Here is a 142,638-nt window from a genome sequence, read left to right on the forward strand (position 1 = left end):
GTGGCTGCTAAGCAACTGAACCCGGGAGAAGAATCAATTTGGAGATATTGCTAAAAAACAGAATGATGGCAAGCAACTCTGGATGAGTCATCTGAACAGTGGGGAAGGGGAAATCTGCCTCCCCCCTCCTTTTCGTACAAAGGAAGCAATCTTGTGGCGCCTTCTTTATTTATACTAGTGCACTTAGGAAGGTTTAAATACAGTACACTGAGCGGCATTCAACTCACTTGTTCCATAAGTGCAAGGACTTTTAGCTGTGCAGTGGAACTTCCCCTCCCTCTCCCCATGCACCCCCTAAATCTGCCCAGGGGGTTCCCTCAAAATTCCCTGAAAAATACTGACAGCCAGGGCCGGGTTTAGTTTTGATGAGACCCTAAGCTACTGAAGGTAATGGGGCCCTTTATATATCCAGCTGTCCGTCAACAACAAACTGTTGCTGTTTTCCTGTGTTGAATATATGCTATATGGTAATTTATGGACCTAATAGGTATCTAAAGCCATTTGCACATAACAAAATAACCAGTCCATGCAGAATGTAGGTACCCTATATATAGAAATGAGCAAACCAGTGATATTTTAGGGAGCAGGCTAGCAGGCAGGGCCCATTACTTACATCATAGGAGCCTACACAACACCAAACACTGTTGCTGTATGTAGGTTTTACAGTGGTACCTCGAGTTAAGAACTTAATTCTTTCTGGAGGTCCGTTCTTAACCTGAAACTGTTCTTAACCTGAAGCACCACTTTAGCTAATGGGGCTTCCTGCTGCCGCCGCACCGCCGGAGCACGATTTCTGTTCTCATCCTGAAGCAAAGTTCTTAACCCGAGGTACTATTTCTGGGTTAGCGGAGTCTGTAACCTGAAGCGTATGTAACCTGAAACGTATGTAACCCGAGGTACTACTGTATTTTATTTGTTTTTTATCTTATATTTTGGAAATGTTTAGCTTATACGTAAATCTGGCACTGCTGACAGCCCAGATACATCTCCAGCCTTGATTATTAGTGGTTTGATATAACCTCCAAGCTACCCAAAGGGATTCAGCTCTAAAAACTCCCTTTTATCTTCCTTTCACATAATCCCAGCATTTAAATAAATAAATAAAAAACTTCTGAAATCAATTTTTATATGTTTCAAAATAAAATAAAATAAACAAGTACTCATGTACATAAGCAAGTTCTTGTGAAAATATTTGTGTCTTCTTAGGCAGGACCTCTCGCTCCATGAAAGCACACAGAGATGGAGCGAATGGCTGCAATGAAATCTAGTTTGTAAAGCAAACACAAGAGATAGATAATATTGTTTATGACTCAAGAGGAGAAGATTGGCAGCTGTGTGCAGTAATCTGCCCGCTACCTACAGTCTGAAAATAGCACATCCATTACTCGAGATCTATACAGTCTAAGGCTCGGCCCGCAATGCCAAGGCTCCTGTCTGAAGCAAAAGAATAAGAGCTTTCCCAAGAGCCATGTCATGTTAAGATAACCTTATCTGTGGCGCATTGAGATGGAGACATCTCTCTCCTTCCCCCACCCCTTAGGGACTGCACTGAATAGAAATCCAGAGCACCACGACTGAGGTGGAAATGGCACAATCAGATGCTGCTGAACCTCATGGCGAACAGGCCTCCAGCTTCCACCGGCAACTCGTCTCTGGTCGGTCTTGCCCCTATGAAGCAGTTGTTGAGACTGAAGGTCTCCCCACAGCTGCTGAAGTATCCTCCTCTCCAGGGGTGTTTTTCAAGCAACTGGAGACTATGTCAGCATGTTGCCAATCTCTCCTCCACTCTTTTCATGCCTCTTCTGGTTCTGGGAGACAACAGGGAGGGGAGCTTATCACAGCAGGAGGGGGAGACACCTGTGACTCTTCACTAGCTCAGTTCATTTCTGCCTCTTAGCCTCTCTCCTCCCACCTTTCAGCTTCTGGCTCTATTCTGGACTTATCTCTGCCACTGAGTCTCCCAGCTCACTAAGCCCTGTTACTTCTACATCTTCCGAACCCCCTCTTCCCAGTCTTCTCCCTCTGACCAATCATCATTGTCCCAGCACTACTCCCCAGGCTCTGAGCCTTCTTCGCTTGGGGGTTCCCCAGGTGGCTCCTCCAGCCATTCCTCTGTGTCCAACCAGTCCATGACAATTGGCTGGCTGAGGACAGGCTGAGGTTGGTTTGGCTATGCCCCATCTGCTCTAGTGGGCCAACCTCCTCGATCCATTGGAACATAGGGTTGCTTCGGACTTCAAACTGAAGTACACACCCACTTATTATCTTTCCACCCAAGGTACCACAAGCCCATATTTACAGCAAGCGCAAATAGACATCTAATCACATCACCTATGCAAATAGCCTATGATAGCTACCAGAGGTCATCCAGGCAGTGTAATTTGTGCAAATGGAACCATTAACACAACAGAGCATATAAATGGCACAAACAGAATAAAAAGCACAAAATTACGAGTTATATAAAAGGTACAGGTAATAATAATAATGATAATGATAATGATAATAAATTTTATTTATACCCCGCTCTCCCCAGCCAAGACCGGGATCAGGGCAGCTAACAACCAATAATAAAAACAAGTTGATTGAAATACAATTTAAAAACAAGATTAAAATACAAATTAAAACATTAGGATGCAGCCTCTTCATAGGAGGAGAAAGGAAAAAGAAAGAGGGGGAAGGAATCAAACTGATTCTAAGCCAAAGGCCAGGTGGAACAACTCTGTCTTACAGGCCATGCGGAAACAAATCAGATCCCGCAGGGCCCTGGTCTCATGAGATAGAGCGTTCCACCAGGCCGGAGCCAGTGTTGAGAAGGCCCTGATAGAATATGCAGAGCTGAAGGGCACAAAGAGCGCATTTGGCAGAAATGACACAGGATGAATCAGGGATAGGAAACCCACCGGTTGCTGTTGGACTACAACACCCATCAGCCCCAGCCAGCAAGGATGATGGGAGTTGTAGTTAAGCAACGTCTGAAAGGCCACAAATCCCCCATGGCTGGCCTAAATAATTCTGTCTTTACATTCTGAGGAAGGTGCCCAGAAGTAGTTGTTTTTTTAAGGCAGTAGAAAAAGGACATATTGGGGAATTTTTTTCACAAGAGCCAAAGTCCTCTTGTTTCTCTCTGGCAGGACCTCAGGAAGGGTGGAATATTATACAGTACCAAAATATTAGCAACATAATTACATCATTAGACAAGCGAGGGACAGCGTTTTCACCAAATGCTTGGATAAGTAACCATGCTTTTACCTGGCGTTGAAATGGCCCTATTTAGTTATTTATTATTTTATTAGATGCTTTATCCACCCTTTGCCACAAAGTCATCAAAACATAACTTTCATGGGTATCTGAGACAAGTAAAAGCCAGCTCTGGAGTGTGGATACAGATTGCTGTTTGACTCAAACACAACAAAATTTGCTCCATCTCTCATGTCAGTGATATCTGTGGTCCATCAGAAATTTACTTAGAGTTAGTTCCACCTTCTTGAAGGCTCTGGACAGTTGACAGCTATCTATTCAGGGTTCACCGCAAGGATGGAACATCCCAGCTCCTCTAGATGCCCCTGTGGAGCAACATCAGACAACAGGGGTTCATCGCAGGGCAATTTGGGGGAGCATGGCAACCATATCCTTTGATTGCAAGAAAACAGTGAAACTTGTTCCAGTGCAGAAATCAGGTTGTCATTAGGACAACAAAGTCATTAGCTGTTCTAATAGTCCCCCTTCCTCTCTCTCCCCCCCTTTTTTTTTACATCTTGGATGCTTGGAAACCAGAAATCTGCTTTGGTGGCCTCCTGAGTCTCTTCACAACATATCCTTCATACCAGATGGGACTTCTATCATGATGAAACTTTGATGGAAGACATTCCACTGTGCCGGCCTTCAAAAGGAATAAACGAACCCCAAAGGAAAGTAATTTAGAGCTCACTAGATTCAGAATTACCTCCAGCTGTTCTCCTCCCTTGTGAAATAAGGAATCTCCAGCCAGCTCTGCATTGCTTGATGGCGCTTCTCCTCCAACTCTTTGTTTACCACGAGACCCTCCAGAATGACTTCAGTTCACTGGGGGGGGGGGCAGCAGGTGGAAGCAATTCATAAATCATTTTATCTGAGATCATGCCGTCATTATCTGGCAGGTCAACTTGTCTCGGTTACGATCTGGTTATCTCAAAAGGAAATCAGATCCACAGTTCTATGGCAGAATGTGTGCTTTGCATGTATGTAGAAGGTCCCAGCTTCAATGTCTGGTGTTTTATTATGTTTTCATATGTGTTGGAAGCTGCCCAGAGTGGCTGGGGAAACCCAGCCAGGCAGCCGGGGTATAATTAATAATAATAATAATTCCTTGACTTCTTAAAGTAAGGCTGGTGAAGACTCCTCTCTGAATCCCTGAAGGGCCACTGCCAGTTAGGATAGGCCAGAGTTTCCCAAATCTGGATCTCCAGCTGTATTTGGACCACCTTTCCCATCATCCCTGACCACTGGTCCTGCCAGCTAGGGAAGATGGGAGTTGTAGTCCAAATACAGCTGGAGACCCAGATTTGGGAAACCCTCGTATAGACAATACTGAGCTTGATAGACCAATATTCCAACTCTGCTGGACCACTCTCAATAGCATATACCGTAAGAACACAAGCAGAGCCTGCTGGATCAGGCCAGTCTACAGCATCCTGCTCCCACAGTGGCCAACCAGATCCTCATAGGAAGCCTGGAAGCAGAACCTAAAGGCAACAGCATCCCTTCCCCCACACCTGAGATTCCCAGCAACAGGTATTCAGAGGGATGCCAACAGTGGATGTAGAATACAGCCATCATGATGGCAAGTAGCCTCTGATAGCTTTACCCTCTGTGCATTTGTCTACTCTTCTCTTAAAGCCACCAGAGTTACTGGCTACCACAACATTTCTGCAGAAAGTAACTGCAGTTTCAAGTACAGCTAGTTATTATTGAAATGTTTTAGTATCAGGACATTAGTTAATACCTGATCATCTGATGAGAATTGTTTAAATTGGCCTACTACTGCTTTCTTAGCGCAACTGCCTTTAAAAACTGACTTTCCCCATAGCCGCTTGTTGCTTTACTTTATTTCAGTTCTAACTTTTTTTGGCAACTGTAGTCCAGTTTTCCTTAGCCTGACACCCTCCAGATATTAAGCTACATATCTCATCATGGCCGACAGTTGGCCACTCTAGCTGGGGCCGATGTGTGTTGCAGTAATGTGACAGTAATCTGGAGGGCACTAGGTTGGGCAAGGCTGGCTCAGGTATTTGAGGATAAAAAACTAAACAAACTCGTTCAGTGAATGATTCACATTTATGTAATCCTTAGCTCACATTGTTAAAAGTTACAATTACATTTTTGCAAAAGTTTCATTGTTTCGCAGCTACCAAGAGTTGTAGTCAACTATGTCCTGCTCAGTGTTAGACCTATTGAAATTAATGAGCCTAAATTAGTCATGCCCGTTAATTTCAATGGGTCTACCTCAAGCACAGCTAGTTAACTTGAAAACTGGGTAGTGGTGGATCTGTGCTTTTCAGGTGTAGGATGTCATGTTTTTCTCTTGAATTCTGCAACGTAGGGACGTAAAAAGAGACTGCTGGATGAGGCCCATCTCATCCAGCATCCTATTCTCACACTGGCCAACAGGATGCCCCTGAGAAACCCTGGAGCAGGATTTGAGCATCTCTCCCTCCCTGTGGTCTCCAGCAACTGATTTTCGGGAGCATTACTGCCTCCAGCCGTAGGACAGAGCGTGGCCATCATGCCTAGTATCCCGTGATAGACTTATCTTCTATGAATTCATCAAAGTCAACAAATTCCAGAGGGGCCGTTTTGTCAATCTGTTACAACAAAACCCCAAAAAGAGTTTGGGGGCACTTTAAAAGACTAATAGGTTTATTGTGTCCTTTGTTTTTGTGGGCTAGAGGCCGCTCCATTAGAGACATCAGGGTGGGGAACCACCAGCCCTTGGGCCAATCTTGGCCCACTGGGGAGTCCAATTTGACCTGCCCAAACCTGCCCACCTATCAATCAGCTGGTGCCATTCTTGAGTTGGAGGGCAGGGTTAAATTCTGTATTGGCTGCACATGCAGTAGGGAAAAGCTAAGCACAACCAATGCTGCAGGATTTAAGCCTCTGTTCATTTCATGAAGGAGGGGTTATATCTTGCTCAGTTTGGCTGTTCATGCCTGTCCCACCTCCCCTTATTTGCACGCACGAGCTGCAAGAGGGACTCTTGCTGCAGCTGCATATTCCTGCATTGCAGGGGTTGGACTAGATGATCCTCAGGTTTCCTTCCAGCTCTATGAGTCTGTGATTAGATCAAATCTATGCTTCCAGGTGTCATAAGAAAGCTGCAGAGATAGCGCAGGATAGTACGCACCCCGGAAATGATCTCTTTCAGCTTCTGCCTTCTGGAAGAAGGTACTGTACAGGGTTATAAAGACTAGGACTAGCCGCCTGAGAAACAGTTTTTATCCAAATGCGATTTTGGTTTAAACACAGTTTAAGGTAGTCTCTGTGGGAGTATATTATATTTAATTATGGGGTATCAGAGTTTTAGGGGGTTAACCAGGCTGGGGAGATAGGGAATCGTGGGCAGTGTAGTTTGTTATGGGTGCTGAGAGGTGTTAGGATACCTCTATTATTATTTGTTTGTTGCATTTATAGTCCACATTTTTCTCCAAAAACTCAGTGGGTTGTACCCAGTTCTCCTCCCCCTCCTCATTTAACCCCAACTACCCTGTGAGGTGAAGGGACGCTGGTGGCGCTGTGGGTTAAACCACAGAGCCTAGGACTTGCCAATCAGAAGGTCGGCGGTTCGAATCCCCATGACGGGGTGAGCTCCCATTGCTCGGTCCCTGCTCCTGCCAACCTAGCAGTTCGAAAGCATATCAATGTGCAAGTAGATAAATAGGTACCACTCCGGTGGGAAGGTAAACAGCGTTTCCGTGTGCTGCTCTGGTTCACTGGCTGTACACCGGCTCCCTTGGCCAGGAAAGCGAGATGAGCGCTGCAATCCCAGAGTGGGCCACAACTGGGCCTAATGGTCAGGGGTCCCTTTACCTTTACCTTAACCAGGCTGGGATAGCTGGGATAGCAAGCTTGTTGGTTTTTGAATGTCTGGTGTAGATTTTTTCAATTTCGTTGTTCTTTATGGGACAATGAAAATAAAGATGATCGTATCAATTCTAATATGAAGGTTCTATCTCCTCTCCCCATTAGAAGGGGAGAGATAAGGCTCTGGCAGCCCTGTGCTGAGCCATGATCAGCAACCCAAATGACAGTTGCCAGGTGAGAGAGCACTATTGCACTGCTTGGGGGCTTCCCTGAGGCATCTGATTGGCCACTGTGAGAACAGGATGCTAGCTAGATGGGCCCCTGGCCTGATCCAGCAGCACTGTGCTTGGCGTGCCAAATTTCGCGAAAGCTTTATTGATCATGGCGAGGTTCTTGTTTTAATAGGGCGCTAATAGTAGGCTTCCACTCGAGTGGTTAGTCAAGCTAATATTTGCTAATGAGGCCCAGTGCACCTAAAGCACCCCACAGTATAGATCCAGCAATTAAGTTTTGTTATGAGTGCTTGGTTTTAACAGCACGCCTCCTTTGAAATCAAGTGGTTTGAACTTTAATGGAGCGAACGCTCCAGTTCTCTCTCCCCAGACCCACAACAAGTACAGTAGCCATGAAGCAAAGGAGAAGCACATGCCCTCTTACCACGCCACACAGTCGTAACCATGAAAATCCCTGAAAAGAGAGCTGCGTTAAAAATGCTTTTGCTTTTCCCTGCTCGGCAAACTGAGGCAGGCACCCACCATCGGTTTTGTGTTGCATTGATTTCCAGGCGAAGGAGAGCCGAGAGACGACGGGGCATCGTGCACCAACTGCTCTCTACTTAAGATGCTACAAACTGCATGCTTGGATAGCACCGTTGGTTAGAGCATGGTGTTGATAACACCAAGGTTGCAGGTTCGACCCCCCGTAAGGGACAGCTGCATATTCCTGCATTGCAGGGGGCTGGACTAGATGATCCATAGGGTCCCTTCCAACTCTATATACCCCTGACCATTAGGTCCAGTCGTGACCGACTCTGGGGTTGCAGCGCTCATCTTTATTGGCCGAGGGAGCCGGCGTACAGCTTCTGGGTCATGTGGCCAGCATGACTAAGCCGCTTCTGGTGAACCAGAGCAGTGCACGGAAACGCCGTTTACCTTCCTGCCGGAGCAGTACCTATTTATCTACTTGCACTTTGATGTGCTTTCGAACTGCTAGGTTGGCAGGAGCAGGGACCGAGCAACGGGAGCTCACCCCGTCACAGGGATTCGAACCGCCGACCTAGGCAAGTCCTAGGCTCTGTGGTTTAACCCACAGCGCCACCCGCGTCCAACTCTTATGATTTCATGTAAATATGTCATTCAAAACAGCACCAGTGGGACACCACTGGGAGAACTGCCAGTTGCCCAGGCAACAAGACCCCCACTCCTCTTCTGCATCCCTATAACTGGGAATCAAAAGTGGGGAGTGGGCTGTTGTGCTCACAGGTCCTTCTTGCAAACAACCCATAGGCATCCTATAGGCTACTGTGAGAAGAGGGTGCTGAATTTTATGGCCCTTTGGCCTGATCCAGTAACCAGCCTCCAAACCTCATCACCTACATGTATAGAGCACAGATCCAACCCTAGCCAGTTTTCATATTACCTAACAGTCCTTGAAAACACCATTATTTTTGGTTCTCACTGTGAGTGAGTCACAGAATGAAAAGACATTGACTGAAGGGGTCACTGAGTGGCAAATCTGTACCAACTCAATGTATATAATTTTCATACAGCGGAGTTTTAAAAGAAGTGGCCCACAAGCTACAGATTGCAAAAGGGTCACAGAAACGTCCCTCTGGAGGAAAGGTATCTCGCGGCATCCTAAAGGCCAGCAGATTTATGGTACCCTATGGATTACAGCAGGGGTGGGGAGGCTCTTCCAGGCAGCTTACCAGGGGCCACATGCCAGTGTTGCACAGGGCCGGAGGCAAGAGTGGGAGGAGCAATGAATACCTTTGTAACAGTGGCTGGCTCCTGCACATACCTGTCCCTTTCTTCCACCAAGGCAAACAACATTGCCAGAGTTCAAGGACACATTTCACTTGGGATGGGAAGCAGCACCAGTGAGGGGCAAAGTCTGGGGAGCGTTCCAAAGGCCAGACCCAGACGCCTGGGGGCCAGAACATGAGACATAAGATAGGCACATTAAAGGGCATAAATATCTTCTTCAGTAATTATACACTCAATACACTTAGGGCTGTATTTAACTTTTACTCAGCGCAGACTCATTAAAATCAATGGGCCTAAGTTAGTAACAGCCATTAATTTCAATGAGTCTACTCTGAGTAAAAGTTTGTTTACTCTTGTTATTGCCTGCCATCTTAAATTAAAGCATTGTTGGCACTTTCAAAGGCATAGCCTTAGAGTCGTAGGGGGTATTATTATCCCCATCTTTTAAACCCTTTACAAGGACAGAACAGGAATTCATTTCAGATGCAATCTACTTATTAGTTTACATGAGTAAATGCCAAGGTTGAAATGCAATCTGCTTAGTAAAAGGCGAAAGATTTATTTATTGTATGTTATGTTCACGTTTAATGAGGGTTTATGTTATGTTGTAATTTTTTTCCCCAATAAAGAATTATATTAAAGAAAGAAAAAGAAATGCAATCTGCTTAGGTTAACCTGACCTGTGGTATTATGGCTGTACTATGTGCTTTCAGTGCAGATACAGCCTTATAATTCACAGCCCAAGAAACACACACACACACACACACACACACACACACACACACACACCTGTCTAAGAGTGAACTCAGATGCTAAGTGACAAAAGGATCATAGTTCAACTGCACCAATGAGAAACAAGACAAATTCAGGTATCAGCATGCTCAGGAGAAACAAGGGACCACCAGAGAAACATTTTAAAAACATAATAGGACACACAACAACAACAACAACTTGACGACAGGTGGGCATGCTTGGTAGTAGTCACAGGATGCTGCCTGTCAGTTGGGGGGGGGGGAAGCTGAAAATTATTGGGAAATGATTTATAATAAATTGGGGAAAATGTTCAAAACTACTTTCCCCCCAAAAAACCAGAGTCATTTTTGTTGGGGATAACCTAGACTGAAATGCCCAGGAGTCACAAAAGGTTATTTATGTATGCAACAACTGTGGCCCATGTTTTGTTAGCCCAAAAATGGAAAGTTAGTGAAGTCCCAACGAAAGAGTAAATTGACAGAATATGCACAACTTGCAGATTTAACACATAGGAAAACATTTATTGTATATGTGAAACATAACTGTATACAGCTGAAAACGCTGGCAGCATTAAGATAAATAATTTTTGATGGATGTAAAAGTGGAAAACTGATTTGAATGGTTATAGTAAAATATGCTGGAATGTATGATATGTAAAATGAACCACAGAAAGAGAAGAAGGGAAGTCATTGGATATTTTAAAATTTGTAAAATGTTTGTTTCAAATTGTAAAATGGAAAATATAATAAAAATTATTATATATAAAAAAAGGAAAAACGAAAACTTGCAGCAGGCAAGAGGGGAAGGAAAGTGACCAGCATGTTGGACAGCAGCATGACTGAGTGGCTGGAGCCCTGAATACAAGTACTGTATGCCTATTAAGAGGTGAGAATACACTCTGGCATTTTGTCGCAGGTTCCCCTTGTAGCCTTCTAATTGCAGCTGCCACATGTTAAAGAAGCAGCAGAAGGAAACCTGTACCGTAAAACCAATAGTGCAACTCGGGTTTTTAATGCAGCACAAACACGGTTCTTAAAGAGGTACAATTTGGCAATCAAAGTGACAGTGCGAAATGAGGTCACATTCACTGCAAGGCCTGGCCCTGTCAGACACACTAAGACTGGTTCCAATCAAGTCAATTAAATGGGAACCCAATAGCTTCCTCTTTTTACAGGAGTCAACACAAATTACCAGTTCATTCGTGGAGGAACTTAAAATGGGGGGGGGGGGGGAATACTGCATCCATTTAAGTCCATATCCCTTGCCACAAAATATAGTTTCTAATAAAATATTTTGGGGTGCGGGGTGACACCATGTTTGTGCTATAAAAGTGTAAAAGCACCAAAGAGCATATTGTGTAGACTTTTCCAGTTTAGAAAGGACAGAAACCTGCAGACTGATTTGCAAAAAGAAAGGCTGTATGGTATAGCAGTTAGATTGTTGGTACAGGACTCAGGAGTAGGGAGGGATAGGACTCTCTGCTTCGTTCAGTTACCCACTCTCTGTCTAACCTAACCTAACCTAACCTAAGAAAGCAAGAAGAATTTGAGTTCATTCACATTTTAACGAGAAACTCCCTAATTCGCACTTATTGAACCAATTCACGAAACACAGTCCTCCTTTGGAACTCACACTTCTCTGAATTTCACAATATACTTCTCCATACAAATATTTTTGTATGATTCTCACAAAACATTTTGCAAAGTAAATTGCCTACATCATGCAATTGCAGCAATTACTAGGCAATCACAATGACTGTCTGCGATGCTTGTTAAATTACTCCATGCATTGGATACGGCCTCCATTAAAAAAAATCAATCATCATCAACATTGGAGGGGTTTGGCAGAGAAATTCATCCCTTCCCCAAGTTTCTCAAACAGCAGCCAAGAAGATGCAAACATTAAGCGATCAGGCAGCAAGTCGTACCTTCAGCAAAAGCAGATGGCTGTGAGAAAGAACCTTTATTATTATTATCATCATCATCAACCTTTTATTCAACCATCAGTCAGAAAAAAGTACATTTGTCAATACACAGTTGAAACATCCAGGAAGATTTTAAAACTTAGCCAACACTAAAATGGGCTAAACAGATAGCCCCTTTATTATTATTATTAAGAGGTCTGGATCAGGCACAGTTTGCCTCTGCCTCATTTAGTAAATTATACAGAAAGGCAATGCCAAGTCATCTGGAAACTCAAGCTCTGTCATTTTCTGCCTCCACTACTACTGCTGTTTGTTGCCATGGCAGGGATACAGGTCAGCTTCTAAGTATGAGCAATACCAGCCAAAACAAACCCTTCGTGAACACTGGCCTACAGAACACAGCCCAAAAGTACCCCATGCTCCACCAAATGGATCCTGTCACAAAATGGCGGCTCAGCTGATTTCAAAATGAGGTGGCAGTGATGCCCACTGGCTTGGATGCCTTTAAAAGCAGATGATGATGATAATAATAATAATAATAATAATAATAATAATAATAATAATAATAATAATAATTTATTATTTGTACCCCGCCCATCTGGCTGGGTTTCCCCAGCCACTCTGGGCGGCTTCCAACAAAGATGAAAAATGCACTAAAATGTTGAACAAATTCATGGAGAATAAGGCTATCAATGGCTACTACTAGTTGTTGTTGTTGTTGTTATTATTATTATTATTATTTAGTTGCTAATTTTGCCACTGCAACCCAAAGCAACTTCCAACAATAAATAAATAACATACAGTGGTACCTTGGGTTACAGACGCTTCAGGTTACATACGCTTCAGGTTACAGACTCCGCTAACCCAGAAATAGTACCTTGGGTTAAGAACTTTACCTCAGGATGAGAACAGATATTACACAGCGGTGATGTGGCGGCAGTGAGAGGCCCCATTAGGTAAAGTGGTACCTCAGGTTAAGAACAGTTTCAGGTTAAGAACAGACCTCCAGAACGAATTAAGTTCTTAACCCGAGGTACCACTGTACATGAAAAGCTTCATAAAACAAAGCATGGAAAAATCTTAAACACATTTTTTAAAAAAAATGCTTCTGAATGCCAGCCGCTGGAAACCATGGGGGGAGGGGTGCTGCTCTTGTGCTTGGAGCCAGTTTGCAGGCTGCCAACAGGCTTTTGGTTGCCTCCTGTGAGAACAGGATGCTGGAGTAGATGGACCTTTGGCCTGAACCAGCAGGCTCTTCTCATTGGTAGCAAGGAAAAAGAAACAGGTATAAAAAAGGAGAATTCACTGGATGCCAAGATCTAGGTACACTTTGGTGGGAGAACCCCAGCAGAGATTTAAAACCACAAATTATGAAGCAAGGTAAAGTGTGGAAATATAAACTGTTTGATCTTTAAAATATGCCCTTCTATGTTCCTTCCAAAGTTCCCCTCTTCCCTAGCATAGAAAAAGACCACACGTTTGGTAAGTTGAAAATGGTTTACTTACAAACTCTCCGAAGGTCAGATTCATGTGCTTTTCCATACAGCATTCAGAAAAAGTTGCACAGGCAGTAAAGCTTGGCTTAGTTACAGTGGTGAATGTTCCTGATTTATTGGCAAAAGGAACACAAGAATGGCTTGTTAGAGCCACGCGGTCTGAGCGTGGAGAAACCAGCTCAGACTTCTTTATATGCTGAGTTTCTCAGGTAGACTTGGGTACAATTGGCTTGATTACCTTCCTCCCAAGGTGACAGGGAGTGATCTGGCTTTCTCTATGGTATTAACTCTTTCGTGCATTCATTAGACTTAATCATGTTGGTTATATGAAGCTGGTTATCCCACACTTATATTCTTACGATCTTACATGGGGAGTTAGGTCAGTCATAATTCCCCTCTGCACTGGCATGTCCTGCCTGTGCAAACACATATCCACTTGTGAGTCTTACTAGCTAAATCAGGACCTTCAGCCCTGGGACTCCACCTCTCTATCTGGTAGCACATACTATGTCAGGAGTAGGGCAGGAGGACATGGCTTGACCGCAACAGCCTAGCAGGCCAAAGGAGGAGATCTGGCAGGCCAAATTTGCACATGGGCCAGAGGTTCCCCACGCCTGTGCTAAAGGAACAGGATCCCTGTCCTCCCTCCCAAAGGAAGCAATTTTACCTCCAAGGCTATCCATGCTAAACTCAGTGACCACCACTCAAGGAAAGCCAGACACTGATCAAACATCTTCAGCAGAGGCTATGGGGAACTGCTCTATTTCCTTAGATCCCTGGCTATTGCCCATAAAGCGCTTGTCCCAAAATTAATCTTACTGCTGTTGCAGCTTGGGTCTACTAAAGAAACATCTCCCAGGGGGGGAAGAAACAAAACAAACTCAAGATCCGGGTAGGTCTCCTTCCAGTTTGGCTCCAGTTTAGATGTGACACTTTAAGGCAGGAGTTTGTTTGTGTGTGTGAGTCAGATGCCAAGATATTGCAATCAAGGGTCGCTGCTTAGTTACAAAACAAGCCCGCAGGTGCCGAAACCGGACGCATTCCCTCTTCCCTGCACTACTTGTGAAGTGACCTCAGCAAATGAGCTTGGCCTGAATTTCTTATTTCAGCTTTTCTGGCGTTGGAGAGAGAGAGAGATCAGCCTGCAAGACAAGTGGGTCTCATATGATTGAATGCTGCTTTTCTAGTGCTTGTGCTAGTGCTACTGGACAGCTTTTAAGAGCATTAGACAGCTACTTGTCATGAGAGCTGTGTAGTCATTTCACTATCAGAGGAACCACAAGTCAGGAGAGGGCTGTTTGCTCAGGGCCTGCTGGGGGACTCTCATAGGCCTCTAATCAACTCTGAAGAACAGGATGATGGAATAGATTATCCAGCTAGGAACTCCTTAAAGCGCCGAATTTAGCGTGGTGTGGTCCATTCCCCAGCACAGGGTGACCACACCACGCTAAATTCGGCGCTTTAAGGAGTGGCTGGATCCCTCCTTTCCACAGGGACTTCTGCAGCTAGAAGGACGCTCAGTAATTAGAGCGGATAGAACCGCCGAATCCGGGAAGAGCAGAGGAGGAGGAATTTGCGTTTATATAAATAACAACTGGAGCTCGGACATTAAACAAATGGACACGCATTGCTCTCCTGACTTGGAGTACCTAGTGGTGAAGTGCCGCCCTTTTTATTTGCCACGTGAGTTTAATGTTGTTATAATAACAGCGGTGTATATACCTCCCGATGCAAACACTACTACAGCTATGGGCCACCTGCTAACTGCTATTAGCAGACAGCAGCGGGCCCACCCGGATGGAGCATTTGTGGTTGCTGGTGATTTTAACTGAGCCGATTTAAGGACTGTGCTCCCTAAGTTCCACCAGTATGTTGATTGTCCCACTAGGGGGGGAAATACCCTGGACCGAGTATATAGTAACATCATGCATGGATACAAGACCAAGCCCTTGCCCAATTTGGGGCAGTCAGACCACATATCTTTACTTATGATACCATCATATAGACCTCTCGTACGCAGAATTAGACCATCAACTAGAGAGATACGAGTGTGGCCAGTAGGTGCATCTGAGCAACTTCAAGATTGCTTTCGGAGCACCGAGTGGTCGCTTTTTGTGGAGAATAATGTGGACACATACGCTTCAACACTACTGTTCTACGTTAAAAGCTGCATTGATGTTGTCACTACCACCAAACAAATACGGGTGTTCCCTAACAACAAGCCCTGGCTAAACAGGGATGTGTATCTTCTGTTAAAGGCAAGAAATGCTGCTTTTCACTCTGGTGATGTGCAACAGTATAGAGAAGCCAGAGCCAAATTGAAAAAGGGCATTAGGAACGCCAAAGCTATGTACTGCCGGAGGATCGAAAAACATTTTGAGAGCTCCGACCCTCGTCGAGTATGGCAAGGCCTGCGACAAATTACAGGGCAAAATATTAAAAACGAACTGGCTAGCAGCAGTGCGCACCTGGCTGATCAACTGAATCAATTTTTTAGTCGCTTTGAGGAGGGAACTGGAACTACCGTCACTACAGCATTGGCTACCAGCACATCATCAGAAACTACTACTGATAGACAACCATTTTTATTACAGACCTGTGACGTACAACGTGCCTTTCGGAGCATTAACATTAGGAAGGCAGCTGGACCGGATGGAATCATGGGATGGGTTATTAGGGACTGCGCTGCAGAATTAGCTGGTGTATTTACGGACATTTTTAACCTATCCCTGTTGCAGGGTTCTGTCCCTACCTGCCTGAAGACATCGATTGTAGTGCCAGTCCCCAAGCAGTCAGTGGTGGTATCTCTCAATGACTATAGACCAATAGCCCTAACATCTGTCGTTATGAAATGTTTTGAGAGATTGGTGCTAGATCATATTAAGGCTGGTCTTCCATCCACTCTAGACCCGTTCCAGTTTGCATACAGAAGAAACAGATCTACTGATGATGCTATTTCCATCGCTGTCCATACTGTACTGAGTCATCTAGAACGTCAGGGAACCTACGCAAGGCTGTTGTTTGTGGACTACAGTTCTGCCTTCAATACAGTTCTGCCAGACAGGTTATTTCTTAAAATGACCAATTTGGGTATACATCAGAAGATCTGTCTGTGGGTAAGGAATTTCCTGACTGATAGGCCGCAGACAGTGAGAATGGGACCTTACTATTCTTCTACTCTAGTATTAAGCATAGGAGCCCCTCAGGGATGTGTGCTAAGTCCCTTTCTCTATTCCCTGTACACATTTGATTGCACCCCACTGTATAAGTCCAACACAATCATCAAATTTGTGGATGATACAACAGTGGTGGGGCTCATTAGTGAGAACGATGAGACTGCTTATAGGAAAGAAGTACAGGGGTTAATTCAATGGTGTAAAGAAAACAATCTTATGCTTAACACCAAAAAAACCAAAGAACTCATAATTGACTTTAGGAGAAAGAAAAGTGTATTTTTACCATTGCACATAAATGGCGAGGAGGTGGAGAGGGTTGGTAGTTTTAAATACCTGGGCATTTATATCTCTGAGGACCTCTCATGGACTGCAAATATTAATATGGTTGTGAGGAAGGTGCAGGGGAGGTTGTATTTCCTGAGAATGCTCAGGGGACTGAATCTATCTCAGCACCTACTTCTGTCCTATTATCACAGTACCATCGAGAGTGTCTTAACCTATAGTATATTATCGTGGTATGGGAGCAGCTCTGAAACGGATAAAAAAGCTTTACAGAGAATAATTAAAATTGCCCAGAATGTTATTGGGCTCCAACTACCAACCCTGGATGAGATCTTCACGTCTCGCACTTTGAAGAAGTCACACAATATCCTGAGAGATCCCACCCATCCTGCTCACAACTTCTTTGAACTGTTGCCTTCGGGCAGAAGATATAGGACAATGAAAACACGAACCACACGCCTTCTGAATAGTTTCTATCCAAGAGCTCTGATTGCACTAAATAATGATCTCAGGGCCAGTTGCAAGAAATAGCAAGCAGGGAGTAGGAAGGAATGAGATAGGTTTTAGGTTATGTTATGCCTTTAATAGGTTATGTTATATTCTGGATTATGTTATGTTTTTATAGATTATGTCTGAATAGGATGAGAGTGTTGGAGATACGTGCAAATGTGTATGTGAACCCGGTCTTTGGGTGGGTGTTTGATTTTCGTTGTTGTGTATACTGTGTATATACGGACAATGACAATAAATTTATCTATCTATCTATCTAAGTCAAAGGGCCACAAATTATTATTATTATTATTATTATTAATGGTAGCCACTGAGAAGATCCGTTTAAAAAGCAACTGTCCTAAAAGGAATTATGATGAGAATAAGAAATATGGGAGGGGGCCAACCAAATGTTGTCCTCACTCAAGTTGCCATATTACCAAAGTCTGCCCCTGCTCCTTATGTTCTTTAAGCTGGTAAGAGAAAAGTCCTCATTCACATGTAAGGCCCCATGGACCGCCCTGAGATGTTACGATGAAGGGAGGTATATAAATCTAATAAATAATAAGGCATACTACAGTTACAGACCAAAGAGAGGCTGTACTTTTGATTGTGCCAACCACATCAGAACCACATCCCCCCCCCCCAACAACAACCAGACATGGAGCTCAGCTGTCAATATCGGAAGAGCAATGTGTGAGCACCTCTGGGTCTGAATAAGCACCATGTGATCAGGACACCGAGATGCACAAAGGGAATATGTGCATATATTAGCGAAAACAGCATATGAAATACATTGCTTGCAAAAAAAATGTGTACATGAGGCCAAAACTGCTTACAAAGTTGTGTTTATTGGGAGGAATTTGCATGAAAATGTGGGTGAATTTTCATGAGGATTTGTTGCCGTTGTTGTTGCAGATTGCTGCAGAAATGTGGAGAAAAACAGAGAGAACTGAAATTGACAGGTCCTCTCACCCCTACCTGGAGAGAGTCTTGAGGGCCCAAAAGAAATGCCCAGAGGGCCACATTTGGCCCCCAACCATGGGGTTTTCCCACTCCTGGAGCAGGTGTGTCATTGGTCTGGTTAAGCAGTCTTCTTATATCCCCCCAACCAAAGGTTTCCCCGCTGTCATTAGGTGACCTCTCCCTTTCTCATTGTTTAAGGCCAGGTTCAGGCTGCAAGCCATTAGGATTGCATCGAATCATAGCATTGTAGAGTTGGCAGGGACACCCAAGGGCCATCTAGTCCAACCCCTTGCAATGCAGAAATCAAGCAATAAACATATGCCTTGGTGAACTCAAACGGACAACGGCACTTAACGGCATCCCACAGCATTTTGGGGGTGGCGCTGTGGGTAAAAGCCGGTTCGAATCCCCGCGGCGGGGTGCGCTCCCGTTGCTCGGTCCCAGCGCCTGCCAACCTAGCAGTTCGAAAGCACCTCCGGGTGCAAGTAGATAAATAGGGACCGCTTACTGGCGGGAAGGTAAACGGTGTTTCCGTGTGCTGTGCTGGCTCGCCAGATGCGGCTTTGTCACGCTGGCCACGTGACCCGGAAGTGTCTCCGGACAGCGCTGGCCCCCGGCCTCTTAAGTGAGATGGGTGCACAACCCTAAAGTCTGTCAAGACTGGCCCGTACGGGCAGGGGTACCTTTACCTTTACCTTTTAAGGCAGTAAAAAGCTGGAGAGACAAATCAGCAGAAAACAGGTTAAGTTTCAGTTCATTCATTTAATGTTGATTGTCTTGTTTGGTTAAGGTCTTAAGTCACTGTTAAACCACGTTAATCTTTTTTTTACGTTTCAGAAAAGCAGAAAGACAAGAAGGATCCTTTTAATTACGAGAAACAAGTAGCAATCACGTAATAAGGGTGCTCCTGTGGAACATTCACAGGGGAGGTTGGGTTCCATTCCCCCCCCCCCCCGTTTTGGCTTTTAGCTAAACAAATAAAAGTGTTGCTCCTACTACCTAACAGGACTTGCTATTCCTTCATTTCCCAGCCCTGGTTACACATCATGTCACCACTGGGCTTCAGCCCAGAAAGCCCATTCAGCGTCTGCATTCAGCTGCACCTGAGTATGAGTCAGCAGCAAGAGTCGAGAGGGGCAGAAAGCTCTTGACATTAGCGGTGCAACAAACGGCTATGAAACAACACGGCGCTTCTACACAAGGGGAGGCTGATCTAACCATATGGATGTTGATCAATTTTCCATTTGGCCCGCTGATTCATCTTGAAATAATCATGCCAGTGCTAATTGCCATCCACTCCGTCTAACATCTCGACACAGACATAAAAACAGAACTGTTTCCTATTTAACATGGGCTGACTGAGATGGGGACTCTTGCTTTTTTACTCTATTTCCCTCCCACCCACCCTGCCACCATGGCTCAAAACTGATTCGTTCATTGGCCCCAATATGAAAAAGTTGCTCAAGACAATCTGATTGTGGTGTGCTTCTCAGCAAGATCCAGGGATTCAAAAAGATGTGGGGAACCTCTGGTCCTCCAGGTGTTCCCGAACTACAACTCCCATCAGCCCTGGGAAAGCATGAGCAACGGGCAGGGATGATGGGAGCTGTAGTCAGCATCATCTAAATGTTCAAACCCTACCCAAGAAAATAAGAGGTTCAAGCAGAAATAGGCACAGTGGTGCACACCCAAACAGCATGGCCAATGATAAGAGAAGAGATGGGAACTGTATTCCACAACACGTAGAGGGTACCATATTGCCTAGTTCTGGGGCCATAAACCAAGAAAGCAAACCTTAATAAAAAAACAAAACAAAACAATAACGACAACCCAAACCCTTCACTTAAAATTAAACCTGAAGTTGGTTTGGAAAGCAGAGTCTGCCAGATGCTAAATTCCAAGTGTGGGGAACTTTTGGCCCTTGGAATGTTGCTGAACTACAACTCCCATCACCCCCAACCATTGGTCATGCTTGCTGCGACTGATGGGAATTGTAGTTCAGCCGCACCCAGAGGGCTAAAGGTTCCCCACACCTGCTATAATCAATCTCACAATCTAAAAACAACAGCATCGGAAGATGCAGTCTGTTCACTGATGACAGCTGCACATTGCATACCGGTGGCAAATGTACCCCCTGCAAAAAATTACCTGGATGCAGCTGGGACCCAGTGAATACACCAGATATGGGGCAGCCGTGGCCCTCCACGACTCCAGCTCCCACCATCCCTGAGCATTGACCAGGTACAGAACATACAAACACACACACACACACACACACACACACACACACAAATTTGGTCATGATGACTAGCTGGAGCCTTCATTGAGTCAGATACAGATATATGTTTATTAGAGGTGAGAGAATTATGCCTTAGAACAGCCTCCCACTAATCTAGCGCTCTTCAGATGCTTTGAACTACGGCTCCCAACTCCAATGGGATTTGGGGTTCAAAACATCTGGAGGGCACGAGATTGGGGTGCAGTGGGATGGGGAGACAGGCTTAGAAAAAGGTTGTACATCCATTTCATTCCATGTTGTTTAGACAGAAGTTGAGTTGTTGCTTTTGTTTTGGGCAAACGCTTAATCAGCCGCCAGGGATGGGATCTTGCACACAAATGGAAATTCTCTGCTGCAGCTATTGTCATTCCAAGACCTTAAAGCTATGAAAAAGAAATTGGGTGGGTGGGTGGGTGGGTGGGTGGGTGGGTGGGTGGGTGGGGAGGGAGGGAGGGAGGGAGAGAGAGAGAGAGAGAGAGAGAGAGAGAGAGAGAGAGAGAGAGAAATAAGGAGTGTGTTGGATGGAGTTTTACACCCCAGTTTCCAAGGAAGGAAGCAATGGCAGCATATTGAAGAGGCAAAGCTTCTGCTAGCTCAAACTCAGAGGCAATGTTCCACTGTACCCAATATGAATAATAATAATCCTGCACACAGGAAAGTAGCATGTCACGGAGAATACAAGACTTGAATGTAATCACTTTCTAACTTTAAGAACAGGTGCCTAAATTCACTCACTTTCCTCTCCCCTCTCGCTCCCATTTTCCTTTCGTGTCAAACTTTGTGAGATCGCTTCCCCTTTGTGCCCTGACAGGAAGAGGGCATGGCTATATATGGTCCTCGCTGCTAATGGTGGACCTATATTTGGGGGGCCCTGAAGCTTGAACTGTTATGGGGGGCCCATCACAAACAGCAATGAGGTCTAAATAACTACTTTTGTATCTGCTTCAGTACTTTTATGAACTCATTGTTATTCCTCTAGGGTCTTGACCTCTGCTAATAAGGGGCGGGGGGGCAGGATACATTAGCCACAGCAGAACAGCCAACTTACCACAATGTTCCACATTTACAACATCTGTGCTGCTGATTCGCAAACTTTGGGATTGTTGAAATATACACAGCAAAAAAATCAACCCATTTGAGTCGTACGACTCGAATTGGGTCTACTAGACCCCCCAAATTTAAGCAATGTGGAGTAAAGTCATTTCTGGGGGCCCTCCAGGATTAGAGGCCCAGAAGCTTAAGTTTCATCAGTTTCATAGTATATTCGCCCCTGCTCCCTGCCTGGGTAGACTCTCTCTCTCTGCTCTTTTCCACCACATCTGCAACGTGACAACATCTGTATCTCATAAGCATGTGCTCTGTCCCTGAGTTGTGAGGCACTCAGGAAACAACAACTCTGCTCCATCATTTGTGTGACAGCCACTCAGATATCTGAAGGTGGCAATCATATTGCCTCTTGCCTCTTCTCCTGCGTGAGCATCCCCAGCTCCTGGGAAGAGGCCATCTCTGAGATACATCTACTGTACCACCTACCACTGCTGTATCTGTACCAGATCTGCACACAGTCTTCATCTTCTGGTTTAGAGTGGATCCCGTCATCTGGTTGATTGCCATCCCAGTAGTTATAGTCATATGAGGAGCCATCTGTCCATTCAAAATTGCTTTCCTACCAAATACATCACCAGGGAGTTAGTGCTAGGGAAACAGACAGGAAATGGCACATATTCAATCTTTGCTGTTAACCAGCATAGATGGAAGCATTTGGAGCATTCTAGGGATGGAGAAGAAATGCCATTCAGTTTACATTTCAAGGTGAACATAGCTAACTCACGCTTTCCAAAGCGATATACAAGCCAGCGAGCGGTCATTTTTCAAAACTTCTCTGAATTTTGACAATGCAGTTCTCGAGCGAAGTCGTGGGTACAAAAACGCACGTACAGTGGCAAAGTGTGCATAAACATGCATGTATTGGTGAAAAACTGCATTATATTAGGAGAAAATGCTTTGCAAAAAAAAAATGGTCAAAAATCACATACAAATGTATGTATTAGGAGAAACCCACATTTCATTGCTGGTGAATTTTCATGAGGATTTTTTAAAAAACAAGCAGATGTGGAAATGTGTAGAACTGAATTTAAGGCTGGAAAACAGAGAAACTGAGAAAAATCAAAATGAGCAGATTCACCTCTTCTTGGTTTTGAGATACCATTTCAGCTGTCATTACAGCTGCTCAGCAAACCTGCACAATTGGTTTTGAGAAGCAAATGCCTTGCCCAAGAAGGCAACTTTGTCAGTGTGTGTGGTATATATTTCTTGCCTGAATAAATGTCTGTCATTTCATTTCAAGACCAGTATCTATATCAATTACAGGTGGGACTTCCATTATGGGGCTTCTCTATTATCAAAAACCCAGAAACAAGATGGCAAACTGATGTGTGGGCATGAGTCATCTTCTTGTACTTTTTAATGTACTGAAATCAGTTGGTTGGATCCAGGCTAAATTGGCTGAAGATAAATTCAATTAAATCAATGGGGCGTGGTTGTGATTTTAACTTAATTTGCATTAAAACCCATGGGTTTAACCAACCTATTCGCCTAATATACTGCAGTGGCCCAAATATAAGCCGCACCCAAATATAAGCCACATCATTAAAATTGGGGGGGGGGGAGGAAAAAAACAAAAAATACCCGAATATAAGCAGCTCCATTCTTCGCTGCTCCTGGCTGCAAACGGGGGGGGGGGGGGGGGACTGCATTGCCAACGGCATTTCTCTTCCTTGCTTTCTCCCTTCCCAGCCTTGGGGGAGAGGACAGGGGACTATGTGTGGGGCAGGAGCCGCTTTGTGGCGCTCCTGGGTGTACACCACATATAAGCTGCACTTTAACTTTTCACAGTCAGAATTTGGGTAAAAAGTGAGGCTTATATTCAGGCCAATACATTTTTGCAAGCAATTCCCCTTAATTTAATAATGCATTTTATATAGGCAACTCCCAATTTTACGTTCCGAGACACAGTGTGTTTAACTGAAATTGTGCATATTTGGAACACCATTGAAAAAGTCTGCAAACACCCACCATTTCTCCCTCCGAACCCTACTTGTTCAAACTCCAACTCAGTGCAAGGGCTCCTGGGATTGCACTTGCGAAGGCTTGTGGAATTGCTAAACTTTCTGCCATTTTCTTGCTCTTTTAAGGCCCCCTTTGCCCCTTTCTGTACCACTCCGGGCTTCGTGCCGATGTGTGCATACATAAATGGGGAGTTGCCTGTACATTAATCTCACTAATAAATGCAGTTCTATGCCCAGCTATCTCCTACCATGCAGTTTTGGGGCGAGTTAGAGAGCTGCACTGCACACAATTCTGAGAAGGGCAGATTTTGTAGAATAGCTGCCTTTCAGTGCACAAACTGCTTTGAATAGAGCCAATGAGGTAGGGTGTAGGGTAAACCTATTGCGGAAGAATTTTGTATTTTGAGGAGGCAGGTTAACTAGTTTGTACAATTCATCCTCCTTGCTTATTGGAACATCCTAAAGGGTTAAACCTTGGGAGAAAGACCTACCGAAGAACAGTTGCTGTGCTCATTAGGCATGACATCCTGTGCAGATCCTAATATAGAGTTAACTCTACTTACTTTGTGTGATTTACTGCTGGCTCACTCCTGTCAATAACCGACTTCCTATGCAGAAGCATAGGAATATATAGACATATAGGAAGCTGCCAGGGCTATTTAATTATCCAGCTGTTACTTTGTGGAAGAGCATCTGCTCTCCATGCAGAAGATCCCAGCATCTCCAGATAGGTTTGGGAGAAAACCCCCATCTGAAACTCTGGAAAGCTACTGCCAAGTCAGCATAGATCAGGGGTAGGCAACCTAAGGCCCGGGGGCTAGATCCAGCCCAATCGCCTTCTAAATCCGGTCCATGGACGGCCCAGGAATCAGCATGTTTTTACATGAGTCAAATGTGTCCTTTTATTTAAAATGCATCTCTGGGTTATTTGTGGGGCATAGGAATTCGTTCATCCCCCCCCAAAAAATATAGTCCGGCCCCCCACATGGTCTGAGGGACGGTGGACCGGCCCACGGCTGAAAAAGGTTGCTGACCCCTGGCATAGATTATGCTGACCTAGATGGATAAACAGGATGACTCAATATAAAGCAGGGCTATTTCCCTTAATGCTCCACTTCTGCTAGGCTAGATGCCACCAAAGTCTCACCCAGCAGGTCTCTTCTTATTTTGGGCCTGATGAGAGGTGCAGCATCTGGTACGGTTAGGTTCTTACCTGTCTTAGATCATTAAGTCCCATCCAAACATCCGTCGGTATTCCAGGCACTCGGCTGTTTACCAGGTCGTAGACGAATACATTCTCTTCCCAGCTGCCAATAGTCATATGTAATTAGGAATGCAAAGATCTGTTAATACTTATTTCTTTATTTCATTGCATTTACATCCCACCTTTCTTGCAAGGAGCTCAAGGGGGCAGATATGGCTCTCCCTCTCCTCATTTAATCCCCATAGCATCCCTGCAAGGTAGGTTAGGCCGAGAGGCTGTGACTAGCCCCCAAGGTCACCCAGTGGGTTTCAAGGTTGAGTGCAGATTCAAACCCTTACTTCCCCAGGTCCTAGTCCAACGCTCTAACCACTATGCTGTGCTAGCTCTTTCTTTTTAGTTCTCTACGCTTCTAATTTTTCTAACCTCGCATTCCAGTGTTCTGCCTTTTGCAGCAATGTGCAGTTTCAAATTCTTCACAAAAGTCTTCAGCGTTTTAGTGCAAATATCTCCTAATAAACAACTTATTATGCACTGTTTTGACTCATGTATGCCACTTCTGCAAGACTTTTCTCCTAATATGATGCACCTTTGTAGGTTATTTTCACTAAGATATTCATCTTAAGCACATGTTGACCTGATACGTGGATTTCTGTAAACACGGGTTCGTTGGAGAACAGCATCGCAAAAACCATCAAGGACTTGGACTAACCAGGGTAAATAGCGATACTGCTGCCAGGTAATCAATGAATCATATAGTTAGGAGGGGGACCTCAAGGTTCATGTAGCCCCACCCTCAGTTGATGCAGGAAGTCGACACTACATTCTATGCTTAAGGTAAAGGTAAAGGGACCCCTGACCATTAGATCCAGTCGCAAATGACTCTGGGGTTGCGGCGCTCATCTCGCTTTACTGGCCGAGGGAGCCAGCGTACAGCTTCTGGGTCATGTGGCCAGCATGACCAAGCCGCTTCTGGCGAACCAGAGCAGCACACAGAAACGCCGTTTACCTTCCCGCTGGAGCGGTATCTATTTATCTACTTGCACTTTGACGTGCTTTCGAACTGCTCGGTTGGCAGGAGCAGGGACTGAGCAACGGGAGCTCACCCTGTCACAGGGATTCGAACCACCGACCTACTGATCGGCAAGCCCTAGGCTCAGTGGTTTAGACCACAGCGCCACCCGCGTCCCCATTCTATGCTTAAAAACCTCTAAAAATCCACCAACTTCCAATGCAGCCTGTCCCACTGTCAAACAGCTCATACCATCAGGAAGTACTTCCTAAACTTAATCTAAATCCTTTCCCTTGTCATTTGCAGCTACTGGAGCAACAGGAAAACAAATTTGTTCTGCCTATACAGCAGTCCTCTGGATATCTGAGGATAGTATAGTCTCACCTTCCAATTGTTTCTTTTCCAAATGAACCACTCCAACTCCTACAACCTCTCCCTCACATGACTTGGTCCCTAAACCGCTCGCCATTTTTGCCTCCATCCTCTGAACACATCCCAAGTGTTCCACAGCAACAAGGTACCAGCGAAGGGTGATGCATTAGGGCAAATGGGGCAACGTTATTGCGTGATTCTTACCTGTGAATGGAAGCTAATTTGGCTGACTTTAGGCCGATGGAGAACTCTGCGCAATACAAGTCAGCCTCCGCCCATGTTTTATTGATTGGAAAGTATCTATAGCAAAAGCCTTCATATTCCGTCCAAAAGAGAGGGCAAGAGTAAGAGAGAATTGGCTCTGGCAAAGCTAGGGAGAGTGGAAGGAAATAGGTTAGAGAGGCACATATCTCAACACACTTCCACTTGTCAGATTCACTTGCTATCAGTCCTGGGAGCCCAGAAGATTACAAGGGTCAGGAAAGCCACCTCTGTCTCAACAACGGTTGTCAAAAGAGACGAGCAACAGCTGTCATTTCCATGCATCTTGACACACCATTGGCTGCAGGCAATGCAGAGCTGGGAGGGGGAAGAGCTCGGGAGAGGCATGTGGAAAGAAGCCCACAAAAGAGGAGATTAGATAAAACCCACCACGCTGGATAAACAGCCTTGTCCTCCTATCCCCTCTAGCAAATACCACTTCAGCAGGCGACGTCATGGCTCTTAACGTGGGAAAGAAGGACCAGAATTGTGTCCCCCACCCATCCCAATGGCCCTGACTCGTTGCCAGTTTGCTACCAAGCTAGGCTCCTGGTTCTTGCGCTAATTCACAAAGATCTAACCCACCTTGGTGGCTCAGTTGGTAGAGAATGAAACTCTTAAATCTCAGGGTTGTGGGTTCAAGTTCCATGTTGGGCAAAAGATTCCTGCATTGCAGGGGGTTGGACTAGATGACCCTTATGTTCCCTTCCAATTCTACGGTTTTATAAACGGGGATCCAAAGCACCTAAGGAGCTCTTGATCCCTTATGCTCTACCTTGATAATTGAGAGTTTCATCTAGCCCCTGAGGTTCGGTCAGCCTTTAACTAAAGACTAAGTTTTTAGTGTGGCAGGACCTGCCCTGTGGAACTCCCTGCCACTACAAATTCAGCACAAATCATCCCTGCCTTCTTTCAGCCACCTCCAAAAAGCTGTGCTATTCAGACAGGTCTTTCCAATGTGAATTTCTTTTTATTGCCTGCTGTTTATTGATGTTTGTTATTTATCTTTCGGTGAGTTTGTATACTGCCTGGCTGTGTCTTAAAAAAAAATATGAAAGTGTGGTCTATAAATATTTCAATCAATCAATCAATCAATCAATCAATGACACCACTAAAAGCAGGGAGGGTATGTTTCTGGAGTGTGGCGAAGACATGAGACAGAAGGTTCATTCTCAGTGTTAAATATCAACGGTAGGTTGGGGAAACTTTTGGTCCTCCAGATCTGGCCAAACTACAACTCCCATCAGCTCAGCAAGCACAGCCAATGACCAGGGATGATGGGAGTTGTAGTTCAGCCAAAGGCTCTGCACACCTTACTGGAAGGATGAGTTAGGCCCCAGTCGAAGCTTTCAAGCTGGTTTCCCCCCTCCAAATTCCTCTTCAGAAAACGGCCCATCGTCTGATGGAAAATGAAGCTGTCTGAACCATTCAGCTTGTTGAAATTCTGTACCACTTGCCCCAGTGGGTAACATTAATTTGATTAGCTCCAGTGCACCAGAGGTGCCTGAAAGAATTTTAAGGTTAAATGTGCAAGAGGAGAGAAGGCGAAGCAGGTCAACCCCCTAATTAGCACCTTTTCTGTTCAGTTGCCAATGGCCACGTTGGCCCAGTCTCTGGACGAGCGGCCAGTAAGCTTTCAACTCCCAGGGCTGAGTTAAATCAAGGATGTCATATTCACCTCAGGATTTATTTGCTAGCTGTACTTTTAAAAGGAGAAAATAATATAATATGCTAGTCAGAGGCACCAGCTTTCAAGGGTGATTGGGGAGGGGGGCCAACACCACACGTGTGATCTTGCGATGTCCCAACGTCATGCGTGTGACGTCAGGAAGTCATGAGGAGCCAGGGGTGAAGCCAAACATGGCGGGCGCACGGCTCAATGGCCAGCAGCTCCTCCTCCACCTCTTCTTGGTGCCACCACTGGCAGGAGGCTGCTTCAACCCTCCTTCCCCTCTGTGGCAGGAGGAGGACGGGCGCTCAGCTCCGCGCTTTTGGGACATCGGGGGGCAGCCCCTACCCCCAAAATATAGGGGGCCCTAAAGGGTTCGGCCACTAGGAACCAGCGTCCCTGATGCAAGTTAAAAGGTCTGCAAAATTTGATGGGTTAGGGTAGTCACTTATATGTCTCATGAAAAAACAGGACAAATAGGTACTGATGGAAATAAAGAAGTAGCAATGATATCTATTATTTGTTTATTTATATGCTAGGCATGCGGGCTCTGAGAGTATGGGGATTGTGTGTGTGTGTGTGTGTGTCTTTCTTCCTGGTAGCTGTGGGGCGCCTCCAAGAGTTTGGCCATATGCTATTTTTATGTATACGCAGGACCCTTAGAACCAAACCCCCGCATAGGATGAGATCATATGGTATTTCAGTGAAGCTCAGATGTACTCACTTTCTCTAGAATATGTTCCACCAACTTCAGTGGCTGAACTGTGCAAACACCGAAAGAAAGTGAAATTAATTCCTTCCATCTTCGGTCTCATGACATCAAGAGATAGGGGAGAAATTCGATTCTGGCCTCATTTGAAGCCGCATCTATTCAATCTACAACTTCCAAAATTTCATGAGAACAGAAACACAGCTATCCTTTGAAATTTGCCCTTATCCCAGTTTTGCAATGCAGATCGCCAATTGAACAATGTTTACAAAAATGCAAAAATTGAGAAGTTGGTTGAAAAATGTTTATTAGGAGAAATTTGAAATAAAATCCTGATTAATTTCCCGGAGTTTTTTTTCCTCCTTAATTACAAACTGCTGCAAATGTTAGGATAGGAAAAATTAGAAACCGAGAGCCAAAATGAGCAGATCCTTCCATCCCTAAATCCATCCAAGGTAAGGTTAGTTATATTGCAGTGGAGCTCAGACACTTCTCACCCTTTTCTACTTTACACCCCAGCAGTTGGATCCATAAGAAGTTAGTTGTATTTAATTTCCATTCATTTCAATAAAAATTTGGTTAAGATCATGACTGCCATCCCTTTGATTTAATTGGGTTTAGGTTCAACTATTTTAGCCTGAATCCATTAATTTAAGTAAGTTAAAAAACAACAACCAAGTACACGATAATCCCTAATGCCCATAAATCATTTTATCATCTCATTTCTTGGCATTTCAATAACACAGAAGTTCCACAACAACTTAATTATGCAATCAAATAAATCCACATAATTTGTACAAATAGTGGTCTGGAAATGAAATGACAGTGAGTAAGTATACCACAAACTCTCAAACAGTTTAGCTGAGCCATAATGACGGCTGAGATGCTATCTGAACATTAGGGATGAATGAATCTGTCAATTTCTATTTATTGCTGTTGGTCATGTTTCCAATCTTCATTTCAGTTCTTTACACGTCTACATCAGTTTGTTTGTTTTTCATTTAAAGAAATCCTCATGAAAATCGATCAGCATTTTTGTGTGAATTTCTCCTAATATACACATTTTTGTATGCATTTATGACCAATATTATTTTGTAAAGTGATTTCCTCTAATAGAATGTCTCTTAAGGTATATTAATTGTTTGTGTGTGTGTGTGTGTGTGTGTGTGTGTGTGTGTGTGTGTGTTTACCATTATATATGTGTTTACATATACCATTAACCTGGTATATGTATTTTTTGACACATTACTTGACTGGAGAACTGCATTGCAAAATTCAGAGAAGTATGAATTTCAAAAGCTAGCTGAGTTTCAGTTTACATACTGTTTTGAAAAGTATATAGGTTTGCTTTTAAACTTAATGAATTTTATTCCCTATTCCTACTGAACACAGGCTACCACCAGAACTGGATTCAACGATAAAGTTGGAGCAAGTTGTCAGTTTTGTCAAGAACTTTCCATGTTGCCTTTTCATCAAAGCCTTTTGATTCCTGATAAGCTACCCATAAATCCCAACATTTCTGACTTAATTTGAAAAAACAAATATCACCTATCAAAGAATGGCATGAGAGAATATGGGACCGTGTTTAAACAGCAAACTAACTCACTTTATTAGTTTCAGAGAAGAAAACCCAAGAGAAAATAACTTTAAGTGAAGAAGGATTAATTTCTGTGATCAATATAGGAGATACGGGCTGCTACCAAACGTATATAGTGGGCTTACTGTGTTCTGATACACTTATGTTAGTTTGGGTCAATAGCTGTGTGCTACACGGGAAATTTTGACTGGATGTATGCAAATTCATAGGAGTCACTGAACATTCTACCCTTCTGCATATCTTTTATTTTCTAAAGCTTATGCAATTTGTGATATAAATGGAATCTATCTATCTATAGCTCTATTTAGAGGATTTTCTCAAAGGGGGAAGGAGACAAAAACCAAGAGGTGATATTTAGGACCCAAGATTAAATCTCAACCTGATTAAACCCCAAGCAAAATTACCTTGGCTTCAGGTGTCCCAGTTTTGAGTATTTTATCATCGGAGATGGGTACTCACCTTGACTGATTTTAATATTGGTGTGTGGGAAAGCCTGGATGGCGAGCAGCACCCCAGAGAAAGTAGCACAGAAATTCCACCTCGATATCATAGCTGGTCAAGAGCAAGTCTCCTCTTCAGAGCTGCAAAGAACTGTCTGCTCCGTGTTTTTCCTCCCTTTGTAGTGCTACTGAAGTCACTGGAGCAGCTGCAAAGAGGCTTTGTAGACAACTCCCTCCCTTGTAAGGGCAAACTTTCAACAAGATTTGCACAGGATGCTGGCCGAACGCCTCACGGCCTAACCTCCCACACCACTGGCCACTTTTTCTCACTCCTCCAGATGACCTGATTATTGAGCATCCATCGTGATCTGCTCATGTAAAGCTCACGCGGCGTTTAGACTATAAGTAGTCTTTATTTCACATCCGTCTCTGGGTAGTTCTATGACAATGAGCATTCACTCTGGATCAAATCACCCTCCATTTGCTTGTAAGGTCCTTATGCATCTTCCCATTAATCATCGGCAAGAAGTCCGATTATTTCTGTTGTGGATGCGCTTGAACCCCTTCCTTAACGCACTGCCACACAACAACCCAGAGTGTCCCAGACAAAACCAAGTTAAGGCTAAAATGGAATAACTTGCCCTCGTCACCCAGGAGTAGAAATGACCTAACAACCCCTTAAGATGATTGCTATGTGACTTAGAGGTAAATCCCAAAGGCGATTCGCAATTCCAAAAAGCAATGTGCTGGATTTTAGAACATAAAGCCACTTCAAGCTTTCTTTTAAAAGCTTTCCATCCTGGTGCTTTTAAAAAAATACTTGCCAGGACTGTCAAAGGCAGAGGCAGGTCCAAGTCTCAGAGCTGCTAGGTCTATGAAGGAACACAGCACAGTGAAAGATATGTGGCAATATACCACATTTTTTAAAAGACCAGGAAGGGGTGTTCCTACAAATCACCCAATGCACTCAATTTAACGTGTCAGGTGGTAGTTGGGGATGAATCCTGTCTATACTTCTCCCATGTTGATGCACACACTGAGAGATGGCATTTCTTCAAAGGTGTTTTTTTTCCTGAGGAAATTTATGAGATTTCTTTTTCCTTTTCTCAGCCCCCAAGGCGTATGTGTGTGGAGGGGGGATTGCTCTGCACAGTGTTTTTGAATATTCTCCACTATATTGGGTGGGGGCTGCCATTCCTCTTCCCCTTTCTGAACACACACACACACACACACACACACACACACACACACACACACTGTTGTGGGACAATGCGGAGACATTGGGGAGGAAACAAAATGGCAGCCAGTGTGGTGTAGTGGTTAAGAGCGGTAGTCTCGTAATCTGGGGAACCGGGTTCACGTCTCCGCTCCTCCACATGCAGCTGCTGGGTGACCTTGGGCCAGTCACACTTCTCTGAAGTCTCTCAGCCCCACTCACCTCACAGAGTGTTTGTTGTGGGGGAGGAAGGGAAAGGAGAATGTGAGCCGCTTTGAGACTCCTTCAGGTAGTGATAAAGCGGGATATCAAATCCAAACTCTTCTTCTTCTTCTTCTTCTTCTTCTTCCTACTACCCAAGAGCCAGTGTGGTGTTAGTGGTTAGTATTGGACTAGGACCTGGGAGACCAGGGTTCAAATCCTCACTCAGCCATGAAACTTGGTGGGTGACCTTGGAGGTCAGTCACTGCCTCTCAGCCTAACCTGCCTCACAGGGTTGTTGTGGAGCTAAACATACATAAGAATGTTTTTCCTACTGAAACTTCAAACTGTGGCCGTGTCTAGTGGCACCTCATGCGACCCCACCCCACTCCCCAACTGCCAGTCCGTATGTGCCCACTCAATCTGCAGAACTGGCAGTTATACAAGTGCCACATAATGTGTGTTTTCCACACTTGTGAGAAATCAATATTTTAGTGTGGCAGCATGTATTCTCTGATATTACACAGCCTCCCCTGAAAATGCCTCTGCTGTGATATTTTCGATGTCAGGGGAGGCTGAGCCTATCCAAACATATATTTTTGGTATCATTATTTTATTTGGCCATCTGTCAGGGATTCTTTAGCAGTGATTCTGGCATTGCAGGGGGTTGGATTAGATGACATCTGAGTTGCTCCAAACTCTAAAGTTCTATGCTTTATTAAAGTTGTTGATTTTATCTATATTTAAAACTATAATGTAAGGTCCTGGAGTGGGTTACAAGTTCTTTATTCCAATATAGATACAAACACTGAACAAAACTGAAGTACTGTGTAACTTTATTATGTCTACTGTTTTTAAGGTTTGTTTTATTGCTATTTTTAAATATTTTATAACATTTTATATAAACCACTTTTTAAAAAATTGAATAGTATCTAAATAGTGAATAATTAAACACACCCACACCCACCCACACACACACATACTAAAACTCCCTGAATGTAGAAAATTAGCACATCAGGGAGAAGGCTAAGTTAGAACACTTGTCCTTGACATGATAGTTTTCTATATACATGCATGACTGCATGGATTTGTTATATTTATTTATACCCTGAATATAGAAAACAAGCACATCAGGAAGTAGGCCAGGCCAAGACCCTTCTCCTTGACATGCTGGTCTTTTATATTTGGGAAGTGAGTGATCAGTTGATTACCCCTGCTACTGCTCCCCTAATATAGAAAGCTAGCCTGTCAAGAAGAGAGTCGGGTTAGGGCCCTTCTCCTTGATACACTAGCTTTCTCTGTACATGGATTTATTCATTTTTATTTTTATTTTTAAAAAGTGTAAGCAGGAGTCTTCTATCCCACACCTGCCACCTGAAACAGTGCAGCTCAGACATAGGTCGGCCATCTCAGTAAGAACAAGGCCACAGATGAACATGAAACAAAAGACTTTGGATTAAGATTGTTTTGGCTGGGAGGCGCTGTGGATTTTTCTATGGTTGATGGATCCCAGCGTGAGTCTATTGCCAAGGACAAGAAGGAATTTACAGCTCCCCCAGGCTCCTCAGGCTTCCAACTGGAATGAAAAGGAGAAGAACAAGCTCATGCAATGCCACAGACCTTTAAAGGCAGAAATGTTCTCCCCACTGCATGGGTGTGCAGATGCTACGAGAGGACCGCCAAGCAGCGGCCAGAAAAAAACGTGCATGTGCTCCCATCCCTGCACCACCTCCTATACTCTCACAGTTCTGGTTTGGGTGAAGGAACACAGTCTCTCTGTATCAAGCTTTGTCCCCAAACAGCCCATAACAACATGCTTAGAAGGCATGTGTGATGCACAGGGGGTCAGTGGTTATTAAAAGGGGATTACAGGGGTGACTGAGACTGACAGGTGAGTCAAGGCTCTTTGACTCTGCAACAAGTACAGGACCAAGACTGCCTCGTACCTTGAGGCCCTTGAACTTAAAAAACAAAACCACCTTAACCAGGAGCAGTTAACTACAAGATCGCCTCACCGCACATGTGTGGTCACTCGACCGCTTCAATCAGCGGCAGGGAAAATAGGGGCATTCCAAGATCAGATCAGAAGCCAGAATGGCTTCCGTAATTCTAGCGCTGTCCCTGGAAAGTCAGGACACTTGGAGAATGTGCTACTGTGCCGCTTTGTTCCCCGTTCTTGGATTGCAAATATTTCATGAAGAGCAGGCTATAAATGCTGGAAATAAATAAACAATAAAATTACCTTTGAGCAGCAGGTTCGTTTCTTCACATTCACACATATCTACTCAGGCAAGCAGGCACATTCAAAGGCACATTCCAGTTAGGCAAAAAAACCTGGAGTGGATAGGGAGCAGTGTGGCCTGCCAAGAACCAAACAGAGAGGCCCGGAAGGTTGAATTTACACACACACACACACACACACACACACACACAGTCCTACAGTGCCCCACCCTCAGTGTAGGGATTGTCAATATGGTGGCCTCCTGGTGGTGTTGGGATTGCAATTCCCATCTTCCCTGATCATTGCATACCTTCCAACATTTTCTCTGATGAAAACAGGAACATCCTATTCAACAACAACAACAACAGCAACTCTATTATTTATACCCCACCCATCTGACTGTGTTGCCCCAGCCACTCTGGGTAGCTTCCAACATATATAAAAATAATAAAACATTAAACATAAAAAACAGGGCTGCTTTCAAATGCTTCTAAAGGTTGCACCACTCCATGCCCTCCAACATTTGTCCAATGAAAATAGGGACATCCTAAGGAAAAATTCTGGGATCAAATAAGAAACCGGGGTGGCTTCTGTAAATCCGGGACTGTCCCTGGAAATAGGGACACTTGGAGGGTCTGTCATTGGCCATGTTGGCGGCAGGACTCCAGTAACACCTCAATTTCCCATTTGCTTTCGCAGGGAAACCAAAATGCTTGTTTACAAAGCTATTGTACTACCAACCTTACTGTATGCTTGTGAAACATGGACCACTCATACGCCATCTCCAACTCCTAGAAAGATTCCATCAACGGTGTCTCCGGAAAATTTTACACATCACTTGGGAAGACAGGCGAACTAATATCAGTGTACTGGAAGAAGCAAAGATCACCAGTGTTGAAGCAATGATACTTCAACATCAGCTTCGTTGGACTGGTCATGTTGTGCAGATGCCTGATGATCATCTTCCAAAGCAACTAATTTATTCCGAACTTAAAAATGGAAAGCGTAAAGCTGGTGGTCAACAAAAGAGGTTTAAAGACTGTCTCAAGGCAAATCTTTAAAAATGTAGTATAAACACTGACCTTGGGAAACACCAGCCTGTGAGTGCTTCAGTTGGAGAACAGCCTTTACCAAAGGTGTCATGGGCTTTGAAGACACTCAAACTCAGGACGCAAGGGAGAAATGAGCTAAGAGGAAGGCACGCTTGGCAAATCTACACTGTGATCAACTCCCGCCCAGAAACCAATGTCCCCACTGTGGAAGGACATGTGGATCCAGAATTGGCCTCCACAGTCACTTATGGACTCATTGTTAAAACCGTGTTTATGGAAGACAATCTTACTCGGCTACGAGTGAAAGAAGAAGAGGAAAAGAAGAAGAAGAAGACTTCTGATACAGTACTGCTGATCTGCAAGTGTTTTTTAGTTAACATGATGATCTTTTTGTTTTAGTCAGTGCTTTTTTTCTTAAAAAAATGTTAAGGAGTACTCTCATTTTGACTCAAGAAAATCACCATTTTATAGTTCAAATCAGGAAAAATAAATACAGTAAACAGACAAAGATTCACAAAATGTTTAGAAGTAGGCGTACCCCCAGAAAAAAAGCACTGGTTTTAGTTCTCTCTTTTAAATTCTTGAATTCACCTTGGGAGGGTTTGTCCCTAAAAGATGGCCTAGAAATATTTTAAATAAATAAATGTAATGGGGGGGTGCCAGCCTGGGTGATCCCTTCCAAAGCAATGATCCTGTATCTGTGTGGGTTGAATCTGTAAGAGGAAACCTGCCACATCAGTTTCCTTGTCAATGTAACAGCCTTAGCCGCTCAGCCAGGTACACATCACCTGCCTCTTGAAAGAGTGAGTGCTGTTGTCATAGAGACAAATGTGGTCATCTGTCAGGGGGTTTGACTAGATGACCCTTGGATCCCTTCCAACCCCACAATTCTATGATTCTATAATTCTGTAGCACAAATGACCACAATGCCCCAAGAAACTCACTGCTGAATCTCCCTCAAAGGGATGTTGTGCGGGCATCCAGAACACAGGTCATCATTCTTGAGATGAGTTGCTTAAAAAGAGCACCACTTCGTTCTTATTTGACACAAATAAACAGATCTTTATTTTTTCCATAAATATACCTCCTTAGACAGTATGTTTGGGGTTGGGGAGAATGTACAGAAGCATCTAACAAAATCGACAGAATTTGCTGACTTGTCACGTCCATCCACCGCTTTGGGAAACTATGGTTTTAAAATAAGGAGGAACCAAAACCCCTCCATCGGGCCTAAGAGCCAACAGACATGAACATTTCTGTCAAAGTAAATTCAGCCCAGTCGGCTTTTATGATGGATGCTGGCACATCAGACATCTGTTGCATGAATACTGCTGCAAATGCTCAGATTGCTGTCTCCATGTGCCATGGTTCCGTGCATTATTATTTTTTAAAAAAAAGGTTTTACTACTTATAAAAGTTAACAATGATATACTAAGTTAATTTTCATACAGGAATATTACACCTTATAAGAACCAAATTTATATTCTTTTTGGGGTCCCAATACAGGTTCTCTTTGTAATTGTACAAGAGCGTTAAGAGCCCTGTGTATCAGATAAAAGCTCAAATTCCCATTTCCCACAGCGACCAATCAGATGCCTCTCGGAAATCCCACAGGCAGGGCAGGAATCCCCTCTCCCACAGCGGATCCCAGCAAACGAGCTGTTCAAGTGTTCAATCTCACATACATTCAACTTGCTCAGCTCATCTATTCCAGGGGTGGGGCAACTTTTTCAGGCCAGGGGCCACATTTCCTCCTGAGTGACCTTCCAGGGGCCACATGACCAGTGGCAGGGAGAGGGCAAAGGCAAAGGTGAACAGAACAGTGGGCTACTTTCTTCATACTCACACATACCTTTCTCTCATCTCCACCTAGGCACACAAGAAGCATTATCAGAGTTGGAGGACACGTCCCAGCCAGACAAAAACAGTATGTGGAGACGCCTGGAGGGGCCTCTCTGGCAGCCTGAGGTTATATAATAATAATAATAATAATAATTTATTATTTATACCCCACCCATCTGGCTGGGCTTCCCCAGCCACTCTGTGCAGCTTCCACCAAAATATTAAAATACAGTAGTGCATCAAACATTAAAAGCTTCCCTAAACAGGGCTGCCTTCAGATGTCTTCTAAAAGTCTGGTAGTTGTTGTTCTCTTTGACATCTGGTGAGAGGGCATTCCCCATCCCTGATCTCTACAGTATTATAGAAGGTTCAACCTACTTCCCTACACCTTTTCTGTATGTGGCAGGTAAATACAAAGACATTTGCTGACTTTACACTCAAGACCAGTTCAACACACTGAAATACAAAGTGAGGAGGGGGTGGAGAGATCAACTTGACTATCACATGTAAATGCAACTCACACGGCATTAGGGCTTTTGTGAACGTTGCCACAAAAGGTTCCTAAAATGGGGGTGGGGGGTGGGATTTGACACAAACAGTTCTCTGAAACCTTCAGATGCCTCCACTTTCAAGTTCAGCCATAGCCTTTAGAGGGACATGTGCCCCATTCTAATGATGTGCCGGGAGCGTGGTGGATCCATGTGAATACAAGTCCCTACTACGGCTGTTTTGAGTGAGGCAAAGCACAAAGTGGAACCTGCCTCCTTCCAGAAGCAGATTGGGCCAGTGGCTGAACCTGATTTCAACACCCTCCACTGTCCTTGAGGATAGCAGGTAGGCTACAGGGTGCAACTCCTTGCACCCTCAGCACCCACCTCGCTCTGCTGGGTGGTTGGCTCCTCCGTGCCTCCACTGCTTCCAAGGGAAAGGACAACTCCACACGCACTTTGCACTCATGTAACCTGACCCGTGGAAACAAACTGGGCAGCTCACATATCCCAGAACATTGCATACTTCTGGAACTAGCACTGCAACTAGGCTGCCACCCACAATTTCCCTCCTCCAAAATGAGCTTCGTTGACTTTAATGCAGGAGTCTTCAGCCTTTTCAGACCCAGGACCCACTCTTAAGTCAAACATGCACATACCCCAATTCTGGTAGTAGTGCTACCATTTCAACCCACCTTAGATCAGGTTGCAACCAGGTGATGGGTTCCAACCAACTGGTTGAAGAGCAATGCTTTCAGAGGCCTGCTCAAGGGTGATCCAGCTGTGGACTGCAGCTTTCATAGCAGTACACCAGCGGGTTCTTGAATGATGCAACAGTTTACAAAATGCTAGCATGTGTGATTGAGCAGGAAAGAGACGACTGCCTCCACCCCATTCTGCCCAAGGGCACAGCTCCAGACACAGAAGCACACGTTATATCTGATTTGGTTAAGCTAGTACAGTGACAAAGGGAGGACTGGGTTTAGACGTGTTTACACCATACACTCTACCGCTAAAACAACATCCTAGTAATCTACCACGCATTCACCACGGATAACACACAGGATCTGATACCTCCCGATACAATTGCTCACACGAGATGTAGAGTATGGCGCAGTGGAGAGGAAACCATGAAGCTTTTCCGCAGCTAAGCAGTCTGCTATCTGCACCGCACTAGGACATAGCAGGCAACAAAGGATTTCTGAAAAGGTATTAGCAGACAACCCTTTGAGCAGCTTCCGCTGTCCTACACAACAGCATCACCTTCTGATGTGGATGTAGTGGTTGATATGTGATCCTGAGTAAAACAATCAATGGGGTGGATGAAATAATAGGTAGCACGGAGGCTAATGCAACCATTTTTTTCGTTGCCAGCGGCCATTAAGAGTTGCTGTGGATTCCATAGTGATTATGTGCACGTGTGTGTGTGTGTGTTTGTGTGTATGACTTGTCTTGTATAGATCTGCTCGGTGGCTTGCTAGCAGCGTTGGCTTCCTCACGTCACCTCCAGGGAAGCCGGGGAGACGCGGTCGCATTCAGCTCGCGACCGGAGAGTGTGCCACTGCTCCACAGCTGTGCGGTGGGAGTTCAGCATCCTCCGCCAGTGCTTGGATTCCGAAGAGCCTGTGGAGTACTGGCCAATCACAATCCGCCCAATGAAGTCGTTGCTGCTCTTCATGTTGTGGCCAAAGACTGAAGATAACAAAGAGAGAGGCAGGGAGAAAGGAAGATGGGGTGGGGGTGAGGGAGTAAAGTCTGAAGAAGCAGCTGCAACGCCAACCCTAACTCTCAGATCTCCCCTTGACTGGAACAATTATCTAGAGAGCTCTCTAGCAAGCATAACTGTGCAACCTTGAATTTGACATTATGTGACTGAATCCCACCCAAAAGGACCCAGAGAAAGCAGTGACGGAACTGGCAGAGCTGCAGAAATCATGCCAGAAATTGTCTTCCTTCTTTCCTGTCAATAGATTTGTACCAGGATAAGTCTAGCAGCAATGAAAGAGAAAGGGAACACTGCTGAACAATTATCTACCTGCAGAAGTGGTACCTGCAACAAAATGATGCAGAGTGGAGTGTTTCTGACCAAAGTGCCAGCCAGTCAGCCATGCCCTTTTCCATTCCATTCCATTCACCACCCTGCCCCCATTTCCGTTCCCCAACAATCAACCAACATGCCATATCCACTGACCACTGTCTTCATTGAGCTGCATTTAGTTCCAACTCCATTCCTCGCCATGGGGTTATTATTATGTTCTTCTTCAGAATATTTGCACTTACGCAAACCTTGTGTGTAATCTGTATTGTTTTGGTAATGAAAATGCTTTTAAAAATAAATTATCAACTAGAAAGCATGGGTGTGTGGTTTTATAGTGAGGTTTTAATTCTGTTGTGTGCTGGTTTCAGTTTCACAACAGTTCTTGCCCGTTTACAGGTTTGTTCATTTTTGGCTTTTCAGTTGTGACTTTGTTGTTTTATTATTTGAACTGCTGATCCGCTCAAATAGTTTCGACTAAAGATAGAACTGAGACTGCAACACAAAGAGCGTTGGAAGTTTGGGTGCAACTCAGCTTGCAAATGAGGTGTTTTGCAGGGTTAAAACAGACATTGTTAGGGACCTTCAGATTCACAGACTATCCCTGTATCTTTAGCCTATCAGCTTGCTTCTCTATCTTTTTGATGGTAGATTGAACAACTTTTTCTTACCTACAAGCATATGAGACCAGTGTGAGCAAAACTTAGTTGGAGACAACTCTGTTTTTCCATTTAGATTAGTCACTGGGTAAAATGCAAAATAGATGTAGCTTAAAAAGCTAAAGGTAAAGGGACCCCTGACCATTAGGTCCAGTCGTGGCCGACTCTGGGGTTGCGGCACTCATCTCGCTTTATTGGCCGAGGGAGCCGGCATAGAGCTTCCGGGTCATGTGGCCAGCATGACTAAGCCGCTTCTGCCGAACCAGAGCAGCGCACAGAAACGCCGTTTACCTTCCCGCCGGAGCGGTACCTATTTATCTACTTGCACTTTGACGTGCTTCTGAACTGCTAGGTTGGCAGGAGCAGGGACCGAGTAACGGGCGCTCACCCCGTTGCGGGGATTCGAACCGCCGACCTTCTGATCAGCAAGTCCTAGGCTCTGTGCTTTAACCCACAGCGCCACCCACATCCCGAAATGTAGCTTAGTTGCGTTTATTCATTTCAATAAGCCTACTCTGAGTAGGTCTAGCATTGAATTCCACCCACTATTTCCAAGTTTGCATCTACACGTATAAATAAACATGGGCCAAATTTCATGAGAATCTGCGCCCTCTCTTCTTTCTGGGTGATGCATATCCTATACTGTACAGTATATTATTGTTTTGGAGATGATTAAGTGGCCATTCTATGACTCACTCTCTTCCCCACTCTCTTTCTGGGCTACAGAAGCTGAGCAACCAGGAGCACTGCTGCCACCTGCTGGTTCACTTCCCCTCCCCTTGGTAAGGAAGGAGGAGGTTCAGCAGCTCCAGCAGCCGCGAGGAAGGCAACCAAGATGATAAAGATGGAAACCAAGCCTTATGACTATTGGTTGAGGGAGTTGGGCATGCTTTAGCCTGGAGGTGATATGACAGCCATCCTCATATATCTGAAGGGCTGTGACATGGAATATGATGGTGATGATGATGATGATGATGATGAAATTTGTATACCACCCTTCATCCATAGATCTCAGGGCGCTTCACCACAGACTATACAACAGGTTCACAACAGGTTTATACAAGATAAAAGCACAAAACACATAATAAAAACAAGAACAAACAAAAAAAACCCACACAAACCAATGACCCCTTTCTCCCCTTCCCACAAACACATTTGAAAGGGCATTGGATGTTGGTTGAAGAGGAATGTTTTCGCCCGACACCTAGAGGTGCATAATCAAGGTGCCAACTGAACCTCCTTGGGGAGAGCATTCCACAAAACAAGGAGCCACTGCAGAAAAGGCCTGTTCTCGTGTTGCCACGCTCTGGACCTCTTGTAGGGAAGGCGCACCAAAAAGGGCCTCAGATGATGAGCAAGCTTACTTTCTGCTGCTCCAGAGGACTGGGCCAATGGATTCAAATTACAAGAAAAGAGATTCCAGCTAGACATTAGGAAGAACTTTCTGATGTGAAGAGCTGTTTGACAGTGGAGTGGATGGTAGGTTTTTAAACAGGGGGTTTTGAAGCAGAGTTTGGATGGCCATCTGTCAGGGATTATTTGGCTGTGATTCCTGTGCTTCAGGGGGCAGGGCAAGATAGCCCCTGGGGTTCCCTTCCAACTCTACAGTTCTATGATTCAAAGTGCTCCCCCTGCTCCAGTCTAATCCTACACAAACTTATTAGCACACAAACATCCTAACACATGTTCCCCCAAAGCTTTCCATTTCATGTAGATTGTTTTCCTGCTACATATTTCAAAAACCTTTCAATAATTAAACGGTTCGCCTGCAACTGCTCTGCAAACCCAGCCTGCCAATAAAGAGAACAAACCATTGCTGGTCCTGTGGCCTCTGTAACAGCGAATAAAAGCATAGCCGCGAGGCCTGAGCACATAACTGGGGAACAAACAAAAGCACAATCTACAATGTGTACTTATTCCATAGCCTCAGAAGCCTATTCTCTCAGGCATCAGCTAGAAACCCAGGATCAGTCTTTGTCTTTCCACTCCCAGAGGCAATAGCAATAGTAATATCAATAACAGTCGTAGTCGTCATAATAATAATAGCAGCCTAGGAAGTTGCCTTATACAGCACCATTGGTCCATCTAGCTGTTGTGTTTTCCCCCCGTCCCTACTCAAACCTGGCCCTGAGATACTAAATTATTTCAGATCACCATTCACATTTAGATTGTGAATGGAAATTAGATTGTGAATGGAATTCCTTACTTAAGCCAACACTGAGCGAACATCTAGGGGCAGCATCCCTACACACGTCTATAGAGGAGAAATATCTCCTCGAAGGTGTGGAGAAAGCGGGGCTCACTGAACATGCCAATTAGCTGACTGGCACTGCCAGCGAGTCCCGCTTGCAAAGGGAGAATCAGAAGCTAACATTCAGCTTGCAGCCACAACCTTAACTGATGTCAGGTGCTGGGGGGCAGGTGGTTGTGGGTTGAGGGGAAATTGTCTTGCATGCCAAACAGGAACCTACAGACTGGAGGTTCCCAATCCCTGGTTTAACACATCCTTTCACAGAAAACATGCCCAGACTGAAGAGCCAAGCCCGAGGAAGTTCTTATTTAAGGCCAGCAAAGCTTCTACTGGCTCCCCAAGTCGCCTGATTCCTGATGGCCCAACTAACTCCAGTTTGCAGTCCTGCTGGCAGGGACGTTGTAGAGCAACAAGGCTCAGGCCAGGTAGTCCTTCCACCTGTAATCTGTCCCAGTCTAGTGGAATAAAACATTCAATTCAAGCCTGGTAGGTAACACACCCACAGGAGGTCAGGTGTGACAAGGATCTGGGGAAAGGGAAGAGGACAACCATGAACAGATAAGTCATAGAATTGTAGATCTGGAAGGGATCCCAAGGGTCATCTAGTCCAACCCCCTGTGCTATAGGAATCACAGCTAAAGAATCCCTGGCAGATGCCTACCCAACCTCCAAGGAGGCCCAACACCCTTTCAGGGTAGTCCATTGCACTTTTGAACAGTTTTCACTATCAGAAAGTTCCTCCTAATGTTGGCATCTCCTTTCTTGTCATTTGAATTTGGTTCCCACACTCCAGAGCAGCAGAAAACAAGCTTGCTCCATCTTCCATGTGACAGATATTTAAAGTTGGCTATCAAATCTTCTGTCAGTCTTCTCATCTAGATTCTACATACCCAACAATCGTTCTTCACAAGGCTTGGTTTCCAGACCCTCTGTCATTTTACTTGCCCTCCCCTTCAGACACTCCAGCTTGTCAAGCCTGTGGAAGCCTGGGGATGGATTTACCAAAAGACAGCCTAGGAACCTGCCCAGGGCCTGAATGCTTTCTGGATGGGAACTGAAACGCTCCACACGCCCTCCACACAACCCAAAGCTGTGCAAAAACACTAATCATAATAATGACACAGGGGAAACAATTCCTCTTAATAAAGGCAACTGACTCCAGACAGCTGGTAATGTTTATATATTGTGGGTGAGAGAGCGGGAGGAGGAGAATGTGGCTTAGGTGACTGTCTTTTTCTATTTCAGAATAAGGCCCTCAATGGATTACAGGAACAATTCCTTCCTCCCACACCTGATCTAGTGCATTCAAAACTATGCATGCTGCCTTTTCCGCAGAGGAAAATTTCTGTACATCACGGTTGCGATTTAAATTGCTGATGAGCATCGCTTTCATTCGGAAATGTTTGGAAACAAGCTAATAGGTTCTCATTTCAGCATCTCGTCTCAACAGCAACATCTGTTTCTACTAGGGTGGGTGTGCACAGAGGATAAAATCCCTTCGGATCTCGACTGGGTGCTTCTGAGAGGGGGCTGCTTTTTGTGTGAGCAGTTTTGTTTTGGTCCACTCAAAAGAGAGGTATTTCATTTGAGACCTGAGACAGAACCTTGCTTTCATTTTCTGAAGTTCTGGGCATCGTGGGGCAAGATCAGGGATGTCTGATGTGCTGATTGCCAGATGTTGAGGACGATGACAACTCTCAGCGGAATGGGAGGAGATTTCGGAAGCTGAAGAGGCTTCCGTCACACCCTGACCCAACTGTGGGTATCATTCAAACCACAAAAGGCATGTTTATTCTTTAAAACCATTTTGTACATAAATGAAGATTTAGGCTGCCAACCCTACTCACCTGGGGTAAGTCCTACTGGAGTCAGTAAGATTTACTTCTGAGTAGATATAGTAAGGATTGCAACGTTAATAGGGATACTGGAGAATTGCACCAACAACAGGGGAGAAAGAGGAAGTCTGCAAACAATATGTAATTACTCTTTCCCCCATTGTTTTGATGTTTCCTTTAAGTTACGTATATAGTTACACACCTGATTTAAATGGTAATGCATCTTAATTAGTGGACAGTGAGATGAATGGCATAGTAGTTGATGGAAACAAAGCTGCAGCAGAATGGAGACAGCGTTGATTGCGACCAACAAAGGTTGATCACAACAGAAATCTCTATCTTCTTACAACCCTAGCTGTTAGTTGATTAATTGACGAAAAGTCCCATGAATTAATCAGCCAAAATTCTTCAACTGTATGGCAGGCCTACAAACCACATTTGAAAGAGATAGGTGAACATACCTGTGAAGACTAAACTGGCACTTTCAAGTTCTTCTTGGGGCACTTTGAAACTGAAGGACTCGTTGTAGAAGGGGTCAATGGTAGCCCTCTTGCAGGAAGTCTTCTTTGTTTTCGCCAGTTTTAAACCATGAACAAGTTGGATCTTCACAAAGGGATCTGAGCAGAAAACAAGCACAGCTTGATCTTCCAGAGAGGGTTTTGTTCATCGGAAATCATTATTTCCTGTCATTGCCCAGTCCACGCATTAAGTTGGCCCAAGTGAACTCCTTGCCCCAATGCAGCCTGGACTCTGACCCAGACAAGGAAGGGACAGCCCATTAAACTGGATTCAGAGAGAAATAGGTGCCAGATACAGCTCTTGACCAGCTCTTGACCTGGACTCAAGCCGATGAGCAAGGGACCCCTTAATTGGAAAGTTCAGCCCTATTATTGAACAGAGTGACATAGTTTTGCCTCAGGTGGCAGAGTCTGGAGAGCAGGAAGTGGTAGCAAAGCCCTGTATTTGGAAGTTTCTAATGTCTAATGTTTTATTATGTTTTTATATGTGTTGGAAGCCGCCCAGAGTGGCTGGAGAAACCCAGCCAGATGGGTGGGGTATAATAATAATAATAATAATAATAATAATAATAATAATAATAAATTATATTATTATTATTATTATTATTATTATTATTATTATTATTATTATTTATTATTTATTATTTATTATTTATTATTATTATGTTGGTGCTCTGTACACCATGCACTGCTTGCCCTGCACCAGCTAAGCTAGGAATCAGAGCTGGGGAGTGTTGCTGAACTCCGGTCCTGTTTACAGGCTCCCTGTAGGTATTCTGGTTGGCCAGTGTGAAAAGAAGATGCTAGAGCAGACAGGCCTTTAAGAGGATTCTTGTATTTTACAGACAATTTTCATGTATTTTATACTTATTACTGGTGAGCATTTTAGGGTTTTTAAATGCTGGTCTTTACACTTTTTACTGTTTGCTTTCTGAAAGAGTGACTAATAAATATAATTAATAATAATAATAGCAATGCTCAGAAGCAGTAGTGAGTCTTCAGCCTCCCTCTTTCGGCTGTAACCTTCTTTCCCCGCTCACTCCTGTGAAGATTATATCTGCCGAAAAGAACCTGCTCTCTCTCAAAAAGAACAGCGTAGCTGACCTTCCTTCCCCAAGGCCAGCCTTCAGTTGTTCGCAATTGGAAGTAAACAGGGTACATTTTGACTTCTGCTTCTGAGGAACAAAAATGACTCCTCTGGTGATTCCAAGAATGGTTGGGAAAGGGCAGCTTCTAAACGCCACTTGCCTGCTGATTTTCTCCATGCTGAAAGCAAAACATACACACGCACAAAATCTCCTCAGGTCTCCCACTTATACAGTCTGCAGTCTGGAAGAGGATTGATGGGAGGGGGGGGACAGCTTAAATATAGATCCATGTGCATTTGCTGGGAAGACTTCAGGCTTTGGGGATTTATTTTGCTTTCTACTGGAACCTCGAGATCCACAACTGGAGCCAGGTGCATAAAAAATTTAGGGTGGAGGTCACACATTCAAGAATTAAGAATCAGGGAGCTCTTAGCATATGCTCAGTCTGGGATTATGAGTTGTGAGAATTGAGCACACAATCCTTTCGCACAGCAATCCACTGCCTATTCTCTCTCCTTCCCCTTCCATATTTCTCCTGCCCCTTCCAGCAGCTAGGTTGTTGCCATGGTGATACAAGGGCTGAAGGCCATACTGGGGGTGGGTTGGGGTTGTGGGGTGAGCCGTGCAAGTTGAAGAGGTGGAGGCTGACCAGTAGCTCTGTGCTGAGGACCCCTTGAAAGTGCCCTCTTGCACTATCCCCCAACAAAGCCAGCTGGATTTGTGCCTTTTTGGCAGGCACCACCTCACCCACCACAAAGCGGAAATGTGCCTTCCTGAGGCCCAGTACATGAGGCAAGAGGCACAGCTGTTTGGACCTCTCTATTTTCAACTGGGCATAGTTAGAACTGTTTTTATTGTTTTCCAGTTCATGGTTATTTTTAGGCACCCCTTAGGTAAAATGCAGATGCTGTCTTTTAAAAAAATAAATACATTTCCCACCATTATTCTGTAGAAACACTGACATTTGGATGTGCCAGTGGCATTTCTCAAATCGTAAATGTCTGGTCTGAAAAGGTCATAAAGGTAAAGTTCTTCAAAGACTGTGGAAGTCAAAACCTTCTCAGAAGCCTCCTCTGATTCTGAATGCTCCGTCCCACCCCTCTCAGTACAAGTGGAGGCTGGATACAGCAGTGAGGAGCAGACATTCTCTGCACATGCTCAGAGACACACTACTCCTTTGTCGATTTGCATATGCTGGCACTGAAAATTTCCGCGGGGCGGGGGCTTGGTTCATATTAGGACTTTAGGGCTGGGATTTTTCAGAGCTGCTTTGGGGAAGGACAATATCCTGTTCCCTGTTGAAAACATCCACATCTTTCAGAAATCTTATACATCTCAGCAGTACCAGAGCACCTCCGATTAAGTGCAGCAGTCATTATTGGAAAAGCGCCAGTCCGTACCTGAACCTTGGCTCATATCTGTTTGAAGCAGCTGTTTTGCTCTAATGATGTCTACATTCAGTCTTCCTGCACTGGGAAGGTAGTTTAACGACAGCAGGAGTTCTCCCAGTTCAACTTCATTCTGCAACAGATGTGCCAAAGAAGGAATCAAACAAGACAAGAGGTGGGGCGTTTGAAACAAAGGGCATTACAAGCCATGTCCAAGGATCACAAATGCCCTTACAGCAGGTGTGGGGAACCCCTGGACCAAGGGTCAAACGCTGGCCCTCCAAGCCTCTCTATCTGGGCAAGGACCTCTGCTGATGCGGGGAAGCACAGTGCACCCTCCACTGCCATGAAGAGGCATGGCAAAGCCCTCTGCTGCTGCAGGGAGGTATGGCTGGACCCTCTGCCACCATGGGGAGGCCCAGTAAGGCCCTCCGCCACCACAGATATATATCGTGATATATCGAGATATTGTGATATTTAGCTGGTGATATATCGCAATGTTGAAAATTGGGCCACTTCCAGCATTTGAAGCCCCTAGCCATAATCAAAATTAAAAATGACAACACACGAGAAACAAATTAACCTTCCTCCCCCAACAACCCAAACATGAGTGGTTTATTTACATAATCGGCTGATCTGAGAGGATATTGTCTAGGTCTAATTTTGTGCTACCAGAACAGATATTTTTATTAATATTTGTGAATGTTTAAACTCTTCGACATGACGAAAACTATGTCAGTTAACAGAAGAAAATGATGCATTTTCCAAACCACAAATCTTATTTGCTTAGATTTGCAGCTCTAAGCTGAGAGTGTTGTGTTATGGTTCAATGCTCATAAAAACATGTTATGAAACTTATCAAAGGCTAAAAAATGAGCAAGTGTCTAAATCTGAGGAGCCACCCACCCTTTGTGCTTGAGATCCAAGCCAAACAGCCCCCCCTGTCCTCCACACACCATGATTGACCCTGAGCACCACAGAGCATATGAGATGAAATCACCCAGCCAGGACCTAAGCATGGTGCATGACCACCAGTATATAATACAGTCAGTAAGACGCACAGTTATATTCCTCTGCCACCACATGTCAGACAATAAGAATTCATAAGTAGAAACCTCTGATGACAGAAAACCACAGAGGAAGAGCGTTTTGCACAAATAACCATAATAAAGCACTACAATAATCAAACAAGCACTTAGAACAGATCTTATTATTAACAGCAACTTAACATTTGTACAGCATTTCCAAGTGTTCAGAACACTTCCCTTGCATTATCAAGTTGCAGCCTTGTAAAGTAAGCCGATATTATTATCTCCGAAATTGCAGATGGGGTGGTGGGACTGAGGTTGAGAAAGGGTAGCTGGCCTAAGGCTACCTAAGGAGTTTATGACAGAGGCAAAATTTGAATCAGGCCCTGCCTGAATTGTAGCTCACTCTCTTAGCTGTTTCACGACACCAACTGTCATTATACCCCCCTAAAGAGCCAAGTCTTCATCACATACCCCAGGGTTGGGGAACTTCTGGTCTTGGGGTACAATGCGGCCTTCTAAACCTCTCCATCTGGCCCTTGGGAGTCAAGCCAAGCCACACCTCCTCCCTGGGCCAAATGTCTTACCAGTCTTGCTCTGCACTATAACAATACAGTGGTACCTCGGTTTACGAACTTAATCCATTCTGGAAGTCCGTTCTTAAACCGAAACCGTTCTTAAACCGAGGCACGCTTTCTCTAATGAGGCCTCCTGCCACCAGTGCCCTTCCACCGTTCGAATTCTGTTCTTAGACAGAGGTAAAGTTCTCAAACCGGGACACTATTTCTAGTTTTGCAGAATTCTTAAACCGAATCGTTCGTAAACAGGACTGTTCTTAAACCGAGGTACCACTGTATAGTGATGGAGCCTGTCAGGCTTCCCTAGGGAGAACATTCAAGAGATTCAAGGCCACAACCCAATACATCTCTGTTCCTTGTACCATTAAACCACTGCCAGTGTTAAATCACAATCAGAAGGAGGGGGGAAAGACCACCCAGCCAAGACCACCAAGAACAGTAATAACAGTCAACATGTTGTGTTTTGTTCTGAAACTTACTTGAGAGCTGGGGACCAGAGCTTTCCACCAATGTCCTCCCTTCACAAGGTCCACATCACTCAAAGGCATCGACACTTTACCAATGACACAGTGGCGTGAAAATTTGTCAAAATCCACTGTGGTTAACAGCAGGGTCCGCCTTTCGGCTTCTAAAAACGGGATGTCAAATGTGTACCTCTCCTCGAAGACCGGGCTTTGGGTTTTGCGCTTCACTCCAGTCTGCTTGGAGTTTTTCTGGTCCGGCAAGAGGCAAATCTTCACATAAGGATTCGAGTGGGCCATGTCCTGCCTAGTGCCATCGTAGGAAATTGGGGGAGGCAGATCCCTCGCCTCAATCACCCTGACAATGAGATAATTGTGCAAGAGGTCGTATTGCGTGCTAAAATGAAGCATGCCCAGCTGGTACTTGGCCAAGACTTCTTCGTCCGTCAAGGAGTCCACGTCTTCGCTGTTAGAGTCAAGGGAATATAGTCTCGGCTCAAACTTCCTAAAATAGTCATCTGGAGTATAGGTTTTCCTCAGGATGGACGGTTGAACTATTTCCTTTTTGGATCCTAAAATCCCAAACTCGATAGGTTTTATGTCAATAAGTGGAGAACTTGGACGCCTCAACTCTAGACCTGCGTAACAAAGAGCAAATGGTGGAACAAGGCACTAATTCACACTGACTGCAGAGATATAGGCCCCAACTTCACTATACATTTAAAGCAATCATACCACTTTAAACAGTCATGGCTTCCCCCCAAGAATCGTGGGCAGTGTAGTTTGTTATGGGTGCTGAGAGGTGTTAGGATGTTTGTTGCATTTATAGTCCACATTTTTCTCCAAAGAACTCAATGTGGTGTACCCAGTGCCAGTGTGGTGTAGTGGTTAAGAGCGGTAGACTCGTAATCTGGGGAACCGGGTTCGATTCCCCACTCCTCCACATGCAGCTGCTGGGTGACCTTGGGCCAGTCACACTTCTCTGAAGTCTCTCAGCCTCACTCACCTCACAGAGTGTTTGCTGTGGGGGAGGAAGGGAAAGGAGAAAGTTAGCTGCTTTGAGACTCCTTCAGGTAGTGATAAAGCGGGATATCAAATCCAAACTCTTCTACTCTTCTTCTTCTTCCTCCCCCTCCTCATTTAACCCCAACTACCCTGTGAGGTGAAGGGACGTGGGTGGCGCTGTGGGTTATAAACCACAGAGCCTAGGACTTGCCGATCAGAAGGTTGGCGGTTCGAATCCCCGCGACGGGGTGAGCTCCCGTTGCTCGGTCCCCGCTCCTGCCAACCTAGCAGTTCGAAAGCACGTCAAAGTGCAAGTAGATAAATAGGTACTGCTCCAGCGGGAAGGTAAATGGCTTTTCCGTGCGTTGCTCTGGTTTGCCAGAAGCGGCTTAGTCATGCTGGCCACATGACCCGGAAGCTGTATGCCGGCTCCCTCGGCCAATAAAGTGAGATGAGCGCTGCAACCCCAGAGTCGGCCACGACTGGACCTAATGGTCAGGGGTCCCTTTACCTTTACCCTGTGAGGTAGGTTAGGCTGAGAGGCAGTGACTGGCACAAGGTCATCCAATGAGTTTCATGGCAGGGTGGAGATTTGAACCTTGGCCTCCCATGTCCAACATTAACCACTACACCACATAGAGCTACAATTTCCAGAATACCCTGGGAAGAGAGATTGATTGTTAAACCGCTCTGAAGACTGCAACTCCACAAAAGGAATAGGGGTCTCCTAACTACTCTCAGCACGCTTAACAAACGACACTTCCCATAATTCTTTGGGGGAAGCCATGGCTGTTTAAAGTGGCATGATGCTGCTTTAAATGTATAGTGCAGACCCTGGGACTGGGACCCTCTCTATATAATAAAAATATAAGTATGTCATCGCACAACCCCTATTGGAGCAATTGTAACGCCTCATCACAGCCCTGGATTTACATGAAGTCAACTCCTGACCTGCCTTGGCCCATGGGAGCTGGCCTCAGACCACAACATCATCATGATGGGTTGTGCTGATTGTGTTGCACCTGCCCCCAGCCCCAATGCGCCTTCCAGACACTCCCCGCTCCCCCACAAGCCACATGTACAGCCACTTTGAGAACAAGCCCTAAATAAATGCTGATATTCTTGTGTAGTGCTTCTCCACATAAAGGGGACCCATCTGCATCGCCTCCTCACCTGGAAGCCTGTAATGCACTTACATCGCACACAGGGGCCCCTTTATAAGACACCCAATGAACAGAGTGGAGGGCAGCCCCATGCCTCACGGTCTGAGGAGGTATCACACACACGCACACGTCGCCAAAATGCCAAAAAGGTGGGTCGTGGCAAACATACTTGAAATTCGTCTTGTGAGGCTGTAAGTGGATCGGGATGTATCCGAAGACGACCGCCTTCTGTCCAGCGAAACGTCCTGAGGGGTTGGAGGGGGCTCGCTTGTTGTAGTGTTGTCAGAGTCGCCATCCCTGTCGTCGCTTCGATTGCTCACCCTGTCAAAATGAAATACAGTGGTACCTCGGGTTACATACGCTTCAGGTTACAGACTCCGCTAGCCCAGAAATAGTACCTCGGGTTAAGAACTTTGCTTCAGGAGGAGAACAAAAATTGTGCAGCAGCGGCAGCAGGAGGCCCCATTAGCTAAAGTGGTGCTTCAGGTTAAGAGCAGTTTCTGGTTAAGAACGGACCTCCGGAATGAATTAAGTTCTTAAGCCGAGGTACCACTGTATCTTGAACTCTCTTCCAGGATGAGCACTGCATTTCCTCCCTCAATTGAATTAATCTATGAACGTGGTGCTTCAGAACTTCATTGCTATACTCTCTTATTATTTGCACCACAAGCCTGTATGGAGAGCCCTGTTTCTTAGTTTATTACTGCAAATCATTTAATTGTGCACATTCATCACCATCATCAATAACATATCATGCCTCTGCCTTGCCCCCACCCCACAAAAGATCAGATCCATTTTGTCCTGTTTATGGGCATATTTTTAAAAAAGGAAAGGGCATTAAAAAAATCCCCCCACTTTTACAAACAAAATGGTACTTATGAGGCACAAAAGAGGTAGCCCAAGGGCTACCTCTTTCTTATTTTTAACTCCTTAAAGATTCTAAGCTACTAATACATATTTATATTCTGGCTTGTTCTGAAGCACAGCTTCCAAATTCAAATTAATTTACTTTAATGGAAGGATTTTTCTGTTTTGCAATTGTCCAATTTCTGAGAAATTGTTGGAAGAGTGTAAAAATGGCAACACAATCACACTCAATGCCTCTGAAATTAGACAATAATATATTTTCATTCCTCTCCGCCCCCCGCCCCCCATTCTATTTCTCTACTACAGAGGTAGGGGAACCTACAGCCCACAGGCCAATTCTGGCCCACCAGATGCCCAAGTTGGTCCATGTTGATGCCCAAACCATGCCCACCTGTGCATCAGCTGACATCAGGGGGACATTAATTGATGGACAGGAAGCTACACTGCAGAGTACTGCTTCACCATGCTCACCACAGGGACATGTAGGTGGGACCTTGACGGCATCATGGCACCAGAGTATTGACATGTCCACTTCTAAATCCTGGCTCTAATCAGAAGAGCTCCTAGTTTTTCTTTAATGTGGGCCACCAGAAAAGAAGAACCAAGCTGCAATTTCAGTTTAATCTCACCAAGTATTTTTTTTAATCATTTTAAACACCCGTGTCACACATTTTGTAATTTGCAAAGCTGAAGAGCACCTACCGCTCTTTGCTACAATTTATCTTTTCCCAACAAAGCAGGAAAGCAAATATTAGAGAGGAAATGACAGGAAGGTGTTGCTGCCATGTGTGCTAAGTCAACATAATTAGATTAGTTGTAGCAAGACAGCCAAGTTGCCAGCTCTGTATGGTACAGTAAGAACATCATTATTCTCCGGTCTTGAATGTTGGAGATGAAATTATTAGTTCTGTTCCAACTCTGGAGTCCCCATGCATTAATAGACTGGTAAAACAATGAAGCCTTGCTAGCTGAGAGCACAAGTTACCTTGCTCGCTAAAGGTTTTGGAAAATAAATAGCTTTTGTAGACAAACAAAGAAGGTTGGGTTGTCACTATATGGGGGCCAGGAACCTTTTTCACCTGAAGGGGCACAAACCAGAGTGGAGTGGTGCCAGTAAAAGAAATAGAGACAGTATTGACTCTTGTCTTTGTTTAGCAGGTTACAGTCCAGTCAGGGTTTTTATATGTCAGGGTTTTTATACTCTGTATCTCCTGTTTCCACCCTAAAGTTCACCTGTCCCACCTCCAATGACACCAGCAGTGGGAAAGGTGTAGGTGCGCTGATTTTAACCAAATTTTGCATAATGGTTCCTGAGGAACAAGGAGTAGGTTTGGATCTATGTTTGAACACAACTGGAAGCCATTTTGAATCAAGATGGTGGACTGAGCTTTTCAAAACCGCACTGATTTGGAGGGGGTTCTTATACTTCCTGAGCAACACTAGGTATGAGACTGTTACTGTGGTACACATAAGAAATTTAGTAAGAGAATACAAATATAAAATTCATCTGAAGGATGGGGGTGGGTAGGAATAACCAGAACACCCCGGGATATCCAACACTTCACACACATTAATGGAGGTGACATCTACTTGACTGAAAAGAGGCATCTCCACAAAGACAAGGCAGGGATGGGCTAATCTGAAAATTTCGGTTTCTCTCCGTTCTTCATTTTTCCAATCTTAAATTCAGTTTTCCACATCAGTTTGCAATTTACTTTCGTTAAGCCCTTATGAAAACTCATCAACAATTTAGTGCAAATTAGTCCTAATATACACATTTTTGCAAAGCGGCTTTCCCTAATAATAATGTGTTTTTCTATGTTACTTTCATTAACACACACATTTCTATGCACACTTGCCCTCAGCAGATGCATTTTCATACAGATTACTTGGCTGGAGAACCGCATTGCAAAATTAAGAGAGAATTTCAAAGGATGGCTTTGTTCTGGTCTGCGTATTGTTATTGGAAATCCGAATCAGGCAGCTCACCTTTGAACGTGAATTGAATCGGATTTCTCTCACAACCTTAACACAGGGCCAAACTACAGCTTTGCATTTAACATGCATATTGTTGTTTTTCTTTTTTGAAAAAAATGCAAATTGTCAGTGCCTGTTAGAAACAAGCAACCAATCCAGATGGGAAGGGATCTTTGTAAAAACCGAAGTGAAAGGGGAACAAGCGGGCTCCTAAAAGCAGAATCCAGACTTACAACCAGGAAGGCGTCTGTGCTGGAAAAGGCCCCAGGATTTCCACTTCGTCATCGCTCGACTGGCAACAGCTGCAGTCATAACACTTCTGGCAACAGTTCCGGCAAGTCCATCTGCACAGCAAGAGATCCGAGATTCTAGACAACAGGCCCTGAGGCCGTTGGAAACCAGATAGCAAAAATTACAACCAGTTGGTGGCTGGCAAGCATAAACACTCAGTTGTAATTGAGGTGCAGGGCTTGGATTTCAGCTGGGTGTGCCTGTGTGTTGTTTCCGCTGCTTTTCTTTCCTGCAGCGGACCTGGAATTAATGCCTTCCTATGTAAATGTCGCTAGGGAGGAGCCTCTTCCACATATAAACTCCCTTTTGAAGACCTTCTTTAATTTGGGGGGTGGGGGCAGCTCAGTGGCAGAGCAGAAGGTCCCAGGTCCTAACCCTGGCATCTACAGGTAGGGCTGGCAGAGACCTCTGCCAGTAATCCTGGAGAGCTGCTGCCAGCCAGTGTAGACAATACTGAACTAGGTTAACCAATGGTCTGTATAAGGCAGCTTCCTATGTTTACTCCATTGATGTGAAAGAAGTGCAAGTTACTTATCTAAGGGTTTTTTTCCCAACCAACTTTGGCTTTTCCAACCAACCGCTGAAATCAATAGTTTTAAGTTAATTTCCTGTCCATTCATTTCAACTGAAATACTCTGATTAGGGTAACACTAGATACAGCCCACAGTCCCAACTTAAGATATAAACAAGAAAAGCGTGACCATGTGTCCTATTTTGCAGAGGATATTCCTCTATTTTTAAGGGCTGTCAAAAGGCAGTCTTCTATTTGTAGCCATTTCTATTTGATTGAGAGGAATGGGGGTCCATGCCTATAAATTTTTTGAGTGTCGTTGTTCCAACACATTCCACAAATACTATAAAAGGGAAAAGCAAAGCCATGCAACATATGCTATCAAATCCATAAGTGAATTTGAGAACGTCAAATTCTTGTCACATATTCACACATCAGTAACCAAAATGAACATTTCTTTTTGCATATTTTCGCCACAAGTTTAAATGGCTTCATGTCAGTTCTAAATTCTGTACTTCAGTTAAGCTCTAACTGAATTGAGTATCTTACTCTATATATTTCTATTTATGACTCCACTGCTTAGGTAGGCAGGTTTTATCCTTAATTAAAAGAAAAGAGTACTGTTAATCTCTCCCGTTAGGAACATTCTTATGTCTGAGTAGAGCGATTCAAATCATACAGAACATCCATTTGTGGAAACAACAACTTTGTACTACAACTGCCTCGGCTTCTAATTCTCCCCCACTCACAGCTAGTTTGTCTCTTATTTCTTTTGTCCTTATAAAGTGTGTTAATTTCACCATTATAACAAGCTCACAGCACTCGTGAATCCTAATGGAGACCTGTTCCTATGCACCATGAAAAAATCCCAAAGTTAAGATTATTTTATGTAAATCCGTTTCAGTGAACCTGCTCTGAGGAGGACTATCAGCTGTCACCCCAAAGGGAGGGTGTTTTCCCATCAAAATCATTTAACCATAATATTTGAAGGGACCATCTAGTTCAACTCCCTGCAATGCAGAAACGAACTAATCAAATCAGTATAAGACACATAAGATGCTTTATTCTGAACTCAACAGAATGAATTTGGGGGTTGTTGTGTTTTGTTTTACAATTAATCATAAGAACCTACGAAGACTTTGCTGGATCAGGCCAATGGCCCATCTGGTCCAGCATTCTGATCTCACAGTGGCCAGCCAGATGTCACCATTGGAAGCCCTCAAGCAGGACCTGAGTACATCAGCTCTCTCCCCGTATATATCTGGGGGAATCAATTTGGTGGAACAGAACAAGTATGGGTAAGTGGCAAGGAGGCACACACTTTTAGGAGAACAGAGTTGCAAGCCAGGGATGAAGAACCTGCAGTCTTTCAGACATTGCTGGTCTCCCATCGTTCCTGACTGGCTGGTGCTGATGAGAGCTGGAGTCCAACAACATCTAAAGGCCATGGGCTCCTCAACGCTGATACAGACGATGAGGTCCTGCAATGAAACCGTGCAAAGTGGAGTAGATGGTTTGCACACAAAGGGACCTGGTTCAACTGCTGGCAACTGCAGTTAAATGTAACTGCATGCAACTTGGCTGGGGCTGATGGGAGTTGGAGTCCAACAACATCTGGAGGGCACAAACTTCCCCATCCCTGCTATAAGCCACGCAGGAGAAGCAAATATCCATGGGAGTGTCCCATTTTCTGCTACTATGGAGGAATGAATGCTCTTCAGACAGAAAGAGCCAGACAGATAGGAAGCTGACATACAAACTCCATCAAACCTTCTCTCCCTCGGTTGTCACCTGGGAGCAGGCTGCTTCAGTGGGAGAGCTGGGATATAAGGCTCACTCCATCAGCTCTGCTGTGACAGACCAGCACCATCAGGACTCTCCTACGCCAAACTACACTAGCTGGTCATTATGTGAACAACTATTTAAGAACAGGTACAGTGCCTGAGATTGATTTTTTTTCCTCTTCCTTCCCTGCCCTCTTTCCTTGTGTGTTGTTTTTAGGCTGTAAACCTGAGGACAGGGACTGTCTTAACTGATTGTATGTAAGCCACTCTGGAAGACTTTTTGACTGAAGAGTGGGGTTCAAATGTTCTAAATAAAATAAAAAATTATTCTCTATTTATGGAAAGGTTTCTAGTCAACAAATTCTAGAGTGCACAGCGGTGTTTATGTGCACAAGAGACATCACAAGCACACTGAAACATGTGACAATTAACTTTAAAAGGATGAGGGCTATAACTGTGCTTTTTAAAGTGAAGATTCCCATGCAATCCAGATTTGGAATCTAGTACCAGATACTGCATGGAACATCTGCACCCAAAGTGACTGAAATCAGCGTGCCACATGATCAGCAAAGGCAATTCGCATTTTGCACTAGAAAAGGAAACTAAGGAAAAAGAATGTGCCCTACAGAAATCAAGATGCACTTTGCCAAGGAAGAGATTTTGCAAGCCAGAAACCAAAGACAGACAAAGCAAACGAGCAGATGAAAAAGCACAACCATCTCCCTCTGCCTGGGGAGAGGCAAGAGAAGGCAGAATGAGTCACCAGATTAACTCACCTCATTTATTGGTTCCAACTGTCCTTTTAGATATCCATGATGAAGCAAGGGGGAAGAAAATGAAACAGACAAGACCAGTTTAGCAAAGCTCTAATGATCCCCAAATACCTGCCCTCCCTGCTTGGTGCCATGGCTTTGATTTCTAGAAAAATGATACTATTTTCAGCTCTTATTGTCCTACATATTTTACTGAAGTTGAAAAGGATCTCCGGGGGAAATCAATTTATTCTGTGCACTTTCCCTACCAAGCTGCTATTTCTGTTTCCTTCTGAAAGAGCTCACCTGATCCCAAATTTCCCCCTGGGTAGTCAGCCCTGGCTTTGACCAGGCCCCCACAAAGTGAATGTGCTTAAGGCTTTGTTCTCCTGGGTTCTAAGACTACAATCCTTACCTGCTTTGTACTTGTTCAACGCAGGCTTTCTCCAAACTGGTGCCCTCGGGTATGCAACTCCCTTCATACCCAACTATGGACCATGCTGAGCGGGACTGATGGGTGTTGGAGTTCCAGATACATTAGGAGGCCGTCAAGCTCCCCAACTCTGATCTTTAGGCACTGCACCACATACTGGTTCTCACGGCTGCAATCAGGTTGCCAATTGTGCTATTCAAATGCCTAATTATTGAATGCCTATTTGTTATTTAATGCCAGAACACCAGTCACGTTATTTGTAAATGCAGAATGTGTGCTGTTTGGTTGATTTTCATTTGCAATGATTTTATTTCCCGATGTTTAGACAGGATACTTTGTTCAGCGACCTCTGCCTCGATAAGAGCAAAGGGATGGAGTGAGAAGCAGAAATGACGTACCTCAGCACAGAAAATGGGCCATGCCTCTAATTGCATCGTCCGTGCATCTAACCCACGTACGTCACACAAATTTATGGCCGATGCACAGAAACATTTTGCATGCACACACGTTTTTGTGGCTTAACTGTGGGTGTGTCTAAACCCATCACCTGATCAGATCCTGATGAGCACAATATCATACACCCAAGCATGTCTTCTTAATTTCAGATGAATACTGGCATTATGTGTGTGTGTTTTTTAATTTAAAAAAGTATTGCAAGTAATTTGATGCATGACTCATGATGCGATAAAATTTGATCCATGGATGGTTCTGCTGAATTATTTCCAAGACTTTGCTCAACCTGCACAGAGGCTGCTTACTGAAAATTTAATTCTTGATGGAAAGGCAATTTCAGCCATGCACTGAAAACTCCTATCGATCCCAGAAGAGCAGCAGAAGGTCTACTACGGAGCAAACATTGAAAAAAACATACAGCAGTATAACAGTGTCTTCACTAAGGAATCTCACCATACCAACCAAACCATGGTTTTATCGCAAAACATAGCTAGAAACCATGGTTTGTGCTGCATTTCTTTCTCTTGCTTGCCTCCCCCAGGAGTCCCTGGATATTATCCAACAATTGCTCTGCCTTAACTTACTCAGAACAGTGGTGAAGCTCATGCTTTCCATGCAGAAGGTTCGAGGATCAATCCTCGGCATTTCCAGGAAGCTGCCTTATACCAAAATGAGACCACTGGTCTCTCTAGATTAGCACTGCCTACACTGGTTGGCAACAGCTCTCCAAAATTTCAGCCAGGGATCTTTCCCAGGACTTCCTGGAGTTGCCAGGGATTGGCCTGGAGACCTGCTGCTCTACCACTGAGCTACAGCCTCTCTCCTCTGGTACCTGTGGAAACCTGAAACGGTACAAACCAATCTACCACCTCAAGGCTTCACAACCTTATTTCACTAGGTGTGTAGCTTTGAGCTCCTGCTGGTCTTGCCACCAGCTTCACCAATTGTGCTGGGTGTGCAAAACAGAGGCCCTGCATATTTTCTTACATCTGGTGGGGGAAACCAGGGATTTTTTTCAGCCAGAGCTCACCAGAACTCATTTCCAGTGCCTCTAAGGTGGGCTCCTCTGCAACATTTGGCATCCAGCTTATATATCAGAGTTTCTAACACTGTCCCTACGGGAAGCCTGCAAGCAGAAACTGAGCACAACAGCCCTTGCCTTACTTATTATTCCCAGTAACTGGCATTCAGAGGCTCTGGAGTTCTCTCAAATGGATGTTGCCTGGAGAACCTAGTCTGGAGACAGAAGGACAAAAGCCCTTCATCTGCTCCCAGCCTTTATCAAACATGTTGCTCAATTGGAGCTGTCCATGGTCCAGCCACCTTTGACCAGTCCTGCCTCCTGCTTTCCCCATGCCTTCTGGCATCAAACCAGAACATGGCACACTGCTCCATCAAGTCCCGCACAACAATGTTCCGTTCTAGATCATTATGTACCCTATACAGTATAATGGAAGTTCAAATGCTGTGGCTCCATCAAGTCCCATAAAACAAAACCAGGCTACATCTCTAAAGACATCTTCTTTGAGCACTTAATATGTTCTTGAGTATGTCAGGAAAGCCAAATCCATCATGAAGCACTTTGGAAGCTCTGTGGGTGACACACAGCGGCCCCAATAACAACATTGGGCCATTCTAGCATAGAGGTTAGAGCACTGAAATAGAAGCAGGAAGTATTGGCTTCAAATCTCTGCTCAGCTAGCAAACCCACTGCTGGGCTGGTTGCATTGCCCTGGCCTCACCCACCTCATGGGGCTGCTGTGAGAATACAGGGAAAGACTGCCTGAATGCTGCTCCCCTCTAGGATCCTTGGATAAACATGCAACAAATAAATACATGGACAATTAAAAAATAATAAATTTTATAGTACAAATATGCACCCAAAATGTCCCCACAGTTAAATCCTAGGCTTATCTCCAGTTACAGAAGGGAGGAATAACCAGCGTAAAATATACCTTTGTAAGGTAGGTCAGTTTACAGATACACCTCCCCATCACCCATCCATCAGAGTTCAATGGCATATCCCAACCAAGCAAAAGCACAATGGGTGCAAAGCAGGGAAGGATGTGGCCAGCTGAGATCTCTGAGGGCCAGGTCTGGGGGGGGCCACACTCACTGCCTTGGCCTGAGGTTCCCCAGCCCTGATCTAGTCTACTGTGGCACAGCGCCTGTTTTCCACTCAGATGAGCCACACGCTCATTCCCTGGCGTTACCAGGTAGCACTAGCAGAGACTCCTGTGGAGAGCTACTGCCAGTCAGTGTAGACAATATTGAGCTGGATAGACAAAGGGCCCAAGGAGGAGGTGAGAAGGCAGCAGCCCTCTCCCGCTTGTTGCTATCCATCTGATGGCATTCAGTACCACGCTGCCTCTGCATCTAAAGGACAGATTCAGTATCCCCTTGGGGTGGCATCAGTGATTCATCTATTGAAACCAGTGTGGGTTTAGGGCATGCAGAGTATGCTGTAAATGTCACAGAATAAATATATAGCCTCAGATATACAACAGTTAATTGGGTGGGGAGAGAGAGGAGGCTTGGGGAAAGTCCACAGGTGGGTATTAAGAGTATCTGCTTTGGACCCAGGTTCCAGTCCAGTCCAGGAAGAGCTGTCTAAAACCTTGCAGAGTTGCTGCCAGTCCGTGTAGGAAACACTGAGACAGGTGAGCCAACAGTGTGGCATAAGGCAGACATCTATGTTTCTATGCCAGAGTCTACCTTCCCTGCACCATTTGCAAGGAAAAGAAAATATTCCAAAGATGTCAGAAATGGTTGTGGTTCGGAATTTTCTGCACATGCTCAGGACTACTTTGTTTTAACTGCATGCACATGAACCTTCACGCTGAAAATCATCTTTGGCACAATCTGCTAGTTTCTACGCCACCCTGCGTAGGTATCCATTATGGTGCCAAGTGTTGTTGGACTACAGTTCCCAAAATCCCTAGCCACTGTCCATGCAGGCTCATGGGCACTGGGAGTCCAACAGCACCAGGCAAGCATCATGTTGGCTCCCCCTGTGCCTGCAACATCTAATCCTATAACTAAGCCTAAACTGTCTGTGGGGAGGGCCATAGCTCAGTGGTAGAGGATATGCCTTGCAAGCAGAGGGTCCCAGGTTCAATCCTTGGCTTCTCCAGGTAGTGCTGGGAACGTCCCCTGTCAGAAATCCTGCAGAGCTGCTGCCAGTCAGTGTAGACAGTATTGAGCTAGATGGACCAACAGCCCACACTCAGTATAAGGCAACTTTCCCTTTTCCTACAAACTCCTTCCCAGAGGAGATTTGACAGGCTTTCCAAGTGCTTAGAAATGACCTTTATTTACCATTTCATAGAAACACAGAAACAGAACTGTAGAGTTGGAATGGACCACGAGGGTCATCTGGGCCAAACCCCTGCAATGCAGATCTTTCGCCCAAGGTGGGACTCGAACCCACAACCCTGAGATTAAGAGTCTCGTGCTCTACTAACTGAGCTATCCCACTAGGCATTTTAAGAAATTCTTCTGGTTTTATAATTAATTTAAACTGATTTCATCTTCATTGTACCGTTTTCCACCTCACTTTACATCGCTTAAAGAGACTGAGGTGTTAAGCAGTATAAAAAGTAAAGGGACCCCTGACCATTAGGTCCAGTCGTGGCCAACTCTGGGGTTGCGGTGCTCATCTCGCTTTATTGGCCAAGGGGGCCGGCGTACAGCTTCTGGGTCATGTGGCCAGCATGATTAAGCCGCTTCTGGCAAACCAGAGCAGCGCACGGAAACGCCGTTTACCTTCCCGCCGGAGCGGTACCTATTGATCTACTTGCACTTTGGCGTGCTTTTGAACTGCTAAGTTGGCAGGAGCAGGGACCAAGCAACGGGAGCTCACCCCGTCGCGGGGATTCAAACCACCGACCTTCTAATCGGCAAGTCCTAAGCTCTGTGGTTTAACCCACAGCGCCACCCGCATCCCGTTAAGCAGTATAGGAGTTGTTAAAAGAAATAAATAAATAAAACACATGCAAAACGATACATCTGCATATTGCCTTCTGCTTTGCCACTGCCTCCCCTTCACCTGTTGCTGTTTCCTCTGCTGAATTTCAGGTTGCAATCTCCTTGGGACAGAGAACTGCACCTCCGGCACTCCATAAAGCACATTGCATACCGATAGCGTCATCTAAAGAAATCTTCTAGGGAAGGAAAGGGGACCCTGTGATCCTTCAGATGTTGCTGACGAAGGGTCATAGCTCAGTGACAGAACACCTGCTTTGTATGCAGAAGGTCCAAGGTTCAATCCCCGGCATCTCTAGAGGATAGGCTGACAGATGACCCAGCCTGAAATACTGGAGAGCTGCTGCTAGTCTGTGTAGGCATTACTGAGCTGGGTGGACCAACAGTCTGCCTCAGCATAAGGCAGCATCCTATGGGACTCCAATTTCCATCAGCCCCAGGCAGTGGGAGTTGGAGTCCAGCAACATCTGGAGGGCCACAGGTTTCCTGTCCCTGTTGTAGGGATTGAATGCTGGCTCAATGAAAAGCCACAGTGTGGCCTGGTGCTTAGCAAGTCTGAAAAGGTTGACCTGAGGTTTGAGGGTTGATCTGGCGTTTTCAGAGAAGAGCAGTCTGCTACCAAGCTTAGCTACCACAGAGAAGGCAAATAAACCATGAGAGGAAGAATAGAACAGCTCTGCTGGAACAAGTCAGAGGCCCACCTAATCCATCATCCTGTCCTCACAGTGGCCAACCAGATGCTACTGGCAACCCCATAAGCAGGACCTGCATTCAACAGCCCTCTCCCCACCAGTGAGTCCCTCGCACCAACTCAAGGTGACCTAAATCACCAGTGTGCACACCGTGATCCAAAGGGATAGAAAGACCTGCCAATTTTGGCTCTCCCAATTTCTCATTCTTTTCCCCAATTTTAAATTCAGCTCTTCACATTTTGCAAAAATTTACACTTGGGAAAAGAAGTCCTCATGAAAACCCACCAGCAGTTTAGGTTCAAATTTCCCCCAATAAACACATCTTTATATGCAGTTTCGACTCGTCCACACATTTCTGCAAGCACTTTCCCAATATAATGCATTCTTTTATGTTATTTTTACCAGTACTGTCTACATATTCATTTATATCTTCACATTCCCCAAATAAATCCATTTCTGGAAACACTGCTTGCTGAGGAAAGTGCATTGCAAAATGTGGATAAGTGCAAATTCTGAAGGACACCCATGTTTCAGTTTGCATTGGAAAACAGTTTGTTTTGGAACAGTTTGCATTCCAAAACAGTTTGTTTTGGAAAGTGTCACTCTGATAGACTGACCTTTATATGTCAATTGAAATGAATTTCTGTCTGGCGCTTTCACTACCTATCTTTAGGTATCAGGTGAATACATTTCTCTATAGCCAGGCCATTGGCAGGTTAAACATTCTATGGCCTTTCAAATGAGTTGGAGGGATAGGAGTTATTGGTTGGTTTGGTTTTTTTGTGTATTTCATGTTCTCATTCTGTTTTTTTGTTGTTGTTGTTGTGAACTGCCCTGGGATCGTCAAGTGAAGGGCAGCATACAAATTTAATAAATAATAATAATAACAGCTCAGTGGAAGAGCATCTGCTTTGCATGCATAACATCACAGGTTCATTCCCTGGCATAGTCAGGTAAGACTGGGCATTACCCTTGTCTGAAACCCAGGAGAGCCTCTGCCAGTTAGTGCAGCTGATACTGAGATCTGGAGCGAGGAACTTTTGACCCTCCAGATGTTGCTGAACTACCCCTCTCATCAGCCCCAGCAAGCATGACCAATGGTCAGGGATGGTGCAGGTTCAGCAACAGCTGGAAAGGGGGGCTAAATGTTCCCCTCACCTGACATATCGCATTGGTATAAAGCAGGTTCAGAGATGGATTTGGTCCACATGACCGGTTCCACCACAAGGGGAACCGAGCCTAGGGGGCGCCGCAGAGCACCACAACTATGACACAGTGAATTGAGCAGGATGGAAGGCGAGAGGCGGGGCACCACCGAATTTTGGCCTCACATCGGATACCGCTGAAATTTGAAAGTCTGCCTTGGAAGAAAGGCTAGCTAATTCATAAATGTTTTCCTTAGTGAATTGAATGCTCACAATAAAATCAATCAGAAGAATTGGGGATTTCTTTCTTAAAATGTCTGAGGACCCTTTGCCCTCCTTGCAGACAGCTCCTGCTTGATAGTGTTTTCACCACCTTTCCGCTGCAGAATCCAGCAACCTCATCCATGCACCCCAGCAGTGAGTTTGACAGATGGACATCCAACCTCTGCTTAAAAGCTTTCAAGGGAGGAAAGACCACCTTTTTAATACTGTTTCGTTTAACGGTAACCTTAAGCGTCCCTTAAAAGGAGGGGAAACGCAGTGTTGCCATCACGTAGCCTGCAGCAGGAGTACCAGTTTGGCCCCATGGCCGTGGGTGCCTGGGGCCATGGGTGCCATGCAGCGTGCATAGCCCTGGCACCTAAATTTGCAGCTACCCAGCTCCTTCATGGAGAATTTTGTGGGTGCTCGGGCACCCAGGGAATTGACGCCTATGGCCTGCAGTCAAAAATTCTGGACTGTCACAGCAAAGTGAAATCCGAAAGGAGTTTTCACACACAAATAGGATTCACCTGCTTTACTCCAGAGCCCCGAGTGCAAATTCTGTTCTATTTACATTTCTCACACACACCTTCTCCTTCAGTTGCAGGTTTCCACAGCATACATGCAAGTCGTCACACAACCACATCTCTGGGAGGAGAGGAGGGACGCCTCATGGAGCACCCAGAATCACTAATACACACGTAGCAAGTATTTTTACAAAAACCACCTATCCACATGTCATTATTTATATGCACACATATTGAAAGACCCATGGGGTAGCAGCCATGTACTTTTAAAGTCATGCACAATACATATATATATATAAATGTCTGTCTCTCTCACACACACACTTTCAGCATGATTTGAGAGACCTATTTCTCACCAAACCCCATTTTTGCACGCAATCAGGCCATTAACTTGGAGCAGCATCTCAGGGACTCATTTCCCACCTCCCTCATTAAAAAAACCACCCTTGTTTTCCCCCCATGGAGCTCTTCCATTAACCTCCAAGTGCTTCTCCCAACCGCCAGCAAAAACAACGGCTTTTATTTTCCTACTTTGACGATTGCTAGTCAATAAAATTGAAAGGAGGAAGGGAGGGCAAGGCAGAATAAAATTACAGCCAGCTACTTTAAAAAAAGAAATGTATGCTACAGGTTGCAATTTCTTCCAGCAAAGTCAGCAACTCGAAAACTCACAACTCGAGTCGCTCAAGTTTCAGAGTAAAGGGGGATCCTCCCTTTTGCCAGGTAGCAACTAAGGAGAAAACCTCGACAGCTTTTTTTTGTATTAGGGTTTTTGCCATTGTTTTAGTTCTGTTCCTTGCAAGCAAAGGCTGCCCTCCCTCTGCCTCTCCCCACACCGCAACCTCGGGGTCTGCAGCCACCGCCACCCCCAATCATCTCTCTCTCTCCCCACTGGTGCTGCTCAGACCTACCTGTATATACGCCATCTTCCTCGGGTCTCTCACATTAGTCCCCGCACAGGCTGTGCATGGCGTCTGCCCTCAACAATAGAACACAGACGTGCCTGGCTTGCTCAATGAGGACTGTTTGATTGACCATGCCGGCTCCCAACACCGATTCGTTGCTTTTGCTCCTTTTGCATTGGCTTAACTGGGGGTTGCATGAGCTGGATTCCCAGAGGGCTGGCTGGAAGAACGGGTGGTCACTCTGCACCTCCTTCGCCGGATGCTTTAATTCAGATTTCTTTTATATCTATCTCCTTTAACAAGCCACCCTCTAGGCATGGTCAGCAATCTGCCTCCCAGCCTTCTGCCACACCCCTCCCGGGGGGGGGACGCCTTGATCCCCCGACCTCTCCAGCCAAGGGGGAGGGGAATGACCTTTACAGGCGAGAACCGGGGAAGGGCAAACGAAGAGAGTGGGTGGCTTCTCTCCCTTGCCTGCAGCGTGCAACACGTGCAGCGTTAAGCAGCGGAGGAGAGCAGCCGAAAGAGGAATTCTCTGCAAGGATGGTTAATTTTAATACTGTATATAATATATGTATTGCACTCGCCGCTAGGGGGAGCGAGAGAACCGCACGCGCGGCTGGAGCAGCAGGCGATGAAATGAAACAGCGGGTGTGCCCCAGTCATTTCTATAGGGCAGCCGTCTTCAGACCAAGACATCTCACCAGGTTGCTATAGGCTGGTATATGAAAAGGTGTTTTTTTTTTGTTAAAAAAGAAGACATAATATAGGGAATAAAAATATTTTAAATCCCATAATTTAATCTGAAGCATCGTTGAGCCACCAAGAAATGGATTTCATTATTGAAAGGTCCTAGTGCACAAGAGATTTCTCATAATGTTTAACCAAAATATCCTCCCCTATAACCTAAGCTTATTCTGCACCCAGCTGTTGCTGGAGGTGGAGTGGAGGACAGCAGGGAAGAAAGGTGCGTCCAGAGCATTGCTATTTTGGAGTGATATTCAGTATGTGTTACTATTAGCATATAAAGCTGGGGATCAGTAAGACTTGTGTGAGCCCCTCACCCCATATATGACCGCTCGACCATTTTGATCTGTGGAACATAATACTCATTCCACGCTTGTCAGAAATCGTTTTTTCAGTGTGGCAGCTCCTAAACTTTGGAACTCCCTGCCTACTGACATTGCCACCACAGTCCTCTTTACAGTGCTTGCTAAAAACATTCTTGTTTAGACACTGCTACCAATATGTTTTCAGCACCTGCTTAAAACATTTTTTTGTTTAAGCAAGCCTATGTAGACATATAGACATTGCATGTGTTCTATCTCTATTTAACTACTTTTGATTTTAATTATCTTTCAAATATTTTTAAATACCTGGGTGTGTTTTTTACAAGTGTCGGTACAATCGTACAGTAAATAAAATTGAGATAAATAAATAATATCACATGTTGCACAACTAAAGTTGATTTGGCGTTCTTGCCTAAGCAACCCTCTTCCTTCAATCGACTGGATTTTTTATGATAAGGAAGTTGATGGGGGGCATGGGGGAATGTACCAGAAAGTGTGGGAATAACGTTTTGAGACAACATAATCTAAAACCAGTCAGTGACAATATGCTCTGTAAACAGGTCACCTGGAAGTCTTTGCCCTCGTCTGGGGGACAGCCTTTCAGATTACTAGAAGACTGTCAGGTCCGTACAAATGTCTTTAATATATCAATATTTATCCTCCTCCCCCCCCCCCCGCATTTCCTTAAAAAGCACTGAAACTTTCCTGTCTCATTACAACAACCCTGTGAGGTAGGTTAGGCTGAGAGATTTTGGCTGGCCCAACGTGACTGGGGATTTAAACATGGATTTTATTTATTCTCTCCTGTGGAGCTACATGCCCATCATGGGCGGGGCCAGGGGCACATGCTGGATCCGGCCCAATCACCTTCTAAATCCGGCCTGCGGACGGTCCAGGAATCAGTGTGTTTTTACACGAGTACAATGTGTCCTTTTATTTAAAATGTATCTCTGGGTTATTTGTGGGGCACAGGAATTTGTTCATTCCCCCCCCCCAAATATAATCCACCCCCCGCAAGGTCTGAGGGACAGTGGACTGGCCGCCTGCTGAAAAAGTTTGCTGACCCCTGAGCTAGTTTCTAAACACATAATCACCACACCACACCCCTCTCTATCCTCCATCCAGACAAGCAGGATTGATGCATTATTGGAGTTGAAAGAGACGTTTCAGCCGGGGGGGGGGGACCCACTTGGGGTGCAAAGTGGGGCAAGTAAGGGGGTGTGGCTTGGGGAGAGTTTGGAGGGCCAGATAGCCTTGAGGGCTGTATTTGGGGCCCCAGGCCATGGAAGTCAGAAATTTTTGCTCCAGGGAGCAAGCAACTTTCTCACAAAAACATAAGAAGAATAGTGCCTGTACGTTTTTACCTCATATCTCAGGTTCCACGAATGCTAGAAACTGGGAATGAAATGAAAGCTGGGAATCTGGAGTTTACCGGGGTTTATCAGGGCTGGCGGGGGCAACTACCATTGCCCCAGGTCTGAGGCTCCCCACCCGTGCTTTAGAGCAGAGATTCCCAAGCTTTTTTCAACCACCACCCCCTTGGTAAATCCCCAGTGCCCCCTAACCTATTAAAATATATATATCCAGAGTAATGGTTTGCATGGCCCACTAAGGAAGGTAATCACACAATAAAATTCAAAACTGCAACAATTACCGTATTTTTCCATGTATAAGAGTAGGTTTCCCCCCTAAAAAATAATGTCAAAAATTAGGGCGTGTCTTATACTCTGGGCCATCTCCCCCCATTTTCTTAAATCGAGTCCTTCAAAATAGGGAAAATATGGTAATTGCACATTCGTTCAACATCCAATTAAAACTATTAAGTTTAATTCAACAGAACTGATGACACAGAGATACCAGCTTTTCAAAGTATGAGAGATATTTACATCTTCCCTGCCTCTCCCTTGGCTTTTAGCACCCCCAGATAATCCCATCACCCCCAGGGGGCAGCCCTACCCACTGTGAGAACCACTGCTCTGGAGAGAAGAGGTGCTATTAGCTCCATTGAGGGGGGGCCTGCTCTAGGCCTCTTTTAAAGGTAAAGGTAAAGGTACCCCTGCCCGTACGGGCCAGTCTTGACAGACTCTGGGGTTGTGCGCCCATCTCACTCAAGAGTCCGGGGGCCAGCGCTGTCCGGAGACACTTCCGGGTCACGTGGCCAGCGTGACAAAGCTGCATCTGGCGAGCCAGCGCAGCACACGGAAACACCATTTACCTTGACGCCAGTAAGCGGTCCCTATTTATCTACCCGGGGGTGCTTTCGAACTGCTAGGTTGGCAGGCGCTGGGACCGAGCAGCGGGAGCGCACCCCGCCGCGGGGATTCGAACCGCCGACCTTTCGATCGGCAAGCCCTAGGCGCTGAGGCTTTTACCCACAGCGCCACCCGCGTCTATCACTCTTTTACCACCCTTTAACTATTTCAACTTGTCTATGACAACAGTGTCATAACTATATGGGATAGCTCAGTTGGCAGATCATGAGACTTTTAATCTCAGTGTTGTGAGTTTGAGCCCCCCCTTGAGCAAAAGATTCCTGCATTGCAGGGGGTTGGACTAGATGACCCCTGTGGTCCCTTCCAACTCTACAATATGATACCGAATGTAAATGAACCATGAAAAAGACTCAATGAATTAAATATGGGGAAGCTATATGTACTTTTCCTTGTTTGTTTGCTTTGTAACACAAGAAAATCCTTAATAAAAAACTAATTTAAAAAACTATAAACTGAAAGAATGATAGGCAGAGCAATCCTACACCCACTTATCCAGTAGTAAGCCCCATTGAACTCAGTGGAACTTACTTCTGAGTAGACAGAATGGCCCTGCAGTTGGTAAATGCCCTTCATATGTTGCTGGACTCCCAACTTCCATCAATAATAGGCAGCACAGCCAATGGTCAGGGATGATGGGTGTTGGAGTCCAGTAATATCCTATGGGCCACAGGCTCCCCTTCCCTGCCATGGTACTTGGCCCACTTCTGCAGCCAGATTCTTTAAAGCAAGAAAAAGTGTGTGCAGTCTAATTAAAACAATATTCATTGCTTCTGTAATTTACAGTGGTACCTTGGTTTGCATACGTTTTGGATTATAAACACATCAAACTCGGAAGTGCGTGTCCCGGTTTGCAACCTTTTTTTGGATTACGAATGAATTTTCTATGGAGGACCCATTGGCGAAAGCCCGCCTTCGGTTACAACCTGTTTTGGTTTACAAACAGACCTCCGGAACAGATTATGCTTCTAAACCAAGGTACCACTGTATTTAATTACTTAAAACATTTCTACATGGTTCTCCCCCACCCCCCGCCACCATCTGAGCAGCTCTCCAAAGCTGTTTGCATAGGATGTCAACAGACAGCAGCAACAACGGCGTCAAACAACAACTCAGTACATTTATTAAAGGGATCCGATCATTATGACACTGAGACCTTGCTAGGCCAGAGAAACACAGCCTCAGTCGCGATCCTATGCAGATCTAACTCAATAGTAAGTCCTAAACATTTCGGTAGGGCTTCCTTCAGGGAAACAGGCTGTTGAGAATCTGACTGTGGGAATCCTTTGGAGATGGCATGGTGCCAAGTCAGAGTGCTGGTCCATCTAGCTTGGCATTGTCTCTAATGATTGGCAGCAGCTGTCCAGCATTTTAGACTAGAGTCCTTCTCAGATCTACCTAGATGTGCCAGGTGTTGAACGCGGGACCTTATGAATTCAAAGCCAGTGTCATATCAATGCCAGTAGTTTTCAGAGACTGCCTCTAGCAAAAACCGTGTTTTCCACGAACCCAGGAAAAGGGTTTAATCTGAGTCAGGAGACCACAAGCTTCAGCCACACAAATATTGCCTCCGCCAGGCAGATATTTTTAGGGAGAAAAGAGCCCGGCGGCTTGGGGATTATGACTAACAATCAAGAGTGACAATACAAAGACAGACAACGGAACAACAGCATTTTGAAGCTGCCTTGTACTGAGTCACTGGTCCAATCTAGCTCAGTAGTGTCTGCACGGACTGGCAGCGGCTCTCCAGGATTTCTAGGAGAGGTTTCTCTCCCAGCCCTACCTGGGAATGCCGAGGATTGAACCTGAGACCTTCTGCATGCAAGGCAGATGTTCCACCACTGAGCTACTGCCCTGAGTCCTGAAGCTTGTCTCCCTCCCTCCAAAGCTCAGCCACAACACCCCTTACCCTTTTGCCTTCTGGAAACAACTCTATGCAACCCCAGATAAGAGCAAGTACTCACAATTCCAGCTCTCTCATACACAGAAGACATTTAGATCTATCTGTCCCAGAAACGCAGGCAGAAAAGAATGTGGAGACAGGAAATAAGCATGCTGTTCAGGCTTTGCCAAATGCATACTGTATAACTGAGCATGCTCGCACCTTGTCTTTTTGCTCACACACAAGGAGGCAAGTGCCAACAGCAGCTCAACAGCCCCGCCAGGGCTGCTGCCTCCTCCAGCCCCCACCCCCCAATGTCAGGATGGAGGAAAGTAGAGGCCTTCCTGTAAGGAGCACAGCCATTGGGAGATGCCTCTCTGGGTTCCAGATCTGAGAGACAATGAAACTCATGCAAGTTTGAGGCTGCCTCTCTGTTTGGGCTGGCCGGCCCTTCAGTTAGGGGAAGGGCTGTAGCTGAGTGGTAGGGTATCTGGTTTACATGCAGAAGGCCCCAGGTGAAATCTCTGGCATCTCCAGGTAGGGTTGGTGACATCCTGAGCTAGATGGCTCAATGGTCTGACTCTGAATGATGCCTCTTCCTAAGTTCCCTCTTGTATGCATACCCTGCAAGTGTCCCATTTTAAGCGGGACATCCTGGATTGCAGAAGCCAATCCCAGCTTCTGTTCGGACCCCAGAATGTCCCGTTTTTCAGTCTAGTGTTCTGCTGCGACCCTGCTGACAATCACCAGAGTCCCAGACTGGAATGCACGTCCCTCCTGACATCCCAATTCTAGGGATGAAAATGTTGGAAGGTATATTGTACCTTCTCCTAGATGAGCTACCTTCCCAGGTGAATGAGCCCCATAGTGCTAATTCCGCATCTCTTTCTTCCAGTGTGAGATGGAGTCACCAGTTTCTCTTAGGTCAGGGCCAGGGAACCTTTTCCAGCTCAAGGGCCACTTTCCCTTGTGGGTAACCTTCCGAGGGCCACATGCCATTTGTGGACATGGTGAGAAGCAAAAGTGGGCCGAACAATGCAAATTTTACCTTTGTACAGCAGATTAGTTTCAACAAACCCTCCCACAGCTCCCTCTAGCCTCCATCCAGACAAGCAGGAAGCATGATCAGCATTCTGGGGCACCTTCCAGCCAGGCAAAGCAGAGCCAGAGAGGGGTGTGGCCTGGCAAAAGATCTGAAGGCCATATAGAGCGGCCTGGAGGGCCTAGTTGAACATGCAACTCATCCACTTGCTCCCAACGAGCTAACCTCCATGCTGCACCTGCTTCCTGCCCAGAACACATCTTTTTCTTCCCAATATTACTCAAGACCTACCTGCATATATCTGCCATCTTCTTCAGGCTTCATCTTCGCCCCCGGCATATCCAGATCCTGGTGTCTCTCTCTGCCCTCAACAGCCAACAAAGACATGATTTGTTCGTTCAGTAAGGATAATCATCCCTCCTCTCTCTCTCACGAACTGGGCAGCCACCTGCAGTCCTCGTAATGGATTTCACTTTGGGGTCCGCTCTCTTGTTCCCCGTCGCCTGCTGTTCCAGGATGCAAGGCTCTCTCCTCCTGGAGGGGTGGGTTTCCCTTTGCCCCCAGTCACTGCATGAATCCACAGACACCCATTTCTTCTTGCTTCTCCTTGGCACGTGGCAAATTTCCCCTAGCTTGTATTGGCACCCCAAGTACGGTGGGGGGGTGGGTTGGAAACTTGGATTCCCTTCTCTCTCCGTGCATTTCTTTTTTTTTTAAAGGAGAACTCGGTTTAAAACCCCAAGGATGTATCAGGAGGAAGCATCTCCTGGAAACAGAAGCACTCCATCTGTCTGTTGGCAGATGGAGGAGTTGCCAAATAGCAACACGTGGGAGGGTCAACGCAGAGAGGGAGAGGGAGTTTGAAGGGACGTTTCGGCAACCAAACAGGAAATCTTGGCTCCCTGGCAAACTGTCATGGATACAACAGATTGAGAATGATTGGGGTGTTAAAACTATGCAGAGAGGTAACCAATGTGAAATTTACATACAGTTTGATCCAGCTCAACTCATTTAAGTACTGAATTTGTGATATGACAGCAGCAAAAGCCAAATCTACTTGATACTTAGAGCCCATCCAGATGTCTTATTGTGCATTTTGCGTTCATGAAAGCATCGGGGCAGGTATCCGCAATCCCACACTTTCGATAACCTTTGCACCTGCAAAAGTTTTAGGGTAGGCATGCTGCTTTGTTTGCCAATCAGTGTGTGCCCTGTAACTTCCTGCTGTAACTTTTTACATCACAACCGTTTGTCAAATTTATTTCGTAAAATTCACACATCACTTGATTGCAAAAAGGCCTCAAAGTGGCTTTCAAAAAGAATACACCAATAAAACTGTTGGTAAAAAACAAAACAACTATTGAAAACATTGAAAAAATTAAAACCAGCAATAAATTAAAAGCACACCAGCATTCCAGATATCTGGGTAAGTTTGTCCGAACAAAAATGTTTTTAGCTGGAGCCAAAAAGAGTATAGTGAGGGCGCCTGCCTGGTATCCATAGGCGGGGAGTTCCAAAGTGTAGGTCCTGCCACATTAAAAGATTGATAACAAATATGGACCACAGACTGAAGTGTTTGGATTGAGGGAACATATAAACAGTAAGGCGATCTAGCAGGTAAACTGGTCCCAAGTTGTTAGGGCTTTATATACTAATAGTAACACCTTGAACCTGGCCCAGCAGCAAATTGGCAGCCAGTGCAGATTTCTGAGCAGATATGTCATGTGCTGACAAGGGGCCATGAGGATCATCTAGTCCAACCCCCTGCAATGCAGGAATTGCTTTGCCCAACGTGGGGCTTGAACCCACAACCCTGAAATTAAGAGTCTCTTGCTCTATGACTGAACTATCCCACAGACATTCTGCACCAACTCCAGCTTCCGGATCTGGTGCAAGGGAAGCCCCACATAGAGCATATAAACTATTCCAGTTTGTTTTGTCCCACACTATAGTGAAAAAGTGCCCCCTCCAGATGGCAATAATGCAGCGACACTAGGGAAGCATTGCAGAACAACTAATAAAGCACAATGGTGTGTTGGCTCTCCAGAACGATGTGTAGATGGTCCACCACGAATTCATTATTGCTACATCAGTGGCACGTTGCAGAATATACCGTTTGCTTGTTTATAAGAAGAAACCAGTCTGGAGGGACCTGTAGTAACCTCTGACCTTGAAACTCTTCCTTTTCCAAGCCAAGACTGCAGTTGTTACTCGTTGTATCGCACTAATGAACATGTTCTGGGTATGACTTATACCCTTGGGGTTGGTCTGGAGGCAGCAGCTGATGCAGAACACAGCAGCTACGTTGATTACGGGGACAAACAGCCGTGATTTCCCCCAAAGAATTCTGGGAACTCTCAGCACCCTTAACGAATGACAACTCCCACAATCCTTTGGGATCCATGACCTTTTAAAGTGGTATCACAGCACTTTAAATGTTTGGTGTGACTGTGGCCTTAGTCACAAGGGACGCAGGGCTGGTGGGGTGGTCTCAGGCCTTCTGCCCCACCCTTACGTTCAACCTCTCCTCAGCACGTTTCATCTTTGCCTCTGTTTGCCAAGCAGAAAGGGAACACCTTTTCTCATGGGTATTCACAAACTTTGATTTTTCAAAACTATTTGTATAGTTTTGTTTTAAACAAGCTGTTTTGTTTTGTTTTAAACAAGCTGTTAGTTGACACTAATTGCTTAACACATGGAAGGGTAGGATTTCCCCCTAGTTCCCGCTCTTTCTTGTGGACTAGAAGAGTGCTTTCAAAGGAGCCAGTGCGGCACCTCTGGGGGCCGGATTGCAGAAGGGTGACATCTAGAGGAAAAAATACTGAGCTGCACAGAGCTGAATTTTCCCAACTCCCACTTTATATTGAATGGAGGTAGCGGACCACTAGGTCTGGTTCCAGGTTTAGGGGAGCTGTGGGCAAAGTGCCATCTAGTGGGGCCCTCCCTCCTCTTTCAGTGGGCTCTGGAGGGCATAGGTGGTTGTGGCAGCCATGCTCCAAGCAACGGCTGAGTCTGTTGCCACCCTTCATCAGAAGGGATAAGTGAACCTGCCAGGTTCAGTTTCTCTCAGCGTCTCATTTTTGTAGCCTTCAGTTCAGCCTCCACATTTCTGCAGCAATTTGGGGTTTGCTTGCATGTTTTAAATCCTCGTGAAAATTCACCAGTATTTTATGGCAAATTTCTCCCAATAAGCACACTTTTCATGCAGTTTTGACTGGTAATACGCATCTTTGCAAGCAATTTCCCCTAACAGAAGGTACTTTAGTACAGTGGTACCTCGGGTTACATACGCTTCAGGTTACATACGCTTCAGGTTACAGACTCCGCTAACCCAGAAATAGTACCTCGGGTTAAGAACTTTGCGTCAGGATGAGAACAGAAATTGGGCGGTGGCAGCGTGGCAGCAGCAGAAAGCCCCATTAGCTAAAGTGGTCTTCAGGTTAAGAACAGTTTCAGGTTAAGAACGGACCTCCGGAACGAATTAAGTACGTAACCAGAGGTACCACTGTATGCGATTTTCACCAGTGTTGTGCATACATTTCCTTAATATATTATTACACGCCACCCCAATCTCTAACCAGCAAGAGGCTCCAAGCTCTTTGCCCAGGGTTTGGTTTCCTTGGAATGAAGGTCAGCATAGTCTGCGGTGTCTTTAGGACACAGCCTGAGCATAGGATGGAGTGGGGATCCAAAGAGTCTAACATCATCTAGAGGACTACAACTCCGATGAACCCCAGGCATCATGGCCAGTGGTTTCGGATGGTGTGCCTTGTACTTCAGCAACATCTGGAAGGTTCAGCACCCCTGTTTTAGCTCTTCCTTGACAGTTGTCATTCCCTCAATTCCTGATGTTCAGACTAAAGCGCTTATACTTAAGCAGCCAAACCAACACCAGCAGGGCCTGTGCGTCTCATTTTGCCATCTGAGGCAAAATGAGGAGTGCCGCCCCACCCTGCCCTGTTGCTGGCAAGATCTTCCCACCTCAGGTGGCTGCCTCATTTTGCCTCATGGTTGGGCCGGGACTTAACACCACCCAAGCACTCATATATTATTATTATTATAATTATTATTACATTTATATACCACTTTTTCTTCCAGGGAGCTCAAGGTGGTGTACACAACAACCCTGTGAGATAGATTAGGCTAAGAGATGGTGACTGGCCCACAGTCACCCAGTGAGCTTCATGGCTGAGTGGGGATTTTAACGCAGGTTTCCCAGGACACAGTCTAGCACTCTAACCATTACACCACATTGTTCCAGCAGCTCTTTCTGCCCAGCACTGGGGATTTTGAGCTGGAGCTGCTGGAACCATATTCCAGCCTCAGCTGACCCCTACCAACTCCTTTTCCTCCAAAGGTCTCCATGAGAGGAGGGTCTCACTTCCCAGGACCCCTTAAAACCCAAATAGTCCTTGCTTGTGGTCAGGTGCTTCTCTGGGTTTCCATCTGTCTTTCCCTTGGGCTGTTTGGCCTCAATGTCACTCTGGGTGCAGATCACCCCTCCATGGCATCGCCGCAGAATCCCGACTCCTCACCCCCATATGAAGCCTGATCCAGGGCTTGGTGTAAGGCTGGGGTCTCCAGGTCCTCCTCTGATGAAGAATGCCCTGGCTGTGACACGACATTGATGGACCATTAGTCTAATGCAGAATTACAGGTGTAAGAAGGCATCTGTTTTCTTTGCAACCTATGTTTGCTGCATGCAGTGCTGTTTCCATTCTGCTGCATGCAGTGCTGTTAACAACAACAACAACAACAACAACAACAACAACAACAACAACAACAACAAAGCTTATTTATCTTGTGGCATAATTTTATGAAATTAATCACATTACCATTATGTTATTCTACCCCATTCTGACCAATGGAAAGAAAACAAAATGGCGGTGGATGGGAGGGAAACATAATCAAACATGTATTGTTTGTGGGCTGAAAACAGCAACAATAGACAATACTGATCGTATTCCTGGGTTAGTTTCCATTCTGGACATGGGATGAATACATGAACACCATCTGTCTCCACATGATTTGTAACGCATGCACATTCTCTACCCTCCAGTGAGACATGCAAGAAGCATGATCAGAGTACATGGACATATTCCAGCCAGGCAAAAACACTTGGCATGCCCAATGGAACTAGTGAGGGGATTGGCCTGGAGAGAGACCCAAGAGCCAGAGAGAGGGGCCTAGAAGGCAGCATCCAGCCCTTTACTTGAGGTTCCTTGCTCTTGTTCTTGTACCATACTATCCTCCTGCTAATTTTCTTTTCTGCTTTTTGAATTCTGCACACTAATAAAGCAAATAACAAGATGGCCGCATTCTGTCCCCTTCCTATGTCCTTTTAATGATGTGTTTTAAACCACGACCCAGTTTTACCTCAGAAGCTGCCTCACCGTTGGTCCAACTTCCGAGATGGATCTTGCTCGTTATCAGGCCATCCGCCACATCCTAATTGGAGGTGCCTGTGTGTGTTTTTGTTTAATCCTCTTTTCTTTCAACAGCGCAGTAAAAAGTATCTTAAATACGGTTTCCAAACCACAGGTGGCCACTTCCCTGCATTCCCTTTCATAAATCGCAGCGATTCGTCTCTTTTTCGTATTGCCATTCCCCACTTACTGTGCTCTTAACTGTTCTCTCAGTGGAGACAAGTTCAAACAATTCATGACTCACACTGAAAATCCGGCACTCGTTTGATAATATAAATATGTGGAGCATCAACCACAGGCAGATCACTGCCTCATGGCAAATATCCCAAATGTAACCCATCTTGTGCACAGATAAAAGCAGGCTTCCTCAACCTCAGCCCTCCAGATGTTTTGAGACTACAATTCCCAGCATCCCTGACCACTGGTCCTGCTAGCTAGGGGTCATGGGAGTTGTAGGATAAAAACATCTGGAGGGCCGAGGTTGAGGAAGCCTGGATAAAAGGATTGATCTTCAGTGATTCAGCAATGTCTTGTAGGAATAATAATAATAATAATAATAATAATAATAATAATTGTCAGGGGTTCAGGAGCAGAGGCAAGGGCAAGGAAGGAAACAGAGAGCGAAGGGGAGGAGGCAGAAGAAAGGATGAGCGATGACGACGACCCGAGATCTCCGAGTCTCTCCAGTGAGTCGGAGGATTCACAGAAAGGAGCACCAGTGGCCAAGGCAAGGGGGGAGTTTAGGGGGGCACCCCAGGGAGATAGAGCCAGAGGGGAATCAGAGGAGAGCAGTTGGAGATCGGGTCCAGCGTCACCGCCAGAGAACAGGGAAGAGGAAAGGAGCCAGGGGGCAAGCGCTGGCAGCTCACAGCAGGAGGGAGGGCACGAGTCAGGGGTGGCCACACCTCCATCTGGGAGCGAAGAAACGGTTAGACGGAAGGTGGAAGGTTGGGCGCGCGCGCCAAGTTCAAATGCACAGGAAGGAGGCGCAGTAGGCAGCCCGGAAAGAGAGCCGGGTCCTAAAGCCCGGCGCAAGGAGACAGGAGGGTCCGGGGGGTCAGCGTCCGAAGAATCCCGGAAGGAAGAGACCCAGGGGGGCAGAGGGACCCAGAGAAGAACAGTCAGGCGGAAAAGGTGGAGCAGGGCTAGGATATTAAGTTGGTGTACGAGGGGCGGAGATTCAGACGGAGCTTCGCCGATCTAGCTACTAGACGTAGGGTTGCACGCAGCAGCTTGAGAATGGAAACTGTAACTCAATAAAGACTCTTACTTAATGACCGTTGGCTAGCGTGATCCTCTGTGAGCTAGGATCTTGAAGCAACCCTGACAGTAAGCTCCGTCTCACGTATTGTGGGCATCTACAGCCTCGAGGAGAGGAGAGAAGCAGGTGCCTACTAGTGAGCTCACGAACGGCAGCCGACATGACGGCTGAACAGCAGATAGCGGAACTCAGAGAAGCAGTGTCACAGCTGAATGCCGAGGCTCTCGCATCCAGGAAGAGAGAGGAGGACGCAGCTGCCGCCTACAGGGATCTCCAGGTCAGGTTGGAAGTGCTTACGAAGCAAGGGCAACAGACACCCAAACCAGAGGGGATTGGGTTGGGGAGACGCACAGGCGGTCTGGTCTCTCACTTCGATGGGAACCTGCAACAGTATCCCAATTTTAAAGCAGACGTACTGTGTGCACTGCAACTGCTGAGTAAAGATTTTAGAGATGAGCAAGAGAAAGTGGGGTTCATCATGTCTTATTTGCATGGGGATGCCAGAGCATGGCTGCGCAATTTATGGAGGGATAACGATCCGGCGCTCCAAAATGCGAATGCCTTTATTAAAGCGATGGATGCGTGTTTTTTATCAAGCATTGACGTGGATCTTGCTCGGCAACAGATTCATGGACTGAAGCAGGGAAGGGCCAGCGTACGGCAGTACCATGCCCGCTTTTTCGCCTTGGCCAGTGCCCTAGAATGGGACAGAGATGCGACCCCTGTAAGAGACCTTTTCTGGGAGGGACTAAACAGCTCTGTAAAAGATGAGATTGCGAGGGGGGAGAGACCCCGGACCACCCAGGAGGTCGTGCAGAGGGCGCTGGCAGTGGGGGTACGGCTGGAAGGACGTCCGTGGAGCAGGGACGAAGGGCGTGGAGGGCGCGAACCAGCCAGGGGCTCCTCCTTCTTTCCCAGAGAAGCAGCACGTACGCAATCCACGCCTCCGCCAGGGGGAGGAGCTGAACCGATGGAGGTTGGAGGTGCCAGGGCTCAGTCAGCAACCAGAGCCCTAGCACCAGCAGCAGTGAAAGCGAAGCCTCCTAGAGGGAACAGGAAGTGTTACGTCTGTGAGGAGCCAGGGCATATGGCGAAAGAGTGTCCCCAGAGGCTCCACAAGCTCACTGCAGCCTCAGCAATGGCGACTGCAGCAACGCAGCAAGGAGAACCACAGCAGGGAAACGACGCTGTCTGGCTGGAGGAAGAGGCACTGGGGCCCAGCCAGACGTATTAATGATGCAGTCCCCAGAGATTTTACAGCCCGTGAACCCCCTCCCGCCCAAACCAGTGGTGAGGCTCACCGCGTCGCTCCAGCTGCCCAATGGCATCACCATGGACGTGCCAATCACCATTGACTCAGGCAGCAATGCGGACTTTATGGGGCAGGACTTTGTCAACCAGCATGCTATACAGTTGCTGCCGGCCACACTGCCCCTGCAGGTGGTCACGGTGGATGGCAGGGAGCTGCTAGGAGGGCAAGTGGTGCAGCAGACGCCACCGATGGTGATGCGACTTGGGAATCACCAAGAAGTCATCAGCTTCAACGTCACTCAATTGTCGGACACGCCCATTGTGTTGGGCATGAGTTGGCTGGACAAACACAGCCCAACGCTGGCTTGGTACCAGAGGCAGCTGACCTTCGGCTCTTCCTTTTGTGCTGAACACTGCATCGTGCCCAGGCAGGAAGGAGAGGAAGAGGAGTCACAGCTACTGCTAGGCACGCTGCAAGCGATTCCCCACAAGTACGCAGAATTTTTGGAAGTTTTCTGCGAGAAGGAGGCAGACAGGCTACCCCCTCACAGGCCATATGACTGCAAGATTGACCTGCTGCCAGGGGCGGCGCTGCCTAAGGGGAAACTGTATTCCATGTCAGAGGACGAGCTGCAAGAACTCAAGGAGTTCATAGATCATAATTTGGAGCGCGGTTTCATCCGAGAGTCCAAGGCGGTGGGAGGCAGCCCGGTGTTCTTCGTTAAGAAGCGGGATACGCCCCAAAAGAGGCTCGTAGTGGATTACAGGATCTTGAACAGTGTGACTAAGCCGTCGGACTTCCCCATGCCCCGAATTGACGACCTCCTCGCAAAGGTGCGGAAGGGCAGAGTGTTCACCAAATTGGATCTGCGAGGTGCGTACAACCTCATTCGCATGCGGGAGGGAGACGAGTGGAAAACAGCCATGTTCACGCCACTGGGGACCTACGAATATAGAGTTATGCCTTTTGGATTGCAAAATGGCTCCCACGTTTTTCAAGCATTCATGCATCACGTGTTGGCGGGACTTCTCTACAAGACGTGCGTCTGTTTCTTAGATGACATCCTGATCTTTTCGGAGTCGCAACAGGAGCATGACAAACACGTCAAGGAAGTACTGAACAGGCTGAAGCACCATAGGCTCTACGCCAAGCTGGAGAAGTGCCAATTTGACGTGACGGAGGTGGATTTTCTGGGCTACAAGCTGTCTGACAAGGGGCTCGCCATGGACAGCGCCAAGGTTCGAGCGGTGTTGGATTGGAAGAGCCCGCGCAACCGGAAGGAGGTCCAACGGTTTGTCGGCTTTGCGAACTTCTATCGCAAGTTTATCAAGGGCTTCGCTATGCAGACGGCGGCCATCACTGACACGCTTAGCTCCAAGAAAAAGAAGTTCATTTGGACAGAGCAGGCGGAACAGTCCTTTCAGGCACTCAAGCGTCTCTTCGCGTCGGAAGAGCAGCTGCTTCATGTCAACCCCAGCAAGCCGATGAGGGTGGAGACTGACGCCTCGGACAGAGCCGTGGGGGCGGTCCTGCTGCAGAAAGACCCGCAGGGGGTGTGGCGACCGGGAGCGTTTTACTCCAGGAAGCTCAGCAAGTCCGAGCAGAACTACACCATATGGGACAGGGAGTTGCTGGCCATTCATGCAGCGTTCAAGGCGTGGAGGCACTTTCTGATCGGCGCCAAGCACACGGTGCAGGTTTGCACGGACCACAAGAACCTAGAGCACTGGCGCACGGCACAGTTCCTGAACCAAAGGCAGATACGTTGGGCTGAGTTCTTTGCGAACTTCGACTTCCGAATAGAGTATGTCCCGGGGGACACCAACATCATGGCGGACGCTCTCTCCCGCAAGCCACAGTATCTGGAGGAAGCAACGCCAGCGGCCGCCATGCACATCTTCGCACCAACAGTGTGGGCGTGCGCCGCGGCAACCGTGGATCTGGAGGCGGTGCGACGAGCGTTGCAGGGGGACTCCTTCGCGCAAGCAAAGATCTCAGAGGTGCAAAGGGGCAAAGCAGCGGCCGACGGTTTCCAGCTAAGAGATGGATTGCTCATCCGTAAAGGGGCCATCTACGTGCCGGGAGACGAACTTCGCGCCAAGGTGCTGCAGCAGATGCACGACGCGCCCACTGCAGGGCACTTCGGCAAGGAGAAGACGGTGGAACTAGTAGCCAGGGATTTCTGGTGGCCTGGAATGAGAAGGGAGGTCGCGGACTACGTGGCGAGGTGTGACACCTGCCAGAGGGCGAAGCCAGTGCTTAGACCGCCGGCCGGACTGTTGGAACCGCTGCAAACTCCGGCCGAACCTTGGGAGAGGGTGGCCCTGGACTTTGTCACGGATCTGCCCAGCTCGAGGGGCAAGACGGCAGTGCTGGTGGTGGTGGACTTGTTCTCCAAGATGGCACATTTCATTCCGTGTGCGAAGGTGGCCACGGCGGAACAAACCGCCAAACTGTTCATAGACCACGTGTTCAAGGTTCACGGTCTGCCACGGTCTATTCTGTCCGACCGGGGGCGGCAGTTCATCTCAAATTTCTGGCAGCGGCTGATGGGCTTCCTGAACGTCAAGATCAACCTGGCGTCGGCGAGACACCCGCAAACCAACGGGCAAGCAGAGCGGGTCAATGCCATCATGCAGCAGTACTTGAGGTGTTATGCAAATCAACAGCCTGCGACATGGGTGGATTACCTGCCGCTCGCCGAGTTCGCTTACAACAACACGAAGCACGTGTCCACGGGGGTCACACCGTTCTTCGCCAACAACGGGAGGCACCCCAGAACCTTCCCGGGACTGGAAAGGCTGGGGGAAGGGGAGCCGCAGACGGCAGATGCGTTCGCGTCGGAACTGCAGGAAGTCCACGATCAGCTGAGGCGCCACCTGGAACTGGCCAAGCACGCATACAAGGTACAAGCGGACAAACGCAGAAGGGTTGGCGAAGAGCTACACGTGGGGGACTGGGTCTGGTTAGCAGCCCACGCAGTGCCGGCCAGGTCGTTGGCCAAGAAGAAACTAGGGCATAAGCAACTGGGGCCCTATCAAGTCGAAGAGCAGGTCAACCCGGTGGCCTTCAGGCTGGCGCTTCCGGAGGGTTCCAGAATGCATCCGGTATTCCACAGATCGGTGCTCACTCCCTACAAGGCACCGCACAGGTTTCAGGAACCCGGAACGGCGCAGAGTCCGGCCAGAGACAGAACAGGGCACGCAGGAGTGGCACAGAAGGAGCGCATCAACGAAGTCACAGAGATTTTGGATTCCAGATGGGGGGAAGAAGGGGTAGAATACTTTCTCGCCAGGGAGGGCACCCCGGCCAGTGCGAACAGTTGGGTGCCGGACTACGCCTTGGACGAACCTCTGCTCAAAGACGAGTTTCATGCCCTCTTCCCACATAGACCGATGCCAGCAGACTTTTTCGACGACTGGCTTTTCACACCCACGCTTTCGGGCAGCACGTTCTGGGGGTTCGACTCGGACGAGGACCCGATACGAGACGTCCGTTCCCCGGAGGGGTCGCCCTCGGGATCTGCCTCAGAAACCTCGTATTGGTGGGACGACAAACCAGAGGAACAGTGGCGCAGGAAGTGGCAAGAAGGTCCAGGCCGAGCAACGCCGCCTGGAGGAAGCGAGGGAGAGACGGACATGGACATTTTCGGGGACGATCCAGGTTTCGAGCACGGCGGCACAGAGATGGAAGCAGAGGTGACCGTCGTCGACGAGAGAAGGGAGGAAGAACCGGAAGACTTCGGAGGGAGGCCCGCTACGGGAACCGAACGGTACCCGACATTCGTCTCCTTGACGCAGCAGCACCCAGCTCCAGCACCGGAAGGAGGGGAAGGGGGAGTGGGGGGCTTCGAGGGGGGGATGGATGTCAGGGGTTCAGGAGCAGAGGCAAGGGCAAGGAAGGAAACAGAGAGCGAAGGGGAGGAGGCAGAAGAAAGGATGAGCGATGACGACGACCCGAGATCTCCGAGTCTCTCCAGTGAGTCGGAGGATTCACAGAAAGGAGCACCAGTGGCCAAGGCAAGGGGGGAGTTTAGGGGGGCACCCCAGGGAGATAGAGCCAGAGGGGAATCAGAGGAGAGCAGTTGGAGATCGGGTCCAGCGTCACCGCCAGAGAACAGGGAAGAGGAAAGGAGCCAGGGGGCAAGCGCTGGCAGCTCACAGCAGGAGGGAGGGCACGAGTCAGGGGTGGCCACACCTCCATCTGGGAGCGAAGAAACGGTTAGACGGAAGGTGGAAGGTTGGGCGCGCGCGCCAAGTTCAAATGCACAGGAAGGAGGCGCAGTAGGCAGCCCGGAAAGAGAGCCGGGTCCTAAAGCCCGGCGCAAGGAGACAGGAGGGTCCGGGGGGTCAGCGTCCGAAGAATCCCGGAAGGAAGAGACCCAGGGGGGCAGAGGGACCCAGAGAAGAACAGTCAGGCGGAAAAGGTGGAGCAGGGCTAGGATATTAAGTTGGTGTACGAGGGGCGGAGATTCAGACGGAGCTTCGCCGATCTAGCTACTAGACGTAGGGTTGCACGCAGCAGCTTGAGAATGGAAACTGTAACTCAATAAAGACTCTTACTTAATGACCGTTGGCTAGCGTGATCCTCTGTGAGCTAGGATCTTGAAGCAACCCTGACAATAATAATAATAATAATAAAAATACTCTGCCCATCTGTCTGGGTTTCCCCAGCCACTCTGAGCAGCTCTCAACAGAACATTAAAAACATGATAAAAGATCAAACATTAAAAACTTCCCTAAACAGGTCTGCTTATAAGCCTCATGTGAGTGCCCAAACATTTCCCCTTGGACTGAATCAGAAACATGTCACAAGTTCCACAAAGAAACCAAATCATCTTAGGACAGTAAGACACTGAAGCAGCTTCTGAGGTGAAACCGAGTCACGGTTTCAAAGCCATCATGAAAGGCCCAGGGGACAAATGCAACCCTCAAGGCCTTTCTCTCCTCAAGACACACAGCTACACAACCGCTCTCCAGCCACACCTCTTACTGACCCCACTTTTCACTCTCCTTCCGTATTTTGGCCTGGCTGGAATATGTCCCTCAACTCTGATAATGGACTGAAGGTTTTAAATAGCCATATTTTCTTTTTTATGTAACCAGCAGATGGAAAATCAGAAGTTATTCTTTTGTAACTTTGGTTTCTCTTTCTCTTTTTCCTTCCTTCATTTCTAGAAATGAAACGCCAATAAAATAAGTATTGTTTTCAATTCTTTTAAACTGGTGTATATCAAGCCTGCGTTCTAACCTTGCCTCCCCACTCCGCACCCCGACTCTGTGCTACAAATTAAAATAATATATTGGTTTTATTTGTGGTACTGTTGTTGTTGCTGTCAGTGTTTTAACGTTGCAGATCGGCATGGGCTTTCTGCCTTACTCCTTGCAGATGGATGCAAGAATGTCTTTGAGTGATTAATATGTGAGATTGGCTCCTTGACAAGAGCCATGAATTACAAGACCATCTGTCAGGCAGCGAGAGTCATCTCCAAGGAACGCCCCAGGATATTTGATGTGTTCGGCACCAGCCTAGCAAAATGTCTCTGAATCCTATAAACCCTGTTAACCCTAGTAATGGGCGCAGTAGGTGTTCCAGATGTTGTTAAACACAAATTATTGGATGGATTATAGTGTGTGTGTGTGTTTGTGTGTGTGTGTATTTCCAGAACTGGAATGAAATCAACTTTAAAAACCAAAAAAAACCAAACCAAACCAAGATGCATTAGGCAGTGGCTAGACAACTATCTCAAGATAAACAGAGGAATGATTCATTTCCTTTATAACAGCTGATCTAATGCTTCATTTATTCAGGAAGTTGAATTTCTAGGTTCCACGCCAGTAAGATCCTCTACAACTGAGCAGAAGGACTCCATTGAGGGCACATAATGCCATGTGGAAAGAGGCTTGCCTATTCAAAACAGCCAAGGGGCAGACATTAAGTAGTAATGGTAGTCTTTTATTTATGAATCCTCTTTTACAAGCCTCTCAAGGGGATTGGCAAACATACCACAGCCAAAAATAGTTTTGGGAACAGTGCGAAAACAATAACTGAAGTTTTAAAACAATAAAGAATGGACATCCAAAGCACACCTATATGTTAGAATAGAAACTATCAGCCCAATAGAAACTCGCATGGCAATCATAGAAGCCAACTCCTAAGGGCTGAGGTCCCTTCGCCACCACCCCAATAAAATATTTGAGGGGATCAGGCCCCCTCAAAGTTGATGGGCATTGCCACTCAAGATGGTGGGTGTGTACCATGTCATGTGATCAATTATGCAGGGTGGGGCTTACCTGCCCCCTCATCCATTAATTTATTCAAGTTGGCACCCCTGATAGCAATGCCCTCAGTTCATATTGCTTACTTCCGATATGGGGAAGTGGACTACAACTCCCATCATCCCTTGCCATTGGCCATGCTTGTTGGGGCTTAGGATCATAGAATTGGTTTAGGCTACTCAGGCTGGCCTGCCTTGAGGGAAGGCAGAAGGGAGAGAGTCCAGGCCAACTTCTGATATTGGCCTGAGAATATTTTACAGCGTTCGTTCGTTCTAACATTTTAAATCGTAAACTGCCTTGACAGAAAGGTGGTTATATTACAGTGCATAGTTAAATAAATTATATAAAACCCCTAGTTGCTTTCCTCCTTCCCGCCCCGTCATCCAATTGTCACTGATAAAAATAAAAAAGGCAAGCCCTTGTTGCCAAAAATGCTGTGTTGATTGGAGCTGGTGACATCCTTGTACCAGCCCGTTTATATGTTGTGTTGTGCTTCCATCTGGTAACTGTTGAGGGAATGTCTTTGGCTCTAACAAAAATACCCAGTCCAATTTATTCTTGTCGAGACAATTAGTCATAACAAACAATATGCCAGTCACTCTAAGCTTTTGATAAAATAGATGCATCAAGGGGGGGGGGAATTGTTTTTATATAAATATATGAGAACAAAATTAAGGTGCTTTGATTACCATTATTACATGCATAAGGAATCCACACACACCCTTTTAATATTTGGAAGTATGGGAATAAAAAGCATTTTTACGTTGACTTCAGACCCATTAACTCAATAGCGCTACTTTATCTCTGGCCACATGAATTTCCCCAAAGAATATTGGGAACTGTAGTTCAGGGTGCTGAGAGTTGCTAGCAGATCCCTATCCCAGTGGAGGCTGGTCTGTTAGGGAAAGTTGGGCACTGTACCAAGCTCAGTCTACTCTCAGCCAACTACCTGCCTCCTTTCTTACTTGGAAACCAGTCTAGGGAGCACTTGATATATTTATGCAAAAGGTGTCAGGGCCCTCTGTCCGGATTCCCTTAGGTGCCTGGCAACACACCTACCTCTGACACCCAAACTTGGCTGGTGTGAAACTGTTTTGAGAAGAGAATAAGAAAAAGCAGTGAAGCACAAACTGCTGTGTGCTTCTCCTGCAGACGCGTTCTTGAAGTGATGAGACTTTCATGCCACTCCTGTTCAACGGCTCTCTCTGAGAAAACTTCCTGTTGCAGCACGTTCACCATTGTGTGCAAGTCATCTTTTGGCACGCAAAGAATCAAGCCCAGGAGGCTTCAAACAGCTGTTTATTGTTAGTGGCAAGATTCAAATACAATTAGCTTTTTATTGGAAAAAGTGAGCACATTATTATTATTATTATTATTAGCAACTTCATAAACAAGAAAAATTCATGACATTAAAAAACTTAATTAACATCTTAACACCACATTTCGCTTCTCCAAATTTTAAACAGTTAAATAACACTGTGCTTTTGCATCTTCCAATAAGCATCAAAACACACTTGGTCTGACAGATAACGAATAGCTATTATCGTACCACAATTGTCAGTTGTAAAGTTAAGGTTTTGTTTGCATTATTTTGCAACAAGATGCAAAACCTGAAAGAGGAATGGTTTCTTCTGGGGAGGGGGGACTTAAAGCAAGTTCTCATTTCCACTATTTCACTACGTGAATGGGGAGAGGTATCAGCTCCATGTCTCCCACCTTCGGAGTTGCTTACCAAAGATTATCATTTTGGGAAACTTCACTAGAGCCAGATTGTTACTTCTACACAACTCTAGAGGTATAGGAACACTTCCGGAGTCCAGACTGAGTGATTCTATGATTGAGAAAATTATAACCAACACCAGCCATGCCTGCAAGATGTATGGTACGTATAATACTGCAAATATGAAATCAATTTTGGAAATCAGTATGCAAAAGTTACTAGTACCTATGTTAATCATCTGTGGCACAAAGTGGACCGGGTAGCTAACCTTTGTAAATGTTTACATATGTGGTCACCTGGAGGCAATCACTGCTCACCACAGGAGACTAAGGAAGTGACTGCTTTGCAAGATTATCTTATAAAGGAATTCTATATATGTTTCACTCAGATGTCCTGCCGTGTTCAGTGGGGCTTACTCCCAGGTTAAGTGTGTACAGGTAAATGCATTTGTATCCCTCGATGGTTGAGAAACAAGAGCCTGGGCTTAGATTCTAGTGCTTCGAAAATATGATGTGCAGGGTGGAGGGGTAAAAAAAGAAGAAGCCACACAGCAGTGTCCAAAATGATGTGCTTCTTTGCACGGCTCTTCAATTTAGTCTCTCATTAGACTACGAGACTATTTGACAAACAAGCCCTCCATCCTGCAGCTTTCTCAACCCACCCATAACAACTCCTAATGATGAATTTCTGCAGAGATGGAGAGATGACTCACACTGAACGGCTGGAGAGTAAGGCATGCAAAAACAACAGCGGGAAAATGAATGTGTGCAAGGTACACACGCACACACACACACACACACAGAGGTTTTGGTGTGTGGTCAAGCACATCTGAAAATGATCACTCTGGTCCAACATAACAAGCATCTCCTTCAGATAATTAAATCCAAGTATTCACATTCAGGCTCCCTCCGCCTGGGCAGTGGTCTCCTTTAACCCTTCTTTACATTAGTCCAAGCTTTTTCAGCCCAGGGGCCACATATCCTTCTGGGTGGCCTTCCAGGGGCCACATGCAAGTGATGGGTGGGGCCAGAGGCAAAGGTGGGTGGGGCAATGAAAACAAGTTTCTCCTTTGCACAATAGGCCAGCTTCTATGCACACACCTCTCTATCCTCCATCCACAGAATCACAGAACCGTCGGGCTGGAAGGGACCCTAAGGGTCATCTAGTCCAACCCCATGAAATGCAGGAACCACAGCACACCAAGCTAACACAACTGAGAGACAGAATCAGAGGTGAAGGACAAATTCCAAATCACTCAAGAAGGGTGTAAAGCAAGGTTCCTTGAGGCGTGTAGCTGGGGAGCAGAGTGAGACCCAAGGCCAGACAGAGAGGCCTGGGGGGGAGCATTTACCCCCCCCCCAGGCCTGAGGCTCCCCACCCCACCTTAAGTGAGCATTACATCCTCATATACACCCAAGTTGGACATGATGGAGCAAAGCCATTTGCTTACACCAGCAAAACGAAACAACCGTCTCTGCCCCAGCAGCAAAATTCAATTATAAAGTGCCAAGAATATCATAGAATTGAGTTGGAAGGGACCACGAAGTCATCTAGTCCAACCCCCTGCAATGCAGGAATTTTTTTGGCCTAACATGGGGCTTGAACCCACAACCCTGAAATTAAGAGTCTCGTGTTCTACCGTCAGAGCTTTCCTGCCACACCACTTGTACCAGAGCAGGAAGGAGGTTTGCCAGGCCTCCCCATTAAGAGAGTCCCAGTAAGGAGGTCCTGACCCCGGTATTAGCCAACTGAATATTGTTAATGACTTAGGAACTAATTTGCCACGTGCTCAAACTGCCCACCCCTTTGCAATGCTTTCATTTATACCTCCTTCCCAGTCCCTTCTCCAACCTCCACAAACATTTGATTTCAATTTTCCTGGCTACTGCTCCAACTACGTCTTCCAACACATTTCCTTCCCATCTCCCTTCATTTCCAAAGCCAACCGCACTTCCCTGTTAACAGCGATGGCAGCATTCTTGCTGTTGCAACCTTCCATTCTATGCAAAGGCTCATGAGACATCAGGAGTATGGAACCTCAGAACCTCACATGTGATCCTCCAGGCCATTCCATATGACACTCCAGAACCCGTGCACTCTCCCCCAGACAGCTTATCTCACCAGCCCAGATCTACATGCTCCTCAATGTGCATCCTTGAACTCTAATAATACCTCTTGTTTGCATAGAAGGCTTGAGAGAGGTGTGTGTGTGTGTGTGTAGAAACAGAGGTTGTTCGCTTGGCTGGAATGCAGCCTATTATAACAAAGCCTCATTCATCACTTTGCCCATTTTGGGCCTTTGGTTCTGCACACCATTGGCATGCGGCCCCCAGAAGGTTGCCCACAAAGGAATGTGGCCCTCCGTCTAGAAAAGGCTCCCCAAAACGCCGACAAGCCTAAGGAAACTAATTATTAGCAAATAGTGGGTGCAAAGTGTCTACACCTCCAAAATAAAATAACATGTTACATGTAAACCAGTCAAGAAAGCTGCTGAGTAACTTAGGTGTCAAAACTGGCATTACAAAGGCACGAGACACAAAGCATCGTTCTGCAACCTCACATGGGAAACAGAAAGTAAGGCGCCGTTCCATCGGGCCTCCAAAATCAGAAAAGGCCCAGGTAGCCCAGTGTTTCCCAAACTTTTGTCTCCAGCTGTTTTTGGACAACTCCCACCAACCCTAGCTAATAGGACCAGTGGTCAGGGATGATGGGAATTGTAGTCCCAAAACAGCTGGAATCAGCGATAGCCTATCTTAGGCGGCAGTGGGGGGAAACTAACCCAGTGTCAGGTTGACCACTGAAAGCAAACTGACTTGCGTGCTGATACTAGACCAGTCTGCCAGCTATGATTGATGATGTTATCTGCTACCATGTCAATATCCCTGTACCTATATTTATGTGGACAACGTTCCATGTGAAGCAGCTGGGGTCGGCGCCAACACCTGGCACCTTCGGGCAGATGCCACAGCCCTTACAGAGACCCCCTTCGGTTTTATTTCCTTTTTGTGGCTAAGCACTACAAGCAGTTCCAAACGGAAGGGTCTGCTGCCGCCGCCCAAAATGGCCCCGATCCTATTCACTCAGGAGGAAATTGTACTAAGTGGGACTTGCTTCTCAAGAGAGCATAGCACAAGGTCCTCAAGTCTTTGGTATGCTGTGCTTTTGTGCACTAAGGGGTTAAAAGCCAAGCTCCTGTTGATTTTAATCTGGGAAGACTTTAGCCTGGCCCAGCACCAAGCGATTCACTGGAACAGTCAACAAAGTTTGTTGTCAGAAGCAACAAGAGGGTTTATACAGCCACCCCTGAGCTGGATTCTTCTAAATCACACACCGGAGAGTAGCTTTCAACAAGGCAGCTGGTTAAAGCAAAATACTGATTTAGGTTTGACAGCACCTCTTAAGGTACTGTAAGTGTTCTGGATCTGCCCTCTTAAAGGCAGCTTATTGAAAATCTGCGTACCTGTTTCTTTTACCCAATTCTTTGCTTAGTATTGCTCAGACGTTTCAGAGAAAAAATGCTTAACACAGCCTATACACACTGCAAGAATGAAAATAAGAGGCCTTTATGAAAACAAAGTGCTAATATTTTTGGTCTCTGAACGCATATTTGTATTTAAGTCCCCAAAATGAGACTTCCCTTCTGATCACAGCTAGATCTCTCATGCCCTCTTGGGGAAATGTCACCATTTCACATCCCATCACCAACATCTCCCTGACCATCACCATCCAGCACGGCATCCCATCTTTGGTGTTCATGATTGACCCACATTATGTGAGACGTTAGGAAAATCGTTCAGGTCCTCAGGCCTAATGCCAGATCACATGACAGAGGACACCCAATTTTGTTTCCAGCTAGGCAGGGGGGGGAAATGTGATCGTGGGTCACATGAGCCGTTCAGATAAGTGCAGACTGTGAGTTCGCATACCACATCACTTCAAATAGTTTGAGCGCAGTGGCATGTAAAAATCCTCACCCACACTAGAGATAAAGGGCTCTTGTAGCTATAAGCACATTCCGAGTCAAGGCCAAGAGCGGTTCTGGATATCGTACACAACTCTGGCTTTGTCGGCTGTGTATAAACATTTGAAGCACATGCACTCCCTTCAAAAGAATTATGAGCACTTCACACGGTTACAATTCCCAGCAACGCTTAACAAACCCTTAACAGAGCCCAGAATTCTTTGAGGACACGTGCTTCCAAGATATAGTGCACACACAGCCAAATTCTTCCACAGTAATGCCTTAGAGCAGGGATAAACAACCTGTGGTTTTCTAGTTGTTCCTGGACTCCAGGAACATGCCCATCCTCCCTGACCAATGGGCATGCTGGCTGAGGCTGATGGGAATTGTAGTTCAGTGATCTCTCGGGGGGGGGGGGCACAGGTTCCCCATACCTGCCTGAAAGGGAAGCTGCCCAGAGGAGCTGCTGCACGCTACTTCCATACACGGGTTCCCTCTTCAAGCATAACATATATTTCAGCTTGCTGATACAAATGTCCAAAAGGTGAACCCACCTCACCACAACAGCTTGTAATAAGAAATGCTGGGCGAAGAAGGCTTGCAAGTGGTTATTAGGGTGAAATTCTGCACCTTGATACATCCAGAGGAAATGGACCAGACTCACTTCCCCCCAAAATCAGAGTTACATCAAACTTCCGTCATATTATGAGCACAACAACTGAAGTGAATGAGAATGACAAATTTCTAGGTCCACCCATTTCAATTCCCTGAGCAGAACTCAGGTTGGAGATAAACCTGTGTTTACTCTCAGGGTGCAAAGCACAGTATTTCCCCAAAATTGTCCCAGTACTTGATTAGCGATATCAGAACTATTCTATTTAATTTGAAGCCCATAAAATAACCAAGCAGTAGTGCGGACCTGTGTATTTAAGGGGAACTTCCACACTCATTTTTTATGTCATTTTTTAAAAACAGCACCCACATTCTATGTTGTCATTGTGGACCATTTGCTCCTGCACCAGCATGCATTAAGATATCAGAGGTAAGCACAATCAGGAGACCATGTGCTCTGTTATGCTCTGCATCTGGTAAGTGGTGCATTCGAAAGACAGCAAAAACCATGTGAAAAACATGAGAGTAGGACAGACCCATTGTGATGGCTTAACCACATTCCAAAGGAAAGTACCTATGGGCCAAACTACACATTACATCAAATGCATAATTACAGTAAACATGTGTTTTATATATTTAAAAATAGCAACTGGAGAGGATCAGGATTGTAAGGGGGAGGGACTTCATAAGTTCTGACAAAACTCTCTTCCCCAAAAGTTGTTACTGAATATGGAACAGAGGTTGCTGTTGATGTCAATAGCAGATTCCTGTTCGTACATAAGAAGAGCCCTGATGATCGATCTACTTCAGCATCCTGCTTTCACCGTGGCCAACCAGATGCCCATGGGAAACCTGTAAGCAGTATCTGATCCCAACTGGGCTCTTCTCACCTGTGATTCCAAGAAACCGTCATTCAAAGGTGTGAAGAGGTTTAACAATATATCTTAAGTGTGATCATGCATTTAAGGCAACACAGGTGTGGGGGGACTTCTGGTCCTCTGGTTGTTGCTGAACTACAACTCCCATCAGCTTCAGCAAGCATGGCCAATAGGCCAGGGATAATGGGAGTTGTAGTTCAGCAAGACATGGAGGCTCTGGTTCAGAGGAGAGTTACAAGTCTGGAAACAAGCCATAACACCAGAAGAAGAGAATAACGGGAGACAGAATAATGGTCTTCAAATATCTGAAGGGCTCTCACTAAGAAGACACAGAAAACTTGTTCTCTGAAGCTTCAGAAGGCACAACTAGAACCTAAAGGATGGAAATGGCAGATTTCAGCTAAGCTTTAGGACATCCTAATGGTAAGAGCTGCTGGGCCATTAGGGAGATAGTGGGTCTCTTCTTTGCTGGTGTTTAAGCAGAAGGCTGGTGGTGATCTCTCTGTATATGCTTATTCTCACACTTCAAATCCTGCTTTGAGCAGGGGTTGGACTAGAGGACCTCTACAACCCCTTCCAACTCTGCAATTAATATTATGAAGGCCACAGATTGAGGAAAGGCACGCACAGCCCAAATGGTGCTCCCTTAAACTGAGAGTCCTCTGCTCTGTTCTCAGGCAGGATGTTTTCTCCTGTATCTGTGGCCACTGTACATCCTGATCATCTTGGGCGCCTGCTTCCAAGTGTTTAAGAGCTGGCCCGCCACCTTGTCCAAGGTTGGGCCATCAAAGTCGGCCAGCAGGTTGACTGGAGCGGCTTCCTTGAGGATTTTGGGCAGGCTCAGGGCTTCGGGGAGCTTGGGGTTCCCCAAGAAGAGGTGCAACAGCTCACGCCTCTGCAGGCTTTCCACGAGGAACAGGAAGAGGTTCTCCAGCCTCTCCACCAGGAACTGGTCCTCCCAAGCTTGCAAGGGACCCCGCAGGAGGAGCCACAAAAGCGCCGTCTTGAGGACGTAGGAAGAAAGGATCCGGTTCCACTGAGAGCCCAGAGGCTGCTCCAGAGAGCGTCCCCCCAGGTCCCTCAGCCCCTTGAGGATCTGCAGGCACTTGAGGTGGCAGGAGTCAGCAGGAGCTTGCTCCTTGAAGAAGCCCAGCAGCTTCTGCTCCGGTTTGGAGACGTTGAGCGTCCAGAAGGCTCCCAGTTTCCCGGGAGCCGGCGGCTGGGCCGACGGCAAAGGGGTGAGGTAGAGCGCCTCGCCCAACGGGATGGCCGGGGTGAGGCGCACGGCCATGGAAAGGTGGCAACAGACGTAGTCGGAGCGAGGCGCGATATGCAAGGTGAGCGGGCGCCCGGGCCCGACGGCCAAGCTGACCCGGCAGCGCTCCTGGAGGCGGGAGCGCACGGCCCCCAGGCACCGCTGCACGTGGCCCTGGAACCAGCGCAGCACCAGCGCCGACGACAGGTGGCGCCCGCCGCCCTGCGCCGACGGCAGCTCCACGCACAGCGCCTCGCTCAGCGCCCCCGCCGCGCGCGGAGAGGGGCCGCCGCCCGCCTCGTCGTGCGCGCAACCGGCCGCCACTTGCAGGGCGCACACGAAGGCTCCGAGCAGGCCCGCCTCGGTCCCCCGACGGGGCTGCACCCGCAGCTCCAGGCGGGGCGGCAACCGCAGAGGCACCAGCACGTCGAAGCAGTCCGGGCTGCGCACTTTGTGCTGCTCGTAGGCGCTGCCCACTTGCACGAAGTCCCCGCGCGACGCCAGCCGGTCGGGGGCCTTGCCGGCGCGCACCAGCTCGCCCACCACCAGGCTGACGTGCGCCTTGCTGTGGCCCAGCACATGGGGCGAGAGCCGCAACTGCTGCTCGTAAAACTCCTCCAGCAAGTCGCGCCGGCGCTGCTGCCGCCGCCGTCGAAGTTCACTCCAGGCACCCTCGGGGCTCTCCGCCAGGCCGGCGGGTCTCTGGGCGCGGCCGGGCAGCCGGGCGCGATAGCGCAGCGCCAAGCAGGCCAGGAGGAGCAAGAGGAGCAGCGAGGCTTTCAGCAGCGGGGCGCCCAAGCCGGAGCCCTCGAGGGCCGCGCCGGCTTGGCTGCTGCTCAGCGCTTGCAAGACGTACAGGATCGCGGTGCAGCCGCACGTCACCAGCGGCCAGAAGACGCGCAAGTTGAGTCTGTAGGCGGTCATGGCGCCTCGTTGCGCGCCGGGAAAGTTCAGTCGCGAAGCCTGCGGCGCAAAGGGTGCCTCTGAGCGCGCACAGAGGGCATGGCACTCAAGCGGTGCTGGTAGTCAAGAGAGCGCCACGGTTCTGTTTTTAAGTGAAATCTCTTCAGCCCATTGTAGCGGATCAGGAGCAAGTCAATCGATCCTTTCCAGCGATCCTTTCCCGTCCACCGGGACGCGCGATGCAGGGCCCCGGGCGCAGCAGCCGATACCCCCGCCTCCTTCCTCCCGGCAACAGCCGACAACACTTGGGCGGCCTCTTCCTCCTCCCCCGGCGCGGTAGATCTCCGATCTGCTGGTGCGCTGGGATCCAGCCGCCTCTGAAATGGGCTGAGGAATACTTTGGAAGCTGAGCTTCCCCGTTCCTGGAATCAGATCTCGGGTTCCCCGCGTTTCCCTCTCGCTCTCGTCCTCTCCAAACTCCCTTGGCTGAAACTTTCTGCCTGGAGGACGGCTTTCCTTTGCGGTTTCCTGTCTTGTTGCCGCCGCCTCCTCCTCCTCTCCAGTTTTTACTGTCCCGGGACTACGCGGGGGGAGCGCGCGCCAAAGTGGCCTCCTCCGACGCCTCTTCCCCTCTCCAGCCCTTCCCGCAGACCGTTACTTAAAGGGGGGAGGAATGGGGCTTTTGAAGCTTCCTCTTCCGAGTGGGAAAGAGGAACTTTTTCGCGTCACTTATTCTATGAGCTCAGGGAGGAAATAACAAAGACTGGGATGGTGGGTGGATGTGAAATCAGAGCTGGTAGTCCAAGAGTGGGAGGGGGAACCTCTGGCTCTCCAGATGTTGCTGAACTACAGCTCCCATCAGCCCTGGCCTTTGGGCATATTTGCCAGGGATGATGGGAGCCAGAGTCCAGTCACATCTGGAGAGGCTCAGGTTCGCACATTCTTCTTTTAGACTTTAACAGCCTGGCAGCTTCCATCTTCCGATGGTAATTAGTATTACTCCAAAATGTGGTAGTAAGTATGTGGGGTGGTGGTGTTTTTAGGGGCGCATGCTGCTCATTGTACTGAATGGGGGCCGGGACTTCTGCACCAAAGTCCAGCCATGAGTCCATTGGCTGAATGCTTTTTGCTCTGCTGATGTGTCAGGGGCTTCATCCATTCAGAAGAGATAAGCGAATCAGTTCCTAAAATTGACCGCAATTTAAAAGAGGGAAGGAAGGAAGGAAAACTATTTACTTAAATAAAATAACATTGGTTTAAATCTGCAGGTAGTTAATTACATTTTAACAATAACCTTTTATATGGCTTTATCTGTATTTTAATTTTTGCAAACCACCTTGAGTCCTGTTTCTGGGGAAAAGGTGGGATGGATAAACAAACAAACAAACAATGTCTTATAAAGGTTGTCCACCATCCCCAATCTCTGCTGACTGGTAGCAGAATTCCAGAGGGTTCCAGGCCCTCACCAGGGTTGTGTTTCCATTGAGAGATCAAGGCACAGCAGAGAAATATGGTTTATGTGCACATATTTATACTTAAAGCCTTCAATGGAGGGAGTTCAGAGCATTACATCTCAAGATGGGCTTATTCCTCCAGCAGGGCAGCACTGGATTTCCAAGGCACCCTTGAATGCCATCTCTGTGCCTCTGTCCCAGCACCTGCATGGAGTTATTCCTACTTCCTCCTCCTTGTTTCCAGAACACCAAGCTGCCAAAAAACCCGCAGTGTAAAAGGAAAACTTTTTTCCTGAGTGACACCACACACTCCCCTTGCCCTGGCAATCTCCCTCTTGGGAGGGAGACAATAGGGAGTTTTGTCTTGTAGATGGCTTTTGCAATGGGTTAATGGCAGGGCCATTATCTCCCTCTGCCCCTCTGGAAGGAAAAGAAGTTCAGCATGTCATCTCACCTTAATTATCAAAGCTCTGGTTCAAACCCCAGCAACCCAAGAATCGAGAGGGGGAAACCTGGCACCCAAAGATCTGGGGGAATCCCTGTTCCGCACTAACCTATAACACTGGTGTGCATCAGTCAGGGTTTTGTCCAGTATACCTGAAGGAGCGTCTCCACCCCCATCGTTCTGCCCGGACGCTGAGGTCCAGCGCCGAGGGCCTTCTGGCGGTTCCCTCATTGCGAGAAGCAAAGCTACAGGGAACCAGGCAGAGGGCTTTCTCGGTAGTGGCACCGGCCCTGTGGAACGCCCTCCCATCAGATGTCAAAGAGATAAACAACTACCTGACATTCAGAAGACATCTTAAGGCAGCCCTGTTCAGGGAAGTTTTTAACGTGTGATATTTTAGTGTATTTTTGGTTTCTATGGAAGCCGCCCAGAGTGGCTTCCATATTATTATTATTATTATTATTATTATTATTATTATTATTATTATTATTATTATTTTAAAGCAGATTTTAAACTGCCAAATTCATCATCAGACACCCAACAGTAAAAAAAAATTAAAAGCCGAACGTAAAACAAAGTGGTTTTTTTGCATGGTCATCCTGTATCAATGGTCCTTTCTCCATAGGAATCAGTAATTTTTACCTATTATGCAGTGATTATTCATTTATGAATCTGCCTTAGTTCAGTAATCAGCAAGCACAAAAAGGGGGAGCAATTTAGGGATATTTACAAGGACAAGACAAAGCATTACCTGCCCAAAGTGGAGGAGAAGGAGGTTCTGCCCAAGGTGAAGGCAGTGACTTTTAAGCAAAGCAATACTGTATGTCAGCTGAAGAGATTATCTATTGCACCAAAGCGTTGCTAAAGTGTGTCTGCAAAGAAGGCACCCTCAGGATCCAGAGGGCAAGGTTGGAAGTAAGAGAAATGTGTTTTCTCACTGAAATGTGACAGAACAGGAACGTCCAAAGGAAAGAGATGTCAAAGGAAGGAATCAGACCTGTAATAGATCTTGCAGCCCTGACAAGAAAACTGGCAAGGTTCAGAGCGTACTCACAGTCACACTGACAGCCATACAAGAATTAAATTCTTCCCAGTGCAAAGAGCGCAAGACGTCAGCTTTGATGAATGTGAAGATATAAAAGTGAGCTGTTAGCAACAATAGGTTCAATTCTGGCCAGGGAAAACACCGAAGAGCTGCAGTACAGGTGTGGAAAACCTTTGGCCCACCAGATGGTGCTGAACTACAACTCCCACCATCCCCAGGCCCATTGGCCATGCTTCCTGGGGCTGATGGGAGTTGTAGTTCAGCAACATCCGGAGGGCCCAAAGTTCCCAACATCTGGCGTGGAGAGAAGTAAATTCAGCTGAAAAGTGTTTGGGAGGGGAAGTTTTGTTGTCATAAGTGGAAACATTAAGAAACTGGCATTTTTGTTCTGAACATGGGATGGTCTTGACAATGTTCATTGGCATGCCAAAGGAACCATCAGAAGCAGATGCCGTTACAATAATGAACTGAGGTGTGGCAGAGTTTAATTTGTGTTGGACAATCCCACAATAAATAATGAGCTCTACATGGACAAGTGTCTTCTGCGTTAAATAAGCAGGTGAGTGACAGCAGGAATAACACTAGCTCTGTATCTAATCACACACACATGGTCATCCCCTGTGCATTAAAATGTTACTTTTACTATCTAGGGGTTATTTTTTTAGGGGTGGGGGTTCATTTAAATTTGCTTTTAAGGGCAAACTCACTTAAAACGCCCATCCTTTAAAATCCAGACCACTGCAGTTCTGCAGCTAATATGTGCAAAAATGTATTTTTATGTACAACGAAAGTTGTACATAGACATACATAAATTTCCACATATATCATCAAAAACTATATACAAAAATGCACTACATGAGGGGAAATTGGTTTGCAGAAATGTGTGCATTAGGCAACACTGCATACAAAAAAAAAATGCTGGGAGAATCCACACTGAAATACAACTTTCATGCAGGTTTTTGGGTTTTTTAATGCATATTGCTGCAGAAATGTACTGAATTGAATTTAAGGCTGGGAAAATGAGAAACTGAAATTGATGGATCCGTTCCCTCCATGTAGGGTGCTTGCCTCATACGGTCTTCATTAGACTGGGATCCTATGGGGTGGGCAGCCTCTGCACCCACTGCAGATGGCTGGCTTACGGGAATGTCAACTGGGAGATGAACACCTGAATAGGGGCAGTGCAGTAACTGCATCCCAAAACTGCCCACTCCTTGCCATTTGTAAGCTGACACCCTGCAGGAAAGGCACTCGAGTCAATGCCTTGTTCCTGACAGCTCCCAGAACAGAGGCGGGATAAGAACAGCACACAAACTTCTGCCAAACACGTGACTTGTCTGTGAAGAGTCTAGCAGAGAATTCCAAGAAATGTGGGACACTGTCAGAGAGTGAAGAGGAAAGGGGGGGGGGGAGAACACGTAGGATGACCTCCACATCAAAGCACCAGCCTCACAGGCGCCTTTCTGGAGCCCAGATGAAAATCTCTCAAAATACATCAAAGTGGGAACAAGGTGAAAGACCATCGGAAAGGCCTAAAACCAAGAGCCAAATGGATGACATGTTGGTAATATTTAGCCCAGCAGGCATTGTGTGATCCAGGCATAGGCAAACTCCGGCCCTCCAGATGTTCGGGACTATAATTCCCATCATCTCTAGCTAACAACCAGTGGTCAGGGATGATGGGAATTGTAGTCTCAAACATCTGGAAGGCCGGAGTTTGCCTATGCCTGGTGTGATCTCTCCATGTTACGTTAAGCAATTGCCACTTATGGCAGGAAGGGGCAAAATGAAAACAGAAGCCACGTGTTAATAAGCAGGACTGGGATGTAGTGGCAAATAAAGTCAGAGTCACGCCATACATTTAAAGCACACTTGTAGCACTGTGAGAGTCATGGTTTTCCCCAAAGACTGCTAGGAATGGAGCAACTTGTTAGAGGTCTCCTAACAATTCTCAGCATGCTTAAACTACAGTTCCCACAATTCTTTTTTGGGGGGAGGGGTTGGAATCCATGATTCCTAAAGTAGTAAGAGTGCTTTAACTGTACAGTGTGGGTGGGACCTAACTCCAAAATAGAAAAGCATTATTTTTTTTGCCTGCCCGTCCCTCACCATATCAGAGGCCATTGGGCGGGTGTACTCGACACATGTCCAACATGGTTTTCTTCGCTGTCACTTGACCTTTCCAAAAGCAGGGGCCTTGCACAAATAAAGCTGCTTGCGGTCACTTTAAACTCCTGGTAAAAATATTTAAATGACATTTTCTTCCCTACTTGGAATGAAGCCACACACACCCCACAACTGCAACATAATTTGCACCTGATTCCTCAGTGCTGGTTTCAATGAGACTTAATTCCAATCAAATGTAGCCAACATGAATAGTTGACATCATAAAGGTAAAGGTACCCCTGCCCGTACGAGCCAGTCTTGACAGACTCTGGGGTTGTGCGCCCATCTCACTTAAGAGGCCGGGGGCCAGCGCTGTCCGGAGACACTTCTGGGTCACGTGGCCAGCGTGACAAGCTGCATCTGGCGAGCCAGAGCCACACACGGAAACGCCGTTTACCTTCCCGCCAGTAAGTGGTCCCTATTTATCTACTTGCACCCGGGGGTGCTTTCGAACTGCTAGGTTGGCAGGCGCTGGGACCGAGCAACAGGAGCGCACCCCGCCGCGGGGATTCGAACCGCCGACCCCATCATTGACATCATAGTGGGAAGTAATGCTTGTTTTATTTCCCTCCTACTATTGCACGGGTGAGGAGCCTCAAGCCCATGGGCTATTGGCCCACCAGGCTATTCCCCTCAAACCACACTCATCCATCAACTGACATCACCGGTGACATCAGCTGATGGGCAGGACAACCCAATTTAATCCTCCACTGGCTGCGCTGTCTGTTTATACAGCCTGGGAAGCAGGATTCAATTTCTGCTCGTTCATCAGCTGATTAAAGACTGGAATGAGATCGGCACAAGACTGGAGATGTAAAAGGGATGGGGGAAACTCTGAAAGGCTTCTGAAAGCTGCTTCTATCTTCTCTTTTAAGAACCTAGGAACTTAAAAGGAAAGAGGGAGGAGGGTTGGAAAAGCCTCTGCAAGTCTCCACACTATTAAATCCCTGATCTTAAGTAGTGGGGAGGGGGCTGGATCTGAAAAAGGTTTTGCAAGCCTTCTCCTGCTTCCCTTTTACAACCAGAGGGAAAAGGGATTTTGACAAGTCGAATCTGATCCTGATACGGATCTGGATCGCTACAATGGTATGTGTATTCTATACTACTGCATATATGCTGTGGATGTTTACACCTTCTTTTCATTTACATTTAAAATGCAGTTAGCTATCTTATGTGTAGATATAATTATTATTCTTACCAAGTGATAGATCAAACTATAATTATTTGCTCAATGTATCATGCCATCCCATCAACCCTAGGGCTTGTTTGTTTTTTGGTGCTGCCATAAGCACTAGAAGATGGCTTGTATGGACAGAACAGGAAGAAAAAAGATGCACCACTGTGTGATTTTACTTTTATATTATTTGAATGATGCTATAATAATCCATTTATTCAAAACTGTTATTACACTATTGCACAAAACTTCTCTATATTCTTTCCGATAAAAAAATTGCCACTTTACATCCCATTTGTATAGCATTCTTCAAAATGGAATACGCTGGAGCCTATAGAAGAGAGAGAGAAGACATTTAATACACTTTCCAGCTTAGTTTGAATAATTCAGAGTCTTGTGCCACCGTAGAAACTCCAAAACTGTCATCCAAGAGACCATATATTAAGTACCATATTTTTCCGTGTATTGGACGAGGTTTTTTGACTCAAAAATTACGTCAAAAAACGGGGAACATCCAATACACAGATAGATAGGGGAATGGGAAGAAGCAGGGCACGTCAGTCATTCGGTTGACAGGAGCACGGCTTCCCCCATGCCGCTCAATCTGGAGGGGACTGGGGGGGGGGGCGGCACGCTGCCAGCCAGCTCGTTGGCGGGAGCGCAAATTCCCTTGATGCCGCTGCACACGGCGTGCGCTCCCTGAATCCTTTCCCGCGTGCGGCAGCATCGAGGGAGGTTGTGTTCCCGCCAGTGGATTTGCGGGAGCGCAAATTCCCCCAATGCCGCTACATGTGGGAAACAATCTAGGGAGTGCTTCCTGCCCGCAGCTGCCTGAGGGGAGAGGCTCAACAACTTTGGGCCATCTCCCCTCATTTTCTTAAAATTGAGTCCCTCAAAATGGGGGGGGGGGGTCCTTATACATGGGGGCGTCCTATAGACAGAAAAATACGGTAGTTATGAAGCTGCCTTATACAGAGTTAAACCATTGGTCCACTAGCCAGACCTAGTTTCCGTATTTGACATCACTGCACCAAAATCATTAATAGAGTCAGATCCAGGTTTGCAAACTGAAACCCAATCGAAGTGCCCTCTGGGAAACTCCCTGCAATCTTGGGGCCATCTTGCCAGCTGTCACTGGGGAGAAGCAAGACCTGTCCTCCATTTAAAAGTTAACATTGGCCTCGACATAAGCATAATTCAATTGCATTCTGGGGAATTTAAATGGTGGCCTTCCTGTTAAAATTTCTGAGAGGAACCTGGAGTGATGCTACTTTGGGGATAATTAAAACATTGGATGGCTCACAGCCCCAGTTATTTATCCATGTGTCGACTCAGGGCTGCCATCTATGGTGAGCCATGCCGGGGTGATGAGGAACCATCCACTAACATGGATTCCAGGTGCTAAAACCAGCCATGATGGATAGCCTGGGGAGTTAATGATTGGCACCTACCAGTTCTGCATCATGATCAAGTCCAATGTCATGATGCTCCATCTCCTCATCCCTGAATTTCTTTATTACCTTGTTTAAAAACAAAAACATACCAGATGAATATCTGACTATCTTGCATGCAAGTCAACAGAGATGCCAGAACACACAGGGTTGTAGCCCGTAAGCCCCACTCAAGAGTAGACCCACTGAAGCTAATGAACATAAGTAAGGCCCCATCTGCACCACACATTTAAAACAGCACCATACCACTTTAAATGGTCATGGCTTCCCTCAAAGAATCTGGGAACTGTAGTTTGTTGATTGTGCCATGAGTTGTTAGGAGACCGCTCTTCCCCTCACAGAGCTACAATTCCCAGAGTTCCCTGGGAAAGAGGGATTGACTGTCAAACCACTCGGGGAACTGTAACTTTGTGAAGGAAATGAGAGTCTCCTAACAGCTCTCAGCACCAGGGCTTTTTTTCAGCCGGAACTCACCGGATTTTGTGACCCTCCCGTCCCCTTTCAAAAGTTATCTCAAATGTTTGTTTTAAGAATGCCTATTTTACACTTGAGCCCCTAGAGCTTTCACTGTAAAACTAGCCAACCATGGATTAAAACACACCTCTAATAATTCTCTGTATTTTTCTGGATCCTCTTCCACAAGTGTCCTGATCTGGTTGTTATAATGGTGAGATATGCTCTCCTCTACAGCCACAGTGCAAGCCATTGCACCTTCTTTTCCAAGCAAGGCAGTTCCAGCACCTGTTGCAGAGTCATTGAAATAAGACGCATGCCCCATATATGTATTTGAATTAAAAATGAAGAAGAAAATGTGAAAGAGGGAAAAGGTTTAGCCTCACCTAACATAAATCCCGCAATGTTCCAGAAAGGCAACAGAATGGTTGGCCGGACTCTGTACAAGACCATTAACTCGTTGAACTTTTTCAAATGGCCCTTTTCCTGATCCCACATTTTCTGCATTAAAAAAAATGGCATTCAGCAAGACAACCGCAGTAACATGGAAGGAAAATCTTCCCCAGGATAAACAGTATCAGCCTTCATGATACATTATAGATTTAAGAGTGCTGCTGTCATTTTCAACACTATTTCATTATTGTTGCATTCTGATGCTCCAATACAGTGGTACCTTGGTTGTCGAACAGCTTGGCTCCCGAACACAGCAAATCTGGAAGCAAGCCTTCCGGTTTGCAAACGTATTTTGGAAGCCAAACATCCAACATGGCTTCTGCAGCTTCCGATTGAGTGCAGGAAGCTCCTGCAGCAAATCGGCAGCCACGCCTTGGTTTTCGAACGGTTCCAGGAGTCGAAAGGACTCCCGGAATGGATTAAGTTTGACAACCAAGGTACCGCTGTAATCTAAACCATAGTTTGGAGGACTGGGAATAAAGCCCATGACCATAAGCACCCTCCTTTCCTCACATGCCTGCCTCACATCACCATTCAACCAAACCACAGTTTGCAGTTATGTCTGAACTGGCAAACAATGGGTTGAGGAACACTCCATATCAGGATCAAAACAGATAAGAAAAACACTTTGAAACAACTTAACATTACAAAAATGAAGTGGGTCTTTAAAATATGCATCGTATCAAAGTCAAGAGTAAGCAGGTGTGTTACTAAATACTATAGATTCTAAGTAGTGTACAATAAGGTACAGCATAAATTGTTGTATTCATAATATCTGGTGGCCTTCATTTACATTTTTTCATATTGTATTTTAATATTAATGTTCTGTTTTAATTAGTGTAACCCACCTGGGACCTTAGGGTAAAGAACAGCAGGTAATAAATTGTATAAATAAATAAATAAATAAATAAATAAAGCAAGAAGGGTTGGAGAAAAAAATACAGGTATAGGTTAGAAATAGTCACCCTTATAACTGGTCCTACTGAAGTTCTCCCTAGCACTGCCATTTGTCCTGCATAAATGCGGTTCGCCCCATATTCCCCAGCATGATCCACTCTGATTATACGGTCAATAACTGGCCTATTGATGTTTTCATAGGTCGTTCCAGTACTACAGCATCTGTAAGGTGAGTGCAAGGATGGCAAATGCCATCTTCTTCTTCCACCTGTAAAAACACACATTTTATTTATCAGAAAAAGTCAGAGCAAGAATCCTGTCACTATTCACTAACAATGGGGAGGGAGGAGGGCAGCCAGGAAGTTTTTACTACTTAGTAATAACTACAGCTGTGTTGTTCGTCATTCAATTAAATCAACTAAAAAGGCCATAAAATCCCTTTAAATTGGAAGGGGTTTTCCAGGGAATTAAATTATTATTACTAATTATAAAAACTGCAGGTGGAAAAGGTGTTCTTAAAAGAAGCATTTCCCTCTGAGCAGCAAAAGAGAAACACTCTCAAGGTTGGTGTTGCAATGTTTCACACATAATTTTTTTTAAACTGAGTTGATTTTAAGAATGTAGTTCCTTCTATGAATTTATAGAAAAAGCATCAATTAATGAAGGAAGACTTCTTTATCCAGATGACAGCCTCCATAATAACAACAGCTTTGGATCTTTGGGAGACTCCTCTTTGTACATCCCTTCACTGGGAGAACACTCCGCTCGGTCCTGCTCCCTGCTTCTTGTTGCTTAATAAATTATTAGCATTCTTATTATTTGTAAAAATCTCTGAAAATATAGTATTACTAATAATGAGATTTAAGTATATCCAGTGCTTTTTTTCTCTTTTAAAAAATGTTTAGGGGGAATTCTCATTTTGATTCCAGAAAATCACCATTTTATAGTTCAAATCGGGAAAAATAAATACAGTAAATGGACAAAAGTACAAAGATTCACAAAATGTTTAGGGGTATGCGTCCGTCCCCCCCCCCCCGAAAAAAAGCAGTGAGTATATCATTAATAACAATACTATTTTACTAAGTTAAAATACGAGAGTTATAACGCGTTAAGTATTATTGTTGCAGCACACTATTCTTTTAGCTGCTGCAGAGACCTGATTGCATGCTGAAGGAGTAAGATCTAAATCATGCAGCTATGGCCGAGCGTGCCTCTGAGCGTACACAGAGCGCCTTCCCCTCACCGCCACCCATTGCGACAGACGAGGGTGTGTCAAGGGGACTGAAAAGGGCAGGGCGGCTGGGGGGGGAGGACGTTTAGAGGGCGGCAAGGAGCACCGGGGAGGCATGAAGGAGAACATCCCGGGAGAGGGGCGGCTACGTCACGGGCGCCCTCCCGCCCTACCTTCCCTGCAAAGGGACCGCCAGCACTCAGCTCGCAGCAGCTGCAGCCCCACCACCTCCGCCGCCATCCTCCCGCCCACGAGCGCCTGGCGCGGTCTGATGACGTCGCAACCGTCGGCCTGCTCAACCGCGCCCATTCTGGACAGATGAATGTCGGCTTCGCGTTCCCAGCCATTATACAACATTGCTTTGTCCCAATAGATTTATAACAAAATAGACATACACAAAGTTGCAGCTTTCCGGGTTCCTTTCTAACTTTTATTCTGCCTGCCGCCGAGCGGGGAAAGGAAATGACAGCCCATTACAGACATTTCGCTTTATTCACTCCTGTTCCTACTCACGCACACACGCACATACCTACCTACTTACGCGCGCGCGGCGTGGGATCTCAATATTTCGTATCTCTGTATTCCCCTCTACTTTGGTTCCCGCCCCCGCTCGCCTTTCCCTTTCCCCAATTGGAGGAAAGCGACCGCCAATTCCTTGGGAGGCGCGTCCTCCTGAGGTTGTCATGGCGACCACAGAACGCCTTCCTGGCGCTGAGGGCTGAAGCGATGGCGGCGCCGCTGGGGGGCTCCGTGTCCCCCCGGGGACTGGCCCGCTCGGTGGCCCACAGGCTGTAAGGAGTGTGTATGTGTGCGCGCGCGCTTCAATGGCTGGGAAACGGGGGCAGAAATATTATTCGTAATTATCTGTATATGTGTGTGTGTGTGTGTGTATATATATATATATATATATGTGTGTGTGTGTGTGTGTGCGCGCGCGCGCGCGCGTGCTTTAATTCTATTAATCTTTAATTGCTTGTTAATGGTTCTCCCCCCCATGTTTTTCACTGCAGTTGTTTTATCGGTAAGCCTCCTTGAGTCCCTGTCAGGGAAAAAAGGCAGAATATATATGCATTATTGTTATTATATTAATAATATATACCCATGACACCAGCAACATACATAATTATACAATTATTTGTAATCTGCCTTGTGGGTTTTTCTTTAGTGTCAAGCAGTATATAAATTTTAATTAATAAATACAAAAGGACTTTGACATGACCGTAACAGTACAGAGCACACAACAGCTTAATATGTTCGTTTATTATTACACTTATGTGCCACCTTTTCTACAAAGAGCTCAAGAGGTAGCATACATTCTTATTTCTTTCATTTTTCCTCACAGTGACCCTGTGAGGTAGATTAGGCTGACAGGCAGCGACTGGTCCAAAGTCACACAGTGAGCTTCATGGCCAAATGGGGATTTGAACCCTGGTCTCTCAGCGCTCTAACCACTGTGCCACACTGTGTCTCACCATCACTCCCATGATGGGAGTGAAAACCAACAAGCACACTAAATACATCCACTTAGCAGTGACCATCAAGGACTGATAAATGTTAATTTTAATTAAGATCTAGCAACCCTAGTTATAAAGCCACACAGCTCAAGACTGAACAGACATTTGGCTTGCAGTATACAGCTGTCTGATCTTATAAAATATGTTCAGGGCAATGGCCCCATCCTCATTCCCTACTACCTAGACAGGTACTTCACAGCACAGTCATATGTGAATGGAACTTATGCCTAGGTAAGTATGTGTAGGATTGCTGCCTTGGAGATCTGCCCTTTCCATCCTGCTTGGCAATGCTTCAACCGTCATCTCAGGCCAATAAGTGATCTTTAAATGCTAAATTTGTACTGCAAAATTAGACAGGGAAGTAGAAGCATCTTGACACTCCCGAACTCTTCATGATAGCTTTGTGATTTTGAATGTTATGATGGCAATTGAGCAGCATAGCCAGATGGCAATTATGCTTTTTTTAAAATAAGGAAAAAATGTGTTTTTCCTCATTTAGAAAGTATTATGTTGATGTACAAAGAAAAGAAGATTCCTTCGATTCATCTGGAGTCATCCATGATGAGACTGAAAGTTTGCGTTTGGTAAATATTTGTTAACGTATGTGTGGGTTTCAAAATCACATCTGTTGCACACAATGAAGGCTGGTACATTAGGGAAAGGGGGGCACTGGCCCACTAACCTCAGCCAGCTCCCCATCTTCCTATTTTCTCACTTGCAACTAGGCTTGGGGGTGGCAATCCAAGTATGAAGGGAGTTTAAGTCCAGCAACATCTGGAGGGTACTATTCTAGCACTAATTAGCCTACCAGAAACTGTTCATTAGTAGATCTACCTTCTGCCTACTCCTGTTGTAACTTATCATGTGGTGGCTGATTGTTAGCCTCTCCCCATTTGGTCTTTGCTGGGTTGTTATGCTGCATCTGGCCTTGATGGTGATTATCATGGTAGCAAATTTGACCCTCGTGCCTTGCCATCCTAGCCATGTCCATTCACAGCAGCACAATGTGCCTGATCTTATTTATACCCTGGCCATCTGGCTGGGTTGCCCCCGCCACTCTATCCTATATGGATGTAGCCCCACTGAGTTCAATAAGATTTATATCCAAACGTGTGTTTAGGATTGCAGCCTAAATTTATAGATTTTGAGTGGTATTTGCAATACCAGTGAGATGCATTGGATTTTTTTCTTTTTTATGATTGAGTATTTTAACATTTGCATATAAAAAAGTGGGTTTTTAATGTTGAATATGCACACACAAAAACTAGTTTTGTGTACTGTAGATTTGAGCCTATTAGCTTTCTTGTAGAGTTTCTCAAGATTCCCCAATCTAAATAGTTTTCTAAGAATCTTCATTTTTACTGGTCTTGCAGCATCCAGCATTTTTGATGAAGCAGAAGGAAAACCGGGAGCTGGAACATAATTTTGCTGAGATTAAATTGGAAGCATCCTTACGTGCCTTTATGGGGAGCACCGAAGAATGCAACAGAAAATTGCAGAAAAGCCCAGAAAAGCAAAAGGATTTGGAAAAGCTTATTAAAAAGATGGCACAAGTAATATTTAGAATCACTCTTCTCTATTTCTTTATGCATACCACCTTTTTAATACATATCATTTCATGTTTGGGGAATCATCTGCCGTGTATGTTGGTAGAGCCATCATATGGGAAATAGTGTGTATCCAGCCAGTGGGTGTGTTCACACTTAATAAGTTCAAGGCACTGCTTTTGGTGTATAACGCCCTATACAGCTTAGGACCAATATACAGTACCTGAAAGATCATCTCTCTCTTTATATACCCAGTTGGTCACTGTGTTCTGCAGGAGAGGCCCTCTGCAGATACCATTTTTTCACAAGTTCTGTTCCGCACAATATAGGAATCCAACCTTCAGTGCCATGGTACCTCCCCTTTTGAATCCCCCCTGTTCAGTATTAGACAGGAGCTGTCTTTGTTGTCACCTACTGAAGACCTTCCTCTTCCCAGAGAACTTTTCCAGCCATTATCTATATTGGAATTGTTTTTAAAATGCTTTCATTGTTTTGTCACTTGTTGTTTGCTGCCATGGGCTCCTTTGGGATTTAAATTTAATAAATAATAACGCCAAACTGCAGTTTGACATTACACATCTCAGGATTGCGTGCCTCCTCTGCTTCCTTCCTCCCACTGAACAAGGCAGTTCCCTACCTGTATGGTGGAGCAGCTGAGTGGTAGGCTAAGACAGGGGAGATCTCGATTCAAATCTCCACTCATTCCTGAAGCTTACTTGGGTGATCTTGAGCCAATTGCTCTCTCTCTGCTTAACCACCTTCATAGGGTTGTTGCAAGGATGAAATGGGAGGGGGTGGGACTGTGTATGCCATCTTGAGCTCCTTGGAAGAAAGGGGTGGGGTGGGGGAGCATGGCTGTCTGTTGTGATCAAGGCCATTACTTCTCCTTCCTCTGACTTATCTCCAGGGCATTTTGTGAAAATAAAACAGTGGCTACCAAGAGACAGCTGCTGAGAAGGCTTAAAAACAAAAACAGAGAGTGATAAAACAAATACGACTATAACTACAAATATGACATACAAGTTAACAGTGAAATAAATTGACAGTAGCAGAACTCATCCTCTGCTGCCTACAAATTTTGCTCCCCAGGACTCGGCTCATTTGCTGCAGGCCTTTGCATAGTAGCAAAATCGGGATTCGTTATGGAAAGAGATACAGTGCAACTGGGTGGTTTTCTAGGCTCCCAAAGCATCTAGCGTTTTGACTTGCATTAGACAAGTTAGTAATGTGGTCTGCATCTTTATTTGTAGGATTACATACCTGATAGAACAAACGAGGGCAAAGCAAAAAGTACAAAAAGGTAAAACCTATTGCTGTCTAATTGTTGCCTAATGATCAGCAGAAGCTCTTGCTGCCCTGCTGATTGCTAGCATGCTATAATGCAAATGTACACCCAAGAATAATCTCAAATTATTTTCTCCCTGAAATTATAGTAGTTGAGTGTATGAAAGAAAACCTATTGCATTAACACACTCAACCGCCCCACTGCAGCTGCCACACATGTGCCGTGTCTGTGAGCTACTGGCAGTGGATTTGGGATTCACACAACCACAGCTGCTGGTTGAACCAAACTGAGATGCTCTGGATGCAGCCCCTGCTTGTGCAAAATGGCAGCTGGATCCAATGGTTTTGTCATTTTGAGATGGCAGTGTATAATTGTGTCCAGTCTCTCCTATTGAAAGCTGTTGGTTTTGCAATCAGGCCCAGCGCCAGCACCTGGCATGCTTGGGTAAATACTGGGAGTCCCCAACACTAATGCCAGGATTTTTAATTTAATGGGGGCCGAGATTTAGGATTCAGTATTGAAGAGAGAAGCACAGGCTTAGGTGTTGTAGAAGTAGTCACTCTCATTACCAACCGATTCCTCTGAATGTAGCAATGCTATATTGGGGGGCCGCAGGCATTTGGGGGAAATAGGCAGGCACTGTAGACCTGCCTGGCCCAGTACTGTGGCTAGCTGGCCACTTGCCCACCCATAATGCCAGCTGGGGACAGCACGGAGCAGAGTTATGAGCTGCATACACAGATTCTACAGCCTTGCTACCTTTATTACGTTGCCCCCAACATGCACACATCAGGGGAAAGATAATCATATTTAAGCCAGTGGCGTCAGGGAAGGGGTGTAGTTCAGTGATAGAGCATCTGATTTGCATGCAGAAGGTATCCTGGGTTCACTTCCAGCATCTCCAGGTATGGCTGGGAGAGATCCATGCCAGAAACCCTGGAAAGCTGCTGCCAGTCAGTGTAGACAGTACTCAGATAGAGGGTCCAATGGTCTGATTCAGCGTAAGGCAGATTCTTATGTCCCTGTCAGGGAGTTTGCACATGTGAAGGCTCATAGCTCCATTCAGCACCTCTCCAGAGCCACCACTTGTAAGCAAGTGAGCAGCCAGCAGCTCCAGCAGTGAGTTTGTGTATACGATCCCCAGTTCTGTTCAGCAGTGCCACCATCATCTTAGCCAGGCACGTACCCCCATCAGCCCAGGGCCCCCAAAACGTGGAGCTGGGCCTGCTTGTTGTAAATATCGGCATTTTTCTTGGCATTAACTAACTCTACCTTTGTTTTTCATCAGGCAGGAAAATCTGCAGAGCACTCCCTCCAGACTGCATATAACTACTACTCCATGTATGGCACCAGAAGTACGGAGACTCATTTCATCGGCTTCCAAGCTAATCGTGGCTGCTGTGGGTATCAAGTCACCCTCTTTCACACATTTACAAAATTGTTAAGCATCTCCCCTAAAATCTATCACTGTTCCTTTATGTACAGGAAGAAGTCAGCCGTCTTTTTTGCATTCTAACAAACACCTCCCAGCAATAATTCTGCTACTGTTTTACTTCGAGAATTGAGAGTAGACAGTTTTTGTGAACACATCTCTCTGTCAAACTCAATGAATAAAAAACATATTTCTTAAGAATTTATGTTGCTTCTCTCTCTCTCCAGACTTCTGAAGCCTCTCCAAGAGAAATGGGAACAACCCAAGAAAGGTTTTCAACCTCAAAGAGAAAAGAAGCAAAAAACATTCAATGTTTGGACAGTGGCAGCAAGACAGGTCTTTCCTCCACACATTCTCACAAAGATGAAGCAAGAAGGTATGGCAGCTTGGTGGCATGCCAGTTGGCATCTTGAAATAAACCTTTGCCCCAAATTCCATACAATTAAACCCAGGGATGGAAGGATTTGTCCATTTCTACCAGTTCCTCATTTTTCCAAACTAAAATTTAGTTATTCACGGCGTGCAGCAATTTGCTAATTTATTTTATTTTTAAATCTTGAAAACTCCCCAGCATTCTAGTGCAAATTTATCCTAAAAAACATATTTTACATGACTAATGTGCAGTTTTGCAAGCAATTTCCCCTAATATAGTGCATGTTTTTAATCACTAATACCTCTACACTGGTACCTCAGGTTAAGTACTTAATTCATTCCGGAGGTCTGTACTTAACCTGAAACTCTTTCTTAACCTGAAGCACCACTTTAGCTAATGGGGACTCCCGCTGCCACCGCGCTGCCGGAGCACAATTTCTGTTCTCATCCTGAAGCAAAGTTCTTAACCTGAAGCACTATTTCTGGGTTAGCGGAGTCTGTAACCTGAAGCGTATGCAACCTGAAGCGTATGTAACCCGAGGTACCACTGTATTTTTATCCACATTTTGGTAAACAGTGGTTAGCTGGAGGCACCCCATAATAGGGTTAAGTGCGGATTTTAAAGGATGGCTGTGTTTTGGTTTGCATATCGTTCTTTAAACGCACACTGAATCAAATGTCTCCTCCATCCCTAGACTAACCATTTCACATGCCCGATGATGTTTCCTATCCTCCTGAGATTCCACCATCTTCTTTCTTTCTGTTTGCTTTTTGTCTTTCAGAAAAGTATTCCCATCTCCTCCTTTCCCTTGCAGCTGATGGATCAGTTTTCTCTGGGCGCCTAATTGCCCTGGCATCTCCTCCTTTTAGCAGTGGACGAGTCATCTCTGGGATTGTTAGGCTTTTTCATTGAGGTGACATGATGAAGGGATCCTACAGTTTTATTAGTGTTGATATTTGCTCATTTCTGTGGGGTTAAGGTAAAGGTACCCCTGACCATTAGGTCCAGTCGCGGACGACTCTGGGGTTGCACGCTCATCTTGCTTTATAGGCCGAGGGAGCCGGCGTTTGTCCTAAGACAGCTTCCAGGTCATGTGGCCAGCATGACTAAGCCGCTTCTGGCGAACCAGAGCAGTGCACAGAAACACCATTTACCTTTCCGCCAGAGCGGTACCTACTTATCTACTTGCACTTTGACTTGCTTTCGAACTGCTAGGTGGGCAGCAGCTGGGACCAAGCAACGGGAGCTCACCCCGTCACGGGGATTCGAACTGCCGACCTTCTGATCGGCAAGCCCTGCACTCTGTGGTTTAGATCACAGTGCCACCCACGTCCCTAACCCACCTGTGAGGTTAGAATGCTAGATTTTCCTTTGACTCTGATGAAGATCTTGTGTCAACTTTGTGGAACACAAGCATCCCCCTTCACACCTAAAGTTGACCTTCCAGCACTGCTGGGATGAGTGGGGGCACTGTGGCATTATCTTGTGTGTGAGAGAGAGGAGGAATAATGCAAGAATGTGGGGTGCCCTTGACACAAGTCCATTGGCTGCCTTTGTGTGTTGGGGAAGGGGGAATGATTGGTTGGGCTATGGTGGTGTTTCTAAAGATACCAAGGATATATCTGATACTTTTAAGCATCTTTTCCATATATTCTGGTTATGAGTTTCTCCCCCTCCTGAGCTGAATATCATTGGATATGCAGCCATTACACCAGAATAGCAGTGGCTTATTTCTGGCCTCAGTGTAATGGGAATATAGGATTGCTTCTTTTTGTTGGGATGCACCTTTGATCTTCTAAATTATTTCCTGGCTTCTCAAGAAGTCCTTCTCTAAAAATGTGAATGGGATTTTACAATGTTTTCACTTTCTGGTGTCTTTCAGGGTTAAACGAAACCGTGAAGGGAAAAAATGGAAAGAGGCAAAGAGATCATCTGAAACTTCAAGCACTTCCAGCAACTCCAAGAAATCTAACAGGCCTTTTTTGAAAATTCCCCCTATACCAAGCAATATAAGCTCAGATGATAAGAGGTCCGTAGCTCTATATTTGCAAACTGGACAAAACGAAGCATTTAGGAAAGGTATACTTAGAAGCAGAACCTCCTCAGCAATGTCTGAACACCAAGATAAGCAGTCAAATGCTCGATGGAAGAACTTTTCACCCACTCAGCAATTTGCAGAGAATTCTGCTGGACCTTCCAATAAACCACTTAAAATCAAAAGGGAAGAGTCATCTCTCAGACCCACTGAAACAGTCCCAAAAGTTAAGAGCTCTCCAGCAAGCAAGTTTTGGAATACAAGACCGATCCAGAGTTCCAGGAGTAATCGAGAAGAAAAAAGACGCAAAACAAAATATTCTGCAAAATCGACCGCTGAAGTGATAAGTATCCAGAGTTTAATGTCCATAGAAAAGACTCAGAAGCAATATGATCCCACGCCGATTTCTGGGTGGTTTCTTAAAGGCCAAGGCAATCAAATACACGGCCAAGGTGATCAGAAAAGCAAGCTTGTGGAAAACTCTGAAAGTGACTGGCCTCAAAATGAGCAAAAGTGGTGTGATTTAGTATCAAGGAACCCTGAATGCCGCCAGGTTCATTTCCAAACACTTAAAGAGGAGTCCATTCCTGGCGCCGCTGCTTGGGAACACCCTTCTTTGGAAAGTTGTAGCCGGCAAAACCTAAGAAGCCCTGAAAATGCAACTCAGTCAGTTGCCACCAACAAAGTATCCACTGGGATTGTGGCAGGTCTTCAAGAGGATCAGAACAATGACCATATCCCCGTGGTCCAGCGTGAATCGCATTTTCTGTATCAAGTGTGCCAGGAAATGGATGAAGATGTACCACCAAGTTTAACTCTGAATAGGTCTATGACTACAGATGGAAATGTCAGAAACCAAAGTACACACCATCTTTTAGACCAGCTCTTCTCTTCAGAGGAAGAAGGGGACAGCTATGCCATTGAGGACCCTGCCAATACCACACAGATGCAGGATGTTACTTTAGGAGAGTCCCAGGATAAGCAAATGATGTCTCTCCCATCAGTGACACCAGGTGCTTGCAGGTGTTCAGAACTACTGAGTTACTGTGTGTGTCAAGCTCCTGAAAAGCAACGTCTGGGACCCCCTGTTAAAACCGCAACTATTTTAGAAAGACTGGAAAGTGAGCAGTCGGAAGAAGAATTCACCATTTCATCTGCCTCTAGCAGCCTGAGTGCCAGATCATTAACTGGCCTATGTGAACAGATGGTAAGGCATTTGAAGTTGTGCTTTAATGACTTCTACTTGGCTTCTGGAATGAGGTTTCCCATTACTTTTCAGCAAAATTGGAAGCTGCCTAATGAGGCCAAACCCATCTTTTAAAATTGGGCAGATCGGTTATGATTTATTGGGCAGCTCAAGAGGTGCTGAGCCAATCTGCCATTTGTCTCTTACTAGTGCTGCAGCTCATTCTCTATCTTCATGTTCAAGTAGGTTTCGGGGAAAGGGCTTTCTGATGCATCCTCACCTGTTCTGAGGCGTTTACCTGGTAGTGGTGGGTAGCCACACCACAGTCATTGGCACTAGGCAGATCAGATCCACCATATAAATGTCCCTCAGTGAACTAGAGTGATGCTGCCTCAGGGGTATTTGATGGGTCTTGCTCAGGATGGGCAGAAGCAGAAGACACAGACAAATTCATTTCCACCATATGTTACTTGTCAAAGTGGACATCTGGGGTATGGCTCTCTTCATATTACATTGTACCATCTCAGCAGCCCCACATCATTATGAATAATACTTTTGTATCATCCTGAAGTGCTTTCCAGTGATTACTGGCTCCAGGACAGAGGTGGGAAACCTGTGACCCTCAAGTTATCAATAGACTACAACTCCCATCGTCCTTGACAATTGGTTATGCTGGCTGGGGCTGATGGGAGTTGTAGTCCAACAACAACTGGACGGCATGATGGTGGCAGCCCCTGGTCTATGACATAAGAGCTGGACAGCATAAGCAGTAGATCTAATTATGTTGATCTATGGCAGACACTGATGTAAACAGCTGCCTCCTGCAGTTTTATAGAGTTTAAATAGATGGTGATTACTGTTCCCATTCAATCTTCTCTCTCCAGAGCTAAATATATGTTTGTCAACCTATTTATATGCACTAGAACAGTGCATCCCGTTTATTGTGCAAATTCATCCAAGGTGCCTGTTTTTAAAGATTTTACCTCTGCTACAACATACGTACTTCATGTGAAAGAGACATACTTTTGCTGAACTGTGTGCACATATTTACACACACCTGGCTCTAGCTGTTAGATCTTGGGGGCTGTGTAAAATACAAAATAGTTCCAGAGAGCCTGAAGTCTTCTTAACCCTGGGCCAGAAGATCTCCTCCATAGGAACTGCCCTGACATCTGAATTAGGGATAATCTAACATTTCCAACAGAAATCTATGTTATCTCCCTATTACCTAAATATTACCCACATGTGCTTTTCATCCTAGAGCAGAAACAGCAAGGAGGAAAACAACACGGACCCTAGCATGGAACTTCTTGTTCAGAAACTTCGGAAGGTGATGCCAGAAGAGACCACCACATGTCAAGATAGGTTCCTTCAAGAAGGCAAAAAGCCAAGGTATGAAAACTTGAATTCTGTTGACGAATGACAATTTTGAATTTTTAAAAATACGATACTCTAGTCTAGATGTTTCCAGGTGTGCTGTAACATCACGGTTTCATAGTTTGGCCAGAGAGATTATGCCTAGCAATAACCACCACCACTCTCCCCCCCCCCACTTACATTCAACATATGGATGGCTAATGAGTTAGCAGCCCTTTCTTGCCATTAACATCTGGCCATTCAGGCAGGGTAAAAGCAAAGGAAGTAGTAGAGACTGAATCTGCCATGGATGCTTCAGCTGAGATTTCTGCACTGCAGCGGGGTGGACTGGATGACCCTTGGGGTCCCTTCCAACTCTTAAGTTTCTATGATTCGATGAATCCTGTACATGTGAGAAAGCACTTCATCCCCGATGCTCTTAAGGTTGTCTAAAAGCTCACCCTCTTGTTCACATTTGTGGAGTATATCCACATTATTCAAGCGTGCAGAAAAGCATTATGTGGCTGCTTCCCACTTACAGATCCCCTCCCCGCACATGTCTGCCAAAGCTCAGCTTACAGGATTCTGGAAAGCATGCTTGGACTGGCTTCTGGTGAATGCACTGGTTCAAGAGTAATGTTTGAATAACATATGGTCTCATATGGTGGTTGGTTGTTTGTATGTGTGTTATTTGGTTGAGAGTGGAGTACCTTTGAGGCTTTTAAATACTTGGGATCTATGGCTAACTTTAGGTATGCAGGGCAGTACCAAACAAAACCCACCACTTTTTTTTTTCCCTGGGCAGTGATCAGATGGGAAGAGGAAGCATTCAGAAGGTCTTTTTTAAAGTGTTCCTTGCTGGGAAGGGTAGTAAGGTTACTTTTGTTGTGTCTCTCACTGCTGCAAATTAAGCTTAATGCTCAGTTTCGCTTCCTTAATCTCCACATACCCTAACATTATGTTTCAGTTTTACTTCCTTGTTTGGGTGAAGAGTCTACAGAGCAAAGCAAGGGGAGTGGCTTTGGTCGGGTTTGAATTTCCTTTAGTTTAGTGCAAGGATGCTCCACCTTGTTTCACTCAATAAGTTTTGCCATCTGAGCTACATCATAGCCTAGCCCATGGGTAGGCAAACTAAGGCCCAGGGGCCGAATCCAGCCCAATCGCCTTCTAAATCTGGCCCACGAATGGTTCGGGAATGTTTTTACATGAGTAGAATGTATCCTTTTATTTAAATGCATCTCTGGGTTATTTGTGGGGCCTGACTGGTGTTTTTACATGAGCAGAATGTGTGCTTTTATTTAAAATGCATCTCTGGGTTATTTGTGGGGCATAGGAATTCGTTCTTTTTTCTTTTTCCTTTTCAAAATATAGTCCGGCCTCCCACAAGGTCTGAGGGACAGTGGAGCGGCCCCCTGCTGAAAAAGTTTGCTGACCCATGGCCTAGCCAGTCATTTTCTCCCTAAGTCTATTTTGTAATCCTTGCTTTTTCTCCCTTCAGTTCTCCCTCTGAGACGAGAAGAGACTTGGATCATGGAACCGAGGGTACCTGCGTCAATCAAATAGTTTATTTTTCTCACTTCCCCCAGTCGTTTTAGTGCAGAGCCCCAACAAGAGGACCACGTTAATTGTTGCCTCATCTCTTTCCTCGTCATAAAAAAAAGGCATGGTAGCCATTGCTCTTTTTTACCACTCTGCTTGTGATTGTTTAATGCATTATTTGCTATGTTCATGGAAATCAAATCAGTAGCATTAAGATCTCAAATGCATTTTTCTCCCAATGCCTCTCCAATTTCAGTGACTGTCTGCCCAGGCTGATGCTTGCGTCCGGTATGAATAGAGTGCCGTTTTATTTTTGTAATCTTGACAGCTGATAAAATCACCCACCTGAAACAAAAAAGCTGTTTCCACTGTGGGAATCTTCTTAAAAGATTGAAAGATGAACTGACCTCTAAACGAAATCTGCCCATAATGCCCAGAGACTCTTGAAATCGACGGGACTGAGCTCTGATTTTTTAAGACAGTTTAATCCCCAGTGTTGAAAGATTTTGAAATTGTCATTTTAAGAAGAGCCCTGCTGGATGAGAACAAAGGTCTGTATAGTCCCAGTAGCCAACAGATGCCTCTCACAAAAACTGCAAGAAGGACATGAGCAAAACAGCCCTCTCACAACCATTGTTTTCCAACAACTTGTACTCAGTGGCATGTTGCCTCTGAACCGGGAGGTTGCAGATTGCCACTACATCTAGAAACCACTGACAGCATTACCCTTTATGAATCTCCCTCCCTTTTTAAAAACTATCTAAATGGATGACTCTCAACAGTAGCAAATCTGATAGTTCAACAATGCACTGTGTGATGTTCTTCTTTTCAGACCAGTGGTTCTCAAGGGGTGTGGCAGGAAAGGATGGCAAGTATTGCGGGAAGATTCAAGGGCAAGCAAAGAAACATTTAAACATTTCAGAGTAGCATAGTTGAAAACTTATTGTTTTGGAGGGGGGGGATATCTATCCATGTCTCTCTTCGAGAGCATTGGCTATTCTTCTACAGTTCTTTACGACGTATTGTTGTGAACAAGGTCTTCCGAATATTAAAGATCAGAAAAGAGAAAGGGTTCTTTGTGTTGAGGAGATGGTAAGGTAAAGGTAAAGGTACCCCTGCCCATACGGGCCAGTCTTGACAGACTCTGGGGTTGTGCGCCCATCTCACTCAAGAGGCCGGGGGCCAGCGCTGTCCGGAGACACTTCCGGGTCACGTGGCCAGCGTGACAAAGCTGCATCTGGCGAGCCAGCGCAGCACACGGAACGCCGTTTACCTTCCCGCTGGTAAGCGGTCCCTATTTATCTACTTGCACCTGAAGGTGCTTTCGAACTGCTAGGTTGGCAGGCGCTGGGACCGAGCAGCGGGAGCGCACCCCGCCGCGGGGATTCGAACCGCCGACCTTTCGATCGGCAAGCCCTAGGCGCTGAGGCTTTTACCCACAGCGCCACCCGCGTTGAGGAGATGAGTTTGTCTCAAATTAGACCTAATATCAAGGAGATTACCCAGCAAAAGCAAGTTCACACCTCTGAGTTTGTATACATACTTAAGGGGAAAGATGACCATCCAGGGGTCCTTTATCTTTTCTAAAAAAAACATAGCTAAGGTACATATGTAAGAGGTTCATTTATAATTATATTTTGGGAATGATTCAAGTTCTTATGTAGCTGTGTTGTTTAATATCTTTTGAACGTCCCATGGTCATATTATAAAGTTATTGTCTTCTATGTTATAAATCAAGCACTGCTAGGAGTTGTTTGTTTTCCAATGTATTGCTTATCAATAAAAAATTTGGTGTGGCACAAGCAGATTTTTATTCTGAAAGTGTGGCTCAGAATTCCCTCCCCCCTGAACCACTACTTTAAACTGACTAGAATCTTCTACCAGGCTCAGAAATAAAGACAAAATACTGCTGTCTCCTTGAAAGAAGACAAAGTGTTTTTAAACTTTGGTCAGATTATGCCTTGTGTTTTGGAAACATGATTTTTAATGTTGTGCTGAAAGCTTGACCCTTGGGTAATATGATTTGACAAAGCTGAATAATGTAGTCAAAGAGAAATAAAAGCCAACTCTCCATAAAGCAGCTGCAATATATTTATTAGCATTAATTACTATATACATTACCATTTTTATAATATTTCTTTCTTTGTTTGTTTTTAAGTACCTCTGAAGTGTGCCATTTAATGCAACAATTAACGCTTATCCAAAACGGAAATAGAGTAAGAAAACATGGCTACTTAATAAAGGCCAAAGATTAGCAAACCCTTGGCTTCTATTTCAACACAGCAATTAACTCCAGCCAAGGATCTGGCTGTTACCTGATAGTCTGACCCTTCTACAATTTGAAAAACCAAGGTTTCTGAGGATTCTGAGTAACTATATAGTTACAAACCTACCTCAATACGTCCTTTCTTCCACCCCCATCTCATTCCCAAAAATCTTTTTGTTTCAACTTAATGACTTGAGCATCTACACGTTCGTTTTGAAGCATAATGCTATCAGCATTTTCCTGTCCCTTGCCGCTTATATTTATACCCAGTGAATACAGCAGGAGTAAGGAACCTGTGGCCTTCCAGATGTTGGACTCCAATTCCCATCAGCCCCACGCAGCAAGACCAACAGCCAGGGATGTTGGGAACTCTAGTCTTAACAACGTCTGGAGGACCACAACTTTCCATCCCTGGATTTAAGTGGTTTCTATAGATGGCCATGGACTGCATGAACCATGGGCACCTATGGGCAGGGCTTCACAGCTATGCCTCTAAGGTTCCATTGGCTTTTTGATTAGGAAGAGTTTGTTACAGCTCTCCTAAAGCAGCAATTAAAACAAAACAAAGTATATAGTTGGGACATGTATATAGGCTTCAGCATAAAGCCGTTCTTATCTAGTATGCAAAATCCAACCATCTGGCAGTGTAATCAACAAAAGTCAGATTCTGGGTTGAAGCACAATACATGCCTAGTTTATACCCAGCAAGTCTTCAGGAAGATTTGGAGCAGCAGAGATAATTGCTCTAACATTATTTTTTTTTTGGGGGGGGGGGTTGTATTTGAAGACAGGTAATGTATCTTCCCTTCCTCAAGCACATACTGAGTTCTGGACAGGTAATCAACCAAGCCTCTCCATCAAAGAAGACTAGAAGGACTACATTTCACTGCATACACTCTGCTATATGACTGAACCAGCACAGACCCAGGCAGTTACCATTAGGAATGATGTACTTACATGTTATTAAGTAAAACTGATAAATAAAAGTTGCTTTTTTTTAATAAAAAAGTGAATGGCATTGAAAACAACACTGAGAACCTTTTACAAAGATCTTCCTGGTCAAGACAGGGAAGGCAGTTCACAACAGTTTTAAAACACCCATGAAAAACAGGCTTAAAGTGTAAACAATGAAAATAAAGATACAACCTCACAAAGACCTCTACAATGGTAGAGATTCTGAGCACGATTTTTAAGAGTCAATTCTGCACAAACAGAAATACAGAAATCCTGTATAATCCTGTATATGCCTAACAGGTCAACATGATAAATGGCTCCCTGAGTTGATCAACAACTCACTTATGCACACCAGCCCCGGATCCGGACACAGATATTGGAACAGCTGTAGGAGGCCCACATCTACTGCAAGTTACACTGGTCCAAGAATGAAGTTCCAAGTCACTTGGCTCAAGGTTCAAGGCACTAGATTTCTTCTCTTTTTAGCATCCCCTAAACAGCAGCTCCAAAAAAACGACTCCAAAGGCAGCAGGCATGAAAAGGCACCTCAGCTAAGTCTCTGAGCTTCAGTCAGCTTCCTGATCAGGAAGAGCTTGTCACGACTCTCCTAAGGCAGAAATTGGGTGGTGGGATGGGGAATACAAAAAGCAGAGCATTTAAAGTTCTCCTTCAATATAAAGTGCAAGTCCCCTACCAAGCAAGATCTAAACCAGAGTGGGGAGCCTATGGCCTCTCCAGATATTGCTAAACTCTTATCCCTGACCATTGATCAGGGGTCAGCAAACTTTTTCAGCAGGGGGCCAGTCCACTGTCCCTCAGACCCTGTAGGGGGCCAGACTATATTTTTGGGGGGGAAATGAACAAATTCCTATGCCCCACAAATAACCCAGAGATGCATTTTAAATAAAAGCACACATTTTACTCATGTAAAAACACCAGGCAGGCCCCACAAATAACCCAGAGATGCATTTTAAATAAAAGGACACATTCTACTCCTGTAAAAACACGCGATTCCCGGACTGTCTGCGGGCCAGATTTAGAAGGCAACTGGGCCGGATCCGGCCCCCAGGCCTTAGTTTGCCTACCCATGCCATTGATCATGCTGGCTGGGGCCAATGGGAGCTGGCATCCAAGAACATCCCTACCCTTAACCTAAGCAAAAGTACAGTGATTGAACAGCAGTTGGCTCTGAATAAAGAAATGCATGCATATATTTTCATCTTTTTAAAAACTGTGTACTGCAGCCCTTTACTCTGCAACATGCAAACTGGCAGAAACTTTGGGTGACATCTTCCCAGAGGTCAGTTGGTCAAGGACAACCTTCCACTTCCCTCCAAATTCCTGTTGCCACTCCTTAGAGTGTGGCCACACTTAGAAGACTGTGTTCAGATACTTGCTCCATAATAAAGCCACAGGCTAATCCAGCCTAGTGCCCTCCAAATGCTGGGACTACAGCTCCTATCAGCCTTCACCAGGACAGCTAATGGGAGTTGTAGTCCAACATCTGGAGGGCACCAGGTTGGCAAAGGCTGGTGTAAGCCTTGGACTCCATGGGTTGCAGCTTGCCTCTGTGGCTCTCTCTGAAGCCCAGAAATGTATTTCTAGCCATCAAGATTGAAGCTAAAACAAAAACACAGTGCAACATTTTAAAGAGGCAGAATTTGTAAAACACACAGGGGGGAAGGGAAGCAACCCTGCCAAACTCTTGCAGAGTTCACTGAATGATAGTGGGGCCTAGGAGTTAATTACACAAAGCAACGGCCTTGGTTGACATCCCATGTGAGTAATCTGTCCAAGGTATTAATTTGACATCGTCCTATGATCCCACAACAAATATTTAGCCGGTTAAAAAAAAAGATGGCTCTCATCACACAGGATAACTTGTGCATGCAGTATTTGGGGAGGGGAGATGAAACATCTGATTTAAACTTACCATAACTAATTGTTCCCTGAGTTGATTAACAACTCGTTTATGTGCTCCGGCCAAGGCAATGAAATAAAACATAATAAGGCTGTAAAACAATGGAGAAATGCAAACATCAGGACAGTTTAATACCAATGCAGGCCCAAGTTTTGTAAAACAGCATCCAGAAGACTGAGATACATACGAAATAATAGTAAGGATTCCCAAGCTACCAAATGCAGGAACAACTTCAACAAGACAGATGAAGAGTTCCTCAAGCCCAGTAATCTGTCTCCAATAGCAATTTAATGTTTATCGTGGATGTTTAGGGCCATAAATGTATTAACTAACCAATGACTTTTTTCTGCATTTATCCAGGAAGCTAGTCCTTCCCAGTACAGGGCCAGTCAGCCTGGTGGCCTCCCAGTACAGGGCAGCTTCAAACGTACATGGGACATTCAACCCTAGCAAAGGCTGCAACACTGTCCACGCTGCTTTCTCCGCAGCAGATGCCTGCCAATGGTGACCTCAGCAACTGAAGCTAAACAAGGGACTAGTATTCTAAGCTTGAGAAGAGGAATGGCCTTGTTTTTTTATTGAACTATAAGCTGCTCTCGGAGCCTTTGCCACTGAAGTGCAGGGCAAAAATCCTTTAAATAAACAAAGGAACAGCAGTGACATTAATAAAATAGTGCTTCTAGCACACAACTGCGGTATCATGCACAATGTAAGAATACCGACTACAAAAACACTGCTCTATATAGTGCTAAGCGATTGTCAAGAGTTAGAGGGGGAAAGGGTGGCAGCTAGACACATTATTAAGATACAGTAGATCTTTTTTATTTTTACAAATGTACCTAACAATATCATATGGATATCATACTCGCAGAAACACCAGCAGTACGAACTGTTTCAACTAAATATCTCATGGTTGCAACTATCTAATGGTTGCTTATGCATAGCAGTGCTCAGCATCCCACCCCCCACCAAAAAATCTGGTACATTTACATTGAACATGATCCAATAGCTGTGTACTGGGAACATTTTTCTATTGACCCCAGACAACACCGAAGAACAACATGGAAGAGATCAAGGCCAGCCTGGCCAGTGCTTACCAGACAACCATAAAGAAAGGCACTGCAAACGCTTCCGACACAATGCCATTCAGAACCTTCTGCAATACTGGTGGAAAATGATGTGCCGTATGTTCTATGACATCCCACGAACGGTTAACATTCACAAAAGGCCCACACGCTTTTGAGGAGGGAATGCTGTTTAAGCGAGGAAGGAAGGAAGCATGTGCAAGAAAATTACTATTAACTAAGCATATTAGTCATTTTTTTAATGCAAAAGTAACTCAAAATGACTTGAAACAATGACGAAGTAACGGATACATTAAAACCAGTATAAAACTAAAACAATAAAATATAAAACTTGATCATATTTTTAAAAGACAGAACTAAAACATCCCACCTGCTGAAGAAGGCCACAAATAGTTAAAAGCCAAAGGCCTGTCATAAAAGGAATGCTTTTGCCTGGTGACTAAATGATGGCACCAGGTGAGCCTCCCTGGGGAGAGCATTCCACAAGCAGGGAGCCAGTGTGGTGTAGTGGTTAAGAGCGGTAGTCTCGTAATCTGGGGAACCGGGTTCGCGTCTCCGCTCCTCCACATGCAGCTGCTGGGTGACCTTGGGCCAGTCACACTTCTTTGAAGTCTCTCAGCCCCACTCACCTCACAGAGTGTTTGTTGTGGGGGAGGAAGGGAAAGGAGAATGTTAGCTGCTTTGAGACTCCTTAAAGGGAGTGAAAGGCGGGATATCAAATCCAAACTCTTCTTCTCTTCTTCTTCAGGGAGCCACCACTGAAAAGGCCCATTCTTGTGTTGTCATCCTCCTGACCTCCCACAGAGGGGGGCACATGGAGATGATGATAGAAGGGTCTAGGTTGATTCATATGAAGCCCTACTCCAGTGTCTTCTGATAGCAGGAGCCCCCATTCAGAAGGTAGGTGTGCCCCCACATCTGAAATGAGACAGGGGAGAGCCTTTCTGCTTGGAAACTCTCCCCCCAGAAAGGCTTATACGACACCTATAAAAATGTTTGTTAAGCACTAGGAAAATTCCCTTTTATTTTCCAAGGCTTTTTAGCTCGCATGTATTTTCCCCTGACCATTTCTACAGTGAAATAAGCTGTCATCACAACTTAGGATTTTGAACATTGGCACATAAGTGGACTTGGATAGACCCAGGTGAAGCCCATTTCCCCTCCCAGCTACACAGTAACAGAGAGGCAAAGCTGTATTAAAAGGACTGCTTACTGCGTCATGCTGAGTCCCAACGGAATGAAAGCTAGAATGAGGCCAATCAAGAGCACCACCAGGAAGAAAAAGTTGGAGCTGGACGCTCTGAAGGGCCGCGTTGAAGGCTTGCATGTATGCATCAGACTAATCTGGAGAGAAGAGAAGAGCTCAGCCCAGGTGCCAGAAGTTTGGGCTCCTGGAAAGGAACTAGTTTTGCAAAGCGGGGAGGCACTTCGAAAAAAGCAGCAGGAAGGCCACACCCACCCACACACACACACACACACACACACACACACACCCAATCACCTGTCAGTAACTCCCAATGTCATTTGAACCAGCACCTTCTTGCATATCTGGGCTACCAAGTGGGGCTCAGGCCTTACGCTGAAGGGCCAGATTTTACCCAGCAACGTCCAGTTGTGGATTCCTATTCTAAACTCTATTCCTGTGGTCCCCAGACATCTTTCCCCAGACTTAAAATTTCTGGCAGCCTCAATGTGGTCATTGTAATGCACTGCGCTAGATGCCATATGCTTTTTAATTGCATTTTTCTTTTCTTTCTTCTGTTGTATTTTATTGTATTGCACAGAATTCAAACTGTAATACAATTAACATGCAGAGGGCCGCAAGCTCCACCCCCCTCTGTACCTGACTGAAGAGAAACAAGTAAGGAATTTGCACAAGAGCAAAAATGGTTGGTCTGCATCTCCTCCCTTTACAAGTCCGGTGCAGGATGGAAACTATTAAAACTGTTGTTACAGATACACTTAGGCGACAGTCAGCATTAAAAAGACCAGGTACCTTTTTAATGTAAAAGACGACAAAATATTTTACTGCTGCGATGGCAGGGAGAAGAGGACAATAGAAAGTCCCAATCCAACAGATAGTTTGCCCGTAAACAATTTCCAGCACGTTGTCAGGGATGGCAAACTCCTGCAGACCACACCACCGGAAGGCCTTATATGAGCAATAGGTAACCATCAACCTAAGAACAGTAATAAAAAAAAACCTACTTTACAGTCCAGCAATAAAACTAAATGAACCTTTTCATCATTTATAGAAATATAATATCAGAAACATAAGTGCATTTGTAGCTAGCCAGGTAGTGCATGGTGCAGAAATGTGGGGTCGGGCAAATGTTGCCAGATCAGAAACAAATAAAAAAATATTTCCGAGGTTGCTCTTGAACCTAGCCCGTGGCACCCTTATTGCCATGATGAGATTTGAGACTGTCCCCCCCCCCCAAATATTGTCCCAAGTTCATACACACTTAGCATGAACGTGCAAGTTCCAAGAGTGAAGCTCATGGTCCCAATATTCCTCCTAGGTTGTCCTGCTACTGCAGCATGATGAGCTAAGACAGGGTTTAGCACAGCATGTCAGCCAAACTCAGGCTCATGGTTTAGCTCCATACAAACTAACCCAGGTTTATCTATGGTTTGTGGCTCAGTTATCTGCTTAAATACCGCTTAATATTTTCAAAAATCTCTACTCTTGTACTTCATCTTTTAATAAAGGATTTACAAGGGGAAGCTTAAGTATTTTGGACCAAGTTAGGCAGAACAGGAAACCATGGTTTCTCTACAAATGAGATGCAGTACAGTGGTGCCTCGCAAGACGAAATTACCGTATTTTTCGCTATATAACACGCACCTGACCATAACACGCACATCGTTTTTAGAGGAGGAAAACAAGGGAAAAAATTCTGAATGAAACAGTGGATGTATCATTTTTGTGCTTCATGCTGTGGCCACAGACATGTGATCTGATGGTGAATTTGGGGTAGCTCAATGCAAAGATCCTGAGGATCCATGTGGATCCATGCTTTTTAACCACATTTTTGCACCATTGCAGCCCCAGGCAACAGTGGGTGTGTGATTTTTGGGGGGCAGGCTGCTATGTGATCTGATGGTGAATTTGGGGTGGCCCAATGCAAAGATCCTGAGGATCCATGTGGATCCATGCTTTGTAACTACATTTTAAGTGGGGAGTGAAGGAAAAACACAGAAGGAACAAGAGAGCGGTGTGCAGAGAAGCAGCTGGCTAAGAAAGCAGGAGAGGGATTTTACGGGAGGGAAGAAAGAAAGGCAAAAGTTTCCACAAACCGAAGCCAGCTTTCTCTCTCCTCCTGCATGTTTTCTGGCTGCCTGCGAGGAGCACGGAGAGGAATTAGAAGGAAAGACCTCTGCTTTCCCCTCTGCTTGCCTGGAGGGGAGGGGATTTGCCTGCTCTTTGTTCCGTTTGAGCAAACACAGCAACGAAACAGAGGCGGGTGGGCAGTAAGACCCTGAGGCAGAATGCAGGAAAGCAACTACTTCCTCTTTTCAGGTTTCCCTCTCGGACACAACGCACGATTGATTTTTGCTGATTTTTGTTCCTGCGCTCCCCTAATCGGCTCCAGGGACCCCCCCCCCCACATTCGCTCCATAACACGCACAGACATTTCCCCTTCCTTTTTAGGAGAAAAAATCTGCGTGTAATAGAGAGAAAAATACGGTAATTCGTTCCGCAGGTTTTTTCTTCTTGCGAGTTTTTCGTCTTGCGAAGCACGGTTTCCCATAGGAATGCATTAGTACAGGGCCTTCAGACCAGGAATGCATTAGTACAGGGCCTTCAGACCAGGTCCGGGGATAGTCTGTCCCCCGACCTCTTCTGAAGGCTTGGGGGGGGGGGGGGACAAGGGCTTTTCTTCCCACCGCCAGCCTTCAGAAGGCTGTTCTGAAGGCTGGCGGTGGGAAGAAAAGCCCTTCTCCCCACCTCCCGCCCCGGGGACAGGAGGGCTTTGCTGCCGACCGCCAGCATTTTAAAAGCCCCCGGGACAGCGGAGACTTCTCCGCTGTCCCGGGGCAATTTTAAAATGCTGGTGGGCGGCAGCGAAGCCTCCGCTGTCCCGGGGCGATTTTAAAATGCTGGCGGGTGGCAGCGAAGCCTCCGCTGTCCCGGGGCGATTTTAAAATGCTGGCGGGCGGCAGCGAAGGCTTCGCTACAGCCTGCCAGAATTTAAGATCGCCCCGGGACAGTGGAGAAGTCTCCGCTGTCCCAGGAAGGCAGGCGGGGGGGAGCAAAGACTTTTGCCCCCCGCCGGCCTTCAGAAGAGGTCCAGGACCTCTTCTGTCTTTGCTCCCGACCGCCAGCATTTTAAAAGAGGTCCCCGGAGATTTCCCTATGGGCTTGCTTCTTGCGAAGCAAGCCCATAGGGAAATTCGTCTTGCAGAACGAATCAAAAACGGAAAACTCTTTCGTCTTGCGAGTTTTTCGTTTTGCGAGGCGTTCGTCTTGCGAGGCACCACTGTAAAGCCTTGGGAGCCTATGGTTCCCAGACCCCTCCCCTTCTTTCATGCCTGCCAGGAGATTAGAGGCATCCACTAACTGCAGTTCCCTGTGATGTTCAAACTCAAGCAACCATGGTTTGCTTAAAGTAGCAATGGTTTCAGTACAAGCCAGGACCTAAAGCAACCGTTACGATTCTGGCTTTTCTTGCTAGCACAGCATTTCTCACAAACTACAGATACCCAAGTTTAGACATTAGAGGAAACAGCATTTTTTTAAAAAAACAAAACTGAAAGTGGTTACTTTTGGCCTTAAATTGTGTTTCAACTGTAAAGAAAGGAAATGCCTTGCCACTGAAGTTCATACTCACTTTCTTGGAAAGTCAATAAAGACTGTAATAGCAAATATTATGATAAAGTCAAAGATCATCAGCTTATACATTTCCTGGCCAACTCGAGATTCCCAGCACTGAAAGGAAAGGAAAAGGGTTTATCAAAATAAATTCAGCTGATTATTATGTTTTAAGATTATCATAAAACACCACTGCACTGTCATCTCAGTAAAACAAAATTCACAAAGCTACTGGAAAAGCTTTTCACTCTGGTGAGCAGTTTCTGCCAGGGTTCCTTTGCTTCCAAGCGGGGTCAATGGAGAGGGAGACCTTGTTTCACACGTCTCATTTTAGTTCACATGTATATCTACTTACAGGGTAGAGCTGATAGTTGTATCCACAGGCCATGCATTTTGCATTAGTACAGGACCTGATCCGAGTCCACAGTGAGAACAAGAGAACACCAATGTTGGCCAGCCTCACAAAGACACACCTTCAAAACAAAATGGAAGGAACACGCCAATGAATTGTCCAAGTTTTATACTATGGGGATTTTGCAATACCAGGGGCTTGATTACAGAAAAGCAAGATATCCATGAGATAGTTAAAATACGCAGCTTTAGGCATTCTAATGCAAAAGGTCAAGGAGAGGAAGCCAACTGGCTAAGGTGATTCTGCACAGAAAGCTTAGGGAAGGGATCCCTCCCTCCCATTTCATCAGTTTCAATCCATGATGGAATTTCATAGAATCTCCCCTCCCTTGATCCCCTCTCTTCCTTTCCCAACAGCCAATCCATGGTTTTAAAGCTGCTGCCATGATCTCTTAGAAGTGAGGAGTCAACATGCCAAAGTATTCCGCTCTCTCACTTGACCAGAGCAGCAGAGGTAACACTATTATTTCTATTCCTGCAAGTTGTCATCAGGGTGTGGCATGATGTTTGGTCACCCAACTCAATTTTGGAAGCATCTATGAACCTAGAAGCCCAAAGAGTGACCATTTGGCAACACACAATTAGAGAAGCCCAACCAGCCACAAGGCGCTACCAGACCTAAGAACACCAGAATAGGTGGCGGCAGGTGCACAGAGTTGGAAAAAGGTTCTATTTCGATATTGTGTTACGGAATCGAGCAGCGCGGGTGCTTACCTCATCAGCGTTAACCGGATTTCAAAGGCTGGCGAGTAGTCTTCAAATTTGATGAGAACTGAAAAAATTAATGGGGCAATAAAGTTGGCCATCGTAATCACCATGGAAGGTAAGTACTGTACTATGAGGTTATCATCAAATCTTGGTTTGTGGTCCTGCACAGGGAGAAAGAAAGCAAAAGGAAAGGGAGGAGTTGTTTTCTCTGGTTGGCTGCAGAACTCATAAAATGGGCCAATGGCCCATCTAGTCCAGCATCCTGTTCTCACCCCCACTGTGTCCAAGCAGATGCCCGTGGGAAACCGGCAAGCGGAACCTAAGCACAAGAGCCCTCTCTCCTCCTGGGGCTTCCAGCAGCTGGTATTCAGAAGTATTACTGTCTCAAAACATGCAGGCAGAGTACAGAAACTTTCAACTTGAACTGAATCGCTCGTCAAGACCTGTTGCCTGCTGACCTGATACAGTAGCAACTACAGCTTCTTTCCCAGCAGATGGAAATACACTTGGTCCCCGATTCTTTAGTTTTGTCAGCTATTTCCTCTGCTGTGTACTTCTCTCTAGCGGATAGAATCCCCGTATCTGCACACAAGACAGCAGCTGCAAAACTCCCTTAAATGTACTTTTAAGTTCCCCAAAGTGTCTGCCTCTTGCTTGTGTGGGAAGGTGCACAATTCCTAAGCTCATCAGCCTCCCTTTCTGGCATCTTCGTTCCTCTCCATGGCTGCTCTACTGCTAATAACAGCTTGTCAGAGTTTAAACTGGACATTCTTATAAATTACCCAGTGGGGCACCATATTTGTAGCGAAATTACAACTCCTTGGAAATGGCGACAGTTATTCCCATTGCTTGCCCTGCCTGGAGAGATTTGTTTATAAAAATGTGCCATGCCACTTACATTGGAAATGTTTTCTTGTGAGTAGACTGTTGCTCTATAGATAGAATAAAAGCAAGCTGACAAAACAGCTAGGACAATGCAGTTTAGGAATATTCTCAAGCAATAGATGCGTATTTTCTCTCTGGTGGTCCTTTCTGCGACCTTCTGCCTTAGTCTCTCTTCCTCCAAGTCAGTCTGTAAACAGAAATTCATTCACCAATGATATTTTTTAAAACTAAACCCCAACTTTTGTCAAATGATCCCTAAGGAGGCTAACAACAGATTAACAACATTCTTTATTATTCTTATGACTAAACATATTACCTACCCTTCATGAGCAAAGTTCCAGGGCAGCTTACAACAATTTTAAATTCAGAATTAAAAACAGCATTTAACTCTTCTGTTGGTGGTGAAGCAGCCAAATGTGATGCCGGAGACATTCTGCTGAAGCCTCTCATCCACCTCTGCTATATTGCTATTTATTCTAAACCCACTGTCCTGGGAGTAAGCCCCACTGAACACGGAAGGCTCAGACAGGCTTACACAGTAAGAGTAGTTTTTACATTTTTCTTACATGTTGTTTATGCTATGATTCACTCACTGCTATTTATTTAGATTTCTCTCTCACTTTAATTGAGGTATTATGTGTATTATGACACACAGCCCAGTTTTACATAGAGCATATAATTATAGAATTGTAGGTAGGGACTATGAGAGTCATTTAGTCCAACTCCCTTCAATGGTGCACATGGATGGTGTGCTTTTTTTTGGGGGGGGGGGGGATACACACAAGCCCCCTGCAAGAAAAATTTGCAATATCGAGTTCTGCTGCTCAAGATTCTGGCCACTCCATTTCATTTGTTCCATCCACACCTGGTTTCCCACCCACACCTCCACAGGTCAGACAGCATTCCATGGTCACTGAGCATTCTCCAGTGGTCTGTTTTGCCCCCTACCCTCCCTAAAAGTATTTCCCCCTTTTTTTTGCAATTCTGCAAACCTTGGGAGTTCCCCAGACCTGCTGCTGCCTCCCTCTGGTGTTTAGGTAGTACTGTTTGGAGTACATTTGCAATGGCAAGTCACAGCCTGAACATTATAAAGAGACGGAATGGTACACTCACTTTAAGCTCATAATGCAAGCTGCTATGCTTGAGCCGTGCAGCATTTACATCCGTAATACAGAAATCCCAGCCAGCAAATATTTTGTTGCAGTAACTCTGAAACTGATCGTCGTTGCGTACCAAGCTTTGTTTGAATCCATCGACAGATCTGGAGAAAGCATCCCCGAAAAATGAAATGCTTGATTAGCAACTTAAAGATTTTCCCATTTGTACAAGTACATGGAAGAGTATACTCATTCACATCCAGATCCTACCCATGGACACTCAGAATTAAATGCTGCTTAATTCATTTGAATTTCCTCCAAAGTAACTCTGCATAGGATTAGACCATTAGGGGATGAAACAGACAAAAAGCATTTCATGGTTTTCCTGTTGCTCTACTGTATAGCTTCAGCTGAAAACAAAATATTTCTAAATGTCTGACTATCTACCTATCTATAAACACTCCCTAGAATTATTATCAATTTGATTTATTCCCCGCCCTTCACCCCAAGGTTCCAGGGTGGGTCACAACAATTAAAAATACAACACTGAAAACAGTTTTAATGAATTACGATAGGAAGAATAGGGTGGGTCCAAATATACCCCAAGTGTAAAGATGTGCATCTTGAGAATGTCAGGGAGAAAGCAGGTATGCAGGGTTTTTTTAAGCTGGGGAGCACTGAAATATTTGGCACCCACCCCCCAGCAGTCTCTAGTGATACAATCCAGCACCAGTTTATACAAAAGGATTTACTGATCACGAGGCAAAGCTCTTACTTGCCACGAAGTAAGCCATGATTGCAATCAGGGCCAGCCCCTGAGAGTACCCACAAAATGTTTTTCCCCCTTACCACGAGAGAAGGGGGTGAGTGAAGATCCACATCAGGAGCTGCCCCTGTGGATCCTGATCCCTGAGGCAGTCACCTCATTTTGTCTCAAGGGTGGGCTGACCCTGAGTGCAACTCTACACATTCTCACTAGGAAGCAAGTCCCGTTGAACTCAAGCAGAAGAGACCTTTGCAAACCTACAAAAGGCACTACTAGACAACACAGGGAAGCTCCTTGCCTGTTTTATTACCCGCATCATTTTCAGCCCAGTTTATCAAGTAAGAGAGTCTCTGGGGTGGGAGTGAAGGGAATTCCTGACCTATCAGATGGCACTTCCTCCTGGGGCCTTTAGCACTGCTGCTTCTCCAGAAGGAAGGGCTGCCCACCTTCCTGACCAGACTGGCAGAGCAAGGACCTCCTCAAATCCCTCTAAGGTTTTTTTTTTTAAAGGAATTGTGCCTGCGGCATAAATAAAGGATAACTAAATAAAGGATAACTAAAGTAAGTTGAACATTAACCATAGTGACAGGAGAAAAGATCATGAAGAAATAAGAGAAATGCCGGTGAAAGACCCAAATGGGCCATCACAGTGCACACTTCAAGCTAACTTTACCTTTTCACGATCCAGAGAAAGCTTAATGAAAGGTAACCCAGCGTGGTCAGCAAATAGGCAAGCGGCACATGGTATTTCAGGAAGCCAAAATAGATGGTATCTACTGTGTAATAGCCATAAAAGAGACTAGTCATTTCCAGAAAGCCCTGCAAGAATTTAGCACAGAAGAAAGTTACTACATAGAAGCACACAACGGTTTACAGACATGCTCTGGAGTCTTTGCCAAGTGCCAAAAGCAACTATTTTTGAAAACAAATGGTGTTGCACCCCCGATAAAGCTCTTTACCTATAAGGAAAAGCCTTCAACTGCGTAAATCAAGATAAACTGGAAGAGCCCCAAAGGGTGGTATCCAATGAAGTAGCTCAATTGGCACAAGCATTTCCATTTGAACAACAGAACTTCCCCTTCCTCTCCTCAAACTCCCCATATGCCCTCCTTGGAGGGCTGGGGAGATCCCCAGCACAGATTTAAGAGGAACATGGGGGGAGGGAGGCCAAGTAGAGGGAGGGAGAAGTTCCATTGCACAGTCCGAGGTCCTTGCATTAAGGAAACTACTTCATTAGATGCCATCCTATGTAGTACAGCTGTCCTGTAAAGGGAAGAGAGGCAGGAACCATATACACTGCCCTAAGGTTTCTGGAGGAAAACTCTTCCAGGGGAGTAATTTTTTTTTAATGTAACAATTAAATAAAACAACTTTACAATGCTACAGCTAGAAGGACAAAAAACTTAACATTAAAGCAGGGGGTCTCAGGATGTTCTGCATTCAGTACTGTATGTCACATGCACACTATGGACGCATTCGGAAAAACAAGTATCTACTTAATAAACCAATACATGCACAGGCTTCAGGCACCTGGAAGCGGTGGCTCTGCACGAGTGAGCGAGAAAGTGGCAAGGCTGCACTGAATGGGATAAATCTTTACCTGTCAAAGTAAGGGAACTATGTTTAATGGGTTCTAAGGAAGCCAAAATATAAGGCGACGGATCAAAGCTGGTTTAACAGGAAGCAATGGGCCAGTGCTTGCATGACACTGTAAAGCTACATACACACCATACACTTAAAGCACATTTCCCCCCCAGCCCCCCAAAGAATCCTGAGAATGGCAGTTTACACCTTGCCGAGCTAAAATTCCCAGCACCCTTAACAAAACTACAGTTCCCAGGATTCATTGAGGGGGCGAATTGACTTTAACTGCACAGCGCGTACACAACCTGAGAGTCTCTACTCTGAAGAGCTTAGATTTAGAGATTTACCCTGCCCAATGCAGCCTTACCATTTTGCCCAGAAGGTGGAGGGAGGGGGCTTTCTACCTCCTAATGAAACCCTCTGCTTTTTTTAAAAAAAAAACTGCTTCTTTGGATTTAGCAATATATGTCCAAATACTTACTGTGCCAGTCAGCAGATCTATAACGTAACTGTAGAAGTAAATAAGTCCCTTGGTACCACTGACAACATAAACTGTACAGTGGTGCTCTGTAGATAAGAGATCAAAAGAAAATAAATGGAACAGGAGGAGTGAAAACAGCCAAATGCTCATCTGCTATGTCTGTACTTGCGAACAGAAAACAGGTTAGTAGGAAGAGTGTATTACCTATGCTCTTCAGGGGAAGTTGAACGTAGCTGCCATTGACCGTTCCATGTTTGTAAAAGGCACTAGGAAGGGTGATAAAGGTGAACACAAGGAGAAAGATCACAACGTTCAGGATCACGAGGAATCGTAGAAAGGAAAAGTAAGACTGGATCCCAGTGCCAAACTTCCCTATGAAAAGAAAGATTTAATTTATGAATGAACACATTTACTGTTACTGTAAAACTGTGCGCGCGGGATGCAGCCACCTTGCTGAAGGAAAAGGTCTGGGCCTGGTCGGAAGACCCCCAAGTACCCTGCCTCAAGTTCCATAGTGGAAGAAAGGTGGGCCCTTTGAATGGTCTGTTTGCACATAATACTAAGCCAAACCAAGCCAATCCATTGTACATGGCTTAGTGTGAATGTACTGCCTCCCAAGGAGCAGATTATAACCACTTGGTTCCTTCACAGGCTTTTTAGCTCAGCACAGCACCTAAGGTTTGGCTTATGATATTGTCCAAACCTGGAATTGTGGTCAAGATCTTTGCTCCTTAACGACAAACTTTGGTGACAGATCATGGTTAATCAGGAGAAACTTTAAACACAATCCCAGGTTTGGACAACACTCTAAACCTCTTCAGTGGTAGCCCGCTCAGCTGTGGAACGCTCTTCCAAAGTTGCCTTGTCTGTCACCATCACTGGAATCTTTCCTTTGCCAGGCAAAGACACTTTTGTTTTCCCCAAGCATTTGCCCCCCTCACTGTTCCCTCCATCATGAGATTCTGAGGGTGGCTGGTTATCTTCCCTCCACCCACCACTTCAAAAGCACACAGAGATAAAGGAGGAAGTTGAAGCAATGACATTTACTCTCACATCTTCTTTTCAAGGCTCAGCTCATCACCTGAAGATCTGAACAGTTGCCTCATCCTGCAGTTGTGGGGTGGGTGACTTGTGACAGATTTGTCTGTCTGTGAACGTTTGGTGCATTCTTTTTAAAACTGGCTTATTTAAATGCATTGTACTTTTGGTGTTACTGTTTTAAGCCAAGTTAGTTACTGTAAAGGCAGAGAGCTGAAAAAGGAATCAGGAGAGAACCTGTGTTGTATGTTCTGCAGAAGCTGCTGTTTCTGCGCTATCTTCAAAGGCAGCCTCAGTATATAACACATTGCAGTAATCTAACCTAGAGGTTTTTTTGTATTTTTATGTTTAATTTGTTTGTGGATTTTAGCTGTGTCTTATTTACAATTTCATTTGTGCAATTTCTTTGTGGAGAGTTTCTCAGTCAACCAGTTTATAAATCCACTGAATAACGGAACAAAAGATGTGAAAAAGACAATGAAAATAAAGAGCAAAATCAAGCAGCATACAAATTAATAAAGAACATACCCTCAATACTGCGGATGTCATGTCCCCAAAGTTCAAAGTAAGATGACAGTTCTCTGGTATCCTCTACAATTTTTTTCCATGATTTGTTACTTATCTGTCTCCACTGATGCCAACCTGACAGGTATCTTATGTTAGCCACCTGAATTTCCCTAGTAAGATAAAACGAATTAACATGACAAGATCATTGGGGGGTTCATTTTAGAACTGGTGAAAATGCAGGATTAATTTTTAAAAAAGATAACTGCACATGATGCAACCCAAAGCAATTTACAATATAAGATATAAAGTTAAAAGTCTCTTAGCTTACAATTTCCATGCCTGTTGGACCATGAGTGAGAACTGCGAATGGCCATTGCCTATATCATAAACTGAAAGGGGGTTTATACTTTTGGAATTAATTTTTCATCTAAACACAAAGATTTGGATTCTTTTACTTCCGTCATCTTAACCTAGGTTCCCTGAACACGGACCAATGCTTAGGAGCGTGGTGGAGGCAAAATGACTTACTGCTATTTAGAAACAATTTTAGAAATTAATAAAATCCATTTCCCAGAAGCAATTTTTACCCAGAAATGGATCCCACTATCACAACTACTATACAGCTCAAAGAGTTTCTCTCTCTAACCTTAATCTTCTCTTCTCTGCGATAGTTAAGGCATATTCTCTCAGCGGCTGTGCAGAGCCTGGGCTTCCTGGTCCAACCCTTTCTAGGAGACTGCTGGTCTCGCCAGAAGCTGTCCGTGCTAAACTGCGGTAGTCCCGCAATCCTCCAGCTGAAGTTCTCCTCCTCAACATAGACTGGTAACTGGGTAGTTCTTGCAGAAAAGCAACAGTTGGTGCTGCATACTGTGAGTCAAGAAGGAAAACCTCTGCAAAAAGAAAAGGGGGGAAAGGTTAACAAATTAGCTCCCAAGCTCAGTTGGTTAAAGCATGGTGCTGATGCTGAGGTTTCAGGTTTGGTTTGGCTGGACAGCTGCATATGCCTGCATTGCAGGGGGTTGGACTAGATGATCCACCATGGAGAGAGGGGGGTGGTGTTGGGAATGAAGTGTGCCATGTTCCCATGTATCCTTAACCATGACCTGTGATCATAGGAAAACCTTGGCTACAGATTATTAAGGATAAGAGACTTTAACCATGATGCAGAGTTCAGATGACACAGGAAGGCTGCCATTGCACTGACCTGCTGCGTTGCACTGACCTGAAAAGCCGAGGGAGCAATCTCATTGGGGGCCAGCAAGTCCAGGTAAGCCATAGTTCACCATGTGAACATGGCTGTTGTTTTGGACTAATTTAGATATCACTAAACTAATAAATTAGCAGCTATCCCATTATTAAATTAACATTAATATCACTCCTATTAATGCTACCAATACCATATATTATTGTTACTATTAATCATTAAATTTGTAAACAGCCCTATACCTACAGGACTCAATGACCAACCCAAGAATCCCCCTTCCCCAGCACATTTTAAAAGGGCATTGGTTATGTTTATTATTATGAACTCTCTCTAAGCCTTAGCTATGGGCCCCAAAGGAGGCGGCTAAAAATGATCACATAATTAAATTAAACCATTTCACAAATCTGATGAAGTGGCACTTGTAGCCAATAGAGCTTTTACACTGTGACAAATAAACCAATGTTTCTCTAGTTAGTTTTTAGACGGTACCCACTCAGGCCTCTCCACGATGACGTGAAGGACAAAACCCGCAGACACCCAACATTTTGTTGATTTTGAACCCCCTTTAAAAGCACAAATTCGCTCTAACCGGAAGCATTTTTTAAAAAAAAAAGCTTCCCGCAGAGTCGCAACGTGATCCCGGAGCAGGTTTACTCAGAAGCAACGCCCAGGTGACCTCAGCGGGCTGCATCACACTCGGAACTTAACTCAGCCGCGACCCGTTGAAAATTAAAGGGCCGAAATTTGTCGTGCCTATTCATCTTAAGCTTTTGAGCAAAGGCGAGCATTGGCTGCAACCCACAGCTAACTCCGGCCCATTCATAAAAATTAAAAAGGGCCTACCCTGAGCATGGTCAACAGGGGAACCCCGTGGGATTTATTTACTCCCCAAGAAAGCAAACTTTACGAGTTGCAACCTGCAAAAAGCGAGCTACGGGGACTCGGTGCACTTGAGAAGAAGCCGGAGCAAACGAGGAGCAGCCCCCATCTCTTCCCCGCCACCCCTTTCGCATCCACGGCGCCCCAAAGTGCCCACTCCCGTTGCCCACTCGTTTTACGCGGGAGTAAACAAAACAAACCCGCGCTGTTCAACGGAACTTTCTCCCAAATAAGACACCCAAGAGGCCGGCAACGCCGTCCCCGTCCCGCCCTCGACCCACCGTTGCTCCCCCAGCCGGGGCTGTCCCGCCTCGCGGCGCCCTGCAGCTGCTCGCCCATGCTGGCCGTCGGGCGGCCTCTCGCCGTCGTCGCAAACAAAGCCTCCGCCGCCTTCCTCAAGAGAGGCGCCGCCGCCGCCGCGGCCAAGTCCTAACCGGGCTGTTTCCGGCCCTCTCCGGGGGAGCCAATGGAAGCGAGCTCGGCTGCTGACTGGGCCGGATATTATTGTTGTGAGGGAGGCCGGCGGGGAGCGGCCTCAGCGCCTCGTGGTGCAGCCGCCGCCCGAAACTCACGTTCGTTTGTTTCGAGTTGTTCACGTTTGAGGCTCGTCTCCCTTTTCCTTTTGAAAGTTTTAGGTATTAGTAGTCACCCCCAGAACTGGCGCCGCTTTCCAAGATAATCATGACTCCATTAACATTATACTGTACAGAGCAATTATAATAACCCACCCGACTCTTCAGGAGCCTTATAGCCTCATATAGACATTGGAGACACCTGTCAGGAGTAAACATGGACCGATGGTGTCAAATTGTATGGGAAACGGCCTTACTAGTGTTAATCAGAATTCTGAGGTCTCCGATATAGAATAAATGTTCATGAATGTACAAGGCAGGCACATAAGTATATAAACCACATGGTCTGAAATAGTTGTTGTTGTTTAGTCGTTTAGTCGTGTCCGACTCTTCGTGACCCCATGGACCAGAGCACGCCAGGCACTTCTGTCTTCCACTGCCTCCCGCAGTTTGGTCAAACTCATGCTGGTAGCTTCAAAGACACTATCCAACCATCTCGTCCTCTGTCACCCCCTTCTCCTTGTGCCCTCCATCTTTCCCAACATCAGGGTCTTTTCCAGGAAGTCTTCTCTTCTCATGAGGTGGTCAAAGTATTGGAGCCTCAGCTTCACGATCTGTCCTTCCAGTGAGCACTCAGGGCTGATTTCCTTAAGAATGGATCGGTTTGATCTTCTTGCAGTCCATGGGACTCTCAAGAGTCTCCTCCAGCACCATAATTCAAAAGCATCAATTTTTTGGCGATCAGCCTTCTTTATGGTCCAGCTCTCACTTCCATACATCACTACTGGGAAAACCATAGCTTTTACTATACGGACCTTTGTTGGTAAGGTGATGTCTCTACTTTTTAAGATGCTGTCTAGGTTTGTCATTGCTTTCCTTCCAAGAAGCAGGCGTCTCTTAATTTCGTGGCTGCTGTCACCATCTGCAGTGATCATGGAGCCCAAGAAAGTGAAATCTCTCGCTGCCTCCATTTCTTCCCCTTCTATTTGCCAGGAGGTGATGGGCCCAGTGGCCATGATCTTCGTTTTTTTGATGTTGAGCTTCAGACCATATTTTGCGCTCTCCTCTTTCACCTTCAATAAAAGGTTATTTAATTCCTCCTCACTTTCTGCCATCAAGGTTGTGTCATCTGCATATCTGAGGTTGTTGATATTTCTTCCAGCAATCTTAATTCCGGCTAGGGATTCATCCAGCCCAGCCTTTCGCATGATGAATTCTGCATATAAGTTAAATAACCAGGGAGACAAAATACAACCTTGTCGTACTCCTACAACCTTGTCGTACAGGAGAGCAATCCTGAAGCCATTTTGACTCTTCCCAAGTAGACCTCAAATATTTCTCTGCAAGGAGGAAGGAAAATGGGAAAAGCTTTCCAATTGTCCTTGGGCTGTAGGGGCTTACACCTCCCTGCAAATAAAGTCTGGCAAAGTATCTGTTAAGCTGAGCAAACTATCAATATGTGTAGGAGATTCAGGAAATAAAGTCTTTGGCGATCACTCGTAGTCAAGTAAGATTGTCTTCCATGAAGTGAGTCCATAAGTGGCTTTGGAGAACAATTCTCAATCCATGCATTCTTTCACAGTGGGGACGTAGGTTTCCGGGTGGGAGTTGATCACGGTGAGGATTTGCGAAATGTGCCTTCCTCTTAGCACGTTTCTCCCTTGCGTCCTGAGTTTGAGTGTCTTCAAAGTCCATGACACCTTTGGTAAAGGCTGGTCTCCAATTGGAGCTCTCACAGGCCAGTGTTTACTAATTATCAGTGTTTATACTACATTTTTAGAGATTTGCCTTGAGACAGTCTTTAAACCTCTTGTGTTGACCACCAGCATTACGCTTTCCATTTTAAAGTTTGGAATAGAGTAGTTGCTTTGGAAGACGATAAGCAGGCATCCAAACAACATGACCAGTCCAGTGAAGTTGATGTTGAAGAATTATTGCTTTGACACTGGTGATCTTTGTTTCTTCCAGAACACTGGCATTAGTTCACCTGTCTTCCCAAGTGATGTGTAATTTTTTTCAGAGACACCATTGATGGAATCTTTTGAGGAGTTGGAGATAGTGGTCCATGTTTCACAAGCGTACAGTAAGGTTGGTAGTACAATAGCTTTGTAAACAAGCATGTTGGTTTCCCTGTGAATGTCCCAGTCCACAAACACTCTGTACTTCAATCGGGAGAAAGCTACACTCGCAGAAATTGGGCGATACTGGATTTTGGCATCAATGTCGGCCCTTGTGGAAAGCCCAGGTAGGAGAAGTGATCAACACTTTGC

General features: G+C 45.7%; 6 protein-coding genes across 16 annotated transcripts; 1 reads left to right on the top strand and 5 right to left on the bottom strand.

The window, feature by feature from the left end:
• Positions 1-18,872: 18,872 nt before the first annotated feature.
• Positions 18,873-31,090, bottom strand: CLEC19A (C-type lectin domain containing 19A). Of its 2 annotated transcripts, none has more exons than XM_028706234.2 (5): positions 30,757-31,090; positions 26,266-26,431; positions 24,690-24,783; positions 21,942-22,074; positions 18,873-20,791 (listed from the first exon to the last, which is right to left on the bottom strand). In XM_028706234.2, the coding sequence occupies exons 1-5, from the start codon at positions 30,845-30,847 to the stop codon at positions 20,712-20,714; spliced, it is 564 nt and encodes a 187-aa protein (XP_028562067.2). In that variant the 5' UTR covers positions 30,848-31,090; the 3' UTR covers positions 18,873-20,711. The 2 variants fall into 2 exon arrangements, with proteins under 2 accessions (XP_028562067.2, XP_077774641.1); XM_077918515.1 differs by lacking the exon at positions 30,757-31,090 and adding an exon at positions 28,716-29,829.
• A 5,729-nt stretch (positions 31,091-36,819) lies between these two features.
• Positions 36,820-73,361, bottom strand: SYT17 (synaptotagmin 17). 7 transcript variants are annotated; one of them, XM_028706369.2, is made up of 8 exons: positions 72,904-73,361; positions 57,973-57,990; positions 54,844-54,992; positions 51,936-52,087; positions 49,617-50,236; positions 47,544-47,664; positions 44,999-45,154; positions 36,820-39,449 (listed from the first exon to the last, which is right to left on the bottom strand). In XM_028706369.2, exons 1-8 carry the CDS (start codon positions 72,997-72,999, stop codon positions 39,253-39,255), a joined length of 1,509 nt encoding a protein of 502 aa, XP_028562202.1. In that variant the 5' UTR covers positions 73,000-73,361; the 3' UTR covers positions 36,820-39,252. The 7 variants fall into 7 exon arrangements, with proteins under 7 accessions (XP_028562202.1, XP_028562208.1, XP_028562203.1 ...); XM_028706375.2 differs by having other exon boundaries at positions 54,844-54,954; positions 72,904-73,358; XM_028706370.2 differs by lacking the exon at positions 72,904-73,361 and adding an exon at positions 71,653-71,831.
• Positions 73,362-88,110: 14,749 nt separating this feature from the next.
• Positions 88,111-97,245, bottom strand: ITPRIPL2 (ITPRIP like 2). The gene has a single exon (XM_028706285.2). It carries the CDS (start codon positions 96,177-96,179, stop codon positions 94,674-94,676), a length of 1,506 nt encoding a protein of 501 aa, XP_028562118.2. The 5' UTR covers positions 96,180-97,245; the 3' UTR covers positions 88,111-94,673.
• A 5,367-nt stretch (positions 97,246-102,612) lies between these two features.
• Positions 102,613-107,251, bottom strand: COQ7 (coenzyme Q7, hydroxylase). The gene is made up of 6 exons (XM_028706305.2): positions 107,101-107,251; positions 105,765-105,964; positions 104,733-104,847; positions 104,495-104,634; positions 103,894-103,962; positions 102,613-102,773 (listed from the first exon to the last, which is right to left on the bottom strand). The coding sequence occupies exons 1-6, from the start codon at positions 107,234-107,236 to the stop codon at positions 102,696-102,698; spliced, it is 738 nt and encodes a 245-aa protein (XP_028562138.2). The 5' UTR covers positions 107,237-107,251; the 3' UTR covers positions 102,613-102,695.
• Positions 107,252-107,524: 273 nt separating this feature from the next.
• LOC114584431 (uncharacterized) lies at positions 107,525-119,821 on the top strand. 4 transcript variants are annotated; one of them, XR_013390579.1, is made up of 9 exons: positions 107,525-107,718; positions 108,941-109,025; positions 109,815-109,994; positions 111,239-111,288; positions 112,562-112,673; positions 112,933-113,081; positions 114,961-116,320; positions 117,566-117,691; positions 119,154-119,259. XR_013390579.1 is itself a non-coding variant. In XM_077918516.1 (9 exons), the coding sequence occupies exons 1-9, from the start codon at positions 107,654-107,656 to the stop codon at positions 119,248-119,250; spliced, it is 2,229 nt and encodes a 742-aa protein (XP_077774642.1). In that variant the 5' UTR covers positions 107,528-107,653; the 3' UTR covers positions 119,251-119,821. The 4 variants fall into 4 exon arrangements, 2 of the variants coding, with proteins under 2 accessions (XP_077774642.1, XP_028562136.2); XM_077918516.1 differs by having other exon boundaries at positions 107,528-107,718; positions 117,561-117,691; positions 119,154-119,821; XR_013390580.1 differs by lacking the exons at positions 117,566-117,691; positions 119,154-119,259 and adding an exon at positions 113,860-113,991 and having other exon boundaries at positions 107,530-107,718; positions 114,961-115,068.
• A 1,450-nt stretch (positions 119,822-121,271) lies between these two features.
• Positions 121,272-140,264, bottom strand: TMC7 (transmembrane channel like 7). Its single transcript, XM_028706163.2, has 16 exons — positions 140,078-140,264; positions 138,360-138,603; positions 137,735-137,883; positions 136,373-136,540; positions 136,169-136,254; positions 134,777-134,922; positions 133,354-133,501; positions 132,254-132,427; positions 131,362-131,516; positions 130,592-130,709; positions 130,256-130,353; positions 127,417-127,600; positions 126,634-126,764; positions 125,433-125,588; positions 124,348-124,426; positions 121,272-123,021 (listed from the first exon to the last, which is right to left on the bottom strand). The coding sequence occupies exons 1-16, from the start codon at positions 140,133-140,135 to the stop codon at positions 122,962-122,964; spliced, it is 2,154 nt and encodes a 717-aa protein (XP_028561996.2). The 5' UTR covers positions 140,136-140,264; the 3' UTR covers positions 121,272-122,961.
• Positions 140,265-142,638: the final 2,374 nt, after the last annotated feature.

Source organism: Podarcis muralis, chromosome 14 (genome assembly GCF_964188315.1).
Source record: "Podarcis muralis chromosome 14, rPodMur119.hap1.1, whole genome shotgun sequence".
NCBI classification, from domain to species: domain Eukaryota; kingdom Metazoa; phylum Chordata; class Lepidosauria; order Squamata; family Lacertidae; genus Podarcis; species Podarcis muralis.

What these genes read in the sequence shown, in the direction of transcription:
- CLEC19A (XM_028706234.2), bottom strand. Translation starts at nt 30,847, where the DNA reads ATGATATCGAGGTGGAATTTCTGTGCTACTTTCTCTGGGGTGCTGCTC. An exon ending in CAATATTAAAATCAGTCAAG is followed by an intron (nt 26,432 to 30,756) that starts GTGAGTACCCAT and finishes CACTCTCCCTAG; the next exon opens with CTTTGCCAGAGCCAATTCTC. An exon ending in GACTTAATGATCTAAGACAG is followed by an intron (nt 22,075 to 24,689) that starts GTAAGAACCTAA and finishes TGTATTTGGTAG; the next exon opens with GAAAGCAATTTTGAATGGAC.
- SYT17 (XM_028706369.2), bottom strand. Translation starts at nt 72,999, where the DNA reads ATGTCTTTGTTGGCTGTTGAGGGCAGAGAGAGACACCAGGATCTGGAT. An exon ending in CCTCACAAGACGAATTTCAA is followed by an intron (nt 50,237 to 51,935) that starts GTATGTTTGCCA and finishes TTTGTTACGCAG; the next exon opens with GTCTAGAGTTGAGGCGTCCA. An exon ending in AGATATGAGCCAAGGTTCAG is followed by an intron (nt 45,155 to 47,543) that starts GTACGGACTGGC and finishes TTTTCTGCTCAG; the next exon opens with ATCCCTTTGTGAAGATCCAA.
- ITPRIPL2 (XM_028706285.2), bottom strand. Translation starts at nt 96,179, where the DNA reads ATGACCGCCTACAGACTCAACTTGCGCGTCTTCTGGCCGCTGGTGACG.
- COQ7 (XM_028706305.2), bottom strand. Translation starts at nt 107,236, where the DNA reads ATGGGCGCGGTTGAGCAGGCCGACGGTTGCGACGTCATCAGACCGCGC. An exon ending in CATTGCGGGATTTATGTTAG is followed by an intron (nt 104,635 to 104,732) that starts GTGAGGCTAAAC and finishes ACTCTGCAACAG; the next exon opens with GTGCTGGAACTGCCTTGCTT. An exon ending in AATACAGAGAATTATTAGAG is followed by an intron (nt 103,963 to 104,494) that starts GTGTGTTTTAAT and finishes TTTTTAAACAAG; the next exon opens with GTAATAAAGAAATTCAGGGA.
- LOC114584431 (XM_077918516.1), top strand. Translation starts at nt 107,654, where the DNA reads ATGGCGGCGCCGCTGGGGGGCTCCGTGTCCCCCCGGGGACTGGCCCGC. An exon ending in CCAAGCTAATCGTGGCTGCT is followed by an intron (nt 112,674 to 112,932) that starts GTGGGTATCAAG and finishes CTCTCTCTCCAG; the next exon opens with ACTTCTGAAGCCTCTCCAAG. An exon ending in CACAAAGATGAAGCAAGAAG is followed by an intron (nt 113,082 to 114,960) that starts GTATGGCAGCTT and finishes GGTGTCTTTCAG; the next exon opens with GGTTAAACGAAACCGTGAAG.
- TMC7 (XM_028706163.2), bottom strand. Translation starts at nt 140,135, where the DNA reads ATGGGCGAGCAGCTGCAGGGCGCCGCGAGGCGGGACAGCCCCGGCTGG. An exon ending in TTGGGACTCAGCATGACGCA is followed by an intron (nt 125,589 to 126,633) that starts GTAAGCAGTCCT and finishes TCGCTTAAACAG; the next exon opens with CATTCCCTCCTCAAAAGCGT. An exon ending in TCAGGGAACAATTAGTTATG is followed by an intron (nt 123,022 to 124,347) that starts GTAAGTTTAAAT and finishes TTTCTGCCTTAG; the next exon opens with GAGAGTCGTGACAAGCTCTT.